General features: G+C 45.2%; 1 protein-coding gene across 2 annotated transcripts; it reads right to left on the bottom strand.

Moving 5' to 3' along the window:
- Window positions 1-28,712: 28,712 nt before the first annotated feature.
- On the bottom strand, window positions 28,713-141,096 carry PHT3;3 (phosphate transporter 3;3). Of its 2 annotated transcripts, XM_086518515.1 has the most exons (7): window positions 140,737-141,096; window positions 73,710-74,071; window positions 73,522-73,565; window positions 30,295-30,351; window positions 29,961-30,175; window positions 29,226-29,350; window positions 28,713-29,136 (listed from the first exon to the last, which is right to left on the bottom strand). In XM_086518515.1, the coding sequence occupies exons 1-7, from the start codon at window positions 140,881-140,883 to the stop codon at window positions 29,028-29,030; spliced, it is 1,059 nt and encodes a 352-aa protein (XP_086374641.1). In that variant the 5' UTR covers window positions 140,884-141,096; the 3' UTR covers window positions 28,713-29,027. The 2 variants fall into 2 exon arrangements, with proteins under 2 accessions (XP_086374641.1, XP_086374642.1); XM_086518516.1 differs by lacking the exon at window positions 30,295-30,351 and having other exon boundaries at window positions 140,737-141,094.
- Between the last annotated feature and the right edge of the window lie 3,083 nt (window positions 141,097-144,179).

Below are 144,179 nucleotides of genomic sequence, written 5' to 3'. Positions count from 1 at the left end.
TCAAAACCATGTCATAGTACTCGATTTTTCCAACTCTAGCCTCTTTTCACATATATCATGCTTGGGAATCTATCAATGCATATTATTTCAAGCCTCTCTACTAATTTCCTCACGATCAACGTCAAATCCTCTCGAGAAGGTCAACTTGTGATTTTGATCTTCTAGAGCTACACAAGTCTAAAGCATGAACCAATCACATCGTCATATTCATAAGCATTTCATGAGCCACCCAAAGCACTCATATCCTTTATAGGGAACATTTTTCATTCAGTTAAGCAAGAAAACAACCATTTTGATGTTGAAATAGGCACATGCACTCAAGCCATATGTCCAAATAGTAATCCAAGGACATTGGCGGAGGCTACAAGCGTAACCAAACCTAGTCAAATCTTAAATCTGCAAAAAGGGTATGGGGGTGTCTACATGCTAAAATAGGCTGTTGCACTCAATCCATAAGTCAAATAGTGATCCAATGCCATTTGGGGGTCCATTTGCATAGCTGGATCAAACTTGCAATTTTAATCTAGCTTAGCAGGTATTGACTTCAAGGTTGCATAGAGGGTACCAAGCTAAGGCTATATGTGCATTCTCATAAAAAATAAAGTTCAAAATCACATGAAATCACACATGTAGTGAACTTTAGAGTCTACAAAATACTTTTCGGTCCTCAGTTTCAAATTTAGTGCTCCAAATAACATAAGGCTTTGCACATGGCTCTCAAAAGTCACATACATGCTCGAAATTCATTCATATCATCAAAATGAGTAAGAAATATCAAAATCATAATTTTGATCTTTATACATCAGACACTTACTAAAACCCCACTAAAATAGAAAAGAACATGAAACCCCAATAATACAAAAATCAAAATTGATGCATGGATGGCCCTAAAATAGGCAAGATATAAAAGCAAATTGTAGCTGATGTCCATCAATTTTGTGATCAATAATAGGTAGCAACACTATCCAGTTAGGAGGCCTATTGCAGAATTAGCCACCGAACTAGACAATTGGCGAGGGTGGAGGTAAACTGTAAAACCAAAACAAATGAGCATTATTATGAGCATCAATCAATAATTTAACATATATTTCTTTACAAATACAAAAAATAATAATTTATATAACCTGCAATGGAAAATGGTTTGGAAAAACAAACTTGTTAATTTTTTGTTGTCACGAGGCATTTGTGGATCTGATCCCTAACATGTTGGAGGTGCCTCGTGTTTGTAGAAAGGGTAGGTGGGGCCCTAAGCCCCATCTCACACCTTACCGTCAGCCACTCTTGGCCACATAGGTGGACCAAGAAGGAAGCTTCATTTTAGAGTCATGGTCATGTCATGGTCAAGGGGTGGAGGGCGGGGGCCGTTAGTGTAAGGCACCAAGCAAAACCATTGGGCATTGAACTTGAGTGGGTGCCACCACTAGGCCAATTATCTTTCTTGGTTGAAATAATTGAAAAGTTACTACTTAACTTGGATAGGAACAACTATGACACTACCTTGCCTGACCAAGTGCACATATGTCATGAGTTGGCCACCTAGGTAACTCATGACCTTGTCACACTTGGCCACCTGATCAAGTGTGACACGGGCCTAAGAGGAGAATTCCCAACCCTATTCGTCACCAAATTGAAGTTTTCAAAGCTAATGTGTTAATCTTGGATTAGTGAGAAGGGGTCATAGACATTTAATGATGTTGTGCACGTGAAAGTCCTCCAAATCACATACCTAGAAGAAGAAGAGAGCTATCTTGGCACAAAATCTACATACATACATACATATACATATACATATATACATATACATATACATATATATATATATATATATATATATATATATATATATATATATATATATATATATATATATATATATATATATATATATAGGTGAACACATGCTTTGGTGGTACAAAAAGGAATCCCATGGACAATATCTATTTTATACTCCTTTTTGGTCATTATAAGCTGAACCAAAATTAAATTAAGCTCTTTTTACAATTTATTATTTAGTAGTAACGGTAGCAATGTTCATGAGAATAGCAATTGTAGCTAATGCAACAACTGGACAATCATAGTGATGCAGACATTTAAATAACATCATAAAAAGAAATTGACATAGTGATGATGGTCAGATTTTAAGAGACAAATCCCCCCTCATAAGGCTTTTGTACTAATTTCATTGTAAAGGAGCTCACATTTGTACAATCATAAGACTATGAAGGCTAAGATCTCAATAACCCAACAAAAGATTGCTCAGCTTGGCTCCTTTAGGGATAGGTTGGGGGCTGGAGGGACCCTTTTATTTGGGATTATAAGGAAATGCTTAAATCTCTAATCATGCTTTGACAAAGATTTATTTGGAGCCCACCTAGACACTTTTTCCCTCTTTTCTTAGTCCCAAGTAGTTAGAGATTATTAGATTGTCTATTACCATGCCCATAGATGCTTGGAAATAGAGTTAGTGACATGTGAGTCCACCAAAGATATTTGTGAGGGTTTGTGTATTTGCGGGAGTGTCTAAATAGGTGTTTCCCAGAGTGTTAGATTGATGTAGACTTAAAGGGGTAGTGTCTTCGATGATTTTGAGCACACATGCACTATTACCTTGAAGATCTAAGGAGGAAAAATTGATGGTGTAAAAACGACAATTTTTGCAAGTATGGACTTTTGCAAATCTGATTTCACCAACATGTGGTGTGAAAAGGTTTCTAAAGCTTATATATACGGCCGGTTTGAATTTAAACATCATTTGGATGGTCTATGGCCCTTTGCATGCACTCTAACTTTGAAATAGTCAAATCTCATCTATTGATGTACTTTTCAGGATCCAAATTGCAAGAGGTTCTAGGCATTGGATGTGGGGGAACACATGTGTACCAGTAGATCTATATATGGATGGATGCGCACAAAAATCACAATTTTTGGCACCTCCCAGTTTCAATAGTCTGGCATCACCACAACATGCTCTACTCATAGTCAAGTGCACATGCAGAGCATGTGTGTGCACAAAGATGGAGATGAAGAAGAAGGAGTCCGATGCAGCTTACAAGATGTATATACTCCTTGCCACAATGTTGGCCAAGGTCTATGAGTGACTATTATTATATAGTACAAAGAATAGGTAAGTGTTCGTGTCTGATTGCCTCGTACGATTGGACTAGCACACTGGGCTTTACACCTTAACAAACTCCCACCTAAAGGAAAATGTGTCTTTAAGTCTAGGAGGGTGCCCATGTATATATGTGCATACATCTATGAGAGAGACAAAACCATCTATCCCACACCCATAATTGCACAACAATGTGCAAAGTGCTCCAATGGTAGGCCCTTTGTTAGTAGAATAGCAGGGTTATCATCTGTGTGAACCTCGACAACCTACATGCACTTATCCTCAAGCCTCTCTAAATGAAGTGAAATTTCATAAGGATGTGCTTTGTCTTTGCATGAAAAATCGGATTCTTGGCTAGTTGAATAGTACTCTGACTATATAGTGTAACAATGGCATCTCAAAAGGTAAACCCAAAACTCCCACTAGACTACTAACCCAAATGTGTGTGTATATATATATATACACACATTTGGGTTAGTAGTGTGTATGTGTGTATATGTGTGTGTGTGTGTGTGTGTGTGTGTGCACACACACACACACACACACACACACACATATATATATATATATATATATGTATCCATGTATGTATGTGTAGCTGTTTAAATCTTACATAACTGAATTTTTACATTCAAAAGACATCTAGCCAAGGAATAATTAGCAGATATGTACAAAAATAACTCAGTATCAGAATTATTTAGGTACAATGATTGTAGGAAAGAGATCCTCTTTCAGTAAGACTAGTAGTAAAAGAACTTCCCCGTTCCTTAGTGAGCACTTCCTTAAAGTAAGGTTGCTTGCCAAAGAAAAGAACACCCTCCAAGATAGGATAGAGTCCTTACCTCCATCCATCCAAACAAGACAACAATTCGATTAGCCTTGGATGTGTTTTACAGGTATCAATGGACCATATCAGTTGTTATCCATGTCCATCTTATAGGTTTTAGTTACTTTAGACAAGCTAGTTTATTCATTTAGACCTGGTATGTTTAGCAATATTTTCTAATTACTTCACAAATGAGTGTTACAGTCTATTTTCCAAATGGTAAAGTCCATTACAAGTCAAACTATTTCGAGAGCCATAGCTCAGTAGCTATGTAACCATATACTTACCTGCAGACTTTAGCAATCCCATGGTATCAAAGGTAACCCCCTTTTTTTGACAAAGGGATGTGAATTCCGACTACTTTTTGTCAACCAAAGGTATCAGATGAGGGTGATGACTACCTCTTTTTTATAAAACCAAATAAGATACCAGTACAACTGGTTAGCAGAGTAGCAAGACTCCTTCTTCGATAGCTTGCAACCTATACCAAAGCCAAAAAAAGCAACCAGCTATATACTTACCTTCATCTTCCCACGATATCCATAAGTCATTAACCACTTTTTCGGAACAGTAGTATCCCAAGAGATTAAGAACAGTAGCTCGGTTATTATGCCAGGAGCTCAAAAGTAGCTATACTTACCTTTAGAATTAATAGCCCCATGTCTTCATTATACCAGCAATTGGCAACCTTTTAAACAAAGCCAAGTAATATCTAACCAAGTTTGTTTACTTTTTCATACTGTGTAACCATCCAACGAATGATTCTATGAGAAAGAACCGGTTAAAACTGCGAAAAAAACCAGTCATTATGTCGATTTTCGCAAAGCCCTGCAGTGGTTAGAATCTGAGCCTTACGACCAGTTGGTCATCAAAAAAAAATTTGCTTCCATTTACACAGTCGGGACAGGACAGCAGTACCCCGTCAAGCAATATTCATGTCCAGATGTAGAAAATGTTGAGAACGGCCATCAGACCAAGCCAAACCATCATACTCACACATACCTATACACACATATACACACCTACATACACTTACACACAACCATATACCAAATTATGCAGGGGTGAAGTTCTGCAGCGGCTTTTTTATAGAGCCGACCCCCAGATTATATGCAGGTATTCCCTTTAACAGAAAAACCATTAATCGTCTCAGATCCTAAGCCATTTATGCCATGGCTCAATAGTTTGTCTTTTTTATGCTTATGAAAAATACATAGTGTATAACACTCTTTACCAACCATGCATAGTACTGCAACAACAAACAAACCAAAACTGAAGCTTGTAGTAAGGTAGCATATGACACGTGTGTTACTTGAGCTGCAAGCTCCATTCTAGCAATTTCAGACAGTGGCAAAAATGAGCAGAAAAAAGACCTACTCCAAGGCTAAGTGAGGGCCAAAGTATGCCCTCACCTCAGATTATATAGGATGGTGTGCACGCTCCCAGAGCCAGGAGGTTGAATGCATTAGGCCGCCCTCTACTGCGCGAGCCTGCAAGTGCCTTCGCCTAGGGAAGGCGATAGAGAGTGGACAGGGGCCGCGTACCCCGTGTGATGAGAGCACTCGTTTCTTCACGCTTTGATTAAGCGGGGGTAATTTCCCATTATAAGGCAGTTTCCATTGGCATGGCAAAAGGGTATCATTTTATGCAAAAATTGGGGGGGGGGGGGGGGGGGGGGGGGGGGGGGGGGTGTTTTGGGTTTTTTAAGGGACTTATGTCCAGTATACTAGTGTGTGTGTGTGTGTGTGTGTGTGTGTGTGTGTGTGTGTGTGTGTGTGTGTGTGTGTGTGTGTGTGTGTGTGTGTGTGTGTGTGTGTGTGTGTGTGTGTGTGTGTGTGTGTGTGTGTGTGTGTGTGTGTACCCGCCCTAGCCCAGGCACCACACACAATGGGTCGGTAGTAGGCCCATTGTGTATGGGCCTACTACCTTATGAGAGAGATGAGACTCTCTTTCTGAAATAATAGTCCAGGCGAGTTATGCCGAATGAGAGCTTGTATGATGGTGTTACGGATCTGATTTTGATTAAATCCATTATGGCTGTATTTTTCAACTAGTACAGATATCTCTTCCCAAGCCAAAGAGGGGGTAGATGAAGAGTAGCAGATTAAGTAAAGAAGGCCAATACAGAAGCAAATAGAGGCTTTGTATGGCCTATTGCTATTTCTTTTAATGAATTCTATGTGAGGTAGCTTAAGAAGATCCTTTCTCCAGATAAATCTAAGGTCATATCCACCTGTAGATGGGGAGTGAAGGGATATTGAAAGGTTAAGAAATTGGACTGATTTGCAAAAGTCCCCAAAAAAAGTCGAATTATCTGGGAGGGAAGTAGGCTCAATTTTTAGGCAGTGGGGGTAAGTTAGATCAATCTCATTAGAGAACATTCTATTGTTAATACTAAGCAAGTCATCCATATATCTAAAAGTATGATTGAATAGTGGAAGTTTTTTATGGTCAGTTTTCATGTTCTTAAGACACCATCTGTATTCAAAAAAAGCCAGGTAAATATTGCACATAAGTGGTGAGCAAGAGAAGCCCATAGGGATGCCAAGGCATTGGTTAAAGCAGCAGCCGCCTGAGATAACAGTGCAGTTATTCAACAGCCAAGAAATATAGGAGCAAAGTTTTGTTTCATTGAAGTGTAGAGGGTGTACAGAGTGAGATGCTTGAATCCATCTAGGTTTCTTGGATAGGGAGATAAAATGATACTTTCTCTTTTTAGCATTGGTAAAGGCTAAATTAATAACCTTGGCTAAAACAGTCTTAAGGTATCCCCATTAAGTGGAATGTTTTCGTAGCATTGTGTAATATCATCTATAAAGATGTGGAAGATATGTTGAGGAAGGTTAAGTGTGACTTCTGTAGCGTTTTTTGTTAACCAGAAAGGATTATATTGGATATTTAGGAAATCCTTGCAAATTCTCTGCTTCTCTGCACAAATGAGTTCAAATTCTGTGAGGATAATATCAAGGCAAAGAGTAATATCTTTGGTGATATCTGAGAAGATACAGTTAGAGGCATCAAACATCCATCTGAACTTATGTTTGTGGAATTTATATATAGGAAATAGTACTGGTAACCTGGTGTTGCTAATTGAGTATCCAAGCTGTCCTAAATGTTTAGAAATCTTGTTAGAGATATTTTGTGGCGTATTGTTAGTATGACAGAATTCTTTACCGGATACTCGATCCCGAGCTGCTTTCCAAGCAAGGTATTTGCACATAGCAGTAGGACAGTTGGAGCTTTTTTCAAGCCCGACCACAAACCATTTATCTGAGATTAGTTGAAAATCAAGAGCTAGTTGAGATGTAAGCCAAGAGCTATCAGAAGAAAGCCACTTCCTAGGAAGTAGGGAAATTTTATGAAGGAAGCCTTCCTTCACTAATTCCTTTAAGTCCGGTAGGACTGTCATCTCCAGTCGGAGAGCACTGACAAGGTCAGTGAGGCAGCTAAGTAAAGCTGATAGGGCAAGGTAAGGGTTTTTTGGATAGTTAGGTATGTGATTGAGCCCTTTGGCCAATAACTTACGTATTGTGACATTATCGATAATGTTGAGATCCTGGGTACAGACATGGTTACCAATTCCTTCAAAATTCCTGTAGAATGAGGCAAAATGAATGAATGTACAGTAAGGGATTGTTTCTTGTCTAAAAAGTCATTATCTAAAACTAATCCTTTTATAGGATGATGATATTTCCATCCTATGAGAATATTGTCAAGCAGTTTATGATTCCCAAAAAGTAAGTCAAAGCACTCACAAAAAAGATTTTTTGGTGGAATCCAATCAAGAAGTACATTGTGAAAGAGACAGTGTATGTAGATAGCACCACATTTTGTATCTTCTCTGCTGAGAACTCTTCTTCCACCCGGGTTTGTAGAGACCTACAATATATTCATGGGTTAGATTTTAGGGAAGTTTTTGATAGCAGGGAACCTGCCTCTCCCTCTTGTAAAGCTACGAGTTTTTCCTCGATTAGACGAGGAACTATGTATAAAAAACGAGGTGAAAGAGTTGGGAGTAGTCAAGGAGTTAGCTCTTTTTAGGGCAGGAGAATCATCATCTTCAATACAAGGTTTAAGCAGATTAGTGATGAACTTGACCCCTTTAAAGTTAGCATAAGTGGTAAGGTATAGACCGGGTTCATCTGCTTTAAGCTCTTTCAGAATATCATGCATAAGACCACGGAATATATTAAAGGCAATTTGTGCAATCACAATCTGCTTAGCCTAAACACCTAGCCAAGAGCAGATGAGGGATAGATGAAAGTCGACTGGTTTCTCTGGGAATAATAAATCCAGATGGTTGAGGATAAACCATATTGCATGATCAAACCACATGATGCTTGATTCACAGGAAGCTTTGGGGTCAAGAAATCTGCAAGCACATTTCACATAGGGGCGGAAGATATTCCAGATGGACTCAGTGTAGAAATCTGGGTTAATTTTAGCAAATCCCATGCTACCCTTAGTACGTATGTACAATCCAGCATTTGAGGGGCATTTGGAGTGGTCGATGAGATGAAGGTTAAAGGGTGCTTTAATCAGTTCCCCTTTGTCTAGGAACTGTCCACCTTTAAGAACCTTGAGTTTACAGTCTTCCACAATTGAGGCAAGAAGGTTGGCCAAGTACACCCAGGTTTCACTAAGAATAGGATCCAGGAAGGCTTTGTTTGGCAGAACCCACATTTGATGGTCAACTCCAAGAGATTCAATTTCTATTTGTCTTACTGGTAAGATAGGAAAAACTTTAGAGATTTTTGGTACCATCTCAAGGAGGTTAACATCATTGAGGGAGCAAAGATTATTTTGAAATTCTTTTATTGCTTCCAGTGCTGCACTATCTCGACAGAATATTCCACCAGTTGGAGGGATGGAGGGGGTATTTGGAGTGCAGACAAACGAGGGGTTAAGCCCACATAGTTTTCTAAGGAAGTTAGACAACTCAGCTCCAGATGAGGAGAACGGGGCAAGCTCTTGCTGATATTGTGAAGCAAGGACAGGAAGTTGGGCAATATATTGGGACAACAAATTAACACCTTCTAGGGGGTCTTTGTCCAATGTAGCTAGAATTTTTACCCAGTCAATAAATGATAACATATGCAAGACAGATAGTTTTTTTATCCGAGGCAAGTGCCGAATCATAAATAAGCTGTGAAGCATCCAAGGTGCTAATACATTTGAGGACAAGAGAGGAGGCCACAGAGAGGGGCTCCGAGGTTAGTTCCAATCCTTGAGAGAGAGCAAGAGTCTGCAAAAACAGTGAGGTCAGGTTTAATTTTTCTTGCCATAGTATGTAATACATAATTTGGCTTTCCTAGCAAGGAAAGGTTTAGTTCTAGTAGCCAAGGCATTCTTTGGTGTATGGTCTTTAAGGTAAAGCTTAATCTGATCAAGAATCTTTGCATGATTCTCAGGAATGTGATTAGTACTCATGCGAGCTGTCATTCTATAACGTGAGCAATCCTGAAATAGAGGTGACATAAAAATTAGCAAAGTGTCTAGATTGTAATGTATACTTGGTCCTGCAAACCTTCAACCGGCAAAGTTAGAGACTATGGTAGCCGTGAGCAGGAACCAGAAAAAGAGTCTAAAAGGGGCCACCTAACACCAGTCTACCAATAAAGGATTTACAGACTGTGGGTCCAAATTAGAGCTCCATTCCTAAGATAATTTCCTAGGCCAGCATCCCGGTTTCCCTCGGAAAGGAAAAACCTTATGTATAGGATGTGTGTGTAGCTGTTTAAATCTTAACTAGTAAGACATAATTGAATTTTTACATTCAAAAGACAGCTGGCCAAGGAATAATGAACAGATATGTACAAAAATAACTCAATATCAGAATTATTTAGGTACAATGATTGTAGGAAAGAGATCCTCTTTCAGTAAGACCAGTAGTAAAAGAACTTCCCCGTTCCTTAGTGAGTACTTCATTAAAGTAAGGTTGCTTGCCAAAGAAAAGAAAACCCTCCAAGATAGGATAGAGTCCTTACCTGCATCCATCCAAACAAGACAACAATTCAGTTAGCCTTGGATGTGTTTTACAGGTATCAATGGACCATATCAGTTGTTATCCATGTCCATCTTATAGGTTTTAGTTACTTTAGACAAGCTAGTTTATTCATTTAGACCTGGTATGTTTAGCAATCTTTTCTAATTACTTCACAAATGAGTGTTACAACCTATTTTCTAAATGGTAAAGTCCATTACGAGTCAAACGAGCCATAGCTCGAGCCATAGCTCAGTAGCTATGTAACCATATACTTGTTGGAATTAGGGTTACATAGAAACGCACACGGCTTGGAGAAGACGAAGGAAGCTCAAGTCACACAATTGAGAGTGTATTACTTAGTGTGCAATGGAAAAAAAATAGATACCCCTAGAGTGATGGGCGTATATACAATGCACGGGGGGGGGGGGGGGGGGGGGGGGGGGGGAAACCTCTTAAAGAAAGAAAAAATGCCCCGGCGGTCCTAGTGTGTTCACACACATCACTACCACATGTATATGGTAACAAATCCCCCCTGGAGTGATGCGGTGAACGAGAGCTGGCACATGAGTGAAGGGAAGTTCCATGCCCTGAGGACATGATCAGTACACAAAGGGGAGTAAGCCCAAAGCTTTGCAGAAAGCTTCAAGCTTCTCACAAGACAATGCCTTTCTGAAAAGATCTACAAGATTGTCCTGTGTTGGCACATAAGCCAAGCTAATCTCTCTTGCTGAGAGCCTCTCCCTGACATACTGGTAATGCACCTCAATGTGCTTTGTGAGATGGCTCCTTTCACAGAGGACTCAACAATGGCTGCATTTGTAATGCAACCAGCATTTGCAGTGGAACCACCCTCTTTCTTCTTAGCCTCTTTGGCCTTCAACTTAGGACACGACTTGATCAAGTGATCATTAGCTTTACAATAATGGCAGCGCATCTTCTTTTTGCCCTTATCACCAGAATTGCCAGACGAAGTGCTGCCAGCAGAAGCATTGGGAACAGAAGTTTTGCCACTCGCAGCAGAACAATAAGAAGTGGTTGCATTGTTGTTACCACCCTTTCTTTGAGAAGCAATAAAAGCCTGTTCAACTGCACGCTGTCTAGTCCTATTTTTTCTAGAAAGTGACTCTTGCAACAACAATGTGCATAATGCTTCAAACTTGACAACTTCTGGATTTCCTTGGGTCATAAGTCTCCAAGTACTAGCAAAATTCTGGTAAGAATCTGGTAAGGCATCAAGAACAGTCTACACAAGAGAACTGTCTGAAATGACTTCACCTGCAGAAATAAGCTGCTCATTGATATCCTTGACACTAGCAAGGAAAGTGTCCATATCATCTTCCTCATGCATAATCTTCGACTCCAGCTCTTTACACAGCAAAGCAATTTTAGCCTCATTATGACTTGCATAAAGACCTGCTAGAATATCCCAAGCCTGTTTTGCATATTTTGCTGAACGGATGTGAGGAACAATGGTGCGCTTCATAGAAAACGTAATCAATACATGAGCCTGTGCATCCTTTACATCCCAACGAGCTTGTTCTACCGTAGGAAAAACAACTCTAACAGCAGCAATCCTTGCAGCAAGACTTGCAACATCCTCAACATCACCTACATCCTCAGAACCAGGACGTACATCAATGCCCTGCACAATGTTCCAGACGCCCTTTGACACAAGAACATGTTGCATTATATAAGCCCACATAGGGTAGTTGTCCCCATCCAACCTGTCCTCAGCACCAAACATCTTGAACACATCTGTGTTGTTGTTGTCAGCCATGGTAAATGCTGCACCTGATGTGAAAACTGCCCGAAAATAGGAGAAACGGAGCGGGAACAACATGTGCTATATAGCACAAACCGTAGAAGACTATAAGGCACTTGTTATGCAGAAACGACACTGACAGACATTTTGCACAAAATGACGAAATAGCCTATGCAGTACTACCTGTAGTGGAAACGGAGGCCGAAATGAGCCCAAAATAAAAATCTGAGCAGACTATTTGGGCTCATTGGAGAAAGTGAGGAGGCGTGTGCTGGAGCAGCTGGCGACTAAGCCCGGGAGGATGTAACCTGCTCTGATACCAATTGTTGGAATTAGGGTTGCAGAGAAACACACACAGCTTGGAGAAGACGAAGGAAGCTCAAGGCACACAATTGAGAGTGTATTACTTAGTGTGCAATGGAAAAAAAAATAGATAGCCCTAGAGTGATGGGCGTATATACAATGCACGGGGGAAAAAAACTCCTAAAGAGGGAAAAAATGCCCCGCAAGTCCTAGTGTGTTCACACACATCACTACCACATGTATATGGTAACAATACTTACCTGTAGACTTTAGCAATCCCATGGTATGAAAGGTAACCCCGTGTTTTTGACAAAGGGATGTGAAATCTGACTACTTTTTGTCAACGAAAGGTATCAGATGAGGGTGATGACTACCTCCAGTACAACCAGTCAGCAAAGTAGCAAGACTCCTTCGTCGATAGCTTGCAAGCTATACCAAAGCCAAAAAAAGCAACCAGCTATATACTTACCTTCATCTTCCCACGATATCCATAAGTCATTAACCACTTTTTCGGAACCGTAGTATCCCAAGAGATTAAGAACAGTAGCTCGGTTATTATGCCAGGAGCTCAAAAGTATCTATACTTACCTTCAGAATTAATAGCCCCATGTTTTCATTATACCAGCAATTGGCAACCTTTTAAACAAACCCAGGTAATATCCGCCCAAGTTCATTTACTTTTTCATACTTTGTAACCATCCAAAGAATGACTCTATGAGAAAGAACCAGTTCATTTACTTTTTCATACTTTGTAACCATCCAAAGAATGACTCTATGAAAAAGAACCAGTTAAAACTGCGAAAAACACCAGTCATTATGCTGATTTTTGCAAAGCCCTGCAGCGGTTAGAATCAGAGCCTTATGACCAGTTTGTAACCATCCAAAGAATGACTCTATGAGAAAGAACCAGTTCATTTACTTTTTCATACTTTGTAACCATCCAAAGAATGACTCTATGAGAAAGAACCAGTTAAAACTGCGAAAAACACCAGTCATTATGCCGATTTTTACAAAGCCCTGCAGCGGTTAGAATCAGAGCCTTATGACCAGTTTGTAACCATCCAAAGAATGACTCTATGAGAAAGAACCAGTTCATTTACTTTTTCATACTTTGTAACCATCCAAAGAATGACTCTATGAGAAAGAACCAATTAAAACTGCGAAAAACACCAGTCATTATGCCAATTTTTGCAAAGCCCTGCAGCGGTTAGAATCAGAGCCTTATGACCAGTTTGTAACCATCCAAAGAATGACTCTATGAGAAAGAACCAGTTCATTTACTTTTTCATACTTTGTAACCATCCAAAGAATGACTCTATGAGAAAGAACCAGTTAAAACTGCGAAAAACACCAGTCATTATGCCGATTTTTGCAAAGCCCTGCAGCAGTTAGAATCAGAGCCTTATGACCAGTTGGTCATCAAAAAAAAATTTGTTTCCATTCACACAGTCGGAACAGAACACCAGTACCCCGTCAAGCAATATTCATGTCCAGATGTAGCAAATGTTGAGAACGCCCATCACGCCAAGCCAAACCATCATACTCACACATACCTATACACACCTACATACACTTACACACAACCATATACCAAAATATGCAGGGGTGAAGTTCTGAAGCGGATTTTTTACAGAGCCGACCCCCAGATTAGATGCAGGTATTCCCTTTAACAGAAAAACCATTAATCATCTCAGATCCTAAGCCATTTATGCCATGGCTCAATAGTTTGTCTTTTTTATGCTTATGACAAATACACAGTGTATAACTCAGATGGCATCACTCTTTACCAACCATGCATAGTACTGCAACAACAAACAAACCAAAACCGAAGCTTGTAGTAAGGTAGAATATGACACCTGTGTTACTGGAGTTGCAAGCTCCATTCTAGCAAGTTCAGACAGTGGCAAAAATGAGCAGAAAAAAGACCTACTCCAGGGCTAAGTGAGGGCCAGAGTATGCCCTCACCTTAGTTTATATAGGATGGTGTGCACGCTCCCAGAGCCAGTAGGTTCAATGCATTCGGTCGCCCTCAACTGCGCGAGCCTGCAAGTGCCTTCGCCTGGGGAAGGCGATAGAGAGTGGACAGGGGCCGCCTACCCCGTGTGATGATAGCACTCGTTTCCTCACGCTTTGATTAAGCGGGGGTAATTTCCCATTATAAAGCAGTTTCCATTGGCATGGCAAAAGGGTATCATTATTATGCAAAAATGGGGGGGGGGGGGGGGTGTTTTGGGTTTTTTAAGGAACTTATGACCAGTATACTAGTGTTTGTGTGTGTGTGTGTGTATGTATGTATATATACATATATGTATGTGTGTATGTACGTATATATATATATATATATATATATGTATGTATATGTACATACACACACACACACACACATATAGGTGAACACATGCTTTGGTGGTACAAAAAGGAATCCCATGTACAATATCTATTTTATACTACTTTTTAGTCATTATAAGTTGAACCAAACTTAAATTAAGCTCTCTTTACAATTTATTATTTAGTAGTGACGGTAGCAATGTTCATGAGAATAGCAGTTGTAGCTAATGCCACAACTGGACAACCATAGTGATGCAGGCATTTAAATAACATCATAAAAAGAAATGACATAGTGATAATGGTGAGACCAATCCCCCCTCATAAGGCTTTTGTACTAGTTTCATTGTAAAGGAGCTTACATTTGTACAATCATAAGACTATGAAGGCTAAGATCTCAATAACCCAACAAAAGATTGCTCAGCTTGGCTCCTTTAGGGAAAGGTTGGGGGCTGTAGGGACCCTTTTATTTGGGATTATAAGGAAATGCTTGAATCTCTAATATGGATGGATGTGCACAAAAATCACATTTTTTGGCACCTCCCAGTTTCAATAGTCTGGCATCACCACAACATGTTCTACTCATAGTCAAGTGCACATGGAGAGCATGTGTGTGCACAAAGATGGAGACGAAGAAGAAGAAGTCCGATGCAGCTTACAAGATGTATATACTCCTTGCCACAATGTTGGCTAAGGTCTCTGAGTGACTATTATTATATAGTACAAAGAATAGGTTAGTGTTCGTGTCTGATTGCCTCGTACGGTTGGACTACCACACTGGGCTTTACACCTTAACAAACTCCCACCTAAAGGAAAATGTGTCTTTAAGTCTAGGAGGGTGCCCATGTATATATGTGCATACATCTGTGAGAGAGACAAAACCATCTATTCCACACCCATAATTGCACAACAATGTGCAAAGCGCTCCAATGGTAGGCCCTTTGTTAGTAGAATAGCAAGGTTATTATCTGTGTGAACCTCGACAACCTACATGCGCTTATCCTCAAGCATCTCTACATGAAGTGAAATTTCATAAGGATGTGCTTTGTCTTTGCATGAAAAATCGGATTCTTGGCTAGTTGAATAGTACTCTGACTATATAGTGTAACAATGGCATCTCAAATGGTAAACCCAAATGCATACAGCTATGAGAGAGACAAAACCATCTATCCCACACCCATAATTGCACAACAATGTGCAAAGCGCTCCAATGGTAGGACCTTTGTTAGTAGAATAGCAGGGTTATCATCTGTGTGAACCTCGACAACCTAAATGCGCTTATCCTCAAGCATCTCTAAATGAAGTGAAATTTCATAAGGATGTGCTTTGTCTTTGCATGAAAAATCGGACTCTTGGCTAGTTGAATAGTACTCTCACTATATAGTGTAACAATGGCATCTCAAAAGGTAAACCCAAAACTCCCACTAGACTACTAAGTCAAATGGCCTCCTTGCATGCCTCTAAAGCTACAACATATTTTTCCTCAAAGGTAAAAATAGTTGTGCAATCTTGAAATCCAAATCTTCATGAAAATGCACCACCATAAAAAATGAAGAAGTAGCCAGATGTGGACTTTCTCTTGTCCATATCACCTGCATAATCCACATATGTATAGTTGACTACACTTGTTTCTTGCCTTTGAAAGCATATGCACATGTCCTTTGTACCATGTAAGTATCTCATGACCCCTTTGATTGTGTCCCAATGCCTCTTGCCACAATTTGACATGAATCCACTCAAAACTCCCACTGCAAAAGCAATATCTAAGCATGTAGAAATCATTACATATGTCAAACTCCCCATAGTAGATGAATAGGGATTTTTCACCATTTTACCCTTTTCCTCGTGAGATTGAGGGCAATCATTCAAGATCGACTTCACATATGGAGGCAATGGAGTACTTAATGGCTTTCCCCTCTCTGTATTGAACCATTTGACCACTTTTTGAATGTACTTTGTTTGAGAAAAATAAAGCAATTGCTTACTCTTATCTCAAACAATATGCATACCAAGAACATGGATTGCTTCCCCTTAATCCTTCATTTTAAAGCTCTCACTCAACTTTAACTCCAGGGCTTACATTTAATCACTACATTTTCCATAGCTTGTTTGGTATAGAACTATAATAACCTCCAAAGAGCATAAAATCATGGAACTTGTGATACCACTCCCATGGTACTAGCTTTTCTTTAGCTTACACGCCAAGTGCTCCTTGCTTTTATCTACAAACCTTTTTGGTTGCTACATATAAATATCTTCATGAAGATCACCATGCAAGACCGCAATCTTAACATCCGTTTGGATAAGATCCATGTCCTTCTTTACTACCAGCCCAAGCACTCACAACAACATGGTCATCTTGACCAAAGTTATCACCTTGTTGTTGCTTAAATCCCTTACAAAAACCAACCATGCTTTGTACTTTGGCGTGCCATCACTTGGCATGATCTTTACCTTTTATATTCATTTGTAAGGTAGCACTTGCTTACTCTATGGCAGCTATACCAAATCCAAAGTAACATTCTTATACAATGAGTCCATTTCTGTTGCATAGCTCGCTCCCAGTTAAGCTTGTCATCTCTCAACATAACTTCTTTATGGCAGAATGGCTCGTCATAATTTATCAACATGACATAACGTAGAGATGGAAGATAACAATCACGACGTCAAGAAGCCCTTGTAGACCTCCTGAAAATTGGTTGAGCCTCAATAGCCTATTGTTCCACTCCATAACCATCAATCATGGGTTGATCTTGTTCTTGAACAATAGGTGCTTGTTGTCTATGTTGTGCATTAGCCCCATCATGCACATGTCCATCCTCTTGAATGATAACCTTTCTGATCTCCATACTAGGCAAAGGGCTCTTAAGCATATTTTCTTCCTTGAAGTACATGTCATTGATGCAAACAATATTTATGGCTTTGGGGTCCCACAAATGATATCCCATATCCCCAAAATTACCATAGCCAAGAAAAATGCATTTCTTTAACATGGGAGCCAACTTGTGCCTAAACTTCTTAGTAACATGGTAGAATGCCTCACAACCAAATACTTTTAGATGCTTGTATGAAGGTGGCTTTCCTGACCAAAGTATTTTAGATATCTTCTCTTCTATCGCCTTATTTGGAGAATAGTTAATCAAATGGACAATTGTGCAACTACTTTCACCCAAAATTGATTAGAAAAACTACTTTCACCCAAAATTGCTACAATATCCCCCCCCCCCCCCCCCCCCCCCCCCCCCCCCCGGCCCCCCTCTTTCATATACATTGTGTATCTCTCTTAATAAGTCACATACACAAACGTAGCTACATAACAACGAAAATGTTGCAAACTTCTCTCTCTCTCTCTGTCTCTCTCTCTCTCTCTCTCTCTCTCTCTCTCTCTCTCTCTCTCTCTCTCTCTCTCTCTCTCACACACACACACACACACACAGCCGTTTTTTGACCTAGTAGGCAGCAGTTCACTCTTTTGACCATAACTTGCTCATCCGAACTCCGATTTAGGTGATCGATAGCCTCAATCGAAGAGCACGAAGCCCTCTACGCATTGATGTAAAGACGGAATTTTTCTGTGTAATGAAAGGCTTTGCTGTAACAGCATCTCAGAACTGAAAAAACTGTCAAAACTTAGCGTTTTTGTTGCCGACTTGAAGGCAATGTCAGACAAAACTCGCAAGGGTGGAAAAGCCACACTCGCCATGGAGAATGATGCAAAATCTCCAAGGAATTTGGATGCTAATCCAACCACATCATCTACAACAACGGAAGCAATGATCATGGCTTACTTGATCTCGTTACAAGAAACCGTCAACAAGCAAGGTGAAGAGTTGCGTGCACTTGCAATGGAGAATGGTACTTTAAGAGTTCTCGTTGTGGAGAATGAGCACCTCAAGAAGGTTCTTGAAATGCAAACAACACGCTTGATGCATCTTGAGAATGAAGTTCAAGAATGTAAACGCTCTCTTGTGGACATGAATGTAGTGAAAGAGCGCTTGAGCAAAGTTGAGAGTGATCATGTATTGAAAGAGGAAACGATAGATACAATACGACATGATGTATGTGAGATGAGAAATGCATCCAAATCATGGGCTGATATATGTAAGGATAATGTGGTTTCTACATCTCCTATCACGCAAGCCGTTGTCCAAGCAAAGAATGTAGAGAATGTGGACACTCAAGAATTGCAAGAACGACAAAAACGCTCAAAGAACATCGTCATTCGTGGAATCAAGGAGGAAAGCATGGAAACACCCCAATCTCTTGCGGTTGCTATTGAAGAGTTTTTTGCTACACACTTTGGCATGTCAGGAATCATGGCTTATGGTGCACATCGAGTTGGAAAACAAGGAGTCCCTCGCTCGGGAGAAAGACCTATTGTATGTACCATGGCTGATGAGGTAAAGAGAAAGATCATCCTTGACAATGGTTGGATCTACCTCAAAGGAACGGGTTGTAATGTATATGAGGATCGCACTCTTATGCAACAAAATGTACGTCGCAAAGCATACGAGGAAAGAAGCAAGAAGGTTAAGGTATCATCTCAAGAAGAAAAGTCACTTGAGGAGGATGCAAGTCCACCCAACAAATAGGGACACATGATCTATGAGACCAACTCACGCTTGCGAATAAGCTTTTGGAATTGTAACGGGTATCCATGGAATGCGGGAATTGGCATTGATGAGCTTACCAATGACTCCGATGTGATACTTCTTGTCGAAACATGGGAGCATGATGCGCAACGAATTCTTGGATTTGACAAATACGATGTACATTCTTTGATGTGGGCCAAAAATGCAAAGCAACGAAGAGGCCAAGGAGGCGTAGCATGTATGACCAAAAAGGGTTTGAAAGATGTTTCCATTGTCAAAGAAGATAAGTATAAACGCTACTTATGGCTGAAAATCAGCCCACCAAATGGTCAAGTCATGTTTGTGGCCGGCTGCTACATTCCTCACTATGACTCCAACTTTTATGCTCGCTTGAATATGGATAGAGATCAGCCCTTTGTTGAACTAGAGGAAGACATTGCTCATTACAAGGATCAAGGTGAAGTCATTGTTTTTGGAGACATGAATGCTCGCACAAATATGTTACAACACGACACACAACAAGTCGACATGTCGCATGTATCAAGAAGAGTGGATGACTCATACATGTATAATCGAAGTTCTAATGATGCAAAAGAAGTGGATCACTATGGAAAGTCACTTTTACATATGTGCAATAGTACCGGAATGCTCATTGCAAATGGTGTATCTCTATGGCAAGGCACCAATGACTTTACATGTAGAAAGCACAATGGTGCTAGCGTGATTGACTATATGTTGTTCTCAGAAGCCACTCTAGAATGCATACAAAGCTTTACACTTGGTGAATGGAATCCGGAATCGGATCATAGGATGTTATGTATTGACCTCAAGTGTGGTAAACGGCCCGAGCATGTAGCCTCCAATCATGATGTGAATCATTTGTACCTACGTCTAGACTTCAAACGAGCACTTATATATGCTGATATGGTGGACCAAATGTTAAGCATGATAGAGCATCAAGGGAGCCCAACATTAGAATGCAAGTGGAAAGTTTTCAAAGAAGTAATTTTCTCTTGTGCGAAGGAATGCTTTTCGGTGAAACACATGTTTTGCAAAAGGTCTAAGAAGGGTAGCACCAAGAAGAAATGGTTTGACATGGAATGTAGTCAAGCCCGAAAACACTTGCTAAGATTGGATGCAATCAAAGACAAGGAAGTTTACTTGGAATGTTCACACACATACAAAGCACTTGTTCAAAAGAAGAGGAGAAGGTGGGAAGTCGAAAAACAACTTCTTTTAGCACAAGAGAAAGCACATGCATGTGGCAAGTTTTGGCAAAATCTAAAAGGAAAGCGCGTTGAGAGCTTTGGTGACTTGACTCTTGAGGATATGTATATGCATTGTAAGAACCTCTATGAGCAACCCAATGTTGATAAGATGGAGGGTTGTAGCTCCCTTCCATTTATGTCTCCCTTCTTTACCATTGAAGATGTATGCCGCGCGCTTGAGAAACTTGCTACTCGCAAGGCAGGTGACCTTCAAGGTGTCAAGGCTGAAATGATTAAATGGACAAGCAAGAAAACACGATATTGGATATGCGATATGTTTAACCTTGCACTTCAGTATGGCATGCCTCATGATTGGAGTGCAAATTGGATCAAACCTTTGCACAAAGGAGGAGATGTAAACAATGTGAACAACTATCGCACTATAATGGTTGGTTCTTTGATGGCAAAGTTATTTGGATGTATCATGGAGATGAAGATAAGTGAATGGGCTGAAAAGAATGGCAAACGTGCGCTTGGCCAAGCAGGTTTTCGAAAGCATCATAGCACTATTGATCACCTTGTCACTCTTCGAGTTCTTATGGAAGCGTCTCGATTGAAAGGAAAAAAGTTGTATTGTTGCTTTGTGGATTTCAAGAAAGCTTTTGACATGGTACCGCGAGGAAATCTTTGGAGACGTATGCAAAGCCTTCAAGTGCCGAGAGAATTTATGCATGCAGTCTTTCGCATCTACCAAAAAGTGATATGTCGATTACGTATGGGAGATGGAATTTCAGAATTTTTTGCAAGCACTATTGGTGTCAAACAAGGATGCCCACTTTCCCCAACCCTCTTTGGGCTACTCATTGATGAATTGGAATACATGGTTCTTGATTTTATGCAGCAAGAAGGCATAGAAGAGGTTAAGATTGGAAATGCGGTGATCATGCTTTTGCTTTATGCCGATGATGTAGTGCTCTTGGCACATACCTTAGAAGATGCACAAAAGCTTATGAGTGTCTTGGAACGCTTTTGCCTACATAGCGGGCTGATCGTGAATGGATCCAAAACCAAGGTTATGCTTGTAAAGACCCTCAATGACGAAAATCCATGCATTGTATACAACAATGAGAAACTTGAAGTGGTAGATCACTTCAAGTACCTTGGCCTTGAGGTTCCATCCAATCATAAATGGAAGGATTGTGCAATGCGTCGCTTCGAAGCCGGAAAGAGGGCTTATTATGCATTTGAGAACATGTGCAATGCAGGAGAGATCAAGTGTTGGGCTCTCAAAAAGTACCTCTTTGACACATTGGTGACACCGGTGCTTCTTTATGGAGTGGAGGTGTGGGGTGGAAGCATCGGGAAGTCTACTTGGAAAGAGTTTGAGAATGTCCAAAAGCGTTTTCTCACCAACTTTCTCCAAGTCAAGACACAAACACCCTACATGCTCTTACTTCTTGAGTCCGGATCGCTTCCCATTGAGGTCTTGGGCATGGAAAGGGTTGTGGAGTACATGCGTAAGACACAATGTAGCCCTTTGCATCGACTTCCTAGAATCGCATATGAAGCAAGTCAAAAGGTTCAAAAGACATACAAGAGCAAAATACTAAGTTCGGGGTGGATGCTTGATATCAAGAAATGGTTTGGAAGATGGGATGCATGTCACTTGGTCAAGGATGCGTCGATCGACTCCCAAGTTAATGAGGCCTTCTTACAACGCCAATGTATCATGGCTTGGGAGAAATTCGGAGGTTCTCGCTTCAGCCATTACACTACACACGTTGCCCCAAACTACAAATCTCTCTTCTTCTCGGAACGAGGTAACTGAACCCATTCCTACATCCTTGAGCCCATCCCGTTGAGTGCGATCCGCACCATTGCCTCCATTCGTCTTAGCTCCCATTCTCTACGCTGCGAGACAGGACGTTGGGGCACTGGCGAGGAGTGTCATCGACTTTGCACCTTATGCCCTCGTCAAGTGCGAGAGAGTGAGTACCACACACTACTTGAGTGCTCAGCTTTTGACCACATTAGGTCCTCTTTTCCCCATATATTCAGCCATGAGCTCTCCCTACATACCTTCCTCTCCCAACCACGATGTGGACTCTCTATTGCGACGCTCATTTCAGCCATTTTTGAGCATCGAGAGTCACTTATGAACTCCACTCACACCACGTGACATGTTCATTTGGTCCCATAGGTCATATTTGACCTCCCAGGACGATAATAGAACTATCTATCTATCTATCTCTCTCTCTCTCTCTCTCTCTCTCTCTCTCTCTCTCTCTCTCAAACCAATTAAAGGATTGATCAATATAAGGATTTTTCAGCTTCCAAGCGTCGTGGGAATTCAATACGTTGTTTTGCCTACACGCATTAATTGTCGTTCACTTGCAACTTCACGACACAGATTGAAGGTCGATGGGGAAGACAAAGAACATGCGGTGCTTAATTTTAACAGTAAAACCATCATTAAAGGCTTTAGCCTTGTAGCTTGACTACCAATTCCTTGTTCATTATATTTGAAGCCTTTCTTTGCTCCTTCTGGAATGATCTTGTTTATCTTCAATGTAGGAAGCGATATTGGGGTAACTTCGGTGCTTTTAAGTCTAGGTGCAATGCATCAGCTACCAATTGTTGTGTGATATGCACTTGGACCTCTAGCCCATCTTGGATTAAAAAGATACCAATTTGGGATCTTGCATCATAGGTAGCTATGAAATCAGCGCATGCCTAAAGATCCACTAGTGGAAGTACGTCTAGCAACCTTTCTAAGCCCACAGCTACTAAGGTATTCCTGTACTTGCCTCCTTCAGTATATTGTAGGTGAGTTTGGTATAGATGCATACTAAGACCCATTCCCTTGAGGTGGCAATGACCTTCCCTGAGAGGAATTTACCGCCCATGGCTTCAATTTCTTCAAGGGGTAGTATGGGTGTCCTTGGTAAGGCACTTGCTCCAGCCATTTTCCACAAAATAGTTTGGTGAGATTGTGTGCAATATGGGTGAATGAAATGCAATTGAATAAAACCTTCAAAAAGTGTATGTAGTGAAGTGATAAACCACCTTGGGATAAGTAATAAGAAAACAAATTATTTACACAAAGATATTATCCCAAAGATTATTTATTAGAAGATTCATGCCTTTTTGGGTTTTCATGAATCTTCCCCTTGTGCCTGTGTGATGACCATATTTTCACGCGTCAAGGACCGATCACACCCTAGCGGGATTTTCGTAACCAGTTTATTTTTATTTGTTTTTGTTTTTGTATCTTTTTTCTAATATTTCTTTTTTTAATCTTTTTTTCTATTTTCCTTCCATGTTCATCTCGGTAGTGATGCATGAATATTTGCCAGAGCTATTTGGAAGGTGCGTTGAGCATTGCTGGCCCCAAATGGGTAGCGCTTATGGTATTGAGCCACGAAAACTAGCACCTTGATTTTGTCCCTGATCTCCCCGGGCAAATGAGGCCAAAATTGTTGAAAGAAAATATCCTCATATTCAGCTCACTCCTCCTCATAAGGTATCAAGTGTTGGAAGGCTTCTAAAAGGTCAATTTTGGGCTCCGTCTCTGCAAGAAATACTGAAATTGGTTTGTCGAAGGTATGACCTATGGATACTCCTTGAATGCTTATAGTATTTGGTTGAGGTTTGGAGAACCTATCGCCCCACCACCGAGACGATTGAGCATAGCGCTTGAGTATCCCTGTGGCTTGGGATAGTTGAAGAATCTTGGGTGAGGGGGTGGTAAATGGAGTATGTTCTTCAATCTCCGATGCCTTTAGTTTTAGCTTCTCTTGATTGACTGTGAGCTTTAGGCGCAATGGTGGAAATATGAGCACCATTTCTTCATTAGTATCTTGGTTCGATGAGGTTTTAGATGAACTCCCTATCTCCATAACCATCGGGTGTGAATTGGCAGGGGTTTGCATGGTGTCATCGAGGGAGATGGGGGTGGAGCTAACATTAATTTCTTACCCTCAACAGTAGATAATGTTGGCTTGAAGACATGTAGTGGAGGTGAGTTTGATCCTTAGGGATCCACATACATCTGTTACCCTTTGTAATGGTTGGAGTTTTCTTGAGAAGTTGGGGTTGATGCCGAGGTTGATCCTTGGGGATCCATATACATCAGTTGCCTTCATAAAAGTTTTGAGCTTTTAGCACTGCCTTGGGAACCCATTGATAGCGAGGTTATTTGGTGTGACGTGAACCTGTTCTTTGTCTATCATTAGCATGGGTTGTTTCTTAGGGACCCACTGCCATTTAGCATTTTGTTTCGTCACCCTTTTGTTTTTTTTTTTTTATTGTTAGGGGTGTATAGTGCTTGTGGTGTTAGCAGGATTAGTGGTTAGTTGATGGTGCGTTGAAGTTGATGCTAGCGCCCTTGATAAGGTTGTCACTTGATGAGGGATGTGGGTACAATGCATGCAGAGTGTAGCTGTAGGGCAAGTAGGGATTACCATTGATATGGAATTGGTTTCCCAATCGAATTGGCACCTTGTTGCAAGCATCCAAGTGCGACCTAAAAGTACGTTTTCCCCTAGCTCTTCTACAAGCATTACCTAGAAAGAACCTTCCATATGTCCATTAGCACAATGTATGGTTGTACGAAAAACATCAGTAACATAAGATATTTTCCCATTCACGCCCTTCACTTTCACATTGGATTGGGTCAAGCCAAGCCTTCCTATTTGATTCCAAGCATCGAAGGATATGAGGTTATGGCTAGCACCTGTATCAATTAAAGCATTGTAAAGTACTTTACCACTGTGTCCACACAATTCTATTTGGGTGCGGGATCAATGGATTCACAAGTGAATATATCTTATTTCCACACATTTGCTTGGCATTTTGCTTTATTTTTTGCCTCTCGCTCTTTGCCTCCTTGATGGCATCCTGAATACGTTTTAGCTCTTTTTCCTTAGAAGCTTGCTTATCGCAAGCTACTTGGATAGTCTCAATGGTCAAGGGATCATAGTGTCGTTTGAACTTACTACCATCAAGAAATCCTACGGTCTCAATGTCATCTAAAGTTTCTACCCATATAGTCCCTTGGGGAGTTATCTCACACACTTTAAATGGACCCATGCCGTTGTATTTAAGTTTTTGTTTTTTGTCTCGTACACCGAACAAAAGTAACGTGTCACCCTCATGAATGTTTTTATCTTTTATTTGCGGGTCGAACCATTGTTTTCTTGTTGTTTTTTCGTGATCAACCCTTGTAATGCAATGTGTCATTCCTCATCCAAATTCTCTATGATGCGGATGCGATCTGAAAGTTCATGTCCATCCCACTTCTCAGCAACCGCTACCCTCAAACTAGGGACAAGGAATTCCCATGGCATTACAGTTTCTAACCCATACACAAGCTTGAATGGAGTGCATCCAGTAGTCACCTTGTATGATGTTGATAGGCCCATAAGGCCATTGTTATATTCAAATCCCAATTGCCACGTGTGACACTCACATTCTTTGTGAGGATGGCTACTAATATCTTATTAATTCTTTCAGCTTGGCCATTAGCACGGGGGTAGTAGGGTGTTGATTTCCTATGCGAGATCATGAATTTTATAGTAAAGACCTCTATTGTTTCATTTAAGAAATGTGAGCCTCTATCACTTATGATCTCACGGGGAAAACCAAAGAGTGTGATTATGTTTTCATACAAGAAGTGTGCTTTTGCTAGAGCATCAGCTTTCTTGACTGCTTTAGCTTCAACCTATTTCGTGACATAATCTGTTCCAGTGATAATGTATCTTGCTTGAGACCCACGTGTTGTTGGACTAATAGGCCCAATATAAAAAAATCCCCATTTTTCGAATGGTTTGTTCACTGCTACTTGGTGTAGGGTTTCCTAGTTTAGAGCATCTTTGACACTCATCACAACCGCGTACAAACAGTGCACAATCTTTGAATAAAATAGGCCACCAATAGCATGTTAGCATAATCTTGCATGATGTGATGTCGGCTGCGAAATGACCACTTCCAACTCCTTGATGGGCCTCTTCCATAATGTGCAAGGTCTCATCTTCCCTAGGGCACCGCCTGAGAATGTCATATTTACCTCTTTTCTATAGTTGCCCCGCAATGAGTTGGTAGTCAACGCTTTCCTTGAGCAATTGCCTAGCTTTTTGTGTTCCTACGTTACGTACATTTGTGAGTCCATGAGCTAGGACATCAACGATATGTTCACTCCATTGAGGTATTGAGTCCACTAGGAATAGGGTAGCATCGGCTAGATCGTCATCAATTCCAATTGGTGGTTCACCACTGGGTATTCTAGACATGTGGTCTGCCATGAGATGTTTCTTTCCTGGGCGAACTACAACAGTGAAGTCAAATTCTAGTAGAATCAACATCCATCGTGTGATTCTACCCGTGGCGCAAGGTTTATTGACAAGATAGAGCAATGCTTGATGATCTAAAAAGAAGATGAATTGATTTGCCAAGAGGTAGTGTCGGAATTTCTTCATGGCATACACTATAGCTAATCCTTTGCGTTCAATGGTAGTGTGGTGCACTTCAACATCATTGAGTTGCCTACTTGCAAAGCTTATAGGATAATCTAGCTTGTGCTCACGAGGCTGGGCTAATGCCCAACCAATTGCAAAACTGGAAGCGTCAATGTGCACATAAAAGATAATGCCCCAATTTGGTGATTTCAAAATGGATGCACATGCTAGAGCCTGCTTTAGCTTTTCATAAGATTCTTGGCACTCGTCTGTCCACCTGAACTCAATCAACAACTTGTACAAAGGATGGGCGATTTGGGAGTAGAATAGGATGAATCGACTATAGTACCCTACATGACCCATAAATCGTTAATCGCCCTTGAAGTTGGTGGGGGGTGGAAGTTCTAAAATCAGTTTGACTTTTCCTACAACCGTGGATATTCCGTTTCGTGACACAATGACCTAGCATCACACCATCCTTTACCCAAAATTGACATTTGTGGAGATCCAAGAATAAGCGGTACTAGCGACATTTCATAAAGACCTCACGTAGGCGCTCTAGGTGCTCTTTCCAAGATGAATGCATGCATAAGTCATCCAGGAATACTTCTAAGAATTGTCTTAAAAATTCCTTGAATGCATGATTCATGAGTCTTTGAAATGTGGCTGGGTGCATTATTCAAACCAAATGGCATTCATGTAAATGCAAACACTCCATATTTAGTGAGATGAAAGCAAGTATTGGTCAACGATGGAGATTTGGTTATAGCCGGAGTAACCATCCAAGAAACTATATGCTTCTTTGCTTGCCACTCTCCCAAGCACATGTTCACTAAAGAGCAAAGGGTAGTGGTCACGGCAAGTTCCAGCATTAACTTTCTTTAGATCAATGCATACTCAGATTTCCATTCTGCTTAGGAACCACCACGATAGGCGATACCCAAGTCGGACGTTCAATCTCATAGATGAAGCCACATTCAATGAGTTTATCGATCTCTTCCTGGATTTGTGAGGCATACTTAGGGCTCGTTGGGTATGGCCTTTGATATACGGGTTTGGCATCAAGCTTCATAGGTATTGTATGCTCACGGGAATGCCTTGCATATCCTTGTATGTCCATGCAAAACAATCCCTGGACTCTCTAACTAGTGTTAGCAATTCTTGCTCTTCTAGATGAGAGAGATCCGTAGCGATGAGAACAGGTTTTGGATCCTCCTCTTCATCAGCGAAGTCGACTTCCTTGACCTCGACTGGGCCATCATACCCAGTGGTATTTCCCTCAAATGGCTTCCTTTGAGCTTAGTCAAAAACTAAGTGCATATCCCCAAGAGTAAAAGCTTTAAACCTATCGGTGCGGGACATAAATCTGTTTTGAGGTCCTTTTTGTTGATTTTCTTAGCTTGTTTTTTGGCTTGGACCGCCTCACGATTTTTTCTCCTACGCTCAGCCTTACTGGATTTGGAGCTCTTATGTGCCTCAACTTTTTTTAGCTCAAAGTGGGGAGGTCTGTGATGCATGAAGTGTTGCAATTGTTCTCCCCAATTGTCTACCAAGTCCAACGTATGGTTGACGTTGGAAACATCACAGTAGACAAGTGGGAATCACAACGATGGCAGCCAAAATACATGTCAGCTGATACCCGGTCAGCGCCACTTACATTACCCCCTGGCCATCGGACTCAGTAAAAAGTGCAATCACAACCAATGGCAAGAGAAATGCCAGCTGGAAGTACATGACTAGCGGAGGAAGCACCAACCTGGAGCCAATGAAAAGAGGTGGGGACTAAGCAGTCCCACGACCCAACCTGCACACACCCTCCAGTAATTTCTCTCAAACATATTGATACTGGGTAAAAGCATAAAATGGTGGCTCAAATAGCATGTCCATGCCACTGCTAAAAAGTGATAGATATCAAGTTTAACCACATACTTTGATAGATTCTACAATGATTTACATACATGGAAAGCACTTGACGAGACTAATTGATGAGTATACGCATCTGATGAAATAAGAACAATTTGTAGAAAATTTCCACATGCATATTTTTGTGATGCCATACGTAGTTCAAATACCTATTCATGCTTTCACTCAACTGATTTAAGTACACAAAAAGAACAAGCTAAACATGACCCGGCTCTTGATAGGATGCTGACAGGCAAAGTCAATTATTGACAATTGTGGTTTTCTATTGCATGTATCAACTGCTATAACAGCTACAAAAAGAAAGCACAAGCCGTGCTCTCCGGGTATGAATGTCTTGGCTAATAAGGCCAAAAGAATACATGCTCAAGATTCATTAAACTTGCCATGCTGAATGTGGGAGTACAGCATTTGCAAATAACTGTATGAGGTATCATTGGAGGTTGAAGCCCTAGATTTGTATGCGTATATAAATTGTTAAACCTTTGTATATGTCCGTGAGGCACATTCGAAGTTGCAGCTTTCATTGACGAGCTAATCAAGCCATGGCAATCTCAACAGTATTGGAAGCATCCTCCCGTTCAGAGCACGAGCACTTCTCATTTGCAGAACTCGCAATATGATGTTCCACACCACCACTAGTCGGTCTGCATTATCAAGTCAATTCAGTTGACCTTTAAGCACACAGTTATAACCGCATATTCACGGAAGTGCTTCAGAAGCCTAATAAACTTACAGGCCGATGAGTACTTTGATTGAGTCATAAGCAAACCATTGCATTGTCACAAGAGGACCCACTAACATTATCCGCACAGGCAAGCTTCGGGTCAGTAACCCAGGAAAACCAATGCTCTTCACAGCCTGACAAATCATTGCAGAAATAACCACCTCAGTGATAGCACAGCATGAACACCAAAAATAAGACTTTAAACAGGCACAAAATTACAGCACCCTCCAGGCTTGTGAAATGGGTTTTTTGCACTCACTACAGAAAGATATAAGGAGCATCCTTTCTAAGAGTTTGGATATCCTACATGAACTAAATTTAATGACAGCACAAAATTGAATGATGAGGTATTACTTGACAATGTCAACACAATTGACAGAGCCACCCAGATCCATAGCAAATATCCTTATAGTCTAATCTTCCTCTATTACAGGTATGCTTATTCTTTTAGAATTGTCATTGTCATCGCAGTACCACGGAGACGAACCTCTTAAACTCTGCAGCTCGGATTCAGTCACTCAACCAGTCATACAAAATGATTAAAAAAAACACTGAATTTTTACAGGACGCCGATATCTCTTCTTTAATTGATGATCAGTTCTAAGCAGTCAAAACCAATTGTTACATATAGAATGGACTCAAAACAACGAACATTTCTTCTTACATTCAGCAGAAAGATTGTACTCAGCAATATCAGAGAAATCTAAAGAACAAAGACTCAACGAACTGAAGGTAGCACAATACCTGCCACAATGACTGAGACCTATTGTTGTAAAGAGATGAGACCACGTTGTCTGCAGGATTGGAGACTATACAGCCAATTGTGCCAGCCATATACCCTGCAATGCAGGTCATGCCAAGTTGCGTCCCCTTTGAGCAATCACTCTTCTGCATATGAAGTACATGTTGGTAAAGAAAGTCCACCGAGTGTTCGAACGAAGAAAACATGATCATGCTGACTGCAAACAGTTTCCATAAAAGCACAGGCCTGATGAGCAACTTTAGAGACAAGAACAGAGTATTCTTCAAAGTTCTTGTAGCCAGCTGTGAGAATCGACTTAAAAGGCAAGTATCTTACAGGAGGTCCACCAGAGCTTCATCCCTTCCACATTGTGCATAACAAAACAGTTTGAATCTAAAATCAGTGCACACCAATTTATGGTTACAAGACAAATCCAAAGCAGGTGCAAAGCAGATGCAAAGCTTACCTTCATAGGTAATTGTTACACGTGCATAGACATTGTGTGCCATACATGCTGCTACTGCTTCAGAGCTAGTGAAGGACTAGGGAAAGCCTAATGGATGTCAATCCAAGCACCTCTATGAACCTAGTCACACGACCTGCATGGACAGCTCCATTAGATAATTTCCGACCATACGTAACCCTGTTTTAGATACGATGATTGTTTTAATCGGGTAGTGTTACGCATTTTTGAATATCCAGCAACATCACCCTGTCTTCTGGACATAGTCACAAGGGACGCGTCCTGAGGAGTGGGGACGGGGGACGGGGCTTAAATAGATTTTTAGTGTAAAAAAGAGGGCGGGACGGGAAGTGGGGACGGGAAGCACAAAAATGGGTGTCCTCTGTGACTATGCTTCTGGAGCATGTAGAAAAAATGTCTCCCACTCCATAGGTATGGATGAAGAGCATGTCCCTGTATTTGTACAGAGAAATTTCAAGTACTCTTCTTGAGGCCAAGTTTGACACTAAAGGCTTAGGGTAGCAATAAAGCATACAAGGTTGGTGTTTTGGAAACTTGCATTCTCTGCGTGCATTCCAGCAAATCGATGGAGCGGTAGATCACCTTACACTATGATCTGCCTGCAAGTTTGCAACCTACTGCAGCTCTGTCTTGAGCCCCCTCACCAAGCCAGTTTTCAGGCACCTAAAGCGCCTTTAGTGAGCCCAACGAACCTTTGATCAGCCCACATGTTAGTTCTCCCTTGGGATCCGTCTTGCACACATGACATGATAGAAGCAAAACATGCACATAGAAAACATAAGGATAGACATCTGACTCACCTCCAAGCCCTCTAACCACAATGGTTCACAGAGAGAATTTTAAAGCCATCAGCTACTCCAGCTTAATGCCATGCTCAAGATGTAGCATTTCATACCACAGCCCACATCCTAGATTGGATGTCTGGGGGTTCTCTCAAGTGTGGTAGATTGGTTATGCCATTTCCCTCTTGAATAACAGGTTTTGAGTTCAACTCTCCTCATCGGATAGATCTTTAAGGTCTCTTGGGATTGTTTCCTACGAGGTTAAAACAATCTTCTTCTCGGGTGTGTGTGTGTGTGTGTGTGTGTGTGCACGCGCGCGCTAATAAAAAGAGGAAAATGGTATAACCTTTCTATCACCCAAGTGTGGTAGATTGGTTATGACATTTCCCTCTTGAATAATAGGTTTTCAGTTCAACTCTCCTCGTTGGATAGATCTTTAAGGTCTCTTGGGATTGTTTCCTATGACGTTAAAACAATCTCCTTCTCGGGTGTGTGTGTGCGCGCGTTAATGAAAAGAGGAAAATGGTATAACCTTTCTATCACCCAAATGTAGTAGATTGGTTATGCCATTTCCCTCTTGAATAACAGGTTTTGAGTTCAACTCTCCTCGTCGGATAGATCTTTAAGGTCTCTTGGGATTGTTTCCTACGACATTAAAACAATCTTCTTCTCGGGGGAAAATCTAGCGCACTCGCTGCTGCTGTCTCTCCCTGCTCGCCATCGCCTGAGGCCCCCACCCCCCCCTTCCTGCGCACGCTGCTCCCTCCTCACCTGCTCGGCACTGCCTTCCCCCCCGCGCGCCCCCCCCCCCCCCCCCCGCTGGTTCGCACGCTGCCTGGCCTGGCCTGCCCTGCCTGCTGTCCGCTGTCAACAGCAGCGCGCAGGTCCTGTCCAGCCCGCCTCACCCCTGCCCGTCAGCCCCACCTCAGCACGCCAGTCCCACCTCGCTCAGCCCGCCAGCCCCGCCTCGCAAACCCGCGACACCGCCCGACATGCCCGCCACACAATCCCACTCTATCCGCGTCGCCTCTACCCCCTCCTCCCTTGTTTTCTGCTCGGCTGAGGTCGTCATTTCCTTTGACGCACTCGAGCGCAAAAGACCACCGTTCATCAACAATTCTTCGCCCTCTCTTCACAGCAGCAGACACAAATGGAGGCTCAAGCTCCACCGCACAGGGACTCCAATGAAGCCCCCTCACCCAACCCCGCTGAGCCCACCATTTGACTTGCTCTTTCACCGACAGAGCAAGCGAGCCTAGCCGCAGAGGTAGAGCGCCTGTAGGCGACCTCTATCATCTGCAAGATTCTCGGCACCTGACCCAGCAGAGGAGAGCTGTGTGATCTTCTCCAGGCCTGCCTTCTCGCAAAGGTAGGCAAGATCTTGGACGTTCAGATCCTCGGACGAGGCTACTATTACATCGAGCCGAGCAGCTCGAGCCGACTTTCGATAGTGGAGACATGGTTTTGACCCTGCTTCAAATGTTCTGGTAGAGGAGGCAGAGATCCCCATCTCCGTCTGCTTTCCTGATTTGCGGAGGGAGTACCTACCACTTTTCTCCAAGATAGGCTCACCGAATGGGACTGTCCTGGAGACACCGAGCAGCCTCAGTAGCTGCCAAGGTGGCCGGCATTCCCTCAGTTCGCGTTCTAGTTAGGGACACTCACACTCTCCCGAAGGTCATCCTCCTGCCTCGGGTGAGTGGGGGTTGGTTTAGACAGAGCGTGGAGTATTCGGGCCTCCCGAACCAGTGCTTCATTTGTCGACAGATGGGCCATCTTGCGAAGGCCTGTCCACGTAGGAGGACTCGACCTACACCACAGACTCAGGCCCAGCCTGCAAGGGCTAGCCAACAGCCACAGGCAGAGACACACAGCACACATGTAGAGCCACCCTCCGAGCCTGGGGCTCCAACGGAGAAGGGATGGCAACAGGTTCGTGGTCGACGACGGCAGGGGCCACAGCGAGAGCTTGGCACTTAGAGTGGTCCTCAAGCGCCTGCCCAACAGCAATGGGTTCCCACGGGGAACCGTTTCGGTCCTCTTGAGCAGGATGAGGTCCTTGCTCCAGCCCCCACCACAGCTTCAACCTCGACAGCCCCTCCTCCCCCCGAGTTCCCCCCCACCTTCTGCTTCAGACTTTGTGGCCATTGGCCAAGTTTGCGGGGACCCCTCCAGATACAGCAGCATGTAGACACATTGTGGTTCACTTCTTTGCTGATACGCAGTGCTTGCCATGCTATGTACACATTCATGAGGACTCTTGGACAGAGGAGGTTGCTTTACATACGGCTCGATCTACTTGGGCTTGGGCCAGGCACACAATGCAGTCACGCCTATCTAGAGGACGCTCGGATGCGGATTACTCCCCATCCAAGCCAGCCTCGAAGATAGCACATTTAGCTGCTGCGGCAGCGTCTGTTCTCTCTCGTTCCCCATGAGGATCGTCTCATGGAACGTGCACGGACTTAGTGGGCCCAAGATTCATCGTCAGAGGGGCCGGCTGCGTCAAGAGCTTCAGCGTTGCCTTGTGGGAGGAGAGATTGATCTCCTTATGCTACAGGAGCATCATCTGTGTGAGAGCCGCATTAGACGTTGTGGTCAGCTCTTGCGTGGACGATATGATACTTTTTGGTCAGCTGCTTTTGCACCTGGAGACATCCAGGGTGAGGTATGTATGACTATTGCGGATTCTTTGCAGCAGGCCATTGTGGGCAGAGGGATTATTGTGCCAGGCAAGGCTCAGTGGATCACTATGCAGGTTCAAGGTTGCCTTGTGGGCTCATATATGCGCCCAATGTGGCGAGTGCACGAGTAGAGTTTTGGTCACAGATTGTTGAGTCTCTACCGCAGGCAGAGCAATGGTGCATAGGGGGTGACTTCAACATGTTGGAGGACCCTTCTGACAGGATTGGTGGTAGCCATGCTACTGTGCATGGAGTTGAGCTGGCAGCTTGGGAGAGGTTTGGTAACAGACTTGTACACTCCAAGTCAAGAATCAATCACGGCAACACCAAATAACCACTTCAAAACAATTCACAGATCACAATAGATTTGCACTGGCCCGGCGGAGTTCCATGCCTAGAGATATTGCCCCAAAGACAGGCGCCCCTCTCGATATTTCTTTATGTATTAATCAATGATCAAAGTACAAGAGAGCCGTTAGGGTTTCACTCTCAAACTCTGCGTCCAGATGCTCTCCGAAGTGAGCCCTAAACCACTTATTTAAAGATTACAAGGGATGCCCAAAAGCAGAGCCCCAAAAGCTACAGTTCCAAAAGCAAACTCTCTTTTTTTGTTTCTCACAAGTGAGTTTTTTTTTAAAAAAAGCAATCAATTCTTTCCTTACCCATGCGTAGAGAAAAAGCACAGGCTATCGTTGCGGGAGGGCTGAAAAAGCGCCGAAAATTTTGAAAATCCGTACTGCGTGCCACGTGGCATTTCAGCCGCCAGTTTTAGGGTTTCAGCCAGCAGTTTAGGGTTCCCAGAAATTAGGGTTTCTGGCAGAAATTAGGGTTTGCAGGTTTTAGGGTTTCTGCTCTCGATAGCCACGTCATCACTTTGTGACATACCCCCCTCTTGAAAGCATTGTAATCGCCCTCGATTACGCCTGCAAAACCGACAGAAGCCATAAACCGTCTTAGCAGACACTGACTGTTAGTACCTACGTACTAGGAACACACATTTAGCACATGTACCAATCGACAGTCACATCACTCGACATCACAGGACATCAAATGACATTCAACATTCATTCGGATCTTAGACCATGATTTATCGGCAATGTAGCTAGCAATCGCATCTAGATCCAATCGGGACCTCATCGATGTCCGATTGACTAACCCCTATTGCAACCATGTCTATTCGAGATCAATCAGACCAAAATGTTGCAGTCATTTCGTCTATCAATTCCTGCACTTAAAAGAAGTCAAGAACAAATCAATATCAAAATCAAGAATTCCATTTCATAAAGTCATACAGCAGAATACTATCAGCTTTCAGTATCCCTGAAGCTCAAAGAGACATCAATGACTCTAGTATCTAAATCAAGGCATCTGTTGACAAAGGAGCGGAGTGACTCCCCTCTTGTGCATCCCACTGCACCAGATCTCCTGCCAAGCGGAACTCTGGGTTCCATTTGGAGTAGACTATGCTAAACCAAAAGCATAGAGGTAAAGTTTCACAATCTGAGTATCTGCCAGGTCCTCCTCCTCCATCCACTTCACATCCAATGCAGGATAGTTCTTGAACTTAACCAAGAACCGCCTTCAGACTTTACCTTTATTCTTTGTATCCTTATGTGCCAAAATCTGTTCAGGAACAAGGATCTCCTCGTTTTCTTCCACTTCGGGTTGCTCATCAAGCTCCCCATCATCAAGCACATCACCCTTAAAAGGTTTCAAGAGACTCACATGAAATGCATTGTGAATCCTCCAAGTATCTAGCAGTTTCAGTCAGAAGGAGACATCATTTACCTTTTCAGTGATCTGGAAAGGTCCGTAGTATCACATACTAAGCTTTGGAAAAAGCCTCTCCTTTCCCTTTTTCTTTCTCAAGCGTACCTTCTCAAAACGTAAGAGCACCCAATCATCCTCCTTCAATTTCAAGTCGCGACGATGGCAATCCGCTACCTTTTTCTGTCGTTCTTGAGACTTCTGCAAAGTCTCGCGAACCTTGGCAAAAGCCGTATCCAAGTCTCGCGTATATTCATCCGCTTCAAAAATATTATCTTTCGTGCTTAGGAAGGGTGGAACCTTCGCAGCACCTTCAACAATCTCAAATGGCGCCTTCCCCGTCGAAGAGTATATCGTGTTATTGTAGGCAAATTCCACCAAAGGTCGGTACTTTTCCCAAACAGTCTTCTAATCTGAGATATAAGACTTCAATAAATCTAGAACCACTGAATTTGCAATCTCAGGTTGCCCATCAATCTGCACGTGGAACGATGACGAGAACTGCAACCGCGTGCCAATGTTCTCCCAAACTGTTTTCCAAAACAAACTCGTAAATCTGGGGTGTCTCTGTCGAAGACAATCGTCTCAGGTATGCCATGTAATCTGAAGATCTGGGCCACAAACAGTCTGGCTAAGTGATCCGGCTTGACTATTTTCTTCACTGGAATGAAATGAGCCTGTTTGCTAAATCTGTCAATAACAGTCCGGATACCATCATGACTACTCAGAGTTCTCGGGAGATCAAAAATGAAATCCATTGCAATACTTTCCCAAGGGCGGGTGGGTATGGGTAAAGGCTGTAACAATCTCTGAGCTTTATGCTGTGAAACTTGACCTTCTGGCATACAAAGCAACTGCGCACAAACTCTTCCACATCCTTCTTGAGTCTCGGCCAAAAGAAGTATCTCTCTACTCCTTTCATGATGGTAGCAATGCCGCGGTGACCCGTAAAAGGTGGACAGTGGCATTCATCATAACCTTTTCCCTCAACGGCTGTGTAACGCACAACATGGTTTTTCTCATCAAGTAGCCATCCCGAATGGAATATCCCACTACTATCTCCCCATCTCATATCTGTGTGAAAACGTCAGCAAAATCTGTATATGTGGCATACTGGTCGACCATATCCTCGAAGCTCCTATGATGTATAGCGGAAATAGCCAGAACCAATGGTTTCCAAGACAAAGCATCTGCCACCACATTCTTCTGTCCCTGCACATGGACAATCTGGAAGCGAAACTGTGACAAGATGCTCGCCCACCATATCTGCTTTTCCGAAAGCTGCTTCTGTGAACAGAAGTAGCGCAAACTCTGATGGTCTATGAAGACAATAAAATCCGCTCCGAGTAGGTAATGCCACCACTGAGCAAGAGCATGAATAACCGCCAAAAGCTCTTTCTCATAAATCTGTGTTGTCATCTCCGGCCTTGAGAACAATTGGCTCTCGTAAGCAATGACATAGCCTTCTTGCATTAAGACCACACCCAGACTACGACCACAAGCATCACAATATACTTCAAATGACTTTTGCAAGTCCGGCAAAGTCATTTGAAGTCCCGTAGTCAGTTTCTCTTTCAATGTCTGAAAGGCAGTGACCTCTGTGAATCCCTACGAGAAAGGGACTGCTTTCTGTGTCATGATATGCAAAGGGGAAGCAACCTCTGCAAACTTTCGAATGAACCGCCTGTAGTACAAACACAGTCCCAAGAAGCTTCTAACTTCATGGACATTCTTTAAATCGGGCCAATCACGGATAGTCTCTATCTTGGCCGGATCCATTTGCACTCCTACTGCTGAGACAATGTGTCCCAAAAAGTGTATCTCTGGTAGGAAAATTTCACTTTTCTTTGCATTAATAACTAACTTGAGATCTCGTAATGCCTGAAAGACCTGAAGCAGATGATCTCTGTGTTCTGCCTCATTCTTGGAGAAAACGATGATGTCGTCAAAGAAAGCATGTACTCTCGAAAATAGCATGTACTCTCGAAAAATCATGTCCATCATTCGGTTAAATGTCGATGGAGCATTGGTTAAGCCAAAAGGCATCACCAAAAACTCAAATAACCCAAAAGTCGTCCGAAAAGCTGTCTTGTAGACGTCTCCCAGTGCGATCCTGATCTGATGATATCCACTCTTCAAGTCAATCCTGCTGAAGCACGAGGATCCCTGTAACCTGTCGAGTATATCATTGATCCTAGGAATCGGAAATCTGTTCTTGATGATGATTTTGTTGAGAGCTCTATAATCGATACACATTCTCCAAGATCCGTCTTTCTTCAAAACCAACAACACTAGAGAGCAATACAGTGAAGTACTAGGCTGGACAAGACCCTTTTCCAAGAGGTCTTTCACTTGGTTCATAATCTCTTCATTTTGTGCTCGGCTCACACGGTAAGGTGGCCGGTTCGGTGGTGTGCTTCCAGGTATCAGATCAATGGTATGATCTTCAGGACGAGCAGGTGGTGACTCGCCTGGTAGGCCTTCTGAGAAGCAATCGGCATGAGAGTGGAGATAATCTTGGCGTTCTTTATCAAGTTTAGACATATTTGTCCTATCCGTATAAAGATCGAGTAAACAAACAGACTAAATTTCATTAATTTAGAAATCGTTGAAGCCGATACAATAGGGACCTCGCCCTTCAGTTTAATATCAAGTACAATGGTTCTGCCCTTCTCTGTAGTCAATGTCGCTTTCCTCGCTCGATAATCGACCACAGCGTTGTTCTTGTGGTATCAAGGAATCCCTAAGAGAACATCACAACCCTCCAAAGGCATTATGAAGAAGTCCTCATGCCCCAAATACCCCTAACAATGCAACCGAAGTTTGCCAATGACAGGTGTAATGGCTACGTCCCTGTCGGGTGCCGCTAGAACTGCCTCCGCAAGTGGTCCCATCCGATCGGGAGTGATCTCGAGCCGCGCCGCCAATTCCGGTGAAATGAAGTTGGCCTTGGCACCTCCATCAAAGAAGATCAAGGCCACTTGATCTTTCACTTTGCCCCAAGCTCGGCAAAGTTCTGTACTCTCGTCCATGGTGTTGGGATCGGTACCCACACAATCTGGAACCAGTCCTGTTTTCATCTTGCCTTTTCATCCACGTTCCTCAGCTGCTCTCGAACTCTCAGGCCTGTCCTCGTCCTTATCATTTTGTTCTTTCTATGCCTTTTTAGGGCACTTCGTGGAGATATGTCCATGTTCCCCGCATCCAAAGCACTTCCCCTCCTTGATGAAGCGAGCTCACTCCTGAGGAGTAAGCTTAGGTCGTGCATCCTTCTTCTCTCGGTTGCTCTTTTTCTTTCTACTTTCATTCCCCGAAGTTTGTTTGGCTCGTTGTGTCATGGCCTCATCTGTGCGGTAGGTCAGACTGCTAGACTGAATGGCAAAGCCCCGCTTCGCATGACTCATGAACTCCTAAATAGAAGCTGACTTCTGTTCCAAGCAGTGATCTCAGATCTCTGTAGATAGACCCAAGGTGAACCGCTCAATCTGTTCTCTGAACGAGATCTTCTTGAATGAACGGGCGGATAGAAAAGAGCTCCAGAATCTCTCACAATAAGCATTTATTGTATCTTTCTTGGTCATCCGAAGATGGTTCCAAGCAGCTCGTATATCGCGTTCATACTCTGTGGGGGAGCAGGAGAGAGAGCCCACTTGCTATCCTATGCAATGGGAGTGAAGGAGAAGAGGAGATTGGCGCAGAAAGAGCACACGCAGAGAAAACGTGAGAGAGAGAGAGCTCGTTGGATTTTTGGGAAAAGCCACGCTATGTATTATTTGGGCTTCACCTTTGAGTATATGAGTAAGTGACTAAGGGGCCATTCACACTTGGGCCCCCTCACTTATAAGTCTTTTAACTTATAAGTTAGTAAGTACAAGGCACTTAGGCCTTTATTCCCTAACAACCTCCCACCTAAAGGCAATGTACCTTGGGAGATCAAAAAATCAACTAACTATAATACATCAGCTGATCATGCACTTACTCATCCAACACCCATCATCTGTCGGCAATATGCAAACCGCTCTGCTGGAAGACTCTTGGTCAAAAGATCTGTAGGGTTGTCATCTGTGTGCACCTTGACAAGTGTAATGCTCTTGTCATCAAGCACACTCCTGATAAAATGATACTTCACCTCTATGTGCTTTGTCTTGGCATGAAAAACAGGATTCCTTGCAAGCATAATAGCACTCTGACTATCACAGTGTAGCACAGGAACCGGTGACTTAATGCCAAGCTCTTCTACCAAACGCATGAGCCACAAAGCTTCTTTGCATGCTTCAGTGGCAGCCACATACTCAGCCTCAGTGGTAGACAAAGCAACACATTTTTGCAGTCTAGAAATCCAAGAAACTGCACCTCCTGTGAATGTAAACACATATCCAGAGGTAGACTTCCTGCAATCTGGATGTCCAGCAAAATCTGCATCTGTAAAGCCATGCACAGATGTCTCACTCTTCCCAAAACAAATGCACAAGTCTTTAGTGCCTTTCAAGTATCTCAAGATACACTTCACTGCTTCCCAATGCTTTTTGCCAGGATTGCTCATGTACCTGCTTACCACTCCCACCGCAAATGCAATGTCCGGACGTGTAGCAACCATAGCATACATCAAACTGCCAACGGCTGATGCATAAGGAATCTTGGCCATTTCAGCCCGCATATCATCTGTGTTTGGGCAGTCATGTGCAGTCAGTTTTACGTATGGAGGCAGCGGAGTACCAAGTGCCTTTCCCCCATCCATATGAAAACGATGTAGCACCTTATTAACATAATCTCGTTGAGATAGATACAGACGCCTGTTGGGTCTATCTCGAGAGATACGCATGCCCAAAATATGATTAGCATCACCAAGATCCTTCGTGTCAAAACGATTCTTTAAGCTTTGCTGTAATGCATCCAGCTCCGTGACATTTTTACCCGCAATAAGCATGTCATCAACATACAAAATCAGCAATAGAAGAGATCCATCACTTGCCGTTTTGATATACAAACAGTGATCAGAATTACTTCTTTTGCATCCTTGAGACCTTATGAATGTATCAAACTTGTGATACCATGCACGGGGAGACTGTTTCAAACCATACAAGCTCTTCAAGAGTCTACATACTTTCTTCTCTTGCCCCTTTGACACAAAACCTTCTGGCTGCATCATATAGATCATCTCAAGTAAATCGCCATGCAAAAACGTTGTTTTGACATCCATTTGCTTTAACTCCATATCTTCAGAAGCAACCAGGCCTAAAACAAGACGTAATGTGGCAAGCTTTACAACAGGAGAAAAAATCTCATCAAAATCAACACCATGCTTTTGCTTGTACCCTTTAGCAACCAAACGTGCCTTGTACTTAGAAGAAGCATCAGATGTGACCTTGGTCTTGTAAACCCATTTACATGGCAGAGCCTTATGCCCTTTAGGCAAATCAACCAAGTCCCATGTATGGTTTTTCTCCAAAGACTGCATTTCCGAAACCATTGCTTTGAACCATTTCTTACTGTCTTCCCGTTGCATAGCCTCTTTATAGCAAGACGGCTCACCACAATCAGTAAGCATGACATAGTCCAAAGACGGTTCATATCTATCGGGGGGCCTTGTCACCCGAGTAGACCTACGCACCCAATGATCCATAACAGGTGGATTTTCAGCCTGTAAACCTTCAAAAACAGCAGGCTGTTCAGCCGGTTGCATCGCAACAACGGGCGGTCTAGGAGCATCAACCTGTTCCCCTTCCTGTGGTGCATCAATGGCAACTTGTTGGGCTGATTTTCAGCAGCTAATGGCTGATTTTCAGCACTATTTTCAGCATGTAAAGGCTGCTGAACATTGGGCCTTCTTGGCTGTCCATATGTAACATCTTCACGAAAAACAACCCGGCGCACTTCCTCGACCTTTGTGGGCTGTTTGTGCATGCAATTCTCATTGAAGATGACATCATTGCTGCGTATGATTTTCCGTAATGCGGGATCCCATAATCTATACCCCATTTCACCATCCTCACCATATCTTAGGAAAATGCATTTATGAGACTTTGGTTCTAGTTTGGTGCGCAGTTCACTCCGGATGTGAACATAGGCCTCACAACCAAACACTCTTAAATGTGCATATGAGGGTGGCTTGCCAGACCACACCTCCTCAGGCACCTTTCCACCCAAAGCCTTGCTAGGTGAGCGATTAATCAAGTGAATAGCTGTTTGCACAGCTTCTGCCCAAAAACCATGAGGTAATGCAGCATGTGACAGCATACTCCGAACTTTCTCTTGGATAGTCCGGTTCAACCTCTCTGCAACTCCATTCTGAGAGGGATTAAAAGGAGCCGTGAGCTCTCTTTTAATACCTTTAGTAGCACAAAAGTCAATAAATGCTTTTGATACATACTCCCCCCCATTGTCTGAGCCCAAAGACCTAAGCTTCTTGTCAGTTTGATTCTCAACAAGCACAAGAAACGTCTTGAAAGTATCCAAAACATCGCTTTTAGCACGTATTGGATACACCCACACCTTACGTGTAGCATCATCGATAAACGAGACAAAGTATTTCTTTCCCCCTAAGGACAACTGTGGCATTTCACATACATCGGAATGCACTAAGTCTAACCTGTCAGACTTCAAAGAAAGTGACCTTTTGTGCGGTGTTTGACTGTGCTTACCGTAAATACAGTGCTCACAATGAGAAAAATCAGCATACCTCAAACACGGCAAATAACCACAACGAGACAGAGTTTCCATTCCTCTTTTACTCATGTGTCCCAACCGGCCATGCCACAAAGAAACACTTGGCTGCTCGGTTACGGCGACAACATGGTCACGCACACTAGATACATGCAAAGGATACAAAGTGTCCGATTTAAAACCCTTGGCTACAATCCGGGCCCCTTTACAGATTTTCCACTTGCTATCACCAAAAGTGGTGTGATAGCCTGCATCATCTAGCTGCCCTGTACTAATCAAACTCTTCTTGAGTTGTGGCACATGACGCACTTTGTGCAAAACAAAAGTCATACCATCAGCAAAAGAAAACTGGACACTGCCAATACCTGCAATGTCACATGCATAGTTATCTCCCAAATAAACAGTGCCCTGCACCTCACCTGAGTACTGTGTAAACCAATCCCTATGAGGTGTTACATGAAAGGAGGCACCTGAATCAAGAATCCAAGTATGCATGTCCACATCAGAACCCATAGCAAGGGTATGTGCATCCACAGAAGAGGCATTGAGTACATCAGTGCTGCTGTCACTGTCACAACTACTAGCAACATTGATTTCCTCAATCAACACAGTGCTCTTCTTGGCATTTCCCTTGTCCTTTGCATCAATTTCAGCACCCTTGTTCTTCTCTTTCTTCCACTCATAGCATTCCCGTTTATAATGCCCTTTCTTTCCACAATGATGACACACAACATCTTTCCTACGAGATTTGCTGCGTGCCCTGTCCTTACTGTCAGATTTCTCCCTCTGTTGAGACCTGCCTCTCAAGTGCAATGCATTAGAAGACCCACCTGTGGTGTTCTTCCTGTTCATCTCTTCCATCAAGAGAGAACTCTCTACATCTGCATACTTAAGTGACGCACTTGAGTTACTAAGAGCTGTCCGGAATACATCCCAACTCTCGGGCAATGTGCATAGCAGAAAAGTAACTTTGAACTCCTCATCAATCGTGAATTTCAGCTCTGTCAGTTGGCTGAAAATAGAATTGAATTCATTGAGGTGCACTGACATGTGCGTGCCCTCCTTCATGCGGAGATCCATAAGCTTCTTAAGCCAATACACTTTACTGGCAGCACTCTGATGTGCATACAACTCGTCTAAACGCTTCCACATGCCCCATGCTGTCTGCTCATTCTCTACATTGAAGAGTAAATTGTCAGACACCGAAAGCATGATCGTGGAGCGAGCTAACTCGTCCACTTCTTCCCATTCTTCAACCTCCATATCAACCGGTTTCACACCCTGTAACTTAATAGGTTTCGCCTGTTTCTTCTGCAACATCACATTATAACATTGCTTCTTCCATATAGCAAAGTTATGGCACCTTCAAGCTTGCGAATGTGCAACAAATTGCCACTTTCACTGCTAGAAGCCATTCTAAGTGATTGCAAACACTGAAACCCTGTTTTGCCGACCTAAACACGCCCAAATGTGCGCAATCGGGCAAAAAACAGCTTGCTGTTACAGAAAAACAGCGAGCAAATTTCACACGAAATCACCCCAAAACGACGTACATTCACTGCCAACCCTTACCAAAGGTTTCCACAAGGTGTATACATCATTTGCTTGCTGAAATTCCCTGTTTTAGGGCAAAAATCAGACCTGTAAACACCTGTTTTGCTGAATTTTCAGAACCTCGTTGGTGGAAACACCTGTAAGATTGACGTGTGAGACTTGCCCTAATGAAATTGCATCAAATTGACCCCGAAATTGGTCAATTTCAGCAGAAATACGCTGCTGTTCGCCAGTTTTTGAAACCCTAATTTTGGGGAAACTGTCACCGGAGGTCGATTCTACACGGTGAGAGGATCCCTTCGCGACAGAGTTGATCGAAAACGGTTGAATATCCTTCCCGCAGCGAGCAAAGACAGAATTCTGATCTGTGTTGCGAAGATGGCTCTCTTGGAAACCCTAAAGCTCTGATACCATGTGTGGGGGAGCAGGAGAGAGAGCCCACTTGCTATCCTATGCAATGGGAGTGAAGGAGAAGAGGAGATTGGCGCAGAAAGAGCACACGCAGAGAAAACGTGAGAGAGAGAGAGAGCTCGTTGGATTTTTGGGAAAAGCCACGCTATGTATTATTTGGGCTTCACCTTTGAGTATATGAGTAAGTGACTAGGGGGCCATTCACACTTGGGCCCCCTCAATTATAAGTCTTTTAACTTATAAGTTAGTAAGTACAAGGCACTTAGGCCTTTATTCCCTAACATACTCTTGCGTCAACCAAGAAGATATAAAAAGCTTTTTAACTTTCAGCCATTTAACCGGCGCAGTCTTGTTTAAAAGAAGCGTGGACCACCAAGTGCGAGCATTCCCCTTAAAGTAAGAGGCAGCTCTCCGAATCTTGGAGTGCTCAGAGTAGCGTCCTCCCGCGAAAGCGATCTCAAATTGTTGTATAAAAGACAAAGCCTTCGAAGCATCTGAGTATCCTGAAAAAGTGTCAAATTTGATCGACTGTCCACCTTTTTTAAACTCTCGGACTTTCTTGCTTTTATCTTCCAGAAAGTCATACTGGTTGGCTTTATAAAAATTCTTCTTGTTCGCATAAAAGTTTCTGTCATCGGAGTCTGAACTGTCTGTAGACGAGTCCTCAATAGAACTGTCAGTCACTGGGCAAGATTTAGACTTCTTTGCCTTTGTCTTGCCCTTTCCGAAGCATTGTTTCTTGCTTCGCTTTTTGCCTTTTCTGTCTTCTTCGCTCGAATCTCAAGAGCTAGAAGAACTGTCGAAGGAAGAAGAAGAAGAAGAAGAACTGGGTACTCCTTCAAAGTGAACACGCTTCTTCTGTTTCTTTGCTTTGTCAAATGTGGACTGACGACCCAAATAATCCGGGAAGTCAGTGCCTTTCTTCTGCTTTTTGCCGTGCTTTTTGGCTTTCTTCTGCGCGTCAGAAAGCTAAGCAACCCGTGCATCAACCACCTCTTCTAGTTCCTTCTCTGAATATTGCTTGTGATCAGAAGGTTTCTTGAGAGCAGGTTTCGGGGGTGGTGTTGTGGTTTTCTGCCACTGCGCATACACTTCTTCAACAGAAGTCTCGCTCGTATATTTTGCTAGTTTTGGATCCTTCGCAAACCAGAGCATCATCTTTGTTGCATCGCCGATCAATTGACGACGCTTCATCTTTCTTTGCTCCGCCTGAGTTGACCGAGGTGGGCCATACTCTCTGCCGAAATCTTCGTTGTGACCCCTGCCCGCATCTCCAGATGCAAAGGGAGTCGACTAATCCTTGCGTGCAGCCATAAGTGCCCCGGAAAAAAAATTGGGAATTGGAGTTCCCATAGAAGAGAAATCGATCGTGCTCTGATACCACTATAACAGACTTGGACACTCCAAGTCAAGAATCAATCACGACAGCACCAAATAACCACTTCAAAACAATTCACAGATCACAATAGATTTGCATTGGCCCGGCGGAGTTCCGTGCCTAGAGATCTTGGCCCCAAAGACTGGCGCCCCTTTCGGTATTTCTTTATGTATTAATCAATGATCAAAGTACAAGAGAGCGGTTAGGGTTTCACTCACAGACTCTACATCCAAATGCTCTGCAGAGTGAGCCCTAAACCACTTATTTACTTGGTGAGCCAAAGGATCTTTTTCCAGTATTTGAACGAAGAAGCCACCACGTGGCATTGAGTTTAAATTTAAGAAAAAACATCGCTGCCATGAAAACCTCTAAATAAAAAAGACTCCGCATGAAAAGCTACCAAGTGAATTAAAAAAAAAGCACTCTGCGTGCTCAATTGCTCCAAGAAGCAATTCAATCTTCTCCACAAGTAGTTCGCAGGTTCCCCGAAAGCAGGTTGGAGCATTGTCGACAGGTTTGTCTCTATCCACTCTTTGCAAGCGCAAGAGAACAAGAGAGAGAGAGAGAGAGAGAGAGAGAGTAGCTAGCTATGACGGACAGGGCTAGTAGGCGATGATGGCTTTGCTCGCGCATGACGTTGATCCTATTGCCTTCTCACCCTGTGCTGGAAGTGGCAACGCCCAGCTAGCTGTACGTCTGGCACCTTATAGTTAACCAAAGCCCACCTTATACCTGTTCACATGAAAGCGAAGAGCCATGAAGAAAAGCCTACCTAGTCGACATGACTAGAGCATTCTTCAATAACATGGAGTCTATAGGCCAAGCTCCTCCCTATTCATTACAGCAGTACAAGGTAGACAATGTCATTCTTTGCTTCCCCATCTGCATATTGAAATCGGCCTTCTTTTGCGGTGAAGCCTCAACACCTAATTATAAGCCTACATGCGCCTTCCTCGTGTAGCGATCATAGCAGCTTTGTGCGCAACAAGACCCATTGGCCAGTTGAAAACTATGTGCAGCTTCAATTAAGTACCTTACTCAACTCGTTTCTGTAGGTGCAACTAGTTATGGCCAACATTATGCCGCTCCAAATGGTTTGTTTTCCTACGAGAGAAAGTCCTGAAGGGGATCGGGGAGCACACCACAGACGGAGAGTGAGAGAGAGAAGGAGACACACGACACACAGATATGGGTGGGGAGACTCAAAAAAGTGAGCAGCCCCCTATACACTTACGCTATGTATAAGGTATACAAGTCAGTGGGCGCCCAGACTCTAGGCAGCCGGGCAAGGCACAGGCGCCTATATCCCAACAACCTCCCACTTAAAGACGACTGTGCCTTTAAGCAAGGGAACCTAGTCTAAAGACTACAAAAGGTGAGAGAAAACCGCTCTCAACCGATGCCCACTGGCTGGCTGTGATCGTGTGCATCCGGCTGTCCTGCTCCCGTGTAAGTCCATACACCACCAGACATACCGCACACGTACTGCAAGTATGTACGCAATACCTGCATATCTCCCTCGTGCACTATGCCATCATCAGTCAACAAACGACTGACAACCCCAACTGCAAATGCTCCCACTGCAGCTGCGATATCCGGTCTTAAGATCAACATCTCATACATGAGACCACCGAATGCCGATGCAATGCTAGCGGGCCCTGCTAGCTCTACGGAGCATGCATCAACATATATATCCCTGGCAATAGGCATCTCTGACTGACAAGGCGTGTCAGCCACATGCATCTCCTGACTGTCCGCAAAAGACGCATCAACCTGTCGTACAATCTTAGAGCAAACTAGCTGCTCTAGATGTCTGCTGGAAGACATATCCTGCACAACTATATCCCCATGCTCACTGTCGAGAATAGCAAGGAATGACTGCATAATCGCTGACATCTCAGCCTCCTCTACAATCATCCACTGTAAACATGACAACTCAATCTGTTGTGACTCACTAGAGCTCTCATGCTCTAACTCTGTATGCATAGACTCTTGCACAACGTCCTCCTGTTGTGACTCACTAGAGCAGGACCGCTCTACCTGTCTATCCTGCATAGAAGTATCTCGCACAACTGACTCTCTGCTTTGCTCAGTCACTAGCAAAGCATGCATGTCTGACTCTGTCACCTCTCTATGTGACTGCTCAAGTCATGCCCCAACTGTGTGCACAACGAGCTCACTACTCTGCACTCCATGCAAAGCATCCTGCAACCCACAAGCAAAAGAGACTCGCCTGCTCTCTCGCTCTCTACCTGGCTGCGTGATCACAGAGACAACACCGTCTCTCCCGTGATCCACATGCAATGGGTAACCTGTACCACTCCTGGCACCTCTCGCAATCACTAGCGAACCCAAATGCATCACAAAATCTCGCTCTCGTAGCGAAATCTGACATCCACTATCCCGTAACTGTCTGATTGAGATCGAATCCCGTCTCAGATCTGGCACATAACGCACATAACGCAGGGTAAATCTCACCAAGCCCACACTGTGCGGTATCGATACATACACACGCACAAATCTCCCACCTGCAGAGAACACCGCACGTAAATGCTGAGTGCAACCCGCAATCTCTACCTAGATCGCATAAATGATACGTATAAAACTCCTGGGAAAATTTCGCCAGAGTTTCGTTAGTAAAATGGCCACAAAACCAGTAACCAAACTGACTGCACGCTCAAAACCATGAGCAACCAAAGCGCATCAAACCGCACTCCAAATGCATGCACCAATCTCCACACTTTGCATACATCATTGCAAACACTTGCAAATCTAGTACACAAATATCTGCTCTACCTGTGACTGCCAAAAAACATGCTCGAGGCATACATTGCCGAGCTCAAAATGCAATCACATTAGTCTCCCTGAGCATCAAACCACATAAGGTATACATCGTATCCTCCCACCTGTGAGGAAACTTGCAGCAAATATCACTCTCACACCTGCGAGCAAACCATGTGTGAAATCCTCGACACACAATAAACAACTGCTACTGCAGAAAATTCAGCGTTCAGAATTTTAAAATTCTGATATGACGAGCGCGTCCGGAGCGTGCCAAAACCCCAAGGTAGACTCCTGGATCACATGTATCCCAGTCCGGGTGTGAAAGCTATGCCAAAAAACCTCCGTTTCGACCCAAAAACGCAGCATAAACTGCCAAAAGAGGGCTGAAAAATGCAGCTCCTCAACTGTAGCTCGAATGAGGTTTCTGATGGCTCGAATGGCTTCGAAAGGGGGGTAAAACGCCAGGAGACCTAGTGGAAACGCTCTCGGAAAGCTGAATTTGCCGATGCCGAAGTCGAAACCCTGTTTGCACTCTTGAAAGTGCGCGCGCGCGTGGACGCGATTTCGGGAATGAAACTGGCTCTCCGCTGTCGTCGTGACTGTGTACACACGCGCTCCCTCCGCACCTACGCTCTGATACCAATTGAAGGGGATCGGGGAGCACACCACAGACGGAGAGTGAGAGAGAGAAGGAGACACACGACACACAGATATGGGTGGGGAGACTCAAAAAAGTGAGCAGCCCCCTATACACTTATGCTATGTATAAGGTATACAAGTCAATGGGCGCCCAGACTCTGGGCGGCCGGGCAAGGCACAGGCGCCTATACCCCAACAAGTCCTAACTCTTCTTGTGGAGCTCTGTTGATAGCCTATCTGAATTTGGTGAGGCAAGGCGCATTTCGAAACGATCTGCAAACAAACACAAACATCTCTCATGACCAATTAATCGCAAAATATGGTGTCCATGGGAGTTGGTTAATGTGTAGCTCCAAGGAGATACATCAGCATTGCAGCGGAAGTCAAGTAGTCAATCATGCAGGTGCCTACGCTGCCGACCAAGATCAAAAGAATAGTCAAATAGCAGAAGCAAAATCTAATTCTTTTTCCACACAAGAGATTTGATGTTGGAGAAGCCGAAGAAGACGGACTGCAGAGAAGTGGCATTTCTGGAGACAGGCATACCAATATGTTAGCACCTATTATTCTCCAACAGCAGTTCACTGCTGGCCATTCAACAATTGGGTGGGATAGCAGAAACTTTACAAACAATATGGCCAATATTGCGGCATGTAAAGAGCTTCTCTTGCTAAACCGCATGTAGGCATGTAGGCGACAGCCAACGCAAGCGCAGTTGAGATTAGCATGAACAGCATACTGTAGTGTTTCTCTTTAGTAGTTGCATACGAAGTAGGGATGCTCGTGGTGTGGATTTGAACGCCAGTTACTGCTTCGGAGCTCCCTTCTCGCCAATAACCACGATTCACTGGCGTATCCCATGAGCAAAGGTCCATGTATGCAGCACCTACCGGATCAAGTTCAGATGACTGCAGATGGAAAACATCATTTTGAGTGGGAACCAAGTTTGTAAATTGTGATCTATTGTCGAATTCATTTTGCAACCTCTATATTTAGAATTATTTTATTTAGTTATACACTCAATATATGATATATGTTGGCTGCCAAGCGTCCTCTTGTGCAAATACGTTTCTCATGATGCTGCATCTTATCTCGATTTTCTTCTAGAGATGAATCAGCTTGCTTTGCATCTCTTACTAGCTTAGCATATAAGATCCATTACATTGGTAAAGATTCAAGGAGGGTTGTCTGAACAGAGGGGTTGGCTGGGGTGCAAATGGGGTGGTGGCGGCGTCATCAATTGGACTGAACCTATGGAATGTGGTTGTATGCGAAAAAGGACTAGATTTCTCGTAGGCTTCATGCTGCCACCTCAATTACAATACCTCTGTTGTAACCACTAGCTTCTGCATCTTCTAGTTGGTCATAGGTTGCCACAATGCCTAGTAGACAACTGATTGCAAGGTAGTATATGCTTCATAACTGCTAAATATGACAACGTCTCGACCACTTTTTGGCTCTGTTTTTGAAGGTGAATGATTTTGAGCAGAATGCCACCTGTACTAATGCCCATGAGCGTCACATCATAGTAGTTCGCCAGATGCGTGTTTGGATTATTGATGAGTGGATTGAATATAGTGCCTTTCGCTATGGGGATGCCAACCTCAAGATGCCCATTATCATGTGCAATTAGGAAGCACGATGCATAATGCGGGTTAGTCAGCAAGGAGGTAGGAAGACATAACTTACCGAAGCAGCTTACAACACACACACACACACACACACACAAAGAGAGAGACAGAGAGAAGGTAATACTGATCAGAGGACATAGAACATAAAGTTACATTTGCGTGTTTTGTGTATGGCAAGGAGGACATATTTTCACACTGCACGTTTCAAATGGTACAAGCGCGACTCCAGCTCGACAACACTGCAAGGTCCGTTATCTGCATCCAATTTTTCATGCGCATGCGTTTGCTTGACGCAACACATAAACGCTACGGGGCAGGGCACGGCTTCCGTTTCTTATAAATTTTTGGAGAGACCACCATGCCAGCTCTCCCCCATACATTGTATGGCACCTTGTATGACATGCACTGTATACTTTGCACTTTCGTCTCTGACGTTTCATTGCAAGATGATATGTTTAACTATTCACATTGCTTTTTTGTAGCTTGACTCAAATATCAGTCTGTAGATTGGACAATCAAAAAGCATCAGTACAACATTGTAGGTCAATAAAGCACCTCATTTATTGTTGCAGGTCATTCATGCTTTATCTATTTGCTTGTTTTAGAATTTTCGTACTACTTTCTTTGCTTTGGTTTATTTAGATCTCGGTTTTAGAAGTATACACTCGATGTCGATCAACATCTGAACATGTTAGTTACACACGCAACTCTTTGCATACGGTTGCTAGTCAATGCATGTGATGTATTACAATAGTGAATACATAAGTAGTGAATGCATGTGGTGTATCGCAATATAGTGAATTCACCTTGTGCATCTTTACTTTAGCTCTAAATAATTGATATCATACTAGGTGTCTAAATCAAGGTTGCATCCGTATGTACGTACGGATCATATCCGTACAGTACATCCGTACCGTACCGTACGGTACTTACGGATACGTAGTGTACAAGTGTTTTTTTTTTAAAATTAAGCCCTATTTCAGGCGCTGGGAGGTATTATCGAAAAACGTCTTCTGCGGCTGAATTTTAAGCGCTTCTCGTAAGAACACACAGGTACTGTGCAGAGTGCAGTAGACCAATGAGTGCTCCTCTCTTGCAGGTGATCAGTAAGATGCCTCGCAAACCCAACCCAGTGTGGGACACGCACACCCACGTGATCCAAGTATTTACTAGGTCGGGTCAGCAAGGGACGGGTACTCGTCAGTGGCAGTGCAAATACTGTGGGGAAAGCAAGACAAGTACTATGACTCGTGTTCTCAAGCATCTTACAGGGATAGGTACTACAAATCATTGCGATGGTTGTGAGAAGATTCCACCTCTAGTCAAGGAAAACCTAATTCAAAAGCATTTCTCCTCAGCATCGTGTGTACCTTCGAGGGGGTCTCCGATTTCACAAGATGCCTTGCAGGATGCATTACTTGGGGACCTTGGTCACAATCGAAGAGATGGAGGGATGGGTTCTGGCTCTCAGACTAGTGTGCCCTCCAGTGTCGGCACTAGTAGGAAAAGAGCTCATGTAGCAGGGCATGATGACGAGGACATTGGGGATGAACGATCTACAGCTCCCACCAATGCACCGAGACAGACCACGTTGCCTTTACGCGTAAACTCTCAGTCTTGGGTGAAAGAGAGACAAAAGATAGCAGAGATGGAGATTGCTCGCACTCTTGTAGAGTGCAATATTGCATTCAATGTGCTTCGAGCAGATCAATGGAAGAGGATGGTTAGAGCCATTTCTCAAGTTGGCCCCACAGAGTCGTGGACTGGCTTAGATTACAACAAGATGCATACAAGTATGCTAGATGAGCAGAAAGCGGTCATTGACAGAGCAGTCACTCCAGTAAAAGTTGGGTGGCAGACTTTTGTGTGTTCTATCATTTCTAATGGATGGAGTGATGTACATAGACGCCACATCATCAACATTCTAGTCTCCTCTTGCCTTCGTACGTACTTTTTGAGAGTCGTGGATGCTGGAAAGGCAAGTGAGAAGATCACTGCAGAGTTCATCTACAAACATATTCGTCAAGCCATTCCTGAGGTGGGAAAGGAGAATGTGGTGCACGTAAATTCAATCTCCCCATCTTGCAGCTGGCATCTCTTCTCCTTGTGTTTTTCTGTTCTATCTCTACTATTTCAATGTACATTGTTTGGCTACTTGCAGGTTGTTACCGATAATGGTAGCAATTGCAAGGCCATGGGTGATATGGTAGAGAGGGATTTCCCTCGCATTGTGTGGACTCCATGTGCCACCCATTGCCTAGACTTACTCACGGAGGACATAGGAAAATTGCCATGGGTACAACCTTTTGTGTCTGAGGCAACGAGGATTACCACTTTTTTCCGCAAGAAGCACCAAGCTCTAGCGATCTTCAAGAGCCACAGCACATTGGATATGGTGCGGCCCTCGAAGACCAGGTTTGCATACATGTACCTTGTTCTTCAGAGATTGTACAGGCTAAGGGACCCACTTTTGCAGACTGTTGTGGATCCGAAGTGGCGCCTAATGCGCCATGCAGGACAGGAGCCTACCAAGGCCATTCAGAGGAAGATTCTAGATGAAGCCTTCTGGACAGAGGTGCATAGCTTTGCCATGGCTCCTCAGCCACTCTTTGTTCTCTTGCGCGGAACTGATATGGAGGGATCTACCCTTGGTCTAGTGAAACCAGCCCGTAGGGCGGTAGGCGTAGGCGTTGGCTTTCACCCGAAATTCTTTACTTTAAACACACACACAGAGCACTTTGCAAAGAGAACCTGCGACGGGAGTTAACACTTGAATACACACACGGCTCGGAAGATAGAATGCTCCGAGCAGACGCCGACAACCTGTAGGCCCCAAAATTGGCGCCCCTTTCGGTATTTCTTTATTCTTTAGGAGGGTAAATTACAAGGTAAGGTCCTCGGAATCCTTCACGTGTATCCACCTAGATACCATTTGATTTGGCCAAATTTCGGCAGCATGACAGGCCCAAAACTTGCGCGAAACCAATTCCCCTGCTGGAACTCGCTTGCACTGTCGTATACCCTCTGATTCCTGTCCAAAAACAGTAAATTCAGCACGCTGTATTTACTGGTTTTTGCCCTGTTTTCAGCCCCAAACAGTCCCCTAATTGTCCTCTGCCAGTGGGGCACGATTCCCAATGATCCTAGCATCCGTATGGCTGAAAAACAGTGAATTTACAGCGCATACACAGCGCTGATTTTGCACCTGTACGGTGAGGTTATGACCCTCACCAGTGCCTGCTTAGGAGCAGCAGCTAGCTACCCCTATTGCTGCTCAAGGAGACTCTTGCCTCAGCACAAAAGCAAGCTCAAATTTCAAGATGATTTACCAATGCGTCATAGAATCCAAGCAATCGCCTCAGAGAATCGACAAGCAGCATGTCACCTGGCAGACCCACATCACTCCCGCAGGAGATCTAGTGGCCAATCTACCACCGTGAGACCTCTCCCTATCTCATCTTGGTTCATACTTGCAAACCCTAAAACGCAGCAGAAAATCAGCCCTAATTTGACCACTTTTTGGTAGGGCGAACATGCGGAATTTCTTGTCTGTCTTGTAAAGAGGAACCCTCTTCCATAATGCGCTTCCCTTTGTCGGCCATAGCGTAATCCCGTATTCCTGCACTCTGTGTCTTTACCCTGAACAATCCAGGCTCACTCTTTGAGGAAAAAGTGATTGATATCCCGGCAATGGAACCATGTAACCGGCCTGTTAACTTCAAAAAGGGCGGTAGACTTTACTTCAAACCTTGATTTAGCTTTCACCCATTATTAGTCGTCTATTCTACCTGTGTTATAATGACACAAGAGAGGGGAATGGGATACAGATGCTAGAATGCATCTGTATGCGAGTCAGACACCAGATTGGCCCCTAAATAGGCGCCCCTTTCGGTATTTCTTTATTCTTTAAAAGAGGGAATAAAAGCTGTGGTTCCCTACAAGCTGCCCCGCACAATCTGGGCTGAATTTCTTCTGTTTTGGCCCGATTTCGACAACATAACTGTACTAGCACCCTTCACAGTCAGTATCCCCACGCATTAGATGACTTTCCCGACGCATACGGACACTTTGCAAAACCTGGCGAGAATCTGCAGCACGCTGAATTCTCTGTTTTCTACCCTGAAAATGCGCCAGATCACCTCTACAGCGGTCCCCTTGCGTCCCCGAACCTCCTGGGGGTATTAGGGTCCGTTTAGGGCCGAAACCCTAAACCTGCAAAAATACACAGCAGGCTGTAATTTGTTGTTTCGGGCTCCGTTTCGCGTGCCGGTCGCATCCGTAGCAAGTCCTCGAGCTCCCGCACCTATAGGGCTACTTGCCCTTTGAATCGGACAAGATTTCGCGCGTGAAACCTCTCCGAATCATCTATACTTCCGGGGGATTAGCCGCTAGCTAATCCAGTACCTGTGCAAGAGGCTCTTGCCTCGGCAATCGCGCATGAACCCACACAACTGTACATTAGTCAAATGAGTAGCCCTCTTGTGGGGCATCACATAACTGCACGTAGGGGAGAGAGAGAGAGAGAGCAATGTGTAGTGTGCAAGGCATCACTCCTAGCACCACACTGTACATGAGAGGGAAAGGAAGCACTCCATAGCTCTTAACCTGTGACAGGTTCTCAATGAAGCATCCTCCCAGCATAAATCGAGCGCCCCCTCTGCTGCCCTTGACCTGTAATGCATCTATGAACAAATAGATGCAAAAAGGGGAAGATTTCCATGGCTGCCAAAACCTGCGTATCGCTGAAAACGCAGCAAAACAGCCCTGTAAACACGCATCTGATGCCTTCCAATGCTGAAAATGAGCTCCTTGGACCTAGGCAAAGTCATGGGAAGCTCAAAAATGGAGAGAAATGGCTGAAAATCAGCGTTAACAGCCTCCAAAACTGCTCCAGAAAGTCAGTTACGAGTTCTCTTCTCCCAAACTTGGTGAATTGACCAAAAAGTGCCACTTGGCACTCATGCATGCAATTTCCCCGCATTGGGTTTCCTGCTTAAAAATCTCTCAACCGGTGCATCAATTGACATTGCAGCAGAGTACTAAAATGTTCCCCTTGGTCATACCGGAGGTAATGACGCGAACACATTTCACGGCCCAAAATAGCAGTTCCCTAATTTTTAGGAGATGCTTCCGTCGGGCTCCCGCTGGTCTTCTGACCATCTATCCTCATTGGGACCGCATCCAAAAGTGCAATGTGGCCCAACTGTCGGATACTTTCTGTTGGTGATCCCACCTTGACTTTATGCCTTTATTGAGTTCACTTCCTAGTATCCACCAACTTGCTAAGTGCGACGGGGGGGACCTGTATGATCTTGCTCTGAGCCTAGACATCCTCTTACCATACGGATTCCAGTGCCGACCAACTTCCCGTCTGCGGGTGAAACTACCGTTCACATTGGCCATACAATGTCCGACCATTTGCAACTTCAAAAAGAAGGTCTCAAAAATTAAACAAAAATCATTGGAAAGAAACCAACAACTAAGGTTAGCAGTTGCCACGTCCTCGTGACATACCCCCCTCTTGAAATCGCAAACGTCCTCGATTGCATACCATAAATACATGCCATAGATGATCTTGTGTGGTAAGCACCCTTTTATCATCGCATGTATCCGCAAGAAACACTGTCAAAACATATGTACAAATGACTTAATGAGACCTTCATACTTTTGTCAAACTGTACACTGCTGTTGCACTGAATCCATGAGTACATTTGATGTGCTAGCTCTATCATTACCCCTCCTTTGCAAACATTGGGTTGGGGCATACGTAGGCTGTAACCCAAAGGCCTCAAGATAAAGCTGCAATACATTTGGTGACTCTGACAGTTCATGCTCTTCCATCCACTTTGCATCCATAGGTGGATAGTTCTTGAACTTCACCATAGCATCTTGCAACCTGTCCCTTAACTTTTTACCTGTGCAAGAGGCTCTTGCCTCTGCAAACAAACATAATTCCACAACCCGACGTACCACCCACGACCAAGCAAGCTCAAATTTCAAGATGATTTACCAATGCGTCATAGAATCCAAGCAATCGCCTCAGAGAATCGGCAAGCAGCATGTCACCTGGCAGACCCACATCACTCCCGCAGGAGATCTAGTGGCCAATCTACCACCGTGAGACCTCTCCCTATCTCATCTTGGTTCATACTTGCAAACCCTAAAACGCAGCAGAAAATCAGCCCTAATTTGACCACTTTTTGGTAGGGCGAACATGCGGAATATCTTGTCTGTCTTGTAAAGAGGAACCCTCTTCCATAATGCGCTTCCCTTTGTCGGCCATAGCGTAATCCCGTATTCCTGCACTCTGTGTCTTTACCCTGAACAATCCAGGCTCACTCTTTGAGGAAAAAGTGATTGATATCCCGGCAATGGAACCATGTAACCGGCCTGTTAACTTCAAAAAGGGCGGTAGACTTTACTTCAAACCTTGATTTAGCTTTCACCCATTATTAGTCGTCTATTCTACCTGTGTTATAATGACACAAGAGAGGGGAATGGGATACAGATGCTAGAATGCATCTGTATGCGAGTCAGACACCAGATTGGCCCCTAAATAGGCGCCCCTTTCGGTATTTCTTTATTCTTTAAAAGAGGGAATAAAAGCTGTGGTTCCCTACAAGCTGCCCCGCACAATCTGGGCTGAATTTCTTCTGTTTTGGCCCGATTTCGACAACATAACTGTACTAGCACCCTTCACAGTCAGTATCCCCACGCATTAGATGACTTTCCCGACGCATACGGACACTTTGCAAAACCTGGCGAGAATCTGCAGCACGCTGAATTCTCTGTTTTCTACCCTGAAAATGCGCCAGATCACCTCTACAGCGGTCCCCTTGCGTCCCCGAACCTCTTGGGGGTATTAGGGTCCGTTTAGGGCCGAAACCCTAAACCTGCAAAAATACACAGCAGGCTGTAATTTGTTGTTTCGGGCTCCGTTTCGCGTGCCGGTCGCATCCGTAGCAAGTCCTCGAGCTCCCGCACCTATAGGGCTACTTGCCCTTTGAATCGGACAAGATTTCGCGCGTGAAACCTCTCCGAATCATCTATACTTCCGGGGGATTAGCCGCTAGCTAATCCAGTACCTGTGCAAGAGGCTCTTGCCTCGGCAATCGCGCATGAACCCACACAACTGTACATTAGTCAAATGAGTAGCCCTCTTGTGGGGCATCACATAACTGCACGTAGGGGAGAGAGAGAGAGAGAGCAATGTGTAGTGTGCAAGGCATCACTCCTAGCACCACACTGTACATGAGAGGGAAAGGAAGCACTCCATAGCTCTTAACCTGTGACAGGTTCTCAATGAAGCATCCTCCCAGCATAAATCGAGCGCCCCCTCTGCTGCCCTTGACCTGTAATGCATCTATGAACAAATAGATGCAAAAAGGGGAAGATTTCCATGGCTGCCAAAACCTGCGTATCGCTGAAAACGCAGCAAAACAGCCCTGTAAACACGCATCTGATGCCTTCCAATGCTGAAAATGAGCTCCTTGGACCTAGGCAAAGTCATGGGAAGCTCAAAAATGGAGAGAAATGGCTGAAAATCAGCGTTAACAGCCTCCAAAACTGCTCCAGAAAGTCAGTTACGAGTTCTCTTCTCCCAAACTTGGTGAATTGACCAAAAAGTGCCACTTGGCACTCATGCATGCAATTTCCCCGCATTGGGTTTCCTGCTTAAAAATCTCTCAACCGGTGCATCAATTGACATTGCAGCAGAGTACTAAAATGTTCCCCTTGGTCATACCGGAGGTAATGACGCGAACACATTTCACGGCCCAAAATAGCAGTTCCCTAATTTTTAGGAGATGCTTCCGTCGGGCTCCCGCTGGTCTTCTGACCATCTATCCTCATTGGGACCGCATCCAAAAGTGCAATGTGGCCCAACTGTCGGATACTTTCTGTTGGTGATCCCACCTTGACTTTATGCCTTTATTGAGTTCACTTCCTAGTATCCACCAACTTGCTAAGTGCGACGGGGGGGACCTGTATGATCTTGCTCTGAGCCTAGACATCCTCTTACCATACGGATTCCAGTGCCGACCAACTTCCCGTCTGCGGGTGAAACTACCGTTCACATTGGCCATACAATGTCCGACCATTTGCAACTTCAAAAAGAGGGTCTCAAAAATTAAACAAAAATCATTGGAAAGAAACCAACAACTAAGGTTAGCAGTTGCCACGTCCTCGTGACATACCCCCCTCTTGAAATCGCAAACGTCCTCGATTGCATACCATAAATACATGCCATAGATGATCTTGTGTGGTAAGCACCCTTTTATCATCGCATGTATCCGCAAGAAACACTGTCAAAACATATGTACAAATGACTTAATGAGACCTTCATACTTTTGTCAAACTGTACACTGCTGTTGCACTGAATCCATGAGTACATTTGATGTGCTAGCTCTATCATTACCCCTCCTTTGCAAACATTGGGTTGGGGCATACGTAGGCTGTAACCCAAAGGCCTCAAGATAAAGCTGCAATACATTTGGTGACTCTGACAGTTCATGCTCTTCCATCCACTTTGCATCCATAGGTGGATAGTTCTTGAACTTCACCATAGCATCTTGCAACCTGTCCCTTAACTTTTTACCTGTGCAAGAGGCTCTTGCCTCTGCAAACAAACATAATTCCACAACCTGACGTACCACCCACGACCAAGCAAGCTCAAATTTCAAGATGATTTACCAATGCGTCATAGAATCCAAGCAATCGCCTCAGAGAATCGGCAAGCAGCATGTCACCTGGCAGACCCACATCACTCCCGCAGGAGATCTAGTGGCCAATCTACCACCATGAGACCTCTCCCTATCTCATCTTGGTTCATACTTGCAAACCCTAAAACGCAGCAAAAAATCAGCCCTAATTTGACCACTTTTTGGTAGGGCGAACATGCGGAATTTCTTGTCTGTCTTGTAAAGAGGAACCCTCTTCCATAATGCGCTTCCCTTTGTCGGCCATAGCGTAATCCCGTATTCCTGCACTGTGTGTCTTTACCCTGAACAATCCAGGCTCACTTTTTGAGGAAAAAGTGATTGATATCCCGGCAATGGAACCATGTAACCGGCCTGTTAACTTCAAAAAGGGCGGTAGACTTTACTTCAAACCTTGATTTAGCTTTCACCCATTATTAGTCATCTATTCTACCTGTGTTATAATGACACAAGAGAGGGGAATGGGATAGAGATGCTAGAATGCATCTGTATGCGAGTCAGACACCAGATTGGCCCCTAAGTAGGCGCCCCTTTCGGTATTTCTTTATTCTTTAAAAGAGGGAATAAAAGCTGTGGTTCCCTACAAGCTGCCCCGCACAATCTGGGCTGAATTTCTTCTGTTTTGGCCCGATTTCGACAACATAACTGTACTAGCACCCTTCACAGTCAGTATCCCCACGCATTAGATGACTTTCCCGACGCATACGGACACTTTGCAAAACCTGGCGAGAATCTGCAGCACGCTGAATTCTCTGTTTTCTGCCCTGAAAATGCGCCAGATCACCTCTACAGCGGTCCCCTTGCGTCCCCGAACCTCCTGGGGGTATTAGGGTCCGTTTAGGGCCGAAACCCTAAACCTGCAAAATACACAGCAGGCTGTAATTTGTTGTTTCGGGCTCCGTTTCGCGTGCCGGTCGCATCCGTAGCAAGTCCTCGAGCTCCCGCACCTATAGGGCTACTTGCCCTTTGAATCGGACAAGATTTCGCGCGTGAAACCTCTCCGAATCATCTGTACTTCCGGGGGATTAGCCGCTAGCTAATCCAGTACCTGTGCAAGAGGCTCTTGCCTCGGCAATCGCGCATGAACCCACACAACTGTACATTAGTCAAATGAGTAGCCCTCTTGTGGGGCATCACATAACTGCACGTAGGGGAGAGAGAGAGAGAGAGCAATGTGTAGTGTGCAAGGCATCACTCCTAGCACCACACTGTACATGAGAGGGAAAGGAAGCACTCCATAGCTCTTAACCTGTGACAGGTTCTCAATGAAGCATCCTCCCAGCATAAATCGAGCGCCCCCTCTGCTGCCCTTGACCTGTAATGCATCTATGAACAAATAGATGCAAAAAGGGGAAGATTTCCATGGCTGCCAAAACCTGCGTATCGCTGAAAACGCAGCAAAACAGCCCTGTAAACACGCATCTGATGCCTTCCAATGCTGAAAATGAGCTCCTTGGACCTAGGCAAAGTCATGGGAAGCTCAAAAATGGAGAGAAATGGCTGAAAATCAGCGTTAACAGCCTCCAAAACTGCTCCAGAAAGTCAGTTACGAGTTCTCTTCTCCCAAACTTGCTAAATTGACCAAAAAGTGCCACTTGGCACTCATGCATGCAATTTCCCCGCATTGGGTTTCCTGCTTAAAAATCTCTCAACCGGTGCATCAATTGACTTTGCAGCAGAGTACTAAAATGTTCCCCTTGGTCATACCGGAGGTAATGACGCGAACACATTTCACGGCCCAAAATAGCAGTTCCCTAATTTTTAGGAGATGCTTCCGTCAGGCTCCTGCTGGTCTTCTGACCATCTATCCTCATTGGGACCGCATCCAAAAGTGCAATGTGGCCCAACTGTCGGATACTTTCTGTTGGTGATCCCACCTTGACTTTATGCCTTTATTGAGTTCACTTCCTAGTATCCACCAACTTGCTAAGTGCGACGGGGGGGACCTGTATGATCTTGCTCTGAGCCTAGACATCCTCTTACCATACGGATTCCAGTGCCGACCAACTTCCCGTCTACGGGTGAAACTACCGTTCACATTGGCCATACAATGTCCGACCATTTGCAACTTCAAAAAGAGGGTCTCAAAAATTAAACAAAAATCATTGGAAAGAAAACAACAACTAAGGTTAGCAGTTGCCACGTCCTCGTGACATCTAGTATTTCACCTTTTAATGCAGATGAGAGGACACGTTGAGACGTGCAGGCCACTACCTCTACAACGGTAAGTACTAAGAATCATTGATTCATTAGGTTGCTTACGTTGCTTTTTCTGAAATAGAATGTTAGGCAATCTGCCAATCTCAGATTCAATGATTGTTCTTTTTGAACTTGCAGACGGAACGACATTCTGGCTATTGTAGATAGTCGATGGCAGTATATGCGTCGTCCCATTCATGGGATGGCGGCTATACTCCATCCCTTCTACAAGAAGCCCGAGCTTTTTGGAAACATGGCCTTGCTGACCCTTCGTTCGGAGTACCTCAATCTCATGTTCAGGGAGGATGAGCAGTTGATCATAGATGGTGAGATGTCAAGCTTCATGAACAACTTGGGTCCTACTTTCATGGGGAGTGTTACAATGAGACCCGAGGTTGCCAAGCTTCCCCTAAGTTGGTGGCAGAACTATGGAAGTTCAGGTCTTCCACAAATTTGCAAGCTAGCTCTACGTATTCTCTCTCAGGTACTCAAGTTGTAACATGTTTGTGAGTTGTGCCTAAAATGTTGACCTTGTACACTTTTGTTCTCTAAAGATTTGCACCTCGTGTAAATTACTACATTTGCCATGAGGATTGTTCAGCTGGCGCTTGTGAGCGCAATTGGAGTGCATATTCCTTGGTGCACATGAAGATCAGGAACAAATTGAGCACGACCCAGCTAGAGAAGTTGGTGTACTGTCGAGCGAACATGAGGCTAGTGCGCTCTTTCCATGCTTTCGGAAATCCCAAGCAGGCTTGAACTTTGTTCCATGCTTCAGTCCGCTAAAGGCTCGTATATAGACTAGGTTGAATTACTTGAAGTATCTATACATCTTTATGGATTTTTATCCATGTTGGTGCAGGTGGATCCTACGGAGGTGAAGATGGTTCCAGACCCTACAGTAGAGGAGATAGATACTCGTATCAGAGACGAGCAGGAGGAGATACTACGAGAGCGAGAGTTGGAGAGTGTGGATAGGCAAGTCACCAGGTCACGCGCTCGGGCCTTGAGCATCCCTCTCCAGCAAGAGGCTACAGATCCTGACATCGCACGTCGAGAGAGCATTCAGATTAGGAAGCTTCCAGTACGCAAACCTCGGGTTCGTGCAAACCCGGTTGTTCGTCTCCTCCAGACTTCAGAGTAGGGTGATCCACATGAGGATGATGCAGACACACCAGGGGACCCAAGATTTACAGGGCCAGAGTATGATGATGAGGGCAATGTCCTCACAGAGGCAAAGATGTCATCCTCATCATCTTCATCGTCCTCTAATGATGATGATGGCTTTTGAGTGCAGTGCTGAGTGTGCAGTTTTTAGTGCTTACTAGTTATTGGAGTCAGGACTTCAGACTTCAGACTTGGATTTATCATTTTCATAATTCACTATGTATTTATTTTGATGCTCTTAGTTTTGTGACCGTGGCAACAAACATATGATACTATTTGTTTGTAGACATTGATCAATGGTTAGTTAATCTCAGCTTTGCGTTTTCATTGTTCGGTTAGAGTCGTGGACTCCAGTTTTTGGCATTTGTAACGGTGTACTATTGATTTGCTAGTCTTTATTTGAAGTCTTGGTGAATGCATAAGTAGATGTATGAAGTTCCCCATGTTTTAGGCTTTGTAAAAAAGGACGAATTTTTACGTACCTAAAAACTCAATCCATTCTGTACTACGTACCTTACGTACCAAATATGTACAAAACACTACGTACGTAACTACCTTGGTCTAAATAATTGATGCCATACTATATATGTCCTCGTTTCTTCCGAACTAGATATTAGTATGAAGTTCTCAAGACCTAGAAGATTATAGTCCAACGTCAATAAGCTAGGGAGCAAACTGCAACCAATTTGAAACTAGCTTATCGTCCATATAATAGGCCATGGTTTGAAATCATTGCATTGTAAAGATATTGGAGCATGCAATGTGACATCTTTGCTCAAAATCTAGAAATATGACCCTCCTGCATGGCGATGTATCTCACATATATAGCAATAAACGAGTTTGACAGACAAATGAAATAGACACACCTACTTCTCTCACGTCTGTATTATTGTTGGGCGCTTTGCCATCGGAGCGACAGCAACAAGACTTAGCAGCATTGCATTGCATCTACAGTACATTACCAGTTCAAGATACCAACCACGAATCAACAGTATCCCCTCTCTATTCATGCGACCGATGAGCAATATTTGGACATAAAAGAGGAGGATATTATAATTGTAGACTGGCTATCCATGTTAACTCAAACGGCTTTTGACCTTATCGTAAGACAAAATGTCAACGTAACAAGCAATACATTTACGGATCCCTTCAACAACAAATTTGTTCTCTTGCTTGGTGATCTTGTCCAACTATCCCCAGTTGTAGTCACGCACGGAAGCTTTGTAACACATGCCATATCACAAGCTCATTTCACTCGCTACATGTAACTTTGTACAAGATGTCATGCAGGCTGTAAGACATGCAACGGACCCCTGAATTTCTTCACTTCTTGACCATTGTTCGTAAAAGAAAACCAGCCATAGATGAGATCAATTATACCTTGGGTGCATGTATTAGAGATGAAGCGCATGTACATGACTACATCAACAACTCTACTACGATAATTTGTACTCACAAATTAGACATCCAACACTATAACAACCTTGCCTTGAATAAATTGTACAATCAAACTGACATTACAAAAGTTGGAATGAAGACGAACATGAATAACATAAATGTCCTTCAAGAGTGGCTCCTAGACCCTAAGTTCAATTAACTAGATTCGATCACAATTGGCGTAAGCTGCTTGATCACTGAAAACATCGACTTGACAATCACTCCAACAAACATGCATTGTCGATGCCATAACACAAAACACAGAATGGGAAGTCACATGTGTCAGTGTTCTCATTCATTGGACCGGGAATAACTACAAAAGAAGAAAGACAAAACACACTTGAGATCCACCTTAAAAAATGCGACCCGACGGTTTGCACTGCCAACCATTCGATGAAAACTTTCTTTTTAAATACTTTTCGTTTGCAAGAATTTACATGTAGCACATATACTAGGAAAAACATTCATCAGTAGACATAGTAGTACAACCCCCATACAACCTCGCTTGGATATAATCTCAACTGTAACCATCCCTATAATCTCTAATAATTAATGTACTTAACTTTGTCTCCTCCCATAAACGTTATAGCATTTTTCAAATGTATATCCCTTTCACGCAATGACACCCTTGCCAAATTAGTCATTCTCTTGTTCCGCTCAATGCTAGATGCTAAATGTGAATTTGTACGTGTCCTATTATATTCTATAGATGTTTTATAGCAAGGCCCACCAAGCAAGACTAGTTAAAGATTACAAGGGATGCCCAAAAGCAGAGCCCCAAAAGCTTCAGTTCCCACAAACTCACTTGAGTTTTTACAAAAAAAAAGCAATCAATTCTCTCTCTCTCTCTCCTTGCCCATGCGTAGAGAAAAAGCACAGGCTGTCGCTGGAGGGCTGAAAAAGTGCCAAAAAATCCAGAAATCCGTACTGCTTGCCACGTGGCATTTCAGCCACCGGTTTTAGGGTTTCAGCCAGCAGTTAGGGTTAGGGTTTCCTGAAATTAGGGTTTCTGCAGATTCGGGTTTCTGGAAGAAATTAGGGTTTGCGCTCTCGGTAGCCACGTCATCACTTTGTGACAGGTTTTGTATGACTCTGAGGGTCTCGGATGTGTGGCAGCACTCTAGTTTTGTGAGGCCCCCAGACAGCCTGGCCTTCTCTCATTCCGACCGCAGAGTGGGAGGAGTGAATCTATCGCGGATAGCTCGCTTCTACACTAGTGATTATTTCAATGACTTGGGTGGGACAGTTGGCATTCTAGCAGGGACTTCCTTCTCGGACCATGCACCAGTGATCCTTACAGTGGCAGGCAGGCAGAGGAGGGGGAGCACGATGCTTCGCATCCCTGAGAGGGTCTTGCTGGACTCTGCACTCAGAGAGCGAGTAGAGACTCTCTGGACAGAGAGCTTGGACATGCAGGATTCTCCTGCTGACAGAGTGGCCTCAAGACTAGCTCAGCATAGACGTTTCTTTCTCCAGGAGCCTTTGGCTTGCCTGGCTGCAGCGAGAGAGGAGCAGCAGCGTCTCAAACGGGGCGTTGCTTCCTTGCAGAGGATGCAAGATTAGCATCCACACAGTCCTTGGTTGGAGTAGCAGTTAGAGCAGGCTCGCCAAGAGCTTGTTAGCACAGAGAAGCGGCGCCATGAGTTTGCTTTCCATCGACAGGCATCTCAGTGGACACAAGTGGGTGACAGAGTGACTGGTGCTTTCTTCGAGGCAGTGGGACCTCGGCATACGCATGCCAAGGTCAGTCAATTGAGGAGGCCCGGTGGATCAGTTGCCTCTGAGCAAGAGGACATACGTGCAGTTGTGCTACTGACTTTTACCGCGAGTTACTGACTGCAGAACCTCAGTCAAAGCGTCAGGATGCATGCAAGGAGCAGGTGTGGGCACAGATGCCTTGCCTTGTGACTGAGGAGATGCGTCGAAGGCTTGAGCTGCTACTTCAGCTTGAGGAGTTGCACACGGCTCTTAGTGCACTCCCCCGTGGTAGCTGTCCAGCTGAGGATGGCTTGACTCCCAGCTTTTTCTTGGAGTACTAGGATTTGCTTGGCCCAGATCTCTGTAGTGCTTTCCAGTACATCTTGCACACAGGAGAGATGCCTGACAGCATGAGTGAGGGTCTGATCTACCTCATTCCCAAGGACGGTGGCTCCTTGGATGAGATTCGACAGTGGCGCCCCATCACCATCCTCACCTCACCCTACAAATTCTTGCCAAGGCTCTGAGTTTGAGGATCCAGCCACTTCTAGAGAGCCTTATACATGAGACTCAGACAGGTTTTGTCAAGGAGCGCAGTATCCTTGACAACATCTTTACTTTTTGGGAGGCTTTTGCCCTAGCGCGGCTCCATGGTGAGGATCTAGTGATTCTTCTTCTCAATTTTGAGAAGGCCTACGACAGAGTTGATTGGGACTTCCCGGAGGGCACTCTACGCAGGATGGGCTTTTTAAATGCTTGGATCAAAGGGGTGTCAGCTTTGTACAGACGAGCACACAGTCAGGTACTTTTGTCAGGAGGTAGAGGTGATCGTTTCTTGCTCACACGTTCGGTCAGACAGGGCTGCCCTCTTGCCCCCTTCCTCTTTCTGTTCTATGTTGAGGCAATGAGCAGGTTTTTGGTGTCGCAACAGGTTGATTTACGGGGCCTAGCACTCCCTATTCAGGGAGATGAGCTACTGGACACTGAGTTTGCTGACGACTCAGCCTTGTACTTGGATGGCCAGGAGGCCAACCTTCACAGGTATGAGCAGGCTCTTGAGACCTTCTCTTGTGCATCTGGCGCACTAATCAACTGGAGAAAGACAATGGCTTTCTCGGTTGGTAGTGCTCTTGTGCCCGCTTGGATGCGACGTGAGGGTTTCAGGTAGATTCCCCGAGGGACTGCAGTTCGGTACTTGGGCTGTCAGGTTGGTTTGGACTTGTCTCCGGAGCAGCAGATTGCTCCCCTTTTCCTGATAGGCAGGAGGAAGTTGTTACATTGAACTCCGCACGACTTTCTTTGGCTGGCAGAGTTGTAGTGGCCAACCAGGTGCTGTTGGCTACTATGTGGTACATCACTTCTTGCTCGATCTTCTCAAGTTCTTGTATCAGCCAGGTAGGGCGGCTGAAGGAATTTCCTTTGGTCAGGGCGTGACACTCTGACAGCCCGGGCCAGAGTGGCTTGGCAGGTCATCACTCTTCCTTGTTCACAGGGAGGGCTTGGGATCATAGACCCAGCACAGCAGAGCAGAGCCCTTCTTGGGAAGTTCATCGTCCGAGGTCTTCTTCTAGGTGAGGAGCCCTGGAAGGAGTTATTGTTACAGCGGCTTCGTGCTAGGGTGCCTTAGGCAAGAGGCCCCTGGCAACCTTCGACCAGATGGATCTTCACAGTGATGCGTAGAGTTAGTCTGAGCAGGAGACTGGAGGATCGTTTCGCTGTGGGGTTGCGATCTTGGGAGCACTTGCGGCGAGACCTGGAGCAGCGTCAACCTACTTGCACAGAGGAGCGCCTGCGACAGCCCCTTGTTTGGAACCCCATGGTTAGCACTGAGAGAGGTCACTTGGTTGGTAGTCGGCCTTATGTTTCCTGGTTGGCGACGGGTCCAGCACGCTCTTTAGGTGACTGGTTACAGTTTTCAGGCTTGTCAGAGGAGCTACAGGGCCTTCAGCTCTACAGGGCATGAGAGGGGTGCAGAGCATGTGCCAGGACATCTCAGAGGCAGTATCAGCTGAGTGGCTCACGCCTCTCGAGTGAGCAGTGCCCAGATGGATGGGAGCCTTCACGCGACTGGAGGTTCTCATCTCTATTTGGGCTTGCTCAAAGACTGTTCCCTCCCTGTTTTTGGAGCTACAGGGTGAGGGAGGCTTACAGCGAGTTGCAGTAGAGGCCCCGCAGGTGGCAGAGTGCTCTTTTCAGAGGATTCGAGTGGTGGGCATCTGTGGGAGGACTTGTGTCATCGACCCTAACCTAGCTGCTCTTGAGACTGGACATTGGAGACTGTGGGCTTGGAAGTGTCGTCCATTGGCACGAGTACATTGAGACCCTGGAGAGTGGCTTTGGAGGGACCCCTTCTCTTCTGCAGACCACCCAGGTGTCCCTTTCTTTCAGTACACTGTTCGACTGGGACGTCACATACTGGCAGCACAGAGAGAGGCTCACCCGGCTGCAGCACCTCATTGGCAGGAGGAGGGTCTCACACCTGAGTTCCTGGCAGCTTTTTGGGAGAGGTTGTGGGACTCCAGACTGCCGAGGCGAGTCACTTTGTTTCAGTGGCTGGTCGCACACAGAGCTACAACAGTTGGGAGTTGGCTTGTGCATAGTGGTCTCTCGCCCGCATGCACACCTTGTGACCATCTTGTGGAGAGTCAGCGTCATTGTCTTTGGGACTGTCCCTTGGCACAACAGGTGTGACTTCGTGTTCTTCGGCTGATGCCCGCTCTTTCCACGGCTCGGCAGTACACTTGGGGGGGCAGCTGTTTGGTCCACTTTCACGGGCCCGGCACTCCAGTTTGAGCTATCATCCACCAACAAGATGATAGTGATGCAAGGGGGGCGACCTACACTCCAGCCTGCCACAGAGCTTGCTCCACAGGAGTGGTGCAGTGAGAGAGAGGTGTGTTGGGAGCTCATCAGTGGCCTGACACTCTAGTTCATATGGCGGGCCCATTGCTTCCACATCTTCGAGGCTCGCCCTGTACCACCAGCAGAGACTGTTCGGGACCTTTGGCTTTGAGCTGGTCCATACTCTCAGAGGACAGTTTGAGAGACTCCAGAGCAGTTCCGACCGCAGGCGAGAGCGCAGAGAGGCTTTCCTTCGAGTTTGGCGTCCTAGGCCATTTTTCACCATGGTCCAAGGTGTGCTAAGATGGCACTACCTTCCACCTGTATGGCTCTTCTCTCCTCCCAGCCCCTGATCTAGCCTCATTGTACATATGTTTTTTTTGCATTGGGAGAGTCTCCCCATCATGATTGTTGTAGTCCTCTCTTGTAGAGGAGGTTGTAGCCCTATGGGCAGTCTCATTAACTAATAGGAGGATCTTTTTCTTGGAAAAAAAATCTTCTTCTCAGGGGGGTGTGTGTGTGTGTGTGTGTGTGTGTGTGTGTGTGTGTGAGTGAGAGAGGGTGTGTGTGGTGTGTAGCGCACATGAAATTCCTGCTCTGTCGCGAGAATCTCTTGCGCGCTGCTGCACTCATTGTGCCTGCACCAGTGGGGGTGTGTGAGTGTGTGTGAGCGTGTGTGCGCAAACTGTCTGTCTACGCGCTCTATGCGAATTGACCTGCACGAGCCTGCGCGACCTGACCTGCATGCACGCTCTGCGAGACCTGACCTACACGAGCTCTGCGCAAACTCCTTGCAGCAGTGCCCTTGGTGTGGCGTTTTGCCCCTGCACAGTCAACCTCGATTCAAAGTACAGCCAAAGTACAGCTCGTGTGTTGTTGTAGGTGTGTCAGTGTTTGTGAGGGTGAAAGTTTCTGTGCAGCCAGCTTACGTGTGTGTGTGTGTGTCTATGCCGTGTGTGTGTGTATGTGCGTATATGCTCGTGAGGGATCTGGGTGTGTGGTGAATCCTTCTGCCACTCGTCTGTCGCTCAACTCTATTATGCACAACATCTACCTTGTGCAGGCCCTTCACAACGTGCCGGTGTTGAAGTTTGATTTCGCCTGCACGCGGTCCTTTCGTTGTCTTGTGTGTGTGTGTGTGTGTGTGTGTGTGTGTGTGTGTGTGTGTGTGTGTGTGTGTGTGTGTGTGTGTGTGTGTGTGTGTGTGTGTGTGTGTGTGTGTGTGTGTGTGTGTGTGTGTGTGTGTGTGTGTGTGTGTGTGTGTGTGTGTGTGTGTGTGTGTGTGTGTGTGTGTGTGTGTGTGTGTGTGTGTGTGTGTGTGTGTGTGTGAGAGAGAGAGAGAGAGAGAGAGAGAGAGAGGTGTGTGTTTCTGTACAGCTAGCTTGTGTGTGTCTGTCTGTGTCTATAGCAGTCAAATCTCAAAAACTTCCCAAAAAAAAAAGAGTGTGTCTGTGTGTGAGCTTCACATGGATTCGACTGACCAGTATATATATAAGCGTTGGAAAGCCATGGAATTTTCGGATATGAATGCTTTAAGCCTTATCAAAGAATGTTTGCATGAGGACTTCGAGGATGCACGTCAAGCCTAGGAAGGATCCGCTCCCGTCATGGAAGTGCACATCCCTATAAAAGAGCTTATGGATCCTGTTGCTCAATATGCACTTAACGCGGTGATTCTTTTTTTCCCGGGTAGAATGTCTACGACTCAGAATGTAGGCCCAATGGCTTCATTCTGTGACGTCAAATTACTGATAACCTCGCAAATGTCATCATTGGAATATGTAAAATATACTTGATAGGATGTCTTGGTCATGCAAGTCGACGTTGAAAAGGCATTTGATATTGTTCTTTGGGATTACATTGCGGATAACATGCGACATTTGGGCTTTGGGCCTAGGCTATCTCGTGTCATGCTTTTCTTGTATGCACACAGTACTTCTGCAGGCTTGTTGGATGGTTCTCATAGAATCTTGGCCTTTGGGACAGTCGGTAAGGCAGGGCTGCCCTCTAAGTGCTTTGCTTTATGCGATCGCTACTCATCCCTTGTTTATATATTTGGATTCCTTGACTTCCACTAGTAGGCTACATGGCCTAACTTTACCTTTTGGTTGGCAATTTGCTGGTCAGGCTTATGCGGATGACTCTTTGTTCATGCCTCGTAATAACTATGATGATGTACAGCAGATTATGCATACTCTTCACTTGTTTGGATTGGCAGCAAGTCTCAAAGTTAACTTTTGCAAATCCAAGCTATTGCCTCTGAAAGAGTGTGACTGGCATAAGATATTGTGGCCTGGAGAGATAGTTCCTCCAAATGTTCTGCTTCACCATTTGGGTTATCCGCTGGGTTGGAATGTATCGGCGATGCAGAAACTCGATTGGGTGCTCCAACATCTGCATTCCAAGTTGAATTATTGGAAATTGTCCACGTGGCCACTTCATGTGCGTCTCACGATTGTCCAATGCATCCTTGTGGCTTATGTGCAGTTTTACTTGCCTTTGTTATCCTGGCCTTGGTTGCGCTTGTAGTGACCAGTCCCTCATGTCCAATATTTTAGAGCATTTTTGGCGGACCTCGTCTAGCAAGAGGGGCCTTCGGCTTCTATCTATGGGCAAGTTGTGTTCTCCCAAGCAGCTTGGAGGGTTAAATATTTTGGACTTGAGACGTCATCTTCTGGCTTGGAAAGCTATGTTGTTGCCAGTTTTGGTGGAGCAGCAACAACTCTTGGCTCTCATGGTCACGCATTTGTGTACGCACATTGTCACCCCTTCTTTTGGTCATTGGAAACCGACTTACTGAGATGTTCTTGGGAAGCTTGAAGGACACATTCCTGGATGTCCCTTTACTTCTTCTCTAATTGTTGATTGGAAGGTTGTCACTTCGCATTAGGCTTGGATGGTCGACAATTCTCTAGGGGTAACTCTCTTCGCTTGGAGAGTCTGCATTGGAGCAGGGTTTTCGCTTCGACTTTGGTTCAACGGTCTCCTCGCCAAGCGTATTTTCTTTCCCAAAAAGGAATCTGTCAGGTGCATCAGGTGGTTGATGACTCGGGTTCTGTTCTTTCTTTCGTTGATGTTGTCTCCCGCTTTCGGTTGGGCCTTCACTATTCTCCTCTCTGGCGGGAGATTCAAAGGATGCTTGCCGCTCGCTCACCCATTCCTCCTTTGGATGTGGACTCTCGCTTCTCTAATTGGAATCTGGCTACTACTAGATTGGACTGCATCTCAGCTGCCAGTGTTTATGCCATCCTTCAGTCTGATGTATCAATTGTGCATCAGGGTAATCCGTTGTGGTCGCTTTCCGAGTCATCCTTGTGGTGGCAACACACATTGTCTCGCATTTGGCAAAGTCATCTTCCTTTGAAGGAACGTGTTTTCTTGTGGCGGTGCTTGGTGGGAGCTCTACCTGTTGGCAGTGTGTTGCATGCTCGGCATATTGCGCCTTCCCGCTGCCCCAGATGCCTTGAAGCTGAGGAGACCGTGCCACACTTACTGTGGTGTTGTCGTCACTCAGAGCCTTCATTCGGCAAGTGTCAACTGCTCTTCGGCTGTGTTTTCCTTTCGGCTCTTTTCACAAACGATTTTGGCTTTTTGGGATGCTTCGGTCACCGCAATCTCAGTTTGCGGTGTTCTTCACCTGGGTCAGATTTTGGACTATGTGGGCCATCTGGCACCATAGGAACTCTTTAACGTTCCAAGGCACTTTTGTTGACCCCTTTCCCTATTTCAAATTATCACTTGGACAAGCGCTGCATTTTGCCTATGACGTTGGAGACATCACTCTTAATACCTATAGGATTTACTTTGACTGTTTCTAGCCTTCGGAGCCTCATAGTGCTCCGCGTTTTGTATCCCTTTCTTTTCGTGGGTTTTCCTCGCTTTGAGGTTTCCCACTTGTAAATTAATCAAAGCAGATTTACAAAAAAAGTGTGTGCTAATAAAAAGAGGAAAATGGTATAACCTTTCTATCACCCAAGTGTGGTAGATTGGTTATGCCATTTCCCTCTTGAATAACAGGTTTTGAGTTCAACTCTCCTCGTCGGATAGATCTTTAAGGTCTCTTGGGATTGTTTCCCACAACGTTTAAACAATCTTCTTCTTCTTCTTCTTCTTCTGATTGACAAATGCCTTACTGTAATCAGACAAGCCACATAGCTGTAATCAACCACACATACGATGGGAAACAGGAAGAAAGTAAGATAGGAGTCTGCTGATTAGGGGAGTCTCGAGAATCTGAAATAATCGATGAACACAATAACGATAGAGCAAGTAGTGCTGCAGAATTCTGTGGCGAAGAGGAGACCTTAAGGGGTCAAGACGGTCCTGAAAGACAGTAACGATGATAGAGAAATGTGGTTGATGTTGCTTCTGGGAGGGCACATATTTAGACATCTGAGAGCCTGACAACCTCATCTGCATACATCCTGTCAAACAAGCCCCGAGGACTGCTCAAGCATGAAGTTTGAAAAAAAATGACCGAGAACAAATTAGCTGTTTCAAAGTCCCCCATTCATTACCATCACCTGTTTCGCCAAAGACAAGTTGTTTTCTTCTGATGTACAGATTATATAGACGCCAGAATTCAGAAAATTTAAGGGTGTTATCTTATGATGTTTCCATAGCAAGCATAAACACATCCTAACGATTGGGCCACTAATATAAACATAAAGAACGGGGGGGATCGGGAGGGGGGGGGGGGGGGGGGGGGGGGGGGGAGGGAGCCTTACATGGCAAGTTCCTGCCCCACAGTGGTAAAAGACCTCGGTACAGCCTGTTACATTTAAGGAAAAAAAAGGTCAACTTTTTCACAAGTGGTTACCTATTACCTAAAAATAGAAGCCTTTCACCTACTACAGCAACTTTTGCTCCTGTATCTTCCTCAGGACAGATTTTTGGGGAATTAAATCAAGCTTACCCGTAGATTCCACCTGTAGAATACACCCTTGGAAAACCATCCATTAAACCTCTAGCAAAGTGTGGCTGTGCTTGCAATTTCACTTTAACAGCTTCGAATGGGCATAGGGCAACATCAGCTATAATTTGGGCAGAAGCACTTCCAGCAAGATAGATGAGCGTCTTATATTGAGAGACGTAACTAGGTCCAATGGCATCACAATACGACTTTTTGAAGTACTCATAGAAACCGAACTTGCAAGCTCCTTGAAAACCATACCCATAAAGCTTTCCACCCCATCCTTTCCAAAGCCCAGATAAGCCATGCTCTCTCAAAAGCAAACGTAAACCTCCAACGACACTTTGATATCTTCCTGGATTAACCTGATAATGAAACATAAAAAATCAAAACCTTAATTGGCCTGATTACATTACATTTATCTGATTGTATCAAGCAGGTCGCATGAGATAAGAGGGACAAAGAAGAGGCAACCGAAAAACTACTAAAATAGTTTTAAAACTGTAGCTTGTTGATGCTCACTGAAACTCATGCATGCTCACTACATGATGCAGCAGCAGAGGCATACCCACATACCCAGCCTGAGCAAAGACGCCGCTCGGGGAGCATGCCCCAGAACAGTTGGTATGATGAGGAATGCCGGGACACTAGAGCTAGACTTCAGAGGGAGGTGCTTTTGGGGGACGTCACTCACAGACAGTCACAGATTGACTTCCGACGCCTAGTGCGGCGGAAGAAGAGGGCATTTTTGGCTCGCCTAGAGCAGGATCTATATCAGCTATTCTTGAGTCAGGACTCACGTGAGGCATGGCGGCTCTTCCAAGAGCACTCCCCCCCCCCCCCCCCGCCATCACTTCTACAGAGGACTGGGGCCAGTACGCATCATCTCTGTACACAGTTCCTGAGCAGCCCCCCCATCCCGACCCTCCCGATCCATGCCCACACACATGTGCTTTTTTCACCGTGGAGATGGTGAGGAAGGCCATTGACAGGATGAGGGCTGGAGAGCATACGATCATGATGGTTAAGTGGCTGAGCATTTCACGCATGCAAGAGATCTACTAGCGGAGCTTCTAGCAGTAATGTTTAACCGTGCCATGTGTGAGGACTTGCCTGATACTTGGAGCCTATCTACTATTGTACCTATCTTCAAGTCGGGAGACCCTATGGAGCCTGGGAATTATCGCACTATCATGATTGGACACACATTGGCACGGTTGTACGCATCTATTCTTGAGCAGCAGCTGAGTAGATGGGCAGAGAGGGAGGGGATACGCGCAGCCGGGCAGGGAGGGTTCAGGAGGGTTTTTTCTAATCTTCACCATATCTTGACACTCAGAGCCATCATTGAGGGTAGATCGCGTGGGAGACGGATCTATTGTAGCTTTGTGGATTTCCGCAAAGCATTTGACACAGTGCCCAGAGCTAGATTGATGCATAGATAACAACAGATGGGAGTACCCACAAGGCTCATTTGGGGGGTCATGGCATTATACAGGTCACTAGTGGGGCAGGTACGCACCTCAGAGGGTCTATCCACACTGATTCACTCCACTATTGGGGTGAAGCAGGGCTGCCCGCTCTCTCCTACTCTATTTGGTATGTATGTGGATGAGGTTTCTGACTACATTGAGAGAGATGGTGATAGAGGTGTACAGCTGGCAGGGACATGGATTCCATTATTGTTATATGCTGATGATATTGTGTTGATCTCCGACTCTCCGGAGGGGATGCAACGTCACTTGGATGCTTCGAATAGGTTTGCTCGAGAAAGTGGTTTGTCCGTCAACCTTGGTAAAACCAAGGTCATGGTATTTAATACCACTCCACACTGGATCAGGAGGTCAGCGCCAGCATTCACATACGGCCACAAGACAGTGGAATATACAGATGCGTACACTTACCTCGGAGTGGTTTTTAGTGGGCCAGCATTTTCATTGAGGAGGGCAGCAGAGACTAGACTGGCCAAGCCCATGCAGCATTGGGTAGATTGGAAAGGATGTGTTCACAGGTTCAGTTTCAGGAGCCTCGGACGAAGCTGTGGCTCTTTGACACTCTGGTAGCTTCTGCATTGCTTTATGGAGCTGAGATTTGGGGACCTTCATTGGATCATCACGGGAGGGCAGGCCGCAGTGATGAATGGGGGGACATGGAGAAGCCTTTGGTCTCTATGATCTCGCGGCTCATTACAGCCAAGGCTTCAGTACCACGTGCTATTGTCCGAGCAGAGCTAGCTGCCCCCCCACTAGTGGTTGAGGCGCTCACCAAATCTGTCTCCTTCATACACCGCATGTGGGAACTTCCCAGAGACAGATATGCCCGCCTTGCACTTGAGTCCTCTCGACAGTTAGCCATGCAGGGAAATATAGCATGCTGGTATGGGAGATGACACCATGGTTTCAAGCGCATGGGTTCAGCATAGACAGATTGCCTCCCTTCCAGTACTCACTCGATGCACCCTCTCTGACTCTTACATAGTCCGAGATCACCGAGCTCATCCGCCAGGACTTGACTCAGCTAGACACCAAGAGGACATGGATACAGCCAGCACAGGAGCTGGGAACGAAGGTGGTTTTCTACAGAGAGCATCTCCTCCAGCTTACGGTTGATGGTTTTGTGACGAGGCCCAGATACATGAACACCCACTTGTCTCATGGGATACGATGTGCTATCGGCCAGATACGCACATCTTCACACATACAGCGGATCGAGACTGGGAGATACAGCGAAGTACCAGCAGAGACCAGGACATGCCCCCTGTGTGACATCGAGCCTGAGACAGAGTTGCACTACACATGCCACTGCCCCGTCTACTACGAGATACGAGGCCGCTTCCATTGCTTGTTCAGAGAGGGCTTTGGACCATTCTCCAGAGTCATGCAGTACGAGGATCAGAGATGCTCGGGTTTGTTTTTGCTCGAGCTACGCAGACATAGAGAGAGCCTGATGAGAGGAGAGGCTAGCCAGTCTCAGAGACAGATCACAGATTTCTTTAGAGCTGCCACTGGACACCCGGAGGAGTTACTACCACAGCAGAGCTCGCCGCCTCACACCAGAGGCACACTGATCGACCAAGCGACTGAGCTTGGGAGATCCAGACGCCCACGATTGCGGAGGACTACACAGCATCGACGGAGGCTACATCAGAGGATTCGGATCACTTTGGCTCGACATGCACGATGCCCGGTCAGACTACTGACCATGGAGGAGATTGATGAGATCCGCCAGCGAGACCGATGCTAGATCTCTTGTGATCTAGCTATGCTATCCCAGCTAGCTGCTTAGTTCACACCTAGCAGTTTAGGATTCCATAGTATTTTATTTTATCATTTGTCATTTCATTTTTGTCATCTTGTTACTCTGACTTTGTATCAGATCCACCACATTGTAAGTTTCTGGTCTCATAGGTCACTTTGGCCTTTTGAAGACGTTAATATAACATTTCATCTCTCTCTCTCTCTCTCTCTCTCTCTCTCTCTCTCTCTCTCTCTCTCTCTCTCTCTCTCTCTCTCTCTCTCTCTCTCTCTCTCTCTCTCTCTCTCTCTCTCTCTCTGGAAAAGGTCAGGGCTGTATATTACTGAGTACAAAATAATCCCAGCGGATGCCAAAGTAGCCTATCACGTGGGGTGTACAAGCTGAATGAAAGGAGGAGAGCCACTATAGTGACTACTCGACTAGAACAATCTCATGGTGGTCGGTGTGAGGAGTGGTGGAGAAACCACTGAGGAGGGGCATAATGCCAAGTAATCTAACCACCTGTCAGTGTGAAGAAAAGTGGGGATCGTGCCCAACGCCGAAGGAAGGCAAATCGACGAGCCTCGGCTGCTCTAGATGTACCGGAGGACGAATCCCACTGCCAAATCAGGGTGTGAATGGTGTCTAGCCAAATGGCAGTGAGGATATCCTGAAGGAGCTGTGGAGCCGCACTGAGAATGTGAAGACAACGAGCTCTCCAAATATTCCATAGTGTAATACTAGTGATGACTCAGAAAACTGCATCACGTGTCTGCGAATCTCCCTGCCAAGCAATCTGTGGTAGCATAGCCAAAGTCCCTCGTCGATAACCAGTGGAGGTAAGCATGAAGGCTGGATCTGTGGTTGAGCCCTCCTAGAAAAGATGCGGGCCGGGCATCGACATCAACCATGAGACAGATCCCCAAGTAAGAAATCCATGCTGAACACCTGATCTGCTGAGTAGAGAGCAAACTGCAAGCCACACTACATGGGAAGCTGAGCATGACCAAAGACAGTGAGCAGGTGACTCAAGTTGGCACAAAGGGCAGCGAGTACATAACGGATCATGACCCATAGTAGCTAGCCAAGTCCCAACTGGTAGTCTCGCATGAGCAATCATCCACATGAAAAAGGAAATACGACGAGCAACAAGTAAATCCCAGATCGCGAACCAAAACTGCTGCAGATAGGCATGAGAGAGGCTTGAATGTAACCAGAAACGCATACGAGTGGGCTGTTGTGATTGCTGTCTCATCAATGCTAATCTTCCAATCCGAACAGTGTACTCAAAGAAGGATACAGGTGCACCTGTGGGATCTGAGTGAGGCCAATGCCACTCTCTTGGGTCCCAGTAAAGCTGCGATAGGGCACGGCCCTCCCACACCCAAAGCCTCCAAAGGGCAGCGTCAGCGGAAGTAAAACGGGGGTCAACACAACGACACTTCCCGCGTGAGCCAACTACTCGTATGGCCTCCCATCGGGCGCCGGAGGAGATAAGTAGTGGAGAAGTGGCAGCGTATGTCAATCGAGCATGAATCCCCTGAGTTGTCAGTATCAACTGTGAATAGCATGGTGTCGAAACGAACTAATAAGAGAGTGCTTTGGTCAAAGAGGCCTTCCCAGCCACAATGAGGGGGCATCTGAATCGTGCCGCGCATGACTGCATCCCACTGTGAAGGAACGGCAGAATCGATCTCAAGCAGTCTGTCTGGCACCCCGCGACCAATGTCATAATGTTCTGCCACAAAATCTGCATCCAGCATACGTGTCTCATAAAACAACCGCATAGAGGCAGCAGGGCCAGAGTCCCAAGCAGCCCAATCAATGTGAGTCCTCTCTCCAAGCTGACGAGGTGGATTAACCGAAGAATCAAGAACTGTAGCATTCCAAATGAGAGGCTTGCGCTCAATCTCCTCACGACATGAGGGAGGTGAGCGTACGATAGTCAGTCTCATGGAAACCCAAATCTGAAGGAGCGATCGAAGAAAGGGTGAGAGGGTGGAAGTGGACAAGGGAGCATCCGTAAAGAGAAAACGATACCTTGAATGCCAAGTATGACTGTCTCTAGTGCCGAGTCGTGGAGTCACTGTGCAAAAAGCAGCCTGAAGAAGCATCTTCCAAGGTTCTTGGCCAGGAAAAAGACCCCGAACAATAAGCTTGGTAAGAAGAGCGCAGCTCTGTAACTCTGGATCAATGATACCAAGGCCTCCCTCTGACCTAGGACGAATAATCGTGGACCAGCGAACTCTAGCACGAGTATCAATAGTCCCATCTGTGCCACTCCATAAAAAGTTCCTTACTAGTCGGCGGGGCTGAGCTATCACACCAGAATGTAACATCCAACAAGAAGCCGTATACCATACTGTAGCCAGAATGACTTGGTTGGCGACCAATGCACGGCCAGCCAACGACAGCTGACGTGAAGACCAATGGCGTAGCTTCCTGCGAATAGACTGTAGTACGGGTGCAAACTGTTGCTGTGAGGAAACATCAAATCCAACCTGGAAGCCCAGGTATCTGCATGTCTGACCCGACTCTAGCCATGTGAAACCATTATCTACCCCCCAAGTAGGTATGTCATCACTACCAACCAATAACCCAAAGGATTTATGCCAGTTAATGCGTGCACCACTGGCAATGCAAAAAACCTGTAGGGCCTCCCGCATTGCATCAAGAGCGGGTAGCAAATAGCGCAACATGAGCATAGTGTCATCAGCAAACTCTTGATCGATAAGGTCTGGAGCTGTAGGTATTGGCATGGTCAATCCCCGAAATGCATGACTCTGAGCACGAAGAAAGTCAGACATAGTCTCTCCCACAAACAGATACAGATATGTTGCTAAAGGACATCCCTGACGGACAGATCGAGAAAGCTCAAAACTGCGACTGACACGGCCACCAATAGTAATAGCGCTGCTGGCAGTTTTGAAGAGAGCGGAAATACCTGAAATCCATCTCAAAGGGAAACCCATCCTGGCTAAAGATCCTTCGAGAAAGTCCAAGTCAACACGATCGTATGCTTTCTCGAAGTCTAGGATGAAAAAAGCGAGAGGGTCAGAAGATGATCTTGCCCACTCTACTGCCTCATAAAAAGTGAAGATATTATCCAGAATGCATCGATCCATAACGAAGCCTGTCTGAGAAGTATGAATAATATCTGGTAAGAACGGCCGCAAGCGATGGCTGATCAGTAACGCTAATATCTTATAGATTGAAGGGAGTAGGGTAATAGGTCTCCACTGTCGGAGCCAAGGTGGAAAGGTACATAGTGTACGGTACGTAATCAGTACGTAAGGTATGTACTAATGTACGGATCGGCCTTTAAGGTATGGGACCAGTACGTAACATTTGTAACAACAAAAAGAATAGCGGCTTCAGTCTTTTTCAGCCTATACATACTAGTAACATCCATCGAAACATAGAAACATCCATTAGATACTGCTTCAATGTCCATTAGATACATCATATTGCTTCAAATATTATCCGTACTTAACTCTTAGAATACATCACTTAGTTTAATTTCAATAGCACTAAACATAAGTCACGATTACGAAAAGTTAAAACTTGAAACTTCAACATAGTACATACATGAATGATGATACCAGATTCCAGATTCCAAAATCAAAATACTTAAAACATCAAGAGTCATACAAAGATGGATACATCATAGAGAGCGACCGGTCTAGACTCTACCATCAAAAAGACAGAGAAATGGGAACACAGCAAAATGCATCTACTATCAAAAGTCATGAGTCAAAATCCATCAAAACCACCCTAAATCACTGCTCAAAAGTCATCATCAGATGCAGATGATGATGATGCTGAATCGGGCATGTCTCCATCTGTCAAGACATTGCCCTCATCATCATACTCTGGCTCTGCAACAACTGTAACCACTGGAGGATCAAGCTGAAGTAGCTCCACGTCCTCATCATTTGCCGCAACCTGCTCTGAACTCTGAGTCTCAATGAGACGCACGGCCTCATTCGCACGCTTGCGATGAGTGCGAACAGGGAGCTTCCCCTTGCGAATGAGCTCCCGCCAGGTAGTAGGAGGATCTTGAGTACCAGGCTGTAGTGGAATAGTAAGTGCTCGGGCACGAGACCTGGTGACACGTCGATCCACACTCTCGAGCTCTCTATGGAGCTCTCGAAGGATGTCCTCCTGCTCATCTCTAATCTGGGTGTTAATCTCCTCTGTAGTAGGATCTGCCACCATCTTCAAGGTCATAGGATCCACCTATTTTTTGACAAAAAGGAGCAAGTTAGATAACTTGAGTCTAGACCCAAGACTGACAAACGTCATGAGTCACCACAAAGTTAGCATTAAAAACCACTAATTTTTGACATACCTGCTTTGGGGTCCACAAAGCGTGAAAACTCCGCACAAGCCTCATGTTGGCTCTGCAATAAACTAGCTTCTCCAGCTGACTAGTGCTCAAGCGATTGCGGATCTTGGTGTGAATCAATGAATAAGCGCTCCAATTACGCTCGCATGCACCTGCTGAGCAATCCTGCGTAATTTATAGTGCAAAGCCAAGGGTAAATCCATCATCCATGCAAGTAGGCTACTAGGAGTCTAGGACCATGGTACTAGGTGAAGATCCCTTACCTGAGAGAGAATTCGAAGAGCGAGACGAGCAAGGTTAGGTAGTCCTGTCCTACCATGAGTCTGCCACCATGTGAGAGGAACCTTTGTAATCTCCGTTTTCAATGCAACCGCTCTTGAGAAGGATGGCCCAAGGTTATTCATGAAGCTACAGAACTCGGCATCAATAAGAAGCTGGTCCTCCTCATCAAACATAATGCCCACATAATCTGAATGTAGCTTGGACAAGGCAGTGTTCGTGTACAATTCAGGTTTCTTCTAGAGAGGATGGAGCAATGCTGCCATCCCATGAATAGGACGACACATAAACGTCCACCGTGTCTCTACAATGCCTAAAATGTCACATCGGCTGCAATGATGATTGTGCAAGCAAAAAGAGAATTCAGTATTAAGTGATGCGATTCGCAGATGAAGAGGATTAAAATCTAAACAATGCAAGAGTATACTTGAAAAAGCAAAAAACAAGTCTCAAAAAGATAAGTATGCTCACCGCTCCTCAGATAACTTCGTGCATTTGGTGATGTGGTCCTTCATCTACTGAAAAAGATGAAAGACCAACCCCAAGGTAGAGCCCTCCATATCCGTGAGACGTAGAAGAACATATACAGGCTGGAAAGCCACTGTGAGACTCTGCACCTCTGCCCAAAAAGACTCATCAAGTACCTTTCTCTGTAAATACTTTGTACGCTCGTCCTAGGAATTGTGCATATTTCTCCACTTTGGATCAACCACTGTCTGAAGCAGTGGATCCCTAAGCTTGAAGAGCCGCTGCAAGACTAGATACATATAGGCAAATCTGGTCTTCGAAGGTCTCACCATGTCCAATGTGCTATGACTCCTGAAGATGGCAAGCGCCTGGTGCTTCTTCCGAAAGAATGTGGTGATCTTTGTTGCATCTGCAACAATGGGCTGCATCCAAGGTAACTTGCCAATGTCCTCCATCAACAAATCAAGACAGTGTGATGCACATGGAGTCCACACAATACGCTTGAACTCTCTCTCGACCATCTCTCCCATAGCCTTGCAATTGCTAGCATTATCCGTCCACAACCTGTACAACATTATCTTTTCCAACATCAAGAATTGCTTGGCGTATATGCTTGAATATGAACTCCCCTGTAATCTTTTCTCCAGCCTTTCCAGCATCTACTACACGCAAGAAGTAAGTACCCAAGCAAGAGGACACAAGGATGTTGATTATGTGACGCCTACGGATGTCACTCCAACCATCAGAGATAATCGTGCATCCAAACTGCTGCCACCCTACTTTCACTGGGACCAATGCCTTGTCTATCAAGGCTTTTTGCTCAACTAGCATAGTGGTCCGCATCTTCGTATAATCCAAACCACTCCACCCTTCTGTCGGACCAACCTGTGAAATGGCTCACACCATCCTCTTCCACTGATCTGTCCTCAATACATTGAATGAAATGTTGCATTCAATGAGAGTACGAGCTATTTCCATCTCTGCAACCCTCTGTCGCTCCTTTACCCAAGATTGGGCTGAGATGCGAGAAGGTATGGTGGTTTGTCTTGGACCTGTTGGGGGGCGTCCCTCACCTGTAGCAGTAGGCAATACATCCTCCGCATCCTCAGACACACGTGCTCTCTTCCTAGAGCTTGAGGGTTGTCCTGAACCAGAACCACCAGCATCCACTCCTTCGTCGGCACCTGTATCAGACAACTCCCCCACTAAAGCATCATGTAATACATCCTGTGTACTTTGACTCCCTCTCACAGAAGATCCTGAAGGAGCCCCTCCTGGATAATGCTCTGCAATCAATTCGTCTCTCAATTGCTGTGATATATTTGGGCAAGGACCACAATTGTTGGTGCATTCTTTGCCTGTCAGATGCCTGATGACGCGGGTGATTGTGCTTGTGCGTATCAATCCACAATACTTGCACTGCCATTGACGCGTGCCTATCCCTTTGTGCGAAGGAGTGTTGACAATTTGGACAATGTTTGTGTGGAGTGACCAGTTAGCGTTGCTCTGGCGCGGCATGATGAAGCCTGTGCAATGTACATAAAACATAAACTCATGAGATTCAAAAAGTCGCGTTGCTCGAGGATGGAAAGACTCGTGAGCACTGAGCATTGAGAACTTGGTAGAACGGAGAGTCTCGCGAGAAGAACGCAAAGTCACGCGAGAGAACATGAGAGAGGGAAGAGGAATACCTTGGAGAGAGTGGGCACAAACTCTGGAGTCTGCAGAAGGTGAGACTCGAGAGCTCTGAACTTATAAACTTGAAACGCACTGCGCAGATGTCTGCAAAACGCACGCAAGGCTGATCGCTGAGAGATTTTTATCAATCGCTGATTTTTTATGCTTGAGACCCCTAAGGTAAGTGCCCCCTTATCTACAAAATTTTTATCAATCGCTGAGAGATTTTTATCAATCGCTGATTTTTTATGCTTGAGACCCCTAAGGTAAGTGTTGTCCGACCTGTGAGTCGATTTTTTGCCAGACATTCGATTTTTTAAAAAGGTCAAAATTTGCCATACAATACCTACCAATACGTAAAAATTCGTACCGTATGGTTGTACCATACGGTTCCGTACAGTACGTACGTACGGATGCAACCTTGGTCGGAGATGAGTGGTGTCACCCCCCTTCAGAACAAGAGATATGAGACCTGAACAAAGAGCCGGATGCATATATCCTGATGCAAAGATGTCCTGACAACCACGAAGCAGTGGTATATGCAATACATCCCAATATGTCAGAAAGAAGGCTCTAGTGAGACCATCCTCGCCTGGACAGGAGGATGGATCAAGACTCTCTATAGCAGCATGGAGCTCTGTAAGTGTGAAAGCCGCCAACAGGATCTCTGCCATAGTGTCTGTACAACGATGTCGAGTGTGCTGCCAGATTTGCTCACGGGCAAGTAAAACCTCAGGAGTGCATACATCAGCAGTGAACACTATCTCAAAATAATCTGCAGACATATCAAGAATAACATCAGGATGCATATGTAGTGTCCCCTGAGCATCGCACAAAGTCCGCAGAGTGGTGCCAGGAGGGCGTTCTTTATGTGCCGCGAAGAAGTCTTTATTCATTCGATCAGATTTATCCAATGAGACACTGAAGCATGATGCGTGAACTCAGACCTAGCCTCCTGTACGCGACGAATCTCTTCTGTGAGCTCTGTCTGTCTAGCAGCGAGATAAGCATCCTGAGGCCACTCCTCAAGCAAGCGCTGAGTGGAACCAAGAGGGATGTGAAGATCAGACTCACGTACTCTCAACTGACGATGAATGATAGCAGTCTGATCACGGCAGTAAATACTAGACTGAGAAATGCAATGAACAAGAAACTCTCCAGGGGGTCCACAATAAGAAGCATCCGTGGACCACAAGTCATGAATCTGCTGCTGCAATACTTGAGTGGTGAGAACACTGTCAGGGATGCGGCAGCCTCGTCTCTGAGCAGAAGATCTAGTGAAGGAGATAAATAATGATGTGGGAAAATGATCTGAGAGGCTGGTTCCTCTCCATATAGTAGTAAATCCGCCTAGAGCTGCTGCCCAAGGGCCAATGTAAAAACGGTCAAGTCGCTCTAATAATCTCTCCTGCTGTCGTTGAAACCCCCAAGAGTAATGAAGAGTAGCAGGGTGATGACCAAAAGAGGGTATGTGCCAAGCGTCAACACCTTGAATAGCTAGAAGAAATCGATCCCAAGCTGGCTGCTCATCGGGAGAAATCGATGATAGAACGGGAGGTGTGGTGGCTAGCCAATCAGAGTCGCTCTCAACGTTGTTGAAGTCACCTCCAACAACCCAAGAGTCTACAGGAGGTAGAGCAGTAGCCAAGGAGGACCAAAAAGTAGCCCTCTCCCGAGGGGTAGTGGGTGCGTAGACTGACATAAAACCAATGATAGATTCCCGAATCCGAATAGAAACATAAACTGCTCTGCCAGCGACTAGTGTGCCATGCTGCTGAACTGAGGCCAAGTAATGTGGCCCCACTGAGATGCATACACCGCAACTCTGACCATGAAGGCCCAGAGCAGGCTCCCAAAAAGTGCGGGCGCCCGATGGCATGAGATTGCCAAAAGGAGTGGCAATCTTATGCTCCTGTACTAGTAGTATATCCACAGTGCCCACTACATGAGTGTGTAAATCTCTGCGAAGTAAAAGCTTACGGGAACCTTTTACTCGAGAAGTTTGTAAACCATTAGCATTCCAAGAAAGTACATGTAAATCCATAGACAGCATGAAAGAGTAGGTATAGTATCTGACTAACTGCGCATCTTCTTGGAGGAAGCTGGACCATCCAAGGGGTGAGATTCAGGCGGTAGGAAAGCAACCCTCAAGCCCTCTCTAAAGTATGGTGTCTCATTGCACCAACTGCAAACCTCAGCTTGTTTACATTGCATTACCGATGCTGCAGCCTTGACACCCCAAATACGCATAGACATAGGAAGCACCACATCTGAGGATACATGGATGACCATAGGCAGTGAATAGCAAGCATAAACATCACTCCACTCCATAGCACCAATACATGAAAGATAGTGAGGAGACAAAACATCGGGGGCAGAAGTAGACAACCATAAATATAGCTGAGCCATAGTCTGGGCGTGCACAAAATGGAGAACCTGATCCTCGGACCATTCCTAAGCAGCGTGGAATGGAAGGAAAAAGGAATGCGAAGGCTGAGAGCGACTGCCAATCAAAGAAGGAACACAACCTGTCTTGTGATGCATAAGGTAGAGCTGTACCCGCAATGGTCCGTCTGAGTCACCACACATCTCAGCCCGATGAGTGCCCCAGGAAAGAGGGCAAGAGCTGAGAAAACTGCGTGGGACGTAAGTATGAGCTGCTAAGGGAGGGGGGGGGCCAGAAGGTGGAGGGGGGAGAGCAAGGATAGGAGGCAGAGGATGAGGAGGGAGAGGTAGTAGCGGTGAATGATCCATCTACATGGGAATAGGAGCCTCTGGAAAAGGGGAAGGAGCGAGTGGAGGAACAGCAGGTGGAGGAGGAGCTGGTAGCAGAGGTAAGTGATCCTGTGCTGAAGAAGAAGATTGGTGAGGAGAAGCGAGGGGTAAGGGGGTGGTGGAAACTTGAGAGGGAGCAGGAGAGGTAACACTAGAGGCTGCATGCATTGGAGGTTGCGGACGAGGACGGAAGGAATGGTTACGACCCACTGTCTGCCATGCTGCCTCAGTAGGAGCTGAAGCAGAGGGAGGAACATGGAGGGTCGAAGCTCTAGGAGCACCTGCAGGCTGAGAAGGTGCTCGAGTAGTAGTAGGAGTAGACGCTTGTTGGCGTTGACCACGTGGCTGAGCATGAGTGCCACGAGCCGGCTGCTGTTGTCGCCGATGACGTGGCAGTGTGGGGCATTCTCACGCCAAGTGTCCCATCTCGTGACAACGTAAGCACTGCCCTGGACGGCCAGTGACTACCATTCGGCAAGAGTAGTCTCGATCGCGCACAACCACAGTAACTGAATCTGGTAATGAAGTATCCCCAAACACCAAGACCTGAATGCGAGGTGGACCAGATGAGAAGATGCACGATCCTGGAACTACTGTGCCAAAGTGAGCAGCAATCATCTGAAGGAGATGCTCATCAATAAAATGAAGAGGCATATCCGGGAAGGAGAGGATGAGAGGGAATCTGGGAATAAGGTGTCGATTGTCAAACTCCTCAGTAGTAAACTCGGGATACCACCGCGTCAAGTATATCATCCTGCGATAAGAGAGTATCGGAGAGCGAGCCAAGAGAGCTAAGGCAGTGGCGGGATCTGAAAGACGTACCATGAATATGCCTCTACCAAGGAATATAAGCTTTGAGATCCGTCCCTGAGTAGTGGCCAATGCAGTCTGACACCAATCGCGTATGGAAGATCGAGATGGAGACTGTCCAATCATCCGGCCAACCAAGGCATGTTGTGCCAAGTGTTGCACTTTGGAGTCAATGCGCGTCAACAGGTCGCCAGTACAGTCCACGCGACAGGCAAGTGGTGATGGAGCGCCGTGTGTAGCACTCGAGACCAGCAAAGCCGCCATGAAGAATGGGCTAAACTGGCAAACGGGAAAAGCACGACCCGAATTGAATGTTGGACAATTTCTCTCTCTCTCTCTTTCTCTCTTTCGCTTGCAGGCGATTGAAAGAGGCGCGGTTAGGGTTTGGGACAGTTAGGGCTTTCGGAATTTTAGGGTTTTGTGGAATTAGGGTTACGTAAACTGTTAGGGTTGCAGGGAATTAGGGTTACGCCGGTTGCAGAGCACGCGCAGGCAGCAAGGGCGTGCAGGCAGCGTGTGCAGGCAGCAGAGCATGCGCAGGCAACAGTCTGAGCGCGCGACAGGCAGGGAGCAGGGCGCGCAGCAGGGCAGTCCGGGCACTCTCTCTCTCTCTCTCTCAATCAATCAATCAGTTATGTATGTAAATGGCTTGTGGGACCTGCCATCTCATCCCTACGCTAGATTGGCCCTCGAATCATCCCGCCAACTAGCTTTGGGGGGCGACTCTAGATGTTGGTATGCACAGATGTCAGTGTGGTTTCAGTTACACGGTTTCACAATGGACAGATTGCCACCTTTTCAGTCCTCCTTGGTCGCACCATCGCTCGCACTCACTCGTCCGGAGATCGGCAGGATAGTCAAACAGGATCTTATACAGCTCACTACACAGAGGACCTGGCTCAGCCCCCCTCAAGAATTGGGAAAGAACATGGCTTTTTATAGAGAGAACTTTCTTCACACTTCCGAGGATGGTTGCATTGTGAGACCGAGATAAATGGACTCACACCTCCCACATAGACCAGCTTTTTATAGAGAGCACTTTCTTCACACTTCCGAGGATGTTTGCATTGTGCGACCGAGATAGATGGACTAACACCTCCCACATGGGCTCCGCTGCGTGATAGGTCAGCTTCACACTTCCTCTCATCACCTACACATAGAGACAAGGAGATATACTGCAACACCAGCAAAGGAGCCGATATGTGAGATATGTGACATTGAGCCAGAGACACGGGAACACTATCTGCCAATGTCCAGTGTATTATGAGATTAGGAGACGTTTTCATTGTCTCTTCAGAGATGGCTTCGGGCCCTTGTCTAAGTTGATGGATTACACTGATCAGAGATGTCTTGGGCTTTTCCTACTGGAATTAGGACGACACAGAGAGGACTTGCTACAGAGGATGAGGTGCTCCACGCGGGTGTCAAGTGCAGCGAAAATAAAATGGTGAAGATCTAGTTTTTACAGTTCCACAAAATCCTTTCTTTCTTTCCTTGCATTAGTGAATGCTTCATGCTTGAATGATGGTTCTTTTTACTTTCCCCTGAAGAGAGGGGCTGAGAGAATGCAATAGAGAAATGTAGAGAAAGACAGAAAGAGAGAGAAGAGAGAGCGACACCCGATGGGGTGCCAACCAACCCTCTCACGGACCCCCCACACCGTTACCGATGTGGTATTTTCTTTAGATTGCGTAAATGGAATGTATACACATTGCAATACCTCAATGCAGACTCTACTGACTCAAGGGACGATTGTCACCGCAGTAACTCCTCCGAAAGAGGCAGTGATTTGATGCGCCTTGTATCCTCCTCGATGTGAGAATACGGATGACCACGACGGGCTGATTTGCACTCCCAATGTGAGAGGGATTAAGGGCTGAAAATGCAGATCTCGACAAGACCGATGATGGACAACAATGGAGCACTCGATGACAGCGAGGGAATGGCTGAGGTGAGGGCTCAATGGGCTGCTGAAGTACCAGACCGCGTCTGAAATAGGTAGCGTTCGCCGATCTCGCACCGCCTTGCCGGCGCTGGGCTGAAAACTCAAAATGCTGGCCTGCTCTGCTGCCAAGAGCTAGCGCTAGGGCATGGATCTGCAAACGCTGGCTGATTTGCCCTAAAAATGCTGGCTGATCCTATGGGCTGAAAACGCAAGCCTGACTGCTGCAAAACGTTGAGGGCTTCTGCAACTTCTGGCGCTAGGCTTCAGTGTTTAAAAACACTAGCAGATGGTCCCTACTTTATGATTTATTTTAAGAGTAAGTCCAGAGGTCCAGATTTGGGTGCAACTGTCGCACATCCGCCCACCCGGGAATCCGATCGATGCGGGGAATGGCTCGTTTAATTCCTCAAACCTAAAACTACATGCTAGTCATGCTAGATGCCCACAGTAGTGTAATAACATCTATCAAACGCGTATACAAACCATTTATGCAAGTGGGTTCCAAACTTGGAAAACCTAATTTAATGGACTTGTCCAGACATGTAGGTCCTATGAACAGGCTCATAAAATTGCCGGTACTAATCCTCCTAGGATTCTACACATCCCTATCTAGGAAGAAGGGGAAAATTGGCTCTGGAAGTCGATGAAGCATGTCCACGTGGCACACAAAGCCATGTGCACGTGGCAGCGGGGGCCCATCCAAAGGCCAGTCACAGACTACTTCCGAAGCGGCCCTCCTCGGGCATCAGACTACACGACAGGCCGCCCCGCATCACGTGGACCTTTGCTAGAGAGAGAGACAGATATCAACGGATCCCGACGCCCATGGGCTCCCCACAGATTACGCCGCCAATCTGTCTACCACCAACATATCCAGGCTATCACTGGGAGATACAGAGCAACTCCCACAAGGTTCTTCACAGAGTAGGAGATTGATATCATGCCGCAGAGACCCATGAGAGAGTTCATGTGATAACACGCAACAGCATCAGGCCCAATAGGACACCCCCTATACCAGCCACCTCGAGCTCAACAGGCTGCCCTTATACCAGCCACACTCTTGCCTCCCCTCCCCCCCCCTTTTTTTTTCCTTTTTTTACTGGTTCAGTCTTTACTTCAATACATTATTTTTTTATTGGACACTTTGACACACCTAATGAAGATGTGATGTATTGGTCTCATAAGTCTTTTAGGCCTTTTGTAGACGTTAATAAATATTTCATTTTTATATCATTTCATTTCTCTCTCTCAATAACACCCCTAGCTGCAAACATGAGTGATATAATCTCTCTCTCTCTCTCTCTCTCTCTCTCTCTCTCTCTCTCTCTCTCTCTCTCTCTCTCTCTCTCTCTCTCTCTCTCTCTCTCTCTCTCTCTCTCTCTCTCTCTCTCTCTCTCTCTCTCTCTCTCTCTCTCTCTCTCTCTCTCTCTCTCTCTCTCAGTAGAGGATTCAAGTCACTCTCTCGACATCCAGAGTGCAGATGAGGACGGATTCTAGTAGTAGTCTCTTTGTTCTAGTTCACCCAGACATGGTATTAAATTCACCATTTTGTGACAGATTGGTCTCATAGGTCATTTGGCCTTTTATAGACGTTAATATAACATTTCATTTCATCATCCCTCTCTCCCTCTCTCTCTCTCTCTCTCTCTCTCTCTCTCTCTCTCTCTCAAGCAGCCCCCCCTCCCCTCACGCAGCCCCAACCCACCCCTCACGTCCCCCCCTCAGCACACCCCACCCGCCACAAACCCTCCGCTCATGCTCCCTCAGCCCACTCCTCTCTCTCTCTCTCCCCTTGTTATGCCAAATAACAAGTCTTGAGTTCAACTCTCCTCGTTGGATAGATCTTTAAGGTCTCTTGGGATAGTTTGGTACGACGCTAAAAACAATCTTCTTCTTCTTCTTCTTCTTCTTCTTCTTCTTCTCCAACGTAATCTACAATGTTGTAATCATTTCTGACGCACAGGAGTAGCTGAAGTAGTTTTGACGTGCAAGGGCAACAAGTTTACGTAACAACACAAATCGTGAAGCTAGTTGGTTTCGCCTACTTTGCCTTGCATTGTGTAACCTACTGGTTTGGTCCTGTCTGGTCCTCTCTCGTCCTGGTCCTGGTCAAGGCCTTCCTCGTCCCTGGTCTAGTCCTTCCTTGTCCTTTATCTAGTCCCTCCTCGTCTCTGGTCCAGCCCTCCTCGTCCTTGGTCCAGCCGGGTCTACTCACTTGCTGGTCTAGTAGAGTCTAGACCTGTCTTCATCCAGTTAAAGCAGATGAAGGTCTTCTTGCCCAAAGCTTGGTTGGATTTGTAGTCGCTCCATGACACATACAAGGCGGTCATTCAAGCGTCAAAGCGCACTACTGAGTCCTCTGAAGTACTACAGAAGAAGTCGACCCTTGGTACCTAGTAGAAGTCCATCAACCTCATCACCCATACCTCCACATACGACATCACCCATTCCTCCATTCGGTTCCACATCTTCCTGGTCACCTTCCCGAGTAAAGCTCTCTCCTATTTTGTTACAGCAGGCTATTGAGCAACCTGCTCCCGAGCAAGAGGCCATGGAGGCGTTGGCCAGTGTTTTGGCCAAGGTAAACATCAAGTTTCCTATCTTCAAGGGACTCTCTTCAGAAGATGCAGACGACCATGCCAGAAGGTTTGTATCTCTCTGCAGGGGTCGTGGTCTTAATAGAGAAGATGCTTATTTGGTATTCTTTCCATCTATCTTGGATGGCTTAGCAGACAAATGGTATAGTCAGTTTGCAGAGAACCGTTTTGCAACTTGGGCAGCTTTACGACAACAGTTTTGTGCAGCATTCAGGCCAGGTGACTACCAAGAGAAGGTTTTGGATGAGTTGGCCAACATGGTGCTCCAGCCAGAGCAGACTTTTGCAGAACTTATGACTAAAACCAAGTCTCTGGTTGCCAAGCTTCCCCAGCAACCCAATGAATTTATGGTTAAGAAGTGGGTGGAGAAGGCTCTTCCTAAAGCTTCTCAGCAAAAACTCCGAGAGAGTCTCCGACCCGACCCCACTCTGGAGGAGTTCGTCAGAGCTGCTACTAGGATAGAGGGTGCTAGGAAGCTGTTCACCAACTCCCCTCACATAGAGACTCCCTCTGTGTTTTCGGAAAGTCTTGCTGATCCATTGACTTCTTTGCGTAGAGAACTTGAAGCCCTAAAACTACAACGCGCTCTTCAAGAAGAGAAATCAATCTCTCTTAAACAGGAGAAACCACCACATCTTGAGGCTTTGGATCAAATCAAGAGAGAGCTAGAAGAGCTTCAGTCTCAACAGGAGACTAAAGCTATGGTATGGTGCAGCTCGTGTCGCTCTCCAGGACATCCTCCACAGGACTGTCCCCTTCGGGCTTATTGCCACTTCTGCGAAAAGTCTGGGCATGAAGACAAGGATTGCTACTATATCAAGGGATTAAGGCAAATACAACAAAGTCTAGGTCCTTCTCTCCAACAAGGGCTAGCACCTGCATCCAACATGGTTTCACCTTAAGGCCATCAAAACCCAATGCCACCTCTGCTGACAACACCTCCTATGCAAGGTATGCACAACAACTTTGCATCCCCCAGCTTTTATCATGCTAGTAATCCTTCAGTTCCCCAAAGCTTCTAGACATCAGCATCGGGTCCCATGCAGCAAGGGCCAAGACCACCTCGCCCCTCCAATAAGCCAATTTTGTGCTACAGGTGCGGGGAGTATGGACATTATCAGAGCAAATGTCCGTAGCCAGAAGGGTCCCCTCCTTGCCGACACTGCCCTGAAGCTAAGGATCACTATAGTAAGGACTGCCCAAAACAACGTGCATCCACATCTGCAAGCACAAGCCAGAACCAACAGGAGTTTACATTCCCAAAGGTTAACCTCATCACAGTAAGCACCATTCCACTCGGGCACAAAGAGCTGCTCTTGGTCTCAGCCTCCCTGGCGGTCCAATTTTTTCGTCTCCAGTCCCACAAATGAGTCAAACTCCCTTAGTAGCTGACAAACCAACAGGTAGTGCCAAGTGCCAACCTACCTCTCTATTATCGGATATCGATGGTGCTTTCATGGAAGCATTTGAGGACTTGCAGAAGCTTAAGATACCGGAGCAAGATCTGATCAAAAGAGAGAAGCCTACAGCAGAGTGTATCTTGCAAAACACCTTTCAGCAAGTGTCACTGTACGACATGCTTCGACTTGATGCAAATTTTCGAATTGACACCCTTTTCATCATCCAGTCTCTGTATCCTAGTGCAAGGCCTCGGGGCGGACACCTACCTGTGCAGCCCTTGCAGTCCTACATGATTTCTTATCCAGCTGTCCCCCTCACCGACTACATAAATCCTCGTCTAACTGTGTCTATTCTTGGGCATCATTTCTCAGGCGTCATAGTGGATGGTGGATCTGGGATCAATCTGAAGCCAGAATTTACTATGTTGTCCTTAGGTCTGCAGCCTATCCGCCCTGCTCCATTCACTGTTACATTGGTGGACCCGAGGACAGTCTACCCTGTGGGCATAGTAGAGAGGGTGCCTCTGAAGGTACAAGGCTTCACATTTAACTTGGATTTTGTGGTGGTCAACCTTCCTCAGTTTTCCTTTGCTTATTGGTAGACCATGGTTGCGGCATACTAAGGCACTTCATGATTGGGGAAACGACGCCATGTGGATACATACTCCTGGCTCCCCCATGCAACCAATTCGGCTCGAAGGAGGTATAGATCCAGTGGTTCATCACAACTCATTGTCAGTACAATCCAACCCCGAGCCTGAGCAACCCATCCCACCTGACGGGTCTGACGAAGACCTGTTGCAGTGGTTGGAAGCTACCACCTCGATGCCATGCTATGTGGTCTCTATTCAAACCTCACCTGTGTCAGTAACACTCTCGCTCCCAGCTCCTTAGGCGGACACCAGTGTCCCAAGCCCTACAACAAAAAGTGTATCAATCGAAGAAGTAAGTGTGTTAGTCCCTGATTCCCATGATTCAAGTGTTCCTTTGATGGAAGACGTCGGCCTTGGTGAACCTAAAATACATCACCGAAGGGGGAAAAAATCTCCTCTGCATGAACTCGCCAATGATTCCCCCCTTCCTCTAACGTCTCCCAGGTCGGACGCCCCGCCCCCTCAAAAGCACTCTGCTATGTCTGTGTCTGAAGATTTACCATTCAATGAGCTTCCACCAGGATGGTTACAAGAAGAGTATGCGGAGTTTCCAATCGATCAAACACCAGCCCATGATGTCTCGAAGCTCCAAGAGGCAGCTCACTTCTCAACTTCCGAAGTACCCTCCACAATTACACCTCCTGACCCAGTCAAAAAAGTCAACCTGGGCGACCCTGACAACCCTCAGCACGTCCTCTTAGCAGCTTGGTTATGGGAGCATCCCGCATTACTTGATCAGGTAGTTTCTTTTATACATTCTTTTAAAGATGTTTTTGCTTGGTCCTACAAGGATTTGGAAGGGATCCCACCAGAATTGGGTGTCCACACTATCCCTCTGGTTGAAGGGGCTAAGCCTGTCAGAGGCCGAGCTTACAAGCTCAACCAACAATATGCAGAGGCTGTTAAGTCAAAGCTCGAAAAAATGCAAGAGGCAGGGATCATTGTACCTATGGAGCACTCTGAGTGGTTATCACCCATGGTGATAGCGCCTAAGAAGCAGTCCAATAAAACCCGTGTGTGCGTAGATTCCCACGCTCTGAACAAGGTAACTATCCCAAATGGATTTCCCACACCATTCACTGAGCGTGTGCTCGAAGATGTAGCAGGGCATGTATTGTACAATTTCATGGATGGGTTCAGTGGATACAATCAGTTGGGCATCCATCCAGGTGATTAGCTTAAAACGGCCTTTGTGACTCCCTAAGGTATTTTTATCTACACTAGAATGTCATTTGGGTTGAAAAACGCTCCACCTTCCTTCAATCGAGCAGTATATCTTATATTTTTTCCTTTACTTATGGATCATCTTCGCATCTTCATAGACGATTTTTCGACCTTCTCAGGTGCCCAATGTTCAACCCCATTGGAAAATCTAGAGGAGCACCTCGCTCAGCTCTCTGTTGTCTTCCTTAGGTGCAGAGAGGCACTCCTAAAGCTCAATCCTAACAAATGTCACTTTTTGCTCACTGAGGGCACACTTCTAGGCCATGTGGTGTCTGCCAAAGGTTTAGGGGTTTGACCCAGAGAAGATCGTGGCCATCTTGAAGTTACCACCTCCCATTAATCCGAAAGGTGTTCAAAGCTTTGTAGGCCACACAGGCTATCATCGCAAGTTTATACGAATTTATGCACAAGTGGCTCAATCATTGACCGGACTCACTAGTGCTACTGTACTTTTCCAATGGTCAAAACCTGAGGCTGAAGCATTTACATACCTCAAAAAACACCTCACTGAAGCACCTATTCTAGTGGCTCCAGATTAGTCTCTACCTTTTCATGTGCATACGGATGCAAGCCAACTGGCTGTGGGGGCTATGCTGACTCAGCCTAGTAAGGAGTACAACCTGGATCGCCCTGTTCACTATGCAAGTCGCCTGCTCACCAAAGCAGAGCGCAACTACAGCACCACAGAAAGGGAAGGTTTGGCTATGGTAAATTCTTTACAGAAGTTTCGTCATTACTTGTTAGGGGTTCACTTCACTATCATCACGGATCATCATGCGCTACGCTATCTTTTGAATAAACCCCAAGTTGCAGGAAGAGTCTGGAGGTGGCTACTGATATTCCAGGAATTCGATCTCGAAGTAGTTCTTAGTCCAGGCAAGCGGCATGTCCTGGTCGATCATTTCTCTCGCATACATACAGGTGAGCCCGATATTGGGATTGATGATGACTTTCCGGATGGTCATCTCTTTGAGGTCGACACGACCCCAGAATGGTATGAAGATGTGTTACATCTGCTCTCTACTGGCCTATATCCTGAGAATGCTTCTCCCTTGCAAAAAAGAAGACTCTTGCTGAAGTCTAGACCCTTCTCTACAAATCTGGGCGAGATGGTGTGCTGCGCAGGTGCGTCTCCCCTCACGAAGTAGACCACATTCTGGAGGATGCACACAGTGGTCCTACAGGTGGCTACTACCCTGGTCACATCACGGTGCAAAAAATCTTACAGACCGGCTTATGGTGGCCCTATAAATTTGGAGATGCTATTGCTCATGTCAAGATTTGTGATGTCTGTCAACGATGTGCACCCAAGCCTAGCAAGCAATCCAATCGCCCTTTGCAGGTATCTATGGCGTGGTTGCCCTTTGAGCGATGGGGCTTGGACTTTGTTGGTCCAGTTACTCCACTTGCTCAACCCGGCAATCGTAAGTATCTCCTGGTAGCAACGGATTATGCAACAAAGTGGGCCGAAGCAGTGGCTACCATCGATTGTACAGCCGCCACTGTCGCAAAATTTTTGTATGAAAATATTTTTTGTAGGTTTGGCTGCCCTCTGGAAATCACCAATGATCGAGGTAGTCATTTCATCGACCTGATTTCCACACTCCTGACGAAGTACAAGATTTTTCATCGCAAATCTTGCTCTTACTATCCTAGAGCAAATGGGCAAGCTGAGAGCACTAACAAAGTGCTAATCGCGCTTCTGAGGAAAGCTTGTCACCTGCATCCAACTTCTTGGGCTCAGGCTATCCTCGGCACAGTTTGGGCTTATCGCACCTCCTTCAAGGCAACCACTAAAACTACATCCCATTCCAGCTAGCTTTCGATCTAGAAGCAATTGCACCATATGAGTTTAACTCAGGTTTAGCAAGGGTGGGAAGTGTTCGCGTCACAGTGGGGATCGCTTCCGCAAACCTCTCTCGTCTGTCAATGTTAGAAGAAAGCACAATGTTAGCTTCACATGCTCTCCAAGCCGAGCAACTTCGTCGCAAAGCGTGGCATGATCGTCATCTCAGAAAGCCGAAAATAATGAAGAGTTCCCTGGTGCTATCTTATCAAGCGAAGTATCTGAAAAAAGCTAAGAAGTTGGTCCCAGCCTGGCAAGGGCCATTCATGGTACAAGAGATTTTGCCACAGGGGGCTGTCCAATTAGTCACTCTGGAAGGTGTTCCTTGCCACTGGTAAATGGATCAAGAATCAAGTGCTATCACTCACCCTGATTATATAGAACTCTAATGATGTTATCCATCCCACCACCGTATGATTGTCCCCTCCTCAGCTCTCTCTCCCATCACTGTATGATTGTCACCTCCTCAGCTCTCTCTCCCACCATCGTATGATTGTCCACTCCTCAGCTCTCTCTCTGGCTTCCTATTTTTCCCTCTTCTCAAATCTTCCTCATGACAATTCTCATCTCAGTTGTAGTCAATCTTATCTTAAAAAATTCCCCTTGATTCACGGCGTGCATCCATTCTGCTCTCATCTCATTGAGATAAGTGGGTTTTTGGAGTGCTACTATAATCCAACTTTACTGCCTATTGCCTTTGCCTCTCTGTCCTTGTAATTTTTTAAATATACGGGTTACAGTCTCGTCAGATAGATCTTGGATTTTTTTTGATATTGTTGCTAGGACGTTAAAACCCGCTCTGCTGCATCTCCCTTTCCGTCTCCATTTATGGTGCGCTCTGACACACACACCTCTCTCTTTGCCTTTCTGATGCGATCTCTTTCTTAATACTCCTTCGATATACTTCAATCCTGATGCATTCCTCCTTTCATTTGATTCTCTGTTCCCTCTCTCTTACATACACGACATGTTTGCTCGAACTGTGCGAGTTTCCTCTAACCTTTCTGATAGCCCACATCCTGGTTAATGAGAAGCCCAAATCCTAAAAGAGGAGAAGCAGATAAAAATTTTACTCTGGCAACTTTTATCTCTCTATCTTTGCCTTTTCCTTCCTTTGTCCCGCTCACTGCACCCCTTGCCCTAATGTGTCCCATAGTCTCTAATGAAAACCACCTCTCTCTCAACCCTACCCTCCCTGGCTGCTTCCCTTTCTACCCTAGAACCTACCCACCCCTTGTCCCCTAATCTAGCCCTCGCCCCTATCTACCCCTGTCCCCCTCCCCCCCCCCTCCCCCCCCCTCGCCCCTATCAGCTCTCCCGCCTCCCCCCCCCCCCACCCCTCGCCCCTATCTAGCGCTCGCCCCCTACCCAACCCTTCGCCCCTTACCCCCCCCCCCCCCCCCCCCCCCCCCGCCCTCCCCATCTACCCCTCGCCTCTACCCAGTCCTTGGCCCCCCCTATCCACCCCTCTCCCCCCCCCCCCCCCCCCCATCTAACCCCGCCCCCTATCGAGTCTTCGTCTCCCTCTCTCGCCCTCGCCCGACAATATCTAGCCTCGCCACTGTCCAACCCTCGACCCGCCGCCACCCGTCTACTCCACGCCCCAACCCTCGACCTATCCAAGCAGGCTCCTCCCTCGACCTATCCAAGGAGGCCTGTCTGCACCGTACTGACAACAAGCATATTGGATTGGCTGCACCAACAGCGATTAGTTGGCTGTCTCGCTTCTTTGATACTAAATCCTCGGCCTCTCTCAGATTTTCACCCTACCACGTTTCTCAAAGCACAGATCAGGATATTGCTGTTTGCAAAGTTGCAATTGTATTTGAGACAGAGTTGCAGTTGAGTATGAGACACACAGTGATGTGCTGAGAAATGTATGAGCTGGGGATATTTTCTATGTATGCTCTTGGGGATCTTACAGAATCTACTCTGAAGTAAGTTCACTGCTACAAGCTGTTGGTTTTTTTGGAAGACACTACTACAGTGTGTACAATCAACAATTAGTGGCTATGGCAGGATGCAAAAAACTGTTGCCAAGAAAAAGGTTTCAACCACAAAAGCAGGTTAATTATGAAACTGAAGCAGAATCAGAACCTAGCAGCCATGGGGTCACGGATATGACATCCAGTGCTCCATCTGACAAAAGTTACAAAGCATCGGCATCAGATGCAGATTCCAGCTCCGGCTCAGATAGTGGTAGCGGCTCAGAGAGTGATAGTTCAAGTGCACAAGAGAAAGATACAAAACGGAAAAAGAAAGTCATGAGTCACATGATCAGTCATAAAGTTGCAAGGCCTGAAAAAACAAAACACGAAACAAAGTTTTCACTCAATTTTCACATGCAGCAGCCCAAGCCATCTCTCAGAGATGAGCTCTCACGAGACCAATTGGACAACTTGGGTGTCACATTGCTAGCTGAAGCTATCCTTCCTGAGGACATACCTGTGGGCATGGTTCACGAGATGCTGAAATCTTTTCCAAAGGTCAAAGGACACACTTTGACAGCTGTGCGTCTAGGACATGCAATGGGGATGACCAACTTTCCCTTCTTGCAGCCGAGTACTAGCTCTTACTCAAAGCTCTCCAAGGTTGATGGGGATGACCAACTTTCCCTCCTTGCAGCCGAGTACTAGGTCTTACTCAAAGCTCTCTAAAGCTGATACCATACAGGCATGCCAGGCATTGTTCGAACCTGATCATCCGAACCTGCAGCATAACAAAGCTCTCTTAGCAGTATTCAGATATTACTTTTTAGTGAGAGATCAAGGACCAAAGGGGAAATGCGAAGTACCTACCACGTTCCCACAATGTGATGGTCTTTACTGCTTAATAAAGAACATACCTTGTGGGTTTCATCAGATCCTCTTTACATCATTGCAGACCAGGGCAAAAAGATTTAGAGCACAAGTGCAATCACCTCAATCTAGCTTCCAATGTTTTGTTGCGCCACTGTTGGTGTGAGTGATAAACATCTGCATCAACCCCCTTGAAATAGATGAGGATGCAGCATTGTCATAGCGTGCAAAAAGAAAGTCTCTTGGCATAGATGAGCAGAAGAAAAAACAAAAGAAAAGAGTCAAAGTGGTCAAAGATATGACAAAGACACTACGACCTCTGCCATTTTCAGAGAGTCACACTAGGGTGACACATCCTCCACGACGTTCTTCTACCTCCGTCCCCGTCTCTATAATCTCTACAGTGCCAGAGGCCGTTGTGAGCTCCGTTGTTCTTGGTACACCCACTCCAGTTATTGAGGCGGTCTCTCTTCCACAGGTATCTCTCCCCACTGCTCCCATCTATACTGCCACTGTTACCACATGATTCTCGGCAGCACCTGTGGTACCCTCGTCATTCTCTCCCATCTCCAGCTCACCCATTGAACCTGCTACTAGTGTCACCCCAACCACTGCAGTGCCTCTTGGGCACCCTCCTACTACTGTCACCCCGACATCGACCGGAGTGCCTTGTGGGCACTCTACACCTCTAGGTGCTACTACTGCTTCTTCTAGTGGAAGCGACTCTACTTCATTCTTCAAAATCTTTGAAGAGAACCTGCAGGAGTCAAGAAATGCTATTGCAATGATTGAACTTGGTGCAGAGAAATTAGCAGCTACCCACCAGAAGCACTCGGTCACATATGCGGCCATGGAAGGCTGCTTGCGAGTTGCAGAGAGTGCCATTGCTGATACAGATGTTACCATTTTTGCCTTGCGTCAGGCTCTGCACGTAAAGTCACAGATAATTGATGATCTCAAAGCTCAAATGCAAGGATTTCGGGACATGCTAGTCCAAGGGGATATGCAGTTTCAGCAGCAGCCTCAGGCTACCATGGGGTACGGGTGGGTTCGTCCAGCTAGATCAGTACAGACGTCTGTGGCATATGGAGAGTACAGTCATCGATAGTTTGGGGGAGGTGCACCTTCACAACAGCAGTTTGACTACTACCCTCAGGAATTTCAGCAGCCTGGCACCTTTGGCTCCTTACCACACATGTCATCCTCACAGACGGCCCCCTGTGACGGCTTCGCAGGCGCACATCGACATGGGTGTGCGAGTCGGCGGCCTCAGTACACTTCAGGCCAGGTTCTCCCATCCGCCGAGTAGCAGGTGGCTGCTCCTTTCGCTGAGCGGCCAGTTGTGGAGGACACTTATAGAGTCTAGAGTTTTCCCATCAATCTGATGACTCCACCTCCAGATTCTGATACTTCGGGTGTAGCAGTGGCCACAACTCTATCTCTTGGATGACAGATTCACAGCTCACCATTGTACATAGCAATACCGAGTGGTTTTTTTCACAGTTTTTCAGTATTCCTCTCACCAAGAGAGTGAGCAGTCTTGTGGCGGGCAACCTGTAGAGCAGGCTACATTGTCACTTTCACAGGACACAATTAGTACAGTTGGTCTGGTCTGGTTCACACTAGACGGACTCTCTGGGCTGGGCAGTGACACGTGGTAGGATACGGACGGTGGTCCACTCAGTTTGGGGATAGACTTAGATGGCTGGCATTTATGAGCCCTTGGTGGCTCTTTATGGTTGTACATATGAGTAGTAGTTGTTGGGTCATCGCTTTATCTTCTAGATATATGGTCCACTGTCGTCGTCTAGGGTAGCGAGTCTATACACATCACGTCTTCACTATCCTTGCACATCTGAGCCTCGACACCCCATTGTACCTGTGAGTCCTGGGCTGGAGCTGAGTGTGCTGCCACGCCAGAGTCTGTATCAGTTCTTTGAGATAGTCGAGTCATATGTTGTGGTCTGCTGTTGTTGTGTCACTGTGAGCTCAGTTGTTGTCTATTGTTCCTTTGTTTTCGGTCTGTTTTGAGTGAGATTGTCACGCACATTGCACTGAAGAGCACCCACTATAGAGAGCACGACACACTATCTGCGCTACAGGTCTCGTCTGCATTTTGTTGGGTCTTTGTAATGATATCCATCCATGAAGTCGTCATTTCTTTGTGCTTCTCCTCACCTTCTTCGATGGATCACACTTGTTCTTTGATCGTGTTGAGCTCTTCAACTACTCAAGGTTGAAGCTCTCCCTCTTCGAGTACGTTTAGTGATCGCATCTCTACAGGCTCTTTCTTGAGTAGTAATGCGATCTCATCTTGAGCCGTCACACGACCCTCAAGTGTGTTTATTTACTCTACGCTTATTTGTCTATTCCACCTTTGTCTATATTCTCTGCAACTTTGAACAATACTCCGCATAAATGTGTTCCCACATCATGCATACATTTTGCTCCGCACCCAAATATAGTCTGCAATTCTACAAATCTGAGAATTTTGAAATTTTGAATTTTTCTGTAATTTTCCTACAGACCGGAGTTTCCCTATTCTTGAATTTTAAAGGTTTTTTTGCAAACCTGAATTTGAAAGAGAGAGGTTACAGCCTGTAAGGTTTGTGTTGAATGCGAACCCTAATACCCCTGTGCGAACCCTAACACATTTGTCTGTGCGCAAATCTGTCTGCATGTGAAGTGCGTAACCTGTTGCTTGCTGTACGAACCTTCCCAATGTGAGCTGACTGCGGAACCTATCTCAACAGAGAGTGAGACTTCAGTTGAGATCCCATCGTGGTCGCCAAAATGAGAGCGCCTGTAGCGCAGATAGTGTCGTGCTCTCTTCAGTGGGTGCTCCACAGTGCAATGTGCGTGACAATCTCACTCAAAATAGACTGAAAACAAAGGAACAATAGACAACAACTCAGCTCACACTGACACAACAGCAGTAGACCACAACATATGACTCGACTATCTCAAAGAATTGATACAGACTCTGGTGTGGCAACACACTCAGCTCCAGTCCAAGACTCACAGGGACAATGGGGTGTCGATGCTCAGATGTGCAGGGATGATGAAGACGTGCTGTGTATAGACTCGCTACCCTAGACAACGACGCTAGACCATATATCTAGAAGATAATGCGATGATCCAACAGCTACTACTCATATGTACAACCATAAAGAGCCACCAACAGCTCATAAATACAAGCCATCTAAGTTTATCCCCAAGCTAAGTGGACCACCGTCCGTATCCTGCCACGTGTCATTGCCCAGCCCAGAGAGTCCGTCTAGTGTGAACCAGACTAGACCAACTATACTAACTGTGTGTCCTGTGAAAGTGACATTGTAGCCTGCTACAAGACCGAGAAATGGATCGAGATCACCAAGAAAGGGAAAGGTGTACCGTGTGAGAGTGCACGTGTGCGGAAGCGTGTGTGTGTGTGTGTGTGTGTGAGAGAGAGAGAGAGAGAGAGAGAGAGAGAGAGAGAGAGAGAGAGAGAGAGAGAGAGTAGATCACAACCGCAAGATATGGTTGAAGAGGGTGCAATCAGCCCCCCATGACTATCATGAGCAGAAGACCCTTAGTACAATCAGTATATGATAGAAGTGGGTAACCCCCTGGCCCTATAAATAGGTGCCCAAGGGGAGGTAGGGCAATGCTTGGAAAATCCCCACACAACCCAACAAGAAAATGATATATGAAAATATATGAGGGCGCCCGCCGGACAAAGGTGGGCAGCCGGCCCCAAACTCGGGCGGTCGGACCAGGAGCAACCTAGACTATGGGTGGCCAGCCAGGAGACACACTAGCCGTACATGTATGCCCTAGACCTATGAAGCAGCAGAGTGGTGTAATTCTAACACCCCCTCTCAACACTTGATGCTGAACAAACCGCGTGAAGCCGAAGATGTGAGGCAAATGACAAAGATGTTTGCTGCGATGTCCGATGAAGGATACTCCATGAGTGTAGCAACAATCTGGGGTGTCTCAACCGCCAAGCGATCTCCATGGTAAAGTGCGGTTACGAGCAGTGTAGCAAACTGTGGTACTCCACCAATACAGGGTGAAGATACTACGTGAAGGTCCCGAACTGAGTGTCAAAACAACTCCTTGTCGTGAAAGAAGTGCCAACAGACCTGCAAGTGTCTTGCCCAATATGATCTGTGGTGTCTGTAGTCAAACCGTCTGGAGAAAATGGAGAAGCCTAGGAACCGTCATGAGAATGACCGGAAGCCTGTCAATGCATGAACTTGTAACCCAATGTGGCCAGGTGGCTAAGCTGTGAAAAACACCAAGAAGGCCAGATGTAGCAATCTGCAACGTAAACTCCTTCGAATCAAGGAAAGCGAGACTAAGCAGTCTGCATTGTAGAAGCTACCGTAAGCTGCATCAATCACCGATAGACCGCACAGACCACCACCGGATGGTGTCCTGTCAGTAGGTAGGGTAATCTAAGATCAGGGGAAAGCCGGACTCAACAATCTGCGCTGTAAAGGGCCTCTGAGAAGAGGTGTGGTCAGACCAAGATATCTACACCGTAATCATCTTCTGTAGAGAAGGGAAGCCAGACTGAGAAGTCTACATTGTGAAGATCCTCTGAGAAGAGGAAAGGCTAGACCAATCTGTCTGCGTCGTCTTGCCTGTATCTCCTACCTCCAATCCTCCGGTGTCAACCAAGACATAATCCGCGCCAACAACGCCATCAAACCGCAACTCGGTGTGGCTCTCAACGAGAATGACCAGGGTGTGGTCTACTGCCCAGGTCGGGGGATAAGTCTGTTGTAAGGTTACAGAGGGTGAGTGTAAGCAACTCTGAAGGTAGCAATCCAATTGATCAGGAGTGTAGAAGAGAAACTGCACTACCATCCAAGCTAGCTTCAAGTGACTCCGGATGTAGTCGCGGGATGATTGATCTCCCGCATCTCACAGGTAAACCCTCCAAGAGAGTCCAAAGCACTGAAGTCTCACTCTAGTTTGTAGATCCAACCAATGAAACTGTCCAAAAACAGATCCAAGATCCTCCATGTAGATGCTCCTGTGTAAGCAAGTGATCTGATGTGTCAAGGTCAAGTGGTAAGTGTCTGTCTACCCAAGAAGGTGGCATCTTCTCTGGGAATATCAGAATCCCATATGCCATGAGCATGGCCATAGCTCGCGTGAACTCCTCTGATGAGTGCATAGGTGTGTCCATAGCAAACCACAAGTCACCACCCCCTCTAGAGTGTGCAACCGCCGAATGATGGCTGGAATGAATGGATCTCCCAAGGATTATACGCCCGTAGATGATCAAGCCGATGTCAAAGATATTGTGTACTGTAGCAGTCACTGAGAGACTGCATGGACCACCACTGGATGGTGTCCTTGCAGGAGGTTACTTCATCCTCTATGAAAAACACAAGCCATGTGGTTGTTGTCCACCCAAAAATGCAATTGCGAGGTGATGAAAACGCTGCTGTCCAGTGATTTTCAGCGTGCTCGTACGCTCCCGCCATGGTTTGGAGCGGTGCAGAGGGTGTAGGGAGGGTTTATCTTTGTGTGCACAACCATCGGAGGGCTGAAAACAGAAAGAAAACAGCAGGTGTATGGCTGAAATCTGTTGATCTGAAGAGTAAGAGGACCGGCAAGGCACCGGATGCCGAGCCGGTGTGGTAAGGCGAGATCGGAATGGGCAAAGCGCTCTCCCCTCCTCTGCTGCAAAAACGCTGCAGCCTGACAGAAACGCCAGCTCTGGTTGAAAACGCAAATAGAGGAGAGGGGTTTTCCACGACGAACAGGCCCAAATAGGTCGGCACTGGTAGCCAAAATGCAAAACGCCAGGTATGAATGCAAAAACGCAGGTGGAGGGGGGTCCTCCGCAACGAAAAACGCATGTTTCTTCGCGTGCCTCGTCATTGCAAAAACGCTGGCAGATTTGTGCTCCTTTTTCAAAAATGTTGGTTATTGAAGCTTGGGGAGAAAACCTTTGCAGAAGCGTTGCTCCCATGAAGAGCCTGAAGCTGCTGATACCATGTGAGTGCGCGTGAGCGGAAGTATGAGAGGAGAGAGCGAGAGAGACAGTAGACCACAAACGCAAGATATAGTGAAGAGGGGGCGATCAGTCCCCCCATGACTACCATGAGCAGAAGACCCTCAATACAATTAGTATATGATAGAAGTGGGTACACCCCTAGCCCTATAAACAGGTGCCCAAGGGGAGGTAGGGCAATGCCTGGATAAATCCCCCACAACCCAACAAGAAAATGATATATGGAAATATATGTGGCCGCCCGGGGACAAAGGTGGGCGGTCGGCCCCTCGGGCGGCCAGACAAGGAGAAACCTAGACTATGGGTGGCCAACTGGGAGACATACTACCCGTACATGTATGCCCTAGACCTGTGAAGCAGCAGAGTGGTGTAAATCTAACACCCCCTCTTAGCACCTGATGTTGAACAAACCGCGGGAAGCCGAAGATGTGAGGCAAATGATGAAGATATCTGTTGCGATGTCCACTGAAGGATACTCCATGTGTGTAGCAGCAGTCTAGGGTGTCCCAACCGCCAAGAGATCTCCATGGTTAAGTGTGGTCACAAGCAGTGTAGCAAGCTGTTGTACTCCGCCGATACAGGGTGAAGATACTACGTGAAGGTCCCGAACTGAGTGTCAAAACAACTCCTTGTCGTAAAAGAAGTATCAATAGACCTGCAAGTATCATGTCCAATAGGATCTGTGGTGTTTGTAGCCAAACCGTCTGGAGAAATGGAGAAGCCCAGGAACCGTCATGAGAATGATCGAAAGCCTGTCAATGCATGAACCTATAACCCAGTACAAGTGGTTGAAATTTCAGCAATTTCATAGCATTTCGATGCTTTACATGTGGAAATTGCATTTACAGGTTGAGAAAAATGGGGCTTTTGCTGAAATTGCAAAAATTTCAGAAATTAGACCGTAAATATTTGAGGATTTTGCTGAAATTTCATTACTTTGCAGAGATTTGAGCATGTATTGCAATTTGTGGACATTTTAAACAAAGAAAAGTTTATTCTCGACTTTTTCAAGAATTATAGGAAAACGCAATTTTATTCACATCGGAAAGCTTATGGATTCGCACATTTATGTATTTTACATGCGGGATGCTCGCCATTGAGTTGATGTATTGCTGAAAATACATTTTGCAGTAGCTTTTAATCCATTTGCAGATTTGAGAATGATGCATACGTATTTTGGTTATATTGTTGAAGTGGGAGTATTCATGCAAGGATTGTATTTCCTATTTGTGTGCTAAAATTTCAACTAAAAGCTGAAATTAATCCTTCTTTACTGCTACACACTTGTGGTAAAGTGCCAGTAACACAGTATTACCATCCCTTGCTCTTGTACATTGAGTAAGCCTGTAAGAGGCTAAAATCTCAGTTTTCAACTTGCTGTCATAAAATTACAGCAGTGAATTTCCGAGTCTTTGTGTACCAAAATGGCCTCTAATGCGATTACGAGCAGTGAGTCAAGGTCTCTCCTTGAAATTAAGAGGTTCGACGGCTCTAGCTTTGACTTGTGGAAAGATAGAATGCACGGAATCCTATTCCTGAAAGATTGCCACGATGCGCTTTTGGAAGTGAAACCTGCAGCTTTGTCAGATGAAGATTGTGCTAGACTTAACAAAAAAGCGATTGCTTACATCAAGATGGCAATGTCTGATGATGTGCTCACAGACATTAAGCGTCTTGACACTGCTTATGCTATTTGGAAGAAATTGATTGATACGTTTGAGAACACAACTCCTGTGAATCAAGTGCATCTTATGCGAAAGCTTGTAAACATGGAGTTGGGATGAGTCCAAGCCTGCATTTGAACACTTGAGTGCTTTCTTAGGCGTCTGGAGTCAATTGCAAGACTTTGGTTTGCAGCCTTTTGGCGATAAGTTCTTCTTATTGATGACTTTGCCTGACAATTGGGAAGCTTTGGTTGTCTCTTCGAGCAACAATGCTACCTTGACATTTGATGGTGTATGAGGTTCTGTTCTCAATGAAGAGATTAGAAGAAATACCAGCTGTGAAAGCAACGGATCAGCGTATAATGTAAGAGGCAAGTCTGAAAAGAAGAATAATGCAAACAATAGAGGCAAGAACATGAGTAAGAGCAGGGGTAAGTCCCAGGATGTTACATGCTATCAATGTGGACTCAAAGGGCATGAAAAGCCCGATTGCACGTACTACAAGCAGGAACTTGAAAGAAAGAAGCAGTAAGGCAAGAAGAAGAAGAATTCTAATGATGCTAAAAGTGATAATCATGACTCTTCTTCCAAGGAAGTTGCAAAGGCAAATGTTGCTTTGAGTGTCGTCATTGAAGAAATTGTTGATACGGATGATGCACTTGTTGTTGACTAATGCCTTCATGATGATAGTGTGGCAATGGCTAGTGAAATGTATATCACAAAACCAGAGGTAATTGATGCATTACTTTCAGCACAGGATGGTTTGTCACAATCATGGATAGTAGACAATGGTGCCTCGTTTCATGTTACTCCATCTTTGGAGTCTTTTGCTTCATACACTGCAAGTAGTCTGGATAAAGTTTACTTGGGCGATAACCATGCATGTGAGATTGAGGACGTTGACACTATACACTTGGCGCTTGAAAATGGTCAAGAGCTGATTTTGCATGATGTTAGGTATGTACCTGGCATCAAGAAAAGTCTATCTTCGGTTGGGCAGCTAGATGTAAAGGGTTATCACACTATGTTTGGTGGTGGCCCTTGGGATGTGCTTAAAGGCTCTATGCTGATTGTATAGGGCAGCAAGAAGGGAGCTCTTTATTATTTACATTGCAAGGCATTACTTGGCAAGCTTTTGGCTGTGGCTGAAGTTCATTCTCACAAAGATCTTTGGCACAAAAGGCTTGGCCATATGAGTGAAAAAGGGCTTGATGTTCTCTCCTCTTTGGGGAAGTTTGATGTAAATGGCCCTGGAAAATTTTTGTGATGATTGTGTCTATGGAAAGCAAGTGAAGTTCTCTTATTCCTTTGGGGTCGTTCACAAATTGCATGCTCTTGATTTAGTACATTCTTATGTTTGCACTATGCTTGTGAATTCACATGGAGGTGCACGGTACTTTGTGTCTTTCATTGATGATCACAGTAGAAAGACATGGGTGTACGTGCTAAAAAGTAAAAGTGATGTACTTGACTCATTCAAAAACTTTCATAATTTGTGACCACACAAAAGGGCTTAAAGTTAAAAGCTATTAGGACGGATAATGGAGGAAAGTATGTATTACGTGAGTTTAACAGTTTTTGGGAGATGTATGGTATTCAGCGGGAATTGACAGCCCCTTATAATCCACCATCTAATGGTGTGGTTGAAAGATATAATCACACAATTTATGAAAGAGTGAGATGCATGTTGTGCACGGCTAATCTCCCTCGAGAGTTTTGGGGAGAGGCTCTTAAAATTGCATTTCATGTGCACAATCGTTCTCCAAATCGTGCATTAGATAATGGCATCTCTGAAGAGGCTTGGTCTGGCAAACCGGCTTCATATGGCCATTTACGAGTCTTTGGTTGCGATGCATTTGTGCATGTACCTGTTGATCAGAGGACCAAACTTGACATGAAATCCATCATCGACATCTTCATGGGATATGGAGATGAGGGAGAGATGGGTTACCAAATTTGGATACCTTAGTACAGGAAGATAATACGTAGCCAAGATGTAGTTTTCAATGAGGTTAAATTGCTAAAAAATGCTACACATGTAGACAATGACAAAAAGAAGGTCAAGTTTAAGCAAAATCAGCCAGCCATAAAGCCACCATTGGCTGAAAATTCGGCACCTTTTGATGCTGAAAATGAGCAGCAACCTATTAAGCAATTGCCAGAAGACATTGGACAACAAAAAGATGCACAAAATGGGATTCTACCACAAGACCAGCATGCTGAAAATGAATTACAGCAGCGAGGTAATGCTGAAAATCAGCCGCCAATTGATGGTGTGCACATTCCGCACGATGTAGATCCATTATCAGTTGATACAGATCATTGGGTGAGAAGATCTACACGTGTTAAAAGGCAACCACAGAGGTTCCAACCATCTATGGATTGCATTTTGTTGATAGACGAAGGGGAGCCTCTTACATACAAAGAGGCTCAGTCTTGTGAAGACAAAAGTAAGTAGGAGCTTGCTATGAAATCTGAGATGCAATCACTGTATACTAACAATACACGGGAGCTTGTACCTTTGCCCAAAGGTAGGAAGGCTATTCCTAACAAGAGGGTTTATAAGGTCAAATCTGTTGATGACAAACCCAAGTACAAAGCACATTTGGTTGTTGTTGGTTATGCACAGAAAGAAGGCATAGACTTCCAAAAGATCTTTTCACCTGCGGTGAAGATAACTATGCTCCGGGTTTTGTTTGCTTTATTGCTCTCTTGGATTTGGAGTTGGATCAAATGGATGTAATTACTGCTTTCTTACATGGTGACTTGAATGAGGAGCTGTGTAATGGAGTTGGCCTATTAACTTGAGAGTAGCAGAAATTAGAGAGTACTTTTGTGAACTTACTTTATGAGCATAGCGGGTGAACATAACTGATGGTAGCAACATAAACATAGCATTTAGTTAACTTGGCATGAACAATACTTTTGCAAGAGAGAGAATTTAGAGAACATGACAACATTTCAGGACCAGATTTATGTGGAGCCGGTCCCCCCTCCAATAGGCATTTGTATTATGATTTCTTCCATCGAGAAAGACTTGTTACAATACAATCTTTGTGTTCCTTGTGACCTAGGTGATGCAATGAAGATGGAAAGCTTCATGCATCACGAGCATAGCATAAACTTTGTGGAAAGTATTAACTATCCCAAGCCTCAGTCCCAAGACCTCAAACACACCTTCGAAGGTGGAGAGAGCTAGCAGGGAATGAGGTAGAGAAGAGGAAAAAGAAACATTTCATAGGAGAAAGAATTAGTTCCTCCCTTATCATCACTCTTCTTGCTAGCATACATAATGGCATAGTAATGAAGATGGAGAACATGGCAAGCTTAAGCATTGAAGCATGGCTCTTGGTTGGATTTGCATTACATAGCCAAAAGTGTTGGTGTAGGCTCTCAACCTCTACTTGCTTGGAGAAGGAGAGGGAGTTCTTACACTTTGCACTTCACACAATGAGAGTGTGTGTGAGTGTGAGTGGAGAGTATACCCCCTAAGCAGGCCCCCTACTTGCTTTGGTCGACCCCCTCCTGTAGCTCATGCTTGAAGCTCATTGGAGCCCTCCAGGCCCAACCAATCACAAGCAAGAGTCATACCAAGCAACAAGGGTAGCCTTGGGACAAGTGTCTCCCTTTCCCCTTTGAGAGAGAGGGCTTGATAAATGCTAAAACAATTAATTAATTCCACTAAATTATCATTGGACCCCTTGGAAGGCCAACCAATAGGCTTTAGGCACACCATGAGGGTAATCTAGCTAGAGACTTGACATGTGTCCTACTTGCCTCTTGGGCAAGGGGTGCCCTTTGGGAGAGAGAATCGTCAAGCAACCAGCCCCCCTTCTTGCATGGCTCGTCCCCTCCTAGTAGGGATTCACTTTGACTTTTGTGCCACCTCAAGCTCCTCAACCTTGGGCCTAGTTCTCACCACAAGCTTGGCACTTAAGCCCCTCAAGCTTGGGCTGGGTTCTCACCTCAAGTACAACCCTAGTATCTCAAGCATGACAAGCACCTCAAGCAACTCAATCATCAAGCACCTCAGTCATCACGAATGACAAGCACCTCAAGCTTGGGTCGGGTTCCCACCTCAAGCACAGCCCTAGCTTACCTAAGGTCAAAGGACTTTTAACACTAACTATTCGAAGTCTTCAATGAAGCTAACCCTAAGGTCTTCATGCTCCATTGATTATCCTTGCTCTTTGATAGACCATCTCTCATTTGGGCCCCTTTACCATTGGCCCCGTGTTGAGATAGATCTGTAAGCACATGTCTATATCTTAACCCTTGTTCCCGTTTATTCTCCCACATTAAATGATCAGTTTAATATGAGAAAATCATTTGGGTTGGTTAGATAATAGATTTTATGACAAGCCCTACAATGTTGACGTGGCAAAGCTGTACGGAATTCCGCTTTTTGTGCTGCTGTACGGAAATACCAGATTTACGCTGGCTGATTTTTGGGAAGCTTTTGGACCAGTTGCTTTCTTTAAGAGACTTTTAAAATTGACTGCTTTTGGGGCTCTGCTTTTTGGACATCCCTTGTGAACTTATAAATAAGTGGACAAGGCCCTCACAACTCAGAGCATCTGGACACAGAGTCTGAGAGTGAGCGCCTGCCTACTCTCTTGTACTTTGAACACAGATTAATATAAAAAGAAATACCGAAAGGGACGCCAGTCTTTGGGGCCAACAACTCTAGGCACGGAACTCCGTTGGGCCGTGTTGAATCAATTGTGAATTGTGAATTTTTTTGAAGTGAATCTCTGTTGTGTCGCGGTAGAATCTTGACTTGGAGTGTCCAAGTTTGTTATAGTGGTATTAGAGCGCAGAAAGATTCTTCTTCTACTAAGGATCCGATCCTTTTTACAGCGCACAGCTTTTGGGAAAGAATCTTTGTGTCCCGACCCCGGACTAGAGTCTTTGGGGCCAACAACTCTAGGCATGGAACTCCACCGCGCCATGTCGAATCAATTGTGAATTGTGAACTGTTTTGAAGTGAATCTCTGTTGTGTCGCGGTAGAGCCTTGACTTGGAGTGTCCAAGGTTGTTACAGTGGTATCAAACCGCAGACAGATTCTCCTTCTACAAAGGATCCGATCCTTTTTACAACGCACATAGCTTTTGGGAAAGAATCTTCGTGTCCCGACTCCGGACGTATCAGTCACTCCCACCCTTGATACATCGCACATCGAGTGCGCTCCCGTCTTAATTGCTCTGTCTTACAGGGCATAAAGCCATTAAGAATCCCAGATTACACATGGGTTCTCGTGAAGAATTTGACGGAGATGACACCTCTCACTGGGAAGGAAAAGAAAAGTTGAAAATCCGGCACGGGAACTGAAGAAAAGAATGAAGATTTGGGCAACAAATTTCGGACAAGTTTGTCAGAAAGTAGTACAAACATTAACTGCACATTGGCATATGTGTGAACAGATTGATTAAGTACTCCAGGGATCCGAGATTGACGAAACACCTGAAGAATTACCAGACTAATAAGATTTACTCGAGATGGTGTGTAGCCATTGCTTCTCTTCTCAGGTAGGGAGGAAAGCCGAAAAGACAGACGAGTACAGAAAAGTAGAGCCTGTACTCACCGAAAGACATGTACAAGGTAAGCAAAAAGCAAAGCTTCGAAAAGGACAAGAAAAAGGCAACGACGCCTAGATTTCACCCAGTTTCTGACAGTTCTACAGAGGAGTCATCCTCAGACAGCTCAGACTCCAAAGAAGAAACATTTTTATAAAGCCAACCAATATGACTTCCTCCAAGATAAAAGCAAAAAAGTTTTTTTTTTTTTTTAAAGGTGGACAATCGATTTGAATCCTTTTCTAGGTTCCGAGATGCTCGAACATGGTGGTCCACTCTTCTGCTGAGAAAGGAAGCTCCATTTAGATGGTTGAACTTAAAAAGGCTTTTTATTTCTTCTTGGCTGACTCGGGAGTACGAACGAGACATACGAACCGCTTGGAATCATCTTCAAATGACCAAGAGAGATTCTTTGGACGCTGATTGGGAGAGATTTTGGAGCTCTTTTCTACTAGCTTCTTCATTTAAGAAGGTCTCGTTTAAAGAGGGACAGCTTGAGCGGTTTTGCTGCTGACCCCCTACAAAGATCCGAGACTACTGCTTGGAACAAAAGTCAAATTCTATTAAAGAATTAATGGGTCATGCGAAACGGGGTTTTGCCATACACTCGGGCAATTTGACTTACCCCATAGATGAGATCTTGACTCAGAGAACCCAACAGACTTCTAATAATGTAGAAAGAGAAAGAATTCCACAGAAAAGAAAGATACACGTCCCCGACAGACTCTTAGAGAAAAGGCTATCTATCTCAAAGAGGGGAAGTGTTTTGGTTGCGGGAATTTCGACAAATCTCCACAAAGTGCCCCAGAGAGGCCCAGCAAGAACAGACTGAAGACACGCCAGAGAGTTCTAGAGCAGTAGAGGAATGTGGCAGAAAAGGCAGATGAAAACAAAACTGGTACCACATTGCATGGGGGGGACACGAACCGAGTCAGATGAATGGAAGTACAAAACTTTGCAGCACCTAGGGCAAAGTGAAAGAACAGGAAGCCCTCATTTTCTTTGATGGAGGAGCCAAGGCCAACTTCTTTTCACTTGAATTGGCGGCTCGATTTGGAATTACACCCGACAGGCTGAGGCCACAAGCGGAGGCAGTTCTAGCGGCACCCGGACGAGATGTTGCCATTACACCGATCATTGGCAAACTTCGTTTGCAATTGTCAGGGGTGTTTAGGGCACGAGGACTTCTACGTAATGCCCTTGAGAGGTTGTGACGTCCTCCTTGAAATCCCTTGGTATCACAAGAACAACGCCGTGGTTGACTATTGAGCTGAGAAAGCGACTTTAACAAATGAAGGGCACAGAGATTGTACTTGATGAAATTCAACTTCTTTACTCAATTTTCTGGAGAGAACCGAATGATAATTGAAGGTCGAATATGTTTTCACCTGTAAGGTGCAACGGAAGTGAATGTTGAACTTTGCTCAAGATGAGTGCTCCGAACTGTGCTCAAGGGTTCCTTTTACTTACGGAAGGGAGAGCCTTCCGTTCCTTTAGTGAGAGAGTGCAATGGACACAAACAAAGTGGATAAACATCGTGAATGAAGGAGCATGAGACTGAGAGATAGAGAGAGAAGAATACGACACCAGAATGTTGTCAAACCCTCCTCCGAAGGCCCCACTCTCTATCGCGAGAGCGGTCTACTTTTGATTGCACAAATCTCTACAATGCTTTGGACTTACCGTTTGGACTTACCGAGATGTCGACGATGGTGATGACAACGATGAGACGGGCTAAAATCTGAAAACGCTAATAGTTGAAATCTGCAAATTTTTACTGAATTCTGACTCTATGTCGGTGACGATGTCAATGGTGACAATGCGACGACGACGCACTCAAAATGCAGATTCTGAAATCTGCGTTTTCCAGGCTGAGACTGCAAACTTCGCGGAATCTGACCGTGCGACGAGGATCTGCTTTGCGGAAGGTGAGATCTGGGAGGTTCGGGACTTGATCTACGGAGTCTTGATGCTGAAAACTGAAAGCGCTGGTCTATACGTTGAAACTGTCGCGATGAATCTGCAAAACGCCGAGGCTGATCTGCAAACCAAAACGCTAGGGCTGAAAACTTACCTGCTAGAGAAATCTGCTAACGCTAGGGCTGATCTACTGTCTCTTCTTGTCGCCGGGGCTGATCTGCCATGCAAAAATGCGAAGGCTGGTCCTGTGGATGAAAAACGCTAGGTGTTGCAGTTGCAAAACGCTAGGTCTCTTGATGGGGTTCTGTTGAGAAGTTGCCTGTTAAACTTGGTTCCTATTGCCTTTCTACCAAAAAGTGCTAGCGCTAGGTTTCTCTGTCACGTGCATATCTAACCCTATGTGTACGTGGACAAGCTACTTCACGACATGGGTTCAATTCAATTCAGTTAGCCTAGCTTAGGAAGTGATCTGGCACTTTTGTGAGTCTGTTCACAAACCGTGAATGTCCAAACACTTAGATTAGATGCATATCCTTTGGTTGCACACAACATGATCATCAGATTTTCATCAGAACCCATCAGGAGCTTTTTTACAATGCATAGACCTATTTTTGACATTTTTCACTTATTATTTTTAAGCAGCAAGGCTAGTGTTTTGCATCCATAGGACAGCCTTGGCGTTTTTGCATGGCAGATCAGCCTCGACGTTCACAAGAACAGCACATCAACCTAGCATGTCGTGAAGTAGCTTGTCCACGTACACATAGGGTTAGATGTGCACGTGACATGACCTTGATAAAGAATGCCAAGATTTTCTCCACACTCATGCCGATTGCTTTTCTGAGGGCCTGCTAGGCGAGTTGCCACCAGCTCGTCCTGAGGATCATACCATTGATCTGATACCTTTAAGCACACCACTGAACCGGCCACCTTACCATGTGAACCGAGCCCAAAATAAAGAGATTATGAACCAAGTGAAAGACCTCTTGGAGAAGGGTCTTATCCAGTGGAGTACTTCACCTGACTGCTCTCCGGTGTTGGTTTTGAAGAAAGACGGATCTTGGAGAATGTGCATTGATTTTAGAGCTCTCAATAAAATCACCATCAAGAACAAATTTCCAATTCCGAGGATCGATGATATTCTTGATAGACTACAGGGATCCTCTTGTTCAGCAGGATCGATTTGAAGCGGTTATCATCATATCCAAATCGCGCCAAGAGATGTCTACAGGACAGCTTTTCGGACGAGCTTCGGTTTATATGAATTTTTGGTGATGCCTTTTGGCCTTACCAATGCTCCAGCGACTTTTAACCGAATGATGGACAGGATTTTCAGAGAGTACAAATCTTTTTTGGCACTTTCTTTGATGACATTATAGTCTTCTCCGAGGATGAGGCACAACATAAACACCATCTGCTACAGGTCTTTCAGGCATTGCGAGATCACAAGTTGGTGGTCAATGCAAAGAAGAGTGAATTTTTCTTATTAGAGCTACACTTCTTGGGACACATCGTCTCAACAGCAGGAGTGCAGATGAACCCGGCCAAGATTGATACTATACATGATTGGACAGATTTGAAGAATGTCCATGAAGTTAGAAACCTCTTGAGCTTATGTTCTTACTACCGAAAGTTTGCAAAGGTTGCTTCCCCTTTGCATATCTTGACACAGAAAGGAGTCCCTTTCTAGTGGGGATCCACAGAGGTGACTGCCTTTCGGACATTGAAAGATAAATTGACTACAAGACCAATTTTGACTTTGCCGGAATTGCAGAAGTCATTTGAAGCATATTGTGATGCTTGTGGTCGTAGTCTGGGTGCGGTCTTAATGCAAGAAGGCCATGTCATTGCCTACGAGAGCCGATTGTTCTCAAGGCCGAAATTGACAACACAGATATATGAGAGATCTTTTGGCAATTATCCATGCTCTTACTCAGTGGCAACATTACCTACTTGGAGACGATTTTACGGTGTTCACAGATCACCAAAGTTTACGCTACTTGTCACAGAAGCAACTATCGGAAAAGCAGATGCGGTGGGCAAACATCTTGTCACAGTTTCACTTCCGGATTGTCCATGTGCAAGGACAGAAGAATTTGGTGGCAGATGCTTTGTCGCGGAAGCTGTTGGTTCTGGCTATTTCCGCGATACATCATAGGAGATTTGAGGATATGGTCGATCAGTATGCCACAGCTACAGATTTTGCAGATATTTTCACTCGGATACGGAATGGGGAGGTAGTAGCGGGATATTCCATTCAGGATGGCTACTTGATGAAGAAAACGATGTTGTGCGTTACACAGCTGTTGAGGGAAAAGGTTTTAATCGAATGCCATTGTCCACCATTTACGGGTCACCGCGGCATTGCTACCACCTTGAAAGGTGTGGAGACATACTTCTTTTGGCCGAGACTCAAGAACGTGGACGATTTTGTACACAGTTGCTTGGTATGCGAGAAGGTCAAGTTTGATAGGCATAAAGCATAGGGATTGTTACAGCTTTTACCCATACCTACCCGCCCCTGGGAAAGTATTGAAATGGATTTCATTTTTCATCTCCCGAGCACAGAATGGGCACGATGGTATTTGGACTGTTATTAACAGATTTAGCAAGCAAGCTCATTTCATTCCAGTGAAGAAGATAGTCAAGCCGGATCACTTAGCAAGATTGTTCATTGCCTAGATATTCCGATTACATGGCATGCCTGAGACAATTGTCTCTGACAGAGATCACCGATTCACGAGTTTGTTCTGGAAGGCTATTTGGGAGAACATTGGCACGCGGTTGCAGTTCTCGTCATCTTTCCACCCGCAGACAGATGGGCAAACTGAGATTGCAAACTCAATCATACTAGATTTGTTGAAGTCTTACATTTTGCATCACAAGACTCAATGAGAAAGATTTTTACCTTTGGTGGAATATGCCTACAATAACACGATCAACTCTTTGATGGGGAGGGTGCCAATTGAGATTATTGAATTTGCTACGAAGGTTCCACCCTTCCCTAGCGCGAAAGATAAGATTTTCTTTTGAACTTGGACTCAATCCGGAAGGCTTTGGAGAAATCTCAAGAAAGACAGAAAAAGGCAGCGGATCAACAACGTTGCGAATTGAAATCAAAGGAGAACGATTGGGTGCTCTTATGTTTGGAGAAGGCACGCCTGAGAAAGAAAAAAAGGGAAAGGAGCGGCTTTTTCCAAAGCTTAGCATGAGATACTATGGACCTTTCCAGATTTCCGAAAAGATAAATGATGCCTCCTTTAGACTAAAAATGCCTGATACTTGGAGGATTCACAATGCTTTTCATGTGAGTCAACCAAAAGCCTTTTAAAGGCGATGTGCCCAACGATGGGGAGCCAGATGAGCAACCTGAAGTGGAGGAAAACGAGAAGATACTCGTTGCAGAACAGATTTTGGCACATAAAGATAGAAAGGTAAAAGGTAAAATGATAAGGCGGTTCTTGGTTAAATTCAAGAACTATCCCACATTGGATGCGAAGTGGATGGAGGAGGAGGACCTTGCAGATACTCCTCAGATTGTGAACCTTTATCTTAAAGCATTTGGTTTAGCATAGTCTATTCCAAATAGAACCCCGAACTCAGCTTGGACAGAATTGGGTGCAGCGGGTATGCACAAGAGGGGAGTCGCTCCACTCCTTTGTTGACAGATTGCCCCGATTTTTGATACTAAAGTCACTGGTGTCTCTTTTGAGTTTCAAGGATACTGTGAGCTGACAATATTCTGTTGTATGACTTTATGAACTAAACTTCCCGATAATATGATGTTGAATTGTTCTTGACTTGTCCAAGTGCAGGAACTGATAGACGAAATGACTGTAGCATTTCGGTCTTAATGATCTCAATAGACATGGTTGCAATAAGGATTAGTTAATCGGGCATCTATGAGGTCCCAACTAGATCTAGATGCAATTGCTAAATAAGTTGCCGATTAATCATGGTCTGAGATTGGAATGATTGTTGAATGTGATTTGTCATGTGATGTCTTGTGATGTCCTGTGATGGGACTGTCGATTGGTCCATCTGCTTGTTAGTCAGTGTCCGTTAAGACAGTTTATGGTCTCTCTCTGTTTTGCAGGCATAATCAAGGGCGATTACAATGCTTTCAAGAGGGGGTATGTCACAAACTGGTGACATAGCATGGCCTTGGACATGGGGCAACAGAGCATACACACACATATCCCAGTTGGCAGCACCAAAAAATGCAGGGACAGGCTAACATGGCAGTCCCGAAAATTCCACTGACAAGCAGTACGGCAGTCTCGCTTTTTGCGCTGCAGTGCTGACGTAGCAAAGCTATACGGAATTCCGCTTTTTGCGCTGCTGTATGGAAATACCAAGAGCTTTTGGGCCAGTTGCTTTATTTAAGAGGCTTTTAAAATTGACTGCTTTTTGGGCATCCCTTGTAAACTTATAGATAAGTCGGCAGGGCCCTCACAACTCAGAGCATCTGGACGCAGAGTCTGAGAGTGAGCGCCTGCCTACTCTCTTGTACTTTGAGCACAGATTAATAAAAAAGAAATATCGAAAGGGGCGCCAGTCTTTGGAGCCAACAACTCTAGGCACAGAACTCCGCTAGGCCTTGTCGAATCAAATGTGAATTGTGAACTGTTTTGAAGTGAATCTCTGCTATGTCGCGGTAGAATCTTGACTTGGAGTGTTACATATGTTGATTGCAAGCAAGCATAAGGAAACTTTGAATGCTTTGAAAAAGGAAATTCAACTTTCTCTATGAAAGATTTGGGTGCAGCTGCATATATTTTGGGTATGTGCATTGCAAGGGATAGAAAGAAGCGTCTTTTATTCCTTTCTCAAGACAAGTACATCAAAAAGGTGCTTGAGAGATTAATATGGCTAATGCTAAGCCTCTTGGTGTGCCGTTACCTCCACACGCAAAGCTTAGCAAGCATGACTGCCCAATAGATGCTACAGTTGTCCATGCTATGAAAAGTATTCCTTATGCATCAGCTTGTGGGTCTTTGATGTATGCATGGTTGCTACACAACCGGAAATTGCTTATACATTGGGAGTTGTTAGAAAGTATATGTCTAACCCTGGCAAACCACATTGGGAGACACTGAAAAGCATTTTCAAGTACTTGAAAGGTACACAGGACACATGCATATGTTATGGAAAGGGTGCATTGTTTGTACGCGAATTCGGTGATTCAGACATGGCAGGTGATCTTGACACTCGGAAATCTACTAGTGGTTATGTCTTTACATTGGCTGGTGGAGCTATTTCTTGGTGTTCAAGATTGCAAAAGATTGTTGCATTGAACACTACACAGGCTGAATATATTTCAGTCACAGAAGCTTCAAAAGAAGCCATTTGGCTTGGCCTTCTTGTGAGGACGTTTGGTCTTCCAGCTGATGCTCCAGTGCTTGGTTGTGATAGTCAAAGTGTTGTATGCCTTGCCAAGAATGTCATGTTCCATGCTCGTACCAAACACATTGATGTGCAGTACCATTTCATACGCCAGGTACTAGATAATGACCTTGTCACTTTGACAAAGGTAAAAACACAAGATAATCCCGCAAATGTTCTCACTAAGTGTCTTGCTAAGACACAACTATCAGCATTGCTTACACTTAGTGGGAGTTACTTAAAGGTACCACATCGGGCCTTTAAATGGAAGGTGGTTGGGTCTAAAGGCCCTCTAGCCACCCTTGTATACATTCTTTTGTTCATTGGGTGTGAACCACCCCTAGGGTCACTTAAGTGACCCTATAGTGTGTACCCTCAATAATAAAACATAAGATTTGCAAAGTGTGCACACAACACACGAAATAACCTCCGTATGTTTTTCTTCTCTCTCTCTCACATTCGTCTTCTGCAAAAAAAATATGTGCTACCCTCCTCTTGTAGCTAACGCTCCAACACTGGGAGTGGCCTAGTGCCCAGGTCGGGGGATAAGTCTGTTGAAAGGTTACCGAGGGTGAGTGTAAGCAATCCTGAAGGTAGCAATCCAACTGATCAGGAGTGTAGAAGAGCAACTACACTACCATCCAAGCCAAGCTTTCGGTGACTTCGGATGTAGTCGCGGGATGCCTGATCTCCCGCATCTCGCAAGTAAACCCTCTAAGAGAGTCCAAAGCACTGAAGCCCCACTCCAGTGTGTAGACCCAAGCAATGCACATGTCCAAGAAGAGATCCAAGATCCTCTCTCTAAGTCTATGCAGATGCTCCTGTGTAAGCAAGTGATCTGATGTGTCAAGGTCAAGTGGTAAGTGTCTGTCCACCCAAGATGCTGGTGTCTTCTCTGGGAATATCGGAATCCCATATGCCATGAGCATGGCCATAGCTCGCGTGAACTCCTCTAATGAGTGCATAGGTGTGTCCATAGCAAACCACAAGTCACCACCCCCTCTGGAGTGCGCAACCCCTGAATGATGGTTGGAATGAATGGATCTCCCAAGGATTGTACGCCCGTGGATGATCAAGTTGATGTCGAAGATACTGTGTACTGCAGCAGTCACTGAGAGACCGCATGGACCACCACCGGATGGTGTCCTTGCAGGAGGTAACTTCATGCTCTGTGAAAAACACAAGCCAGGTGGTTGCTGTCCACCCAAAAATGCAACTGCGAGGTGATGAAAACACTGCTGTCCAGCGATTTTCAGCGTGCTCGTACACTCCCGGCATGGTCCGAAGCGGTGCAGAGGGTGTAGGGAGGGTTTATCTCTGTGTGCACAGCCATCGGGGGGCTGAAAACAGAGAAAAAACAGCAGGTGTATGGCTGAAGTCTATTAATTTGAAGAGTAAGACGACTGGCAAGGCACCGAATGCTGAGCTGGTGTGGAAAGGCAAGATCGGAATGGGCGGAGCGCTTTCCCCTCCTCTGCTGCAAAAACGCTGCAGCCTGACAGAAACGCCAGATCTGGTTGAAAACGCAAATAGAGGAGAGGGGTTTTCCATGATGAAAAGGCCCAAATAGGCCAGCGCTGGGAGCCAAAATGCAAAACGCCAGGTATGAATGCAAAAACGGAGGTGGAGGGGGGTCCTCCGCAGCGAAAAACGCCTGTTTCTTCGTGTGCCTGGTCTTTGCAAAAACGCTGGCAGATTTGTGCTCCTTTTTCAGAAATGCTGGCTGTTGAAGCTTGGGGAGAGAACCTTTGCAGAAGCGTTGGTCCCATGGAGAGCCTGAAGCTGTTGATACCATGTGAGATCGCGCGTAAGCGGAAGCGTATGAGAGGAGAGAGCGAGAGAGACAGTAGACCACAAACGCAAGATATAGTGAAGAGGGGGCGATCAATCCCCCCATGACTACCATGAGCAGAAGACCCTTAATACAATCAGTATATGATAGAAGTGGGTACCTCTCTGGCCCTATAAATAGGTGCCCAAGGGGAGGTAGGGCAATGTCTGGATAAATCCCCCACAATCCAACAAGAAAATGATATATGGAAATATATGAGGGCGCCCGGACAAAGGTGGGCAGCCATCCCCAAACTGGGGCGGCCGGACCAAGAGCAACCTAGACTATGGGTGGCCAGCCAAGAGACATACTAGTCGTACATGTATGCCCTAGACCTGTGAAGCAGTAGAGTGGTGTAAATCTAACAAAAAGCAAGGAAACAATTTCCCACACCTACCATTATTAACTTGACACTCGAAGAGGAGCAAAGGAGACGTATGCGTGCCTTACATGTGAGGACCTGTGGCCTCAAAGACCAAGATAATGTTGATGAAGAGGTGAAAGAACTCATGATTATGATGGGAATCAATGAGCCAATGCATACGAGGGCTTGGAGAGTGGGTAACAAGGACAGTGGAAGCAAGGGGGAAACCTCAAAGGAAAGGGCACTCATCCTTCGTTTCTCCTCCATGGAAGCAAAGAACGACTTTTTGAAGTAGAGACCAACTCTTAAGAAACGGCTATCTTTCTTGGAGATTACCTCTCTCTCGCAGATTGCTGATATGCAAGAGGTAATGTCGGATATTAGAGCAACAAGGAAAAAAGGTAAGATTGCTTTTTACTGAGATGGAAGGGTGATGATATTGGAGCGACGCTCTGCTTGACGGTGCGAGACCTATGGGACCACACTAAAGATAGCAGCGTGGAATTGTAATGGGTCACTTCGTCTTGATGTAGGGGCATTTGAGGACAGCTTTACGGGGAGAGACATCGTCTTTTACTCGAACACACACCAAGCACCGGGACAGCTTATGCCACATGTGACTGGGTATAGATGGGAGACTACTTGCGGAGCAACAACGAGATTAGAGCACAAGGGCAGAGGATCAAGAGGAATAGAAGTTCTATTCAGAGAGGAGTTCCAATCGCTTGTGCACATTGTTCAAAGAGATGATCAGGCAAGATACATGTGAGTAAGAGTGAGGGCTGAAACGGGCAGACTTTTATACATTGCTATATGTTACTTTGCCCCTAGCACATCAGTGTATGCCACACCTAGGGGACAATCCCCTTTCTCAATATCAGACAAGGACATATAGGAGTTTTCCAAAGATGGTAGCATCATTCTTTAGGAGGACTTTATTGCCCGTACGAGAAACCATCATATAATTTTTTACAATACCTCAAATGAGATATTGTGAAAGCTAGATACCAGTGATAAGGGGCTTGACAGACACTCTCAACATGAGAAGAACACTGAGTACAGGAACTATCTAATGGAAATGGGGGTCTCACATGGATTGGCCATACTTAATGGCCTATGTCACAAGACGGGCACCGCGTGCGAATAGAAAAGAACAGACTGAACAAACTTTTAGGACTTCCATAACAACTGAGCTGAGAGAGAGAGAGAGAGACGACGAGAAGCGACACGGAGTGGAGGAATTCCATTTAGAGAGTATTGGCCCCAAACCTTGGCGCCCCTTTCAGTATTTCTTTATGTTGCATCAACACAGTACAAGCCGGTACTCCAATCTCTGCACCTTCTCCAAGAAGCATGCCAGAGAATGAGTCCTAACCTCATATTTAAAGGCCCTTGGCCTGAAAAGCAGTTACAATGAAAAGCCTTCAAAGCTCAAAAACTTCTGGCCCAAAAGCAATGCCAAAAAATTGCCAACGTAAATCACGGAATTCCGTACAACTGTCACGTCAGCAGTCAACGCAAAATCAAGAAATCCGTACAATCTGCCACGTCAACAGGCCAATGTAAATTGCGAAAATCTATTGTTGCTTCTGCTTCTTCTAGGGTTTAGGCCCCTCAGCCGTGATCTGAAGGTTGGCTCTGCACTCCACTGACTTGGCACGTCAGCAATTTGTGACATCTCCCCTTCTTGAAAGAGAGTAATCGTCCGCGATTACAGCATATCTGCAAAACAACTCAAGTTAGCTCAAAATTTTCCGAGGGACAGTCAGTTTGCTCTTTTTGTTAAGGAGTTAGCTTCTCCTTTCGGCTCTTTGATCAAGGAGTTGGCTTCTCCTTTCGTCTAGATCAGAACTCTTGATACTCTGGCGTAGTAAAATTAGCCAATCACACCCATACCGCACTGATCTTCCACAGGTGTCTTGATGCACTAAAATGACATACCCGGGCAATCTCATCCAATTAGGAATATTCAATGGTTGGCACATCACAATACAGCACAAATGCTCACATATGCATGTTACAAGACAGAGAAACATAAAGCCGCATATGAACACTCCTCCCACATAACCTAACAAGGTCCGAGCCGGGAGATATTCAACAACTCCCTCATCACTCCTCCCGCATAACCTAAAAAGGTTTGAGCCGGGAGATATAGAGGCCTTTTACAACCAAACGCCCCCAGACCGCAACCTGCATCGTTTGGAGGTGCTGAGAGTAACCACTGATCAGACTTCTTAATACTCCTCCCGCATAACCATCCACGTCCGGGACGAGAGTCACAACAACAATTCTTTTAAAAGCATACAACCAAACGCTCCCCAGGCATTGGCCTGCGTCGTTCGATGGTTTTCTAACATACAACAGTACGCTCCCTAGACATCGGCCTGCGTCGTTCCGAGGTTTTTCAATCAAACAACAAAACGCTCCCTGCTCCCTAGGCATTGGCCTACATCGTTCCAAGGTTCGAACAATACCAAAACAGTATTTCTCACTTCTCCACCCGGGAGTGGAATCGCCAATCAATGAAACCAGTATTAAAACCAGAGTCAAACATTTCAAATCGGCACCAAATCAGGTTCAAAAAAGATACCATCCATTTCAAACAAATTCCAACAGGATCATTAAACAAATTCCCAAACAGATTGCAAACTTAAAAAGCAATCTCGACATCAGTCGAGCTCGAAAAGTCGACTTACTTTCCATCCTGAAACCTGCACCAAAAATTAGGGTTAGGTTCATTCCATAGGTCGTAGCCGAGCACAGCATGGTCCATCAACCCTTAGACAAACAGTGTTTTCTTTGGCGGCGATGGTAGTCCCAAGATAGCAATCGCACTGGACCTCCAAGGTCATCTGCTCGTGAAGAGACATATGCTGAGAGATGTCTAGAAATTTCAAGTTATAATCTGCTAGGGTTTCCATGGCAAGCATTTCAGGATACCCCACTCTGCCAGAAGTTGCACTCCGAAGAAAGATGTCAAAAACCATACAACTTCCGGCAAAAATTTACTTGAAAGCTTGCCAAGTCCTTGGAGTATGCAACTTGGTAGCTGTAGTCATCAACATCTGCATGGCACTGCTTTTGACAAAAACAGTGACTTGAAACATATCTTGGATCCTTCTCTTGCAAGTGATCTTAATGGCTTATGCCCTGTAAGACATGAGTGGTGAAGACGGGAGCGCGCGCAACGCGCAATGTAGTAAGGGTGGGAGTGGCTGGTAAGTCCGCGGTCGAAGCACGAAGCCAAAATTTCCAATGAACTTTGGAAGTGCGATCTACTCTGTCTGCTCTTTAGTAGGACCGGTATGCTTTTAGATAAGCACACACCTGATGCTCTGATACCTCTTGTGACAGACGAGCACCACGTGCCAATAGAAAAGAACATACTAAACAGACTTTTAGCACTTCAATAACAATTGAACTGAGAGAGAGAGAGACGACACGCGACACGGAGTGACGGAATTCCAACCCAGAGAGTATTGGCTCCAAACCTTGGTGTCCCTTTTGGTATTTCTTTATATTGTATCAAGACAGTACAAGCGGGTACTCCAGTCTCTGCACCTTCTCCAAGAAGCATGCCAGAGAATGAGCCCTAACCTCATATTTGAAGGCCCTTGGCCTGAAAAGCAGCTACAGTAAAAAGCCTTCAAAACTCAAAAACTTATGGTCCATAAGCAAGCCAAAAAATTGCCAACATAAATCATGAAATTTCGTACAACTGCCACATCAGCAGATATTGCAAAACGCGAAAATCCGTACAGTCTGCCACGTCATGTGTAAGATACAGCGGAATAAATGATGAACTTTGCTCAAGATGAGTACTCCGAACTGTGCTCAAGGTTCCTTTTACTTAGGGAAGGAAGAGCCTTCCGTTCTTAATGAGAGAGTGCAATGGACACCAACAAAGTGAATAGACACTGTGAGTGAAAGTGCATGAGACTGAGAGATAGAGAGAGAAGAGAATACGACACCAGAGACGTTGTAAAACCCTACTCCGAAGGCCCCTCTCGATGGCGAGAGTGGTCTACTATTGATTGCACAAACTCGTACAACTCTGATGCACTTGAAGACTATGATGCAATGGCAACTAGGATGATGTCAACGGCGACGATTTGCTTATGTCTTCGGCTGAAAATGGTGCTGAAGTAGATGCTGAATCGGCTGAATGCTGTTGATGCAAAAACGCAATCTGCTGGTCCTTAAAGGCTGCTGAAAATCTGTTGTGTTGCTGCTGCTCAAAACGCTACAAGGGCTGCAATCTGTTGCTTTCAAACGCTGAAATCGGTGGCCCCAAACCGCAGGAATCAGTGGCTAAAAACGCTGATTTAGGTGGCTGAAAACACTAGGCAGCAGGGGGGGATCCAAGCGCTATCTATTGAGTCTTTGTCACTGCAGTCCCTGGCTGAAAACGCTGATGGAAATGCCAGGCCAGGTTGAATATTGCTGATGGAATCGCCAAGGCAAGGATGGTGAAAATGCCAGCAATAAGGGGGGGGGGGGGGGCGGGAGTCTTGCTAAGAGAGAGAGAGAGAGAGGGGGAACATGTTGCTCTTTGCTTGTGTTCTCCTTGTTCTTTTGCCAAATAGTGTCAGCCTATGTTTGCTTATATATTATCTTACCCAAATTGCCCTACTCAGTTCCCACAAAAGTCACCATAATAAGTGAAAAATGTCAAAAATAGAAAAAATAGGTTTAATACACTGGAAAATGCTCTTGATGGATTCTGATGGTAATGATGATGATCATGCTGTGTGCAACCGGAGGATTCTAATGCCTGGGCATGCACGGTCTGCGAACAGACCTCACAAAAGTGCCAGAACACTTCCTAAGCTAAACTGACTGGACTAACTGAACCCTTGTCATGCTGTAGCTTGTCCACGGACACATAGGGTTGGATATGTCACGTGACATCCCCTCCTTTTTAAAGTGAGGTATTGATGCCTAGCTGCATGGCTTCCTTGTAGTCTGCCAACAACTCTGGATAATCCTTGAAAAACTCTTCGTCGACCCACACCGCTTCGTGGGTTCCTCGATCCTTGAACTTCAAGAAGTATTGTCTCACCTGCTTCTTCGAACCATGTCGAAACCGATGCAACAACACTTGCTCCCGCTCCATAACTTCAGCTTCATCGATGATCTCCGGTTCTTCTTCTTCCGAAATGTCTGTTGGATCAAACACTTTCAACCAAGAAACATGGAAAACTATGTGCATTGACCATGAGTTAGGCGACTGCAATTTCATTGAAACCTCATATATCTTTTTAATGATTAGAAATGGACCATACATTCGAAAAGACAACTTTGGACACTTCTTTCTAACTTACTTAAGACGTTGCTTCATGATTCTTGAATACACCCAATCCCCTTCCTTGATCGAAACCTCCTGACGATGCTTGTTAGCATGCCAAAAATAAGATTCATGAGCCTTGCTTAGCAGAAGCTTCACACTCTCAAAAATCTCATCCAATGACTGACTTTCAGCATTGGCATCATGCATTTGACTGACCGAGCGAGTGAAAAGTGACTGGAACGGGCGGCCAAAAGCTGCCTCATACGGAGTTCGACCAATGGCAGAGGAAAAAGAGTCATTCAAAATAGCCTAAACCAATGGGAGATAGAGCTCCCAATGAGACTGCTGATCATGCACATATGACTTTAAAACATCAAAAGCCAATTGATTGTAAATCTCTGTCTGACTATCTGACTGTGGATGAAAAGCCGATGAAAAATTCAACTTAGTGCCAAAATTTTCAAAGAGTGCGCGTCAAAAATTGGACGTGAACTTAACATCCCTATCTGAAACAATTAATTTTGACAAACCACAGAGGGGGTACCAATGCTTAATGAACAACTGTGCAACATCTTGTGCAGTGACTGTGGCTTTACAAGGAATCAACATACAAAACTTGTTGAAACGATCGACAATTGTCAAACATTGAGTGTTCCTTGAATGCAAACTAGGTGGAAGGTTAGTCACAAAATCCATGGAAATATATTGAAAAAGTTCATCGGGAATCGGCAACAGAAGCAAGAGGCCTTGCTGCTTGCCCCGAGGAGCTTTTACCTTTTGACATATAGTGCACTGTGTGATAACAAAATACATCCTTTCGTATTTTAAGCCAATAAAAGAATCTTTTTATTTTTTCCAACGTGGTGTTCATTTCCCTGTACCCACTCGTGAGAGAATCATGTGCAACATACAATATGGTTGGCCTGAGAGAGGGCAACACACATAAACGTTGACGAAAATACAACAAACCATCACGAATGAGATAGTTGCTTGGCCCTTGGGACGCAAGAGCCTACAACCAATGCTTACCAAACTCGGAATCCGCATACTGATTCTTCATGCTGTCGAAAGACACACCCTGAATAGAAAATGTGGACCTTGACTCAAGAGTCAAAATCTGTCCTTTGCAACTCACCGCATCTGCAGGGCTAGCTTTTCTAGGCACATACTCAATCAAACCTCCAAATTGCTCAAAAAATTGTGACCACCGTGCCTGGCCATCACTCCAATGTGCACTAGGCATAGAGTGGAGCCACTTGAGGGCTTGATGATTTGTGCGAACTGTAAATTTTCTACCATAAAGAAAATCCTTCCAATGCTTAAGAGAGCGAATGACAGACAAAAGTTCTTTATCCTTCCGGCTCTGACGACATTGCTCCCATCCGTCCTTACCTCAAAGGAATCATCCCAAGAGGCAAGGATAAGACACGGTGCTTCTATCAAAGCAACCTTGAGAGCTGCGAAAGCCTCAATGGCTGCTTCGGACAAGTCTACGCGCTGACGGTGAGTCTTTACCTCTTTCAAAACATCAGCCATAGTTGCAGCAATTCATGCAAAATTCTCTATGTGCGAACTATATGCTTGACATAAACCAAGAAGAGAACGCACATCATATGCAGTTTTAGGCAAATCCCGATTACAAACCTGTTCCACCTTCACGGGATCTAGCTTGACGCCTTCTGCAGAAATAATATACCCAGATAAGTGACTTCAGTAAGAAAAAATTCAGACGTCTTAGCTATAATATACAACTGACACTCATCCAAACGGGTTAGTACCCTTTCGACATCTTTTTCATGTTGTTCCCACGATGCAAAAAAAATGAGAATATCATCCAAAAAAGATGAACACATACACCGACCATATCATCGAAACGGCCTACCATGGAGACGATTAAATGTACCTACGACACCTGTCAATCCAAAAGGCATAACAATATACTCCCATTGCCCTCGCTTGGTGCAAAAAGCGGTCTTGAGGATGTCGCCTTTGAATACCCGTACCTGATGGTATCCACTCTTGAGATCGACCTTGCTGAAAACCTTTGCCCCATTGAGCCTATCAAGGATATACTCAATGCGAGGCATCGAAAACTTGTTCTTGACGGTCATCTTGTTCAAAGCCCTGTAATCAACACACAAACGAGACGAACCATCCTTCTTGCGAGCAAACAAAATAGGAGTAGCAAAAGGACTTACACTAGGACGTATGAATCCTCTAGCCACTAGCTCCATGAGTTGTCACTCTAACTCTTCCTCCTGTGTCTTGTTCATACGATAGGGAGCCTTACTGACAGGCTATGCCCCCTCCATAAGCTCGATGCGATGGTCCTTCGGCCACTCGGATGGGAGACGGGGTGGAAGATCATCCTGCAAAAAGAGATGTTTAAACTTGGTAGACAAATCTGAATACTTAACTGGAGTTTGAATGCTCTGGGAAACTGGAGCAGCATAGATGAATGCCACTTATGCTCCTCGTCGTAATTCACGCTTTACCTGTACATGAGAAATCAGAGGCAAAGAATGCAAACTCTCCTCAGCACGAATGATGAGGGGGGAGTCAGTTTTGGCATTTAACACCTCCCAATCAATCAGAGGGTTATGCTCCCGAAACCATCTAATGCTCAAAGGCATATCACATCCTGAAAGAGGAGACACGAGAAATTTCCTACGGAAAGTAGCCTGTTTTAACTGTAAACAACACATCAAGGCACTCTTTCGTGATGAGAGAGTCCATTCCAGGAGCGAAGCCAGAAACCTCGAGAGGAGATTTCTGACTAACCTCTAGGTGGGCTCTCTCAACAAGAGAGGCACTAATCACATCATGCATACTGCCTGGATCAAACAATATGATAAAACGCTGACCCTTTACATGACCATAACACTTCATGAGAGACTCATCAATGTGTGTGTCAGAGACATGAGAAGATTCAGCTTGGTTCATTAAAGTGCTTGCGGTTGTTGTGGGTGCCTTTGGTTCTTTAGGTGGGGTTGTCTTAGGACAAGCCTTCTTAATGTGACCCATGACGTGACATTGATAACATCTACCTTCCTTAGCATAAATCACTTGTTCTTCAGCCGTGATATATCCTCCTATAATTCCTTGTGCAGCTTTTTTATCCGAGGTTAGCTTAGGTTTTGCAGGTGCTTTAGCTTAACCCTTAGATTCATTGTTAGAGTTCTTTTCCGAAGAATTAGAAGAAGATGGGCTAGAAGAGTTACCATTCTTCCTGTTCTTACCATTCTACATGTTCTTAGAATTCTGAGAGGTTCCTTTTGTTCTCCTTAGGCTTTCCCTTATTGTGCTTCATCAGTTGTGCGAGAGCAATCACTACAGCCTTGTTGAGATCGATCGATTGAATCAAGCACCTCCGCATCAACCTTGATATACTCGTCCAATCCATAAAGGAATGCCTCCTTACGCTCCGCATCCAATTTGCATAATTGAGTGCCGAGCTGCAAAACACGATTAGAGAAAGACATAACTGGCATACCATTTTGCTTGAGAGAGCGCCAATCGTCCTTCAATCGTGCGAGGTACTAAGATGGCATAAACCGCGCCTTGAGCTTGTCTTGGCGATCAACCCAATTGAAGGAAAGGGGCGTGAATTCGTCGACTTTCTCTAGGTGCGCGGCTAATTGTGCCTCTTGCCACGCGTGATACCAATTAATGGCATCACCGGCAAGGTACATAGCTGCCGTCAAAACCTTGATATTTTTTGTCTTCTTAGTTGTCACAAAATAAGCATTAAAATTGATGCAACCAAGAATGAATAACCGTAGCATCCATCTTACCATCATACTTACTGAAAGTCAACTTCTCTGTGACTGGGTTGTTGGAGTCCGAATCTCGGCTTGCGTCACTTGAGGAACTACCAACATCTTTGGCTGGTTCGGACTTCGAGGCAAGAACCTGTCGAACCAATTCTTCAGTACGGAGGTCTCTCTGAACCTCCCGATCGGCATCGAAGGCCGCTCGTCTTGCTTCGGCTTCCAAGCACATTTGCTCACGCTCACGCTCAATAGCCGCTTTTCTGTCTGCTTTTCTTTCTTTGCGTTCATCGCCCTCACGTTCCCTATCAATGCGAGTCGCTTCTTATCGTGCCATCATGTCCATCGTTCTTGAGGATCTTGAGGTTCTTCTTTCACTTGCAATCTGTGTTAGAGAAGGATCTTCTCTTCACCGGAGTTCTTCTCTTTTCTGCGGGCGCACCCCTTGGCGGCCTTGCGCTCACACCAAGGTTGCTTCTTCCCACCTCACATCGATTGGCCGGTCGCTAAGTGCACAATCTGCTCTCAATGAGTGAAAAGAGGCACAAGGGGAGGCTGGACAAGCCCTTCTTTCTTGGGTTTCCTGTCACTCTTCAAAAACACGATTAGGAATCGACACGCCCAAGTGAACTTGGATTCGTGCGACCTCAACAAGCAAAAAAAAATTATGTGGTTCTTGTGGTTCTTTCCTTGAGTGATACAAAACACTGCCAAAGCTTGATACCAAAGTAAGGTGCAGCGGAATAAATGATGACCTTTGCTCAAGATGAGTGCTCCGAACTGTGCTCAAGGTTCCTTTTACTTAGGGAAGGGAGAGCCTTCCGTTCTTAATGAGAGAGTGCAATGGACACCAACCAAGTGAATGGACACTATGAGTGAAAGTGCATGAGACTGAGAGATAGAGAGAGAAGAGAATACGCCAGAGACGTAAAACACTCCTCCGAAGGCCCCACTCTGGATGGCGAGAGTTGTCTACTATTGATTGCACAAACTCGTACAACTCTGATGCACTTGAAGACTATGATGCAATGGCAACTAGGATGATGTCGACGACGACGATTTGCTTATGTCTTCGGCTGAAAATGGTGTTGAAGTAGATGCTGAATGGGCTGAATGCTATTGATGCAAAAACGCAATCTCTTGGTCCTTACAGGCTACTGAAAATCTGTCGTGTTGCTGCTGTTCAGAAACGCTACAAGGCCTGCAATCTGTTGCTTTCAAACGTTGAAATCTTTGGCCCCAAAACGCTGGATCACTGGCCAAAAACGCTGATTTAGGTGGCTGAAAAACGCGAGGCAACAAGGGGGGGATCCAAGCGCTATCTGCTGAGTCTTTGGTCGCTCCAGTCCCTGGCTGAAAACGCTGATGAAAAACGCCAGGCCAGGCTGAATATTGCTGATGGAAATCGCCAAGGCAAGGATGGTGAAAACGCCACCAAAAAAAGGGGGGGGGAGTCTTGCTGAGAGAGAGAGGGGGGGAACCTGTTGCTCTTTGCCTGTGTTCTCCTTGCCCTTCTACCAAATAGTGCTAGCCTAGGTTTGCTTATATATTGTCTTACCCAAATTGCCCTACTCAGTTCCCAACAAAAGCCACTTAAAATAATAAGTGAAAAATGTCAAAAATAGGGAAAATAGGTTTAATGCATTGGAAAATGCTCCTGATGGATTTTGTTGGATTCTGATGGTAATGTTGATGATCATGTTGTGTGCAACCAGAGGATATGCATCTACTCTAAGTGCCTGGGCATGCACGGTCTGCGAACAGACTCACAAAAGTGCCAGAACACTTCCTAAGCTAGACTGACTGGACTGATTGAACCCTTGTCATGTTGTAGCTTGTCCACGGACACATACGGTTGGATGTGTCACGTGACATCATGTCAGCGCAAAATCAGGAAATCCGTACAATCTGCCACGTCAGCAAGCCAGCATGAATTGCAAAAATCTGTTGTTGTCTCTTTTGTTGCTTCTGCTTCTTCTAGGGTTTGTTGCTTATGCTTCTTCTAGGGTTTAGGCCTCTCAGACGTGATCTGAAGGTTGGCTCTGCTCTCCATTGACTTGACATGTCAACAGTTTGTTACAGCCTACAACTATTCCCCCGTCATATGGGTTGTAAGGTGCAGCGGAAGTGAATGTTAAACTTTGCTCAAGATGAGTGCTCCGAACTGTGCTGAAGATTCCTTCTAATTACGGAAGGGAGAGCCTTTCGTTCCTTTAGTGAGAAAGTGCAATGGACACCCTCCTCCGAAGGCCCCACTCTCTATGGCGAGAGCGGTCTACTATTGATTGCACAAATCTCTACAATGCTTGGACTTGCCGACGATGTCGACGACGAATAGGACGACGACGAGACGGACTGAAATCTGTAAATACTAAGGGCTGAAAGTTGCAAATCTTTATCTGCTGAATTCTGACTCTATGTCGGTGACGATGTCGATGGCGACGATGCGACGACGACGCGCTGAAAACGCAGATGCTAAAATCTGCGAGGTTTGGGGGTTCACTGCGGAAGCTGACTACTGAAAACTGAAAACGCTAAGTCTAGGACTGATTCCATCGAGAGGATCTGTAAAAACGCTAAGGTTGATCTGCAAACCAAAAACGCTAGGGCTAAATTTTGCAATCTAGTGCAATCTGCTATGGATCTGCTGATGCAACTGCTAACGCTAGGGCTGAACTCTCCTCTGTTGTCACTAGGTTGATGCTGATGCAAAAACGCTGGCTGATCTGGGTTCTTGATCCAAAAACGCTAGCTCCTCTACTGTGATGCAAAAACGCTAGAGAATCTTGGGGTCCTGCTGAGAAGTTTCCTGTGAGCAAGCGCTCCTGCTACCTCTTCTGCCAAAAAGTGCTAGCGCTAAGTTTCTATTTATACAACTTTAGCAAAATTGCCCTACCTAGTTTCCAACAAAAGTGGCTTAAAAATAATAAGTGAAAAATGTCAAAAATGAAAAAAATAGGTCTATGCACCATAAAAATGCTCCTGACAGGTTCTGATGGAAATCTGATGATCATGTTGTGTGCAACCAGAGGATATGCATCTAATCTAAGTGCCTGGACATGCAAAGTCTGTGAACAGACTCACAAAAGTGCCAGAACACTTCCTAATCTAGACTGACTTGACTGAATTGAACCCTTGTCATGCTGTAGCTTGTCCACCGACACATAGGGATGGATGTGTCACGTGACATCCCCTCCTTTTCAAAGTGAGGTATTGGTACCGAATTGTACGGCGTCGTGGGAGATCGCCAACAATGTCTAGAATCTTGTGAAGGACTCCTCTCGCCGGCCCACTCTGATGCGTGGGTCATCCGATACTTGAACTTCATAAAGGTCTGCAACGCTTGCTTCTATGGGCCGCACCGAAAGCGACAGTCTTCTGTGGCTCCTTCAATGCTTCAACTTCGTCTATAATCATGCGTCTACCTTCTTCAAGAATCTCGAAGGCTGAAAATTCCTGAAACCGCTTTCAACACAAAAACATGAACATACCCATTGCTTGTAAAGTGACTGGAAAAAATCTTGTCTTTTCTAAAGGCTGTGCATGCAATGTAGATGAACATATAGACGAAGTGCCAAACCATTCATCAAACACACGCAAACAATGGAGTCGAATCTCGACTTTCTGATCTAATCAATCAATTGTGGCAAATCATAATGGAAATGCCCATGCTTAATGCTCAATCCTTTTTGCGCTCTTTCTACGACTGTGTCATGCAAAGGAAGAGACATGGAATGTGACCTCCTTGAAATGCATACTTTTCAGCTTTTCATGAGAAATCCGCATACATCCATGCTCATTCATGAGTGAATCGTGCTCAACGTACAATATGGCATGCCTAGGAAAAGCGATCACATAAAGATGCTGACTAAATTACAAGAAACGATCACGAATGAAACACTCAAACAATGCGTGCTGACTAATCATGCGAATACATAGTACTTCCTGTGGGGATTCTTTGGACCTAGGCTCGAGAGCCAAGATCGGTTCTTCGTGTTTGATCAAATCTTCCTGTGGGGGTTCTGTGGACCTCGACTCGAGAGCCAAGATCGGTTCTTCGTGATTGATCGTCTCTGCAATGAGGTTAGATTCACGAGAGAAAGTATCAACTAGCACATCATCCTTGTGAACAATCACATCGTGATCCTGCAATTCATCGTGCTTGTGAAAAACCACATCTTGACTGTCACAAACAGGAGCGTATAACAATATAAAATACATTCGGATAAATAGGATTTATCACTTATTACTGAAGCCAAAGGATATAGAGAGAAATAAATAGAGAGAGAGAGATAGAGAGTGAGAAGATCGACACAGTACTGGGGACCAGAAGATGGGCTGGTCCCCGTAATAGTATCTTTATTACTGAGAAGTCTATACAAGCACTTGAACCGAACGTATTACCACGTTCGTTCTGAATAAGACTTGATGGTTCCCGAAAGCCTCAGCTTCCGATTCCTAGGGCAAAACCCTGTTCCAAGGAACTTCCGTTCCTTATTCCAATTCCTCGAGAATCAAGGTTCTGGCTCTGGATCTCACCTTCCAGACTCAGGGCATGGCATCCCTGCAACTCTTTTCCAACTCTCTTTCCAGAGTCCTCTTCCCGCAGAACAACTCTGCTTTCCCGGACACGAAGTCCTTACTTGGGAATCCCAGCTTCCGGATCACAACTTGAGAGACTACCTCTCTCCGATCCGTGGATCTACTTCCCAAACTCGGGTACGAAACCCTTGGGCTGATCTGGCTCTAGTTCCTCAGAGCGCTTTTCTCCTGCAGAGGCTCATGCCTTCCTTTGCTCCTACTCCCTCACGAAGAGGAAGTACACCTGCAATCAAATACTCAAAGATCAGAACATGAAAATCGTTACCTTCAAAGTCTCGACACTCGAAACGCAACTCGATTCTCGAAAAGCAATTCCTCGGAAGAGATCTCTCCATAGAAAATCCTCTCTTCCAATCCTACACACAAAAGAGGTGTGTGCTCGGGTTCCTTCTCGTAAATCAGCCCCGTCTACGACGTTTATGGGCTGAAAACAGAGAAAAACAGCAACTTGTCGCGATGGAAACACGCTTCGTAGGCAATTCTTCGCGAGGGAACTCGCGCACTGGGTCTTGGCGACATCTAGTACACTTGGGGCAGCCATGGGCATCATTGGCAACGTCTTCTTTACGGCTGAAATCTGCAGTAGCATCTCCTCCTTGCAAAGATTGGTCCTCCTCTCTGAGTGAGGGCATGTGATGCTTTTATAGCTCCTAGCCACGGGCACAAATAGCTGCTCGCATAGAGATCGCGGCCGGTTTTTTTTTTTCTTTTTTTTTCTTTTTTTTTTTTCTATTCTGCTAGAAAAAGAGAGAGAGAAAAACGTTGGCTGATCTGTTGCCTTATTTATCAGATGGTTGCCCACTTATTAAGTGGGCGGCCGGCGTACTTTAAAAATAGTCTGAACCTGCCCAAAAACTCAATAAAACCTTATAAGTTAAAAACAATGCTTTCACAGCACTTCCCAGGCGTCCCTGGATGCAATCACATGCACAATTGCAATGCAGACATAGACTTACTCGCGGGAAAGCATCTGCTTTCCCGAAAAGCAATCCCGCTTTCTCAAAAAGCATCTGTTTTTCCTCAAAGTTTCCTCTGAACCCATCTTCATTCAAGTGCTTGCTTTTTCCTTGTGCACAATTCTAACACAGTTCGGAATTTCCTCCCGACTATGGATATTCCCTTTCCGATGCACCCGTCACCCACCTTGTGACGCATCAGGAATACCCATCACCTAGTCCTTTCCTACCGAACTTACGGTACAATCTCCTTCACGATGCTCTGTCACCCATCCTATGACGCATCAAAGATGTCCGTTCCCGGATGGTCGGATACTTCTTTCCGATGCTCCCTGTCACCCATCCGATGTGATGCATCAGAAGTACCCGTTCCTGGTGGCCTTACAGATATTCTCTTTCACAGTGCTCCCGTCATTACTCTGAATGACGCACTAGGAATATTCTGTACTCGGATGTCTCCAGTGAGAAAAACCCTCTCACTTAAAATTCCAATAATTCATTTAGAATTATTTTTCCTTGGTGTTCCAAGCGAGAAAACCCTCTCACTTATAAATCCAATAATTCATTTAGAATTATTTTTTTATCAGATAAAGCCAATTTGGCAACATTGACCATCCAAATCATCATGCTTATCACTATCATTCAAATCATCGTGCTTATCATCATGCAAATCCTGTGTGTCCTGCTTTGGAGAAGAAGAGATTGAGAGAGTCTCCTTTTCTTGAACCTCTTGTATTTGTGTCTGCACTTGAGAAAAGAATCGGAAAAAGGCGGCTTTCCTTTCGTTGTGCTCATGCTCTATGGCTGCCATTCTTTCTTCGTGTTCACGCTGTATTTCTGCTTTTCTTACTTCGCGTTCTAACTTCTTGTCCATAAACATCTGTTGCAAAGCCTCCATAGGAGTTAGTGCAATCCTTGGCGTAGATGGAGAAGGGGAAGGGTCGGAAAAACCTCCTGGTGGAGACAACTCTTCTTCGCCACTCCCATGCTCACCACCTCCAAGCGAAGTATCCATTCCGCTTCGAGTGATGACCATCCACTGAAGTCGTGGTTTCTTGTGGTCTTGGGTTCTTGCGGGTCTTGGGTTCTTGGGTTCTTGAGGTTCTTGCGGTTCTTCTTTCGCTTACAGTCTATGTTAGAGAAGGATCTTCTCTTCACCCGAGTTCTACTCTTTTCTGCAGGCGCACCCATTGGCAGCCTTGCACTCACACCAAAGTTGCTTTTTCCACCTCACGTCGATTGGCCGACCACTAAGTGCACGGTCCGCTCTCAATGAGTGAAAAGAGGCACAAGAGAAGGTTGGACAAGCCCTTCTTTCTTGAGTTTTCTGTTACTCTTGAAAAACACGACTAGAAATAGACACGCCCAAGAGAACTTGGGTTGCGTACAACCGCAACAAGCAAAAATAAATTAAAAACTGTGGTTCTTTCCTTGAGTGATACAGAACACTGTCAAAGCTCTTACCAATGTAAGATGGAGCAGAGTGAATGTTGAACTTTGCTCAAGATGAGTGCTCCGAACTGTGCTCAAGGTGCCTTTTACTTTCGGATGGGAGAGCCTTCCGTTCCTTCAGTGAGAGAGTGCAATGGACACAAACAAAGTGGATAAACACTGTGCATGAAGGTGCTGAGACTGAGAGATGGAGAGAGAAGAGAACACGACACCAGAATGTTGTCAAACCCTCCTCTGAAGACCCCACTCTCTATGGCGAGAGCGGTCTACTATTGATTGTACAAATCTCTACAATGCTTGGACTTGCCGACGATGTCGACGACGATGAGGACGACTCCAAGACGAGCTGAAATCTGAAAATGCAAAGGACTGAAATCTGCAAATCTTTATCTTTTGAATTCTGACTCTATGTCGGTGACGATGTCGATGGCAACGATGCGCTGAAAACACAGATGCTGAAATCTACGTTTTCCGAGCTGAATTTGCAAACTACACTGGATCTGACCTTGCGACGAGGATCTGCTGCAGAAAGGTGAGATCTGCGAGGTTTGGGGGTTCACTGCGGAAGCTGACTGCTGAAAACTGAAAACGCTAAGTCTAGGACTAATTCCATCGCGAAGGTCTGCAAAAAACGCTGAGGTTGATCTGCAAACCAAAAACGCTAGGGCTAAATTTTGCGATCTGGTGTAATCTGCTATGGCTCTGCTGATGCATCTGCTAACGCTAGGGCTGAACTCTCCTCTGCTGTTGCCACGCTGATGCAGATGCAAAAACACTGGCTGATTTGGGTTCTTGATCCAAAAACGCTAGCTCATCTGCTCTGATGCAAATTCGCTAGAGAATCTTGGGGTCCTGCTGAGAAGTTGCATGTGAGCAAGCGCTCCTACTGCCTCTTCTGCCAAAAAGTGCTAGCGCTAGGTTTCTATTTATACAACTTTAGCAAAATTGCCCTACCTAGTTTCCAACAAAAGTCACTTAAAAATAATAAGTGAAAAATGTCAAAAATAGAGAAAATAGGTCTATGCGCTGTAAAAATGCTCCTGATGGGCTCTGATGGAAATATAATGATCATGCTGTGTGCAACCAGGACATACATCTACTCTAAGTGCCTGGACACGCGCGGTCTGTGAACAGACTCACAAAAGTGCCAGAACACTTCCTAATCTAGACTGACTTTACTGAACTGAACCCTTGTCATGTTGTAGCTTGTCCACAGACACATAGGGTTGGATGTGTCGCGTGACATGGGTTTACTTGCTTCCCGCATAGGCATGGGGCCAGCACACTGGACTATGTCATGGCACAACCGAGCTTCATCCCCTGCATTCAGAATCTCACAATAGGACCAAGACCATTGGGTATAGCAGTGGACCATGCTCTCGTGAGATTTGCAGTCTCCTTTCAGTACTGTACAGCTCAGGTGACAGGAGGGAGGACACATACCCGCTATACATTTACACGAGAGACTGGCTCTATTTAGACAGAGCAGATCTATGGTCATATATGTACAGCAATCATGCCAGGACTCTTGGTGCAAGAGATCAACACTCTACTGATTGAGACATTGCATGATGCAGCAACGAAGGCATATCCACACACTCAGCCTGACCAGAGACGACGTCTATGGAGAATGCCTCAGATTAGTTGGTACGACGAGGAGTGCAGCGAGATGAGAATACACCTTCAGACAAATCTTGTCCTAGGGGTTATCAATCACAGACAATCTCCGATAGCCTTCCGGCGCCTTGTACGACTCACAAAGCAAGTGTTCCTAGCTCACATGGAGCGAGACTTATACCAGTTGTTCTTGAGTAGAGACTCAGGAGAGGCATGGCGTCTCTTCCGATTCCGTGAGCACTCCCCTCCCATAGTGATTACTTCCCTTGATGTGTGGGATCACTATGCAACATCCTTATATGTTGTCCCCAGACATACACCCCTTCTAGATCCTCCTAAGCCATGCCCATCTACGAGTACCTTCTGGGATGGTAAAGACGGCCATTGACAGAATGAGAACCAGGAGGCCATATATAGGAACAAAATGAGTAGCCACTTAGTGTAAACTGTTCTTTTTCTATAACATTGAAGAACGGCAATGACAATGATAAACGACATTCGCACGATAACACAGCTGTAAGTAGAGACAAACCTGCATGTTGACTTTCAGCACATCCAGAGGTGTGATGAGGACGTGGGAAGCACCTGCTGAAAGCAGCCCCCCTGCAGCACAAGCAGCATAATACCTGCTTGTGAAAAGCTTAATCCCATCTTGCTGTGCCTCTACTGCCATAGCCATCAACAGCTCAAGCCGTGATCGATGCTTCAAGTGCAACCTAAACAGGTGGTGTACTTGCAAAGGTGAGCCATGAGGTCCTCCTGCGTTCAGCTGCAGACTTCGCAGAGCAACGCAAGAGGCGTAGAAGTGTGCAGACCTTCTCTCTTGAGTCTTAAAGCTCTACACTACCCACATTCAGACACATGCAGCAGGCACCAACGTTATTTCAGCGAGGTTTTGTAGTGGCTTTTAATATTAATAGTGAGGTTTTGTGGTGGTTTAGGAAGGGCGTGACGTGTAGCGTGCTATGTCACAAGTTTCAAGTTTTTTACTTGGTGAGCCAAAGGCCATTTTCCCCCTATCTGATCGCACATGCCACCACGTGTCAGCTTCTCACTGGAAGCTTTTCACGGTAGCAAAAGCTTAAAAAACAAGGATTTAAATAAAAACGCCACAGCCAACGTCGTCGTAGACAGAGCAAACAGAGCAGTTCGCAGGCACCACAGGCAGATCGCAGGTTCTCGACAATCAGTACGTTGTTCTAGTTCGCAGGTTCCCGAAAATTAGCAGCCGTTCAAAGGCACCACAGGCAGTTCGCAGACTGTTCCAGTTTGCAGGTTCCCAGAAGCAACAAGTTTGGTGACTCGAGTCCAGATTAGGCCAACTCCTTTCCGATTCTGCCCGATTTTCTGCTGCATGGGCAAACAACGTAGAAAAGGATTGGTGTGAATCTTGAGAATTAGGCACGGGGACTTGCTGCATATCATTTCCATGAAAATTGGGGCACAGGGTTGTTGAATCTGCATGAGCCGTCGAGAAAAAAATACAACAATGCCCCACATCCTTGGCCTAGCTTCCAAGCTCACTCTTCTACGCTGGCCACAACCACAGCTTGTAAGCCTGCGTCCCCTCGATATCCTATCCGTGCTGCCTGCCCAACAGTCCCAACACCTCTCCGTCTGCAGCTCTGCCCAATCACGCTCCAGGCTAACTAGTAACTTCATTGAATCCATATTGCCTGTTGCCCAGTACAGTCTGGGTTGCTTGGCTATAGCCTGCCATCGATAAGGCACTTACTCCGTTGCAAGCACAAAGAAAGGGGTGGATTACGCAGTTGATTTTAGCGTTTTCACGAACTTGTGGCGACTGGAAGATTTGGTGATGGTGCGGAGGAAGAAAGACGAGCGATATGGAGGAGCCATCGCAACGGTTGATGCAAGAGTGAGGGTGTTGAAGGCGTTGGTGACGGGGAAGGGAGGAGAGAACCAAAAATAGCCAACTGAAAAAGCATCAGTGTCGATCATGTCCTCTAGGCATTCTTCACGCCTGGAATTTTCTTGGGTGTTGACTTTGTCGGTAGCCTATCACGACTTGATGAAGACTCCAGATGAGAAACACACAATCAGATTCATCTTTCTATGCACTCTATGTCCCTTATGGCAGAAGGAGAACCAAAGATCTGCAAAACAAGCTTGAGCATGAGGCTGACAAGTAACAAATTAAGCATTCAGACTCACTCTTCCTTGGGCTTTCTGAGGGAGAATCAAAGATCTGCAAAATGAGCTTGAACATGAAGCTAAGTTGAAAGAAGAGGAACAAAACATATGTATTGGTGATGGAAGCTAAGTTGAAAGAAGAGGAACAAAACATATGTATTGGTGATGGTAGACATGATAGCATAAGTGAATGCAAAAATCGACACGATACAAAGCTATTGTAGGAGTTTAGTCCACAACAGCAGGTGGGATCTAAATATATACCAGCATGCTAGGCGATATGAAAGGGAGTGTGACTGGCTAAATCGCTTATAACTTGTTTTTTACTTGGTAAGCCTAATCTGCTCTTGTAATTACTTGAGTCCACAAGCAGCCGCTTTGTATGACCAAAGCCATTGCCCTTGACCTTAATCAGACGGCTTCAAATAATAGGGCATGCTTTTATATTATCTAACGAAAAATCAAAGCGGCGACTTGATCTCCTTATCCCACAATTGTCTCCTTTTCTGACCTCCTTCATGGATGACATTGTACGTACTACCCATACACGATTATCAGGTTGGTAGTACAATATAATTTTTCTAATTTGTTGATGCTTTTTTAATTTTTTGAGTTTGTCAATGCTCATTCTTGATCATTGTATCTATTTAGTTTGCCAATGCACTTTGCATTTCTTTACTTAAGTGCTAGATTCTTGATATCATTATGCATATATTCTATTGGGTTGCATTGATGATGACGATGAATATTGTCTATCATTGTCAGGACAAAAGTATGGAGCAACCCCCTATGCTCACCAACATTCGTGTTGTGCGTCGTCCTAAAAGCAAACTAAGCATTCACATTGAGCGCTTTTTAGTGTCCCTGATGAGAGAGAGAGAGAGAGAGAGAGAGAGAGAGAGAGAGAGAGAGAGAGAGAGAGAGAGAGAGAGAGAGAAGCTAATAATGATCAAAGGACATAGAACATAAAGTTACATCTGCTTCCCTTTAAGCTTAATCAATATCCTACATCTTCTGTATTCGCCTTAATGTGTGTTTTGTGTATGGCAAGGAGGACATATATTCACAACACTGGACATTGTGATTGCAAGTGCGTCTCCATCTCAACAACACTACAAGGTCTGTTATTTGCATCCAATTTCCCATGCACATGCGTTTGCTTGGTGCAACACATAAATGCTATGGGGCAGGGCACGGCTTCCGTTTCTTATAATTTTTTGGAGAGACCACAGTGCCAGCTCTCCACCATAATTTTGTATGGCACCTCTGCATGACATGCACTGTATATTTTGCACTTTCAGTATGTGAGGTTTCATTATAAGACGATATGTTTAACTATTCACATCGCTTTTTTGTAGCTTGACTCAAATATTGACCTATAGATTGGACAATCCGCAAAAAGCACAAGTACAACATTGCAGGTTAGTAAAGCACCTCATTTCTTGTTGCAGTTCATTGATACACTTAACGTTGTATCCTTCCATAACACAATAACAATTTTAAAATGTGCGTGCTTCTCTTTAAAAATCAACTAACTCTCTTAAAAATCACCCCTATAATCTCTATTAGTTGATGCCACTTATTTGTCTCTAACCAAAAATATAATAACATTTTCTAAATGTATTTCCCTCTCAAGCCATTGCGGAGTTAGACACAATCTCGTTTCCTTTAGTGCTAGATGATAAATGTCAATTTGCATATGACCTGTTATATTCTATAGTTGTTATATAGCAAGGCCCACCAAGCAAGACTATTTTTAAAAAAAAACAGTCACACACCCACCTGCCCCCCCCCCAAAAAAAAAAAAGAGAGTTCTTGTCA

Source organism: Adiantum capillus-veneris, chromosome 8 (assembly GCF_014529385.1).
Source record: "Adiantum capillus-veneris isolate H3 chromosome 8, ASM1452938v2, whole genome shotgun sequence".
Lineage (NCBI taxonomy): Eukaryota > Viridiplantae > Streptophyta > Polypodiopsida > Polypodiales > Pteridaceae > Adiantum > Adiantum capillus-veneris.
This window is presented reverse-complemented; position numbering and strand designations above follow the sequence as displayed.